The sequence below is a fragment of the Caretta caretta genome, chromosome 12 (assembly GCF_965140235.1).
Source record: "Caretta caretta isolate rCarCar2 chromosome 12, rCarCar1.hap1, whole genome shotgun sequence".
NCBI classification, from domain to species: domain Eukaryota; kingdom Metazoa; phylum Chordata; order Testudines; family Cheloniidae; genus Caretta; species Caretta caretta.
Window position 1 is genome coordinate 35,528,253 of NC_134217.1, and position 144,179 is coordinate 35,672,431.

The 144,179-nt window shown below is 42.5% G+C and overlaps 3 protein-coding genes across 7 annotated transcripts; 2 read left to right on the plus strand and 1 right to left on the minus strand.

The window, feature by feature from the left end:
• Window positions 1-4,120: 4,120 nt before the first annotated feature.
• Window positions 4,121-31,188, plus strand: WFDC1 (WAP four-disulfide core domain 1). 2 transcript variants are annotated; one of them, XM_048816888.2, is made up of 7 exons: window positions 4,121-4,631; window positions 16,498-16,693; window positions 19,026-19,109; window positions 22,933-23,073; window positions 25,676-25,717; window positions 27,571-27,634; window positions 28,554-31,188. In XM_048816888.2, the coding sequence occupies exons 1-6, from the start codon at window positions 4,476-4,478 to the stop codon at window positions 27,627-27,629; spliced, it is 678 nt and encodes a 225-aa protein (XP_048672845.1). In that variant the 5' UTR covers window positions 4,121-4,475; the 3' UTR covers window positions 27,630-27,634; window positions 28,554-31,188. The 2 variants fall into 2 exon arrangements, with proteins under 2 accessions (XP_048672845.1, XP_048672846.1); XM_048816889.2 differs by having other exon boundaries at window positions 29,103-31,188.
• Window positions 31,189-37,846: 6,658 nt separating this feature from the next.
• Window positions 37,847-83,559, plus strand: ATP2C2 (ATPase secretory pathway Ca2+ transporting 2). Of its 2 annotated transcripts, none has more exons than XM_048816559.2 (27): window positions 37,847-38,003; window positions 50,423-50,530; window positions 52,828-52,944; window positions 54,642-54,731; window positions 55,079-55,114; window positions 55,224-55,285; window positions 58,318-58,426; window positions 58,514-58,663; window positions 58,772-58,840; window positions 59,314-59,389; window positions 59,590-59,656; window positions 62,099-62,223; window positions 65,223-65,320; window positions 67,537-67,638; window positions 69,299-69,388; window positions 71,038-71,142; window positions 71,758-71,914; window positions 74,270-74,440; window positions 77,221-77,318; window positions 77,421-77,471; window positions 77,927-78,093; window positions 78,699-78,767; window positions 78,864-78,980; window positions 79,692-79,839; window positions 81,869-81,964; window positions 82,222-82,363; window positions 83,383-83,559. In XM_048816559.2, the coding sequence occupies exons 1-27, from the start codon at window positions 37,905-37,907 to the stop codon at window positions 83,496-83,498; spliced, it is 2,835 nt and encodes a 944-aa protein (XP_048672516.1). In that variant the 5' UTR covers window positions 37,847-37,904; the 3' UTR covers window positions 83,499-83,559. The 2 variants fall into 2 exon arrangements, with proteins under 2 accessions (XP_048672516.1, XP_074974547.1); XM_075118446.1 differs by having other exon boundaries at window positions 58,514-58,642.
• A 2,567-nt stretch (window positions 83,560-86,126) lies between these two features.
• On the minus strand, window positions 86,127-110,033 carry MEAK7 (MTOR associated protein MEAK7). 3 transcript variants are annotated; one of them, XM_048816560.2, is made up of 9 exons: window positions 109,907-110,004; window positions 109,121-109,187; window positions 103,452-103,642; window positions 95,552-95,782; window positions 94,512-94,656; window positions 93,337-93,777; window positions 90,520-90,638; window positions 89,163-89,342; window positions 86,127-88,173 (listed from the first exon to the last, which is right to left on the minus strand). In XM_048816560.2, exons 2-9 carry the CDS (start codon window positions 109,128-109,130, stop codon window positions 88,051-88,053), a joined length of 1,440 nt encoding a protein of 479 aa, XP_048672517.1. In that variant the 5' UTR covers window positions 109,131-109,187; window positions 109,907-110,004; the 3' UTR covers window positions 86,127-88,050. The 3 variants fall into 3 exon arrangements, with proteins under 3 accessions (XP_048672517.1, XP_048672518.1, XP_048672520.1); XM_048816561.2 differs by lacking the exon at window positions 109,121-109,187 and having other exon boundaries at window positions 109,907-110,033; XM_048816563.2 differs by lacking the exons at window positions 109,121-109,187; window positions 109,907-110,004 and adding an exon at window positions 109,663-109,735.
• Window positions 110,034-144,179: the final 34,146 nt, after the last annotated feature.

Consider the following 144,179-nt stretch of genomic DNA (forward strand, 5'->3'; position numbering starts at 1 on the left):
TACAGCAGAATTAAAGCCGCAGTTTCCAAGGCAGGAAGAAAGTGCAAACTACCCTTGAGTGAACCCTCTCAGAGGATAATTTGTCCCACCCTGCCCCAGCCAGGGTGAATCTGCCCGAGTGGTTTTCTTCCATCTCTGACTTCTGAGATTCTAAAATAATTAGCATGAAGGGGCTGGGTCCTCTGAGTCCTTGGGGGATTTTCTGGCTCTGCTAGAACTTATTGCAAAGAATAGAAGCCATGTCATATGAGGAGTGAGGTGGGACTGGTGTGAGGAATTCGCAGCTGAGAGAGAGTACAGTATAACTGATTAAAATAGGTGGAACTGTGCTCACGCACTAGGCCAGTGTTTAGCAATTTAAGTGGCTAAGGCATGGGGGGAGGAGTCAGGAATCTGAGCTCCATGCCCAGTTCTGTTACTAACCTACCCTGTGACATTCAGCAAGTCACTTTAAATAAAAGCCAAAGCAACCCCCTCTCTTTGACTCAGTTTTCCCATCTGTAAAGTGTGGTTAATAATGCTCCCACAGCTTTGTAAGATGCTTTGCAAATTTAGGATGAAAACTACCAAGCAGATAAGTGCTAAGATTTCTTAGAACTCATGTGTTGGCCAATGACATGGACAGCTTTAAACTGAGCCCTTAACCACCTCTAAATATTTAGTAATGCAAGGAAATTCTTACTTCCCCAGTGTGCATTCTATAAACTGTAGCACATGTGCCCTTACTTCTAGTGGGTATGTGTCAAAGCTGCATATCTGCCAAGAAAAGGGCCAGCAAATGGTTTCTACCCTGACCATTAATCTCTAGAATTAGTAGCTCCAAATCTGGCATGTGCATGCATTCAACAAAAAAATGAAATCAGGGAGATTTATAGTGAACAACTGTCATGCAATGCAGTTTTTGGTTTCAGAGATGAAGAGAAATAGCTACACAAGCATCTAGATGAAGTGGGAATACTTTAATGAAAATCAGTTTAAAGCATTCGGTCCTGTCATTTATCACGCAACACACAATAGGCAGAATACTCAGATGCTAGCAATTCTGTATGATCAAAGCTTTATCAAAGTGTTCTTTATTATTAACAGCACCAAAAGGAGGAACCACATTCTAAAAAGAATGAAAACAGTTTGAGGCATATAATCATGTCTGCTCAAGACAGATCTTGCTAGTCGAGCTTTCCAAGCAACAACAGAAACTAAAGCCAGACACAAGAAGACGATTGATGGATTTATATGAGGGATGAATGTGTCTTTGGAGGTACTGAGATATCTGAGCCATCACGGCACTACTCCCAATTTATGCTGGTGATTGATTTCAGTCGAAATTTAGGATTCAGGGGCAGAGGGATGGTGATTTGTAAAGAGACATAAGATCATGAGCTCGAACTTTGGTATTGGAACTGCCCAGGGTGGAGCTCAATTTCCCAGGGAAGGAAGTGGGTCAGTTCAAGGCCCTCACTGACAATAAAGACATGGAATATGGGCCTGATGCCTTTGCCATCAGTGGGGTAACTGAAAGTAACCTGCTAGACAAAACCTCAGCCGTGAGATGGGCCTTATTAAACACAGAGGAAGCAGTGAAGGCTTTTGTGGCAAATAGCTTCCTTCAAGGAAAACCAGTTTGGCCAGCCCTTAGGTGCTCAGCACCACCTAGGTGGTAATGCCTCTGCTTCCCAAAGAGAAGGAAGAGCTCTCTAGAAGGGTCTAACAGAGCACATTGGAGAGACAAGGTGGGTGAGGTCATATCTTTTATTGGACTACCTTCTGTTGGTGAGAGAGACAAGCTTCCGAGCTATACAAGCTTGTCTCTCTCACCAGCAGAAGTTGGTCCAATAAAAGATATGACCTCACCCACCTTGTCTCTCTAATATCCTGGAACCAACCCGGCTACAACAACAGTGTACATCCGTACCAGCATAGCCCTAAAGACTCATCAGAGCAGTAAGACTGAGCCTCCCATGAACCATGGAAAAGAAGGGCCCAGATCCTCGACTGTGGCTAAGATGCATACATCACAACTAGGGAGGTGGGAGAACAGGGGTTAAGGCACCTTTGCATTCTCATGATCCTAGGCCAACAGCAGGCCCAGCCAGGCCCGCTGACGGGGATGGGCAGAGGGTGGGAATTGCTCAGGGGCCCAGGTGATTTAAAAGGGCCCGGGGGCCCCACTGCCATGGTAGCGGCATTGGTGGCCGGGAGCCCCAGGGCCTTTTAAATCACCCGGGAGGGACGCAGGGCTCTGAGGTGCGCGTGACTGCTCCAGGCCCCACGCTTTGGGGGGCCCCACGGGCCGACATGATTGGCCAGCGCAGTCAGTCCCAGCAGTGAAGGATTCATCACTTCCACCCTGGGCCCCGCACCCCGCTAGGGATGGCCCTGGCCTCGGGGCCCAGAATTGCTTTTGGCAGGCCTGTGCCCAGCGTAAGATAAGGCAGGCCTGGAAGTGACACAATAGGAACGGGCCTGTGTCTAGGAGCAGCGAGATATTGGGGATCTGTTTCCAAATACTTTTCAAGCCTCTTGGACAGAGAAGGAGCACGTCTCCCGAGATGCTGGGAGGGGAGCTGCTCCATGGGGTCCCACTATCACGATCTACAACCAGGGAGGCCTGCTCACAGTGTCCACTGCTGGCATTCTGCTTTTCACCTCCGGAGATAGACCGGTGTTAAAACAATAATGTCTCCTCCCCTGGACCACTCACCCATTCACCCTGGCCTCTGTAGGCAGGTGGTTAAGGTCATTCTCCTGAGGAGAGGGGTAACAGGAGGTCCGTCCCTCCTCTGGCTGAAAACTCCACTGTTTCACTTTCATTGGTCACAGAGCAGGCAAAACAAGTGTCCTGCGTATCAACAGCTCACGGTGGTGCACGAGCAGCACAGATCGGGCAGGCATATCATGGGGAGTACATACTGGCCCCATCTGTGCCCTTTGTAACTCCTGCTCCACTGAATTCACTGGAGATTTGGCCTGAGTTAAGACTGAGTAAAGAGTTCAGAATTTGTCCCTAAGGGGCAGAGCCAGGCAGGGCCCAGGCCTAGAATCTTAGCTGGGTTCTGGGAAGATCTGCAGAGGGAAGAGTGAGTCCCCCCACCAAAGCCAAGCTATGGCAGTAAAACTGATCCACCAACACAGTAGCCTAATGGCCTGATTAGACTCTGTGACGCTAACTCACGCACTCCAAGGTGGGGAGGCGTTATACAGCATGGGATCCTCTGCCCAGGCCTCACCTTCAAATACTCCCTGGACACTGCTGTGCAGGTATCCCCTGCAGAGCTGGGCTGCATAAAGTGCAGGGTTCCACATAGCCCTGAGAGCTCCCCCAAATCCTGTCCCCACACCGGGGGCAATGGAATTGCACTTGTTCTGTGCTTGTTGGGAGAGTGTGGACCAGGACTGGCCCCTAAGTGCATGGACTGTGGCAAACACTTGAAATCATTTTAATGTTCCATAATTATTGTGTGGCACCCAAACCACAGAGTGCATAAAACATGGATTTCCACTGGCATCTGTGAATCCAGTCTTCAAATGCAGGTGCATCAGGATTGGGGCCTAAATTCAGGTACCAGCAGCTACCTGCTTCTCTGGAGGCACCTAGGGTTGGATTTAAGTGGCTAAAAACAGGAATTTAGGTGCCTAAATAGTGATTTCTTCAATCAAGTTTGAAAATAGGGCCCTATCTTGTTATCCTAGATAACAGTCTCAAATCCAGTCCCTGCTCAATTCCACGCATTGCATGGCACTGCAAGCCAGCTATTCATCCCATTTTCCTTAAATAAAGTCCTTTCCCCTGGCCCAGCATTTCCAACTCGTTCCCAGCGCTTGCGGGCTCCTCTTCCCCCAGTAGCCCCCTCTTCCTCTAATTTAAATCAACCTTCGAATGACAGCTAAAGTCAACTTGTTTTAATGACCCCATCCGTGTGTTTTTAAATAATTTCCTTCTGGAAACAAAGCCTCCCTCAGAGAATAAACCACCTTGTAGAAATAGGGTACAAACCTACAGATCAGGGCATCTACTTCGGGGGGGGGGGTGGGGGAGGGTGCACAATGAGCGTACTTGTTTTCTTGGAAAGTTTGCAGCTAGAAGCTGCTCGGGGCACTCCTCCAAGACCTTTCTTTCCCCCTGTAGCAGCTGCCATTTGATCCCATGCTTTGGCTTTGAATGGAGCACCCTGAGAATGCCAGATGTTGTGAACAAAGGTCTAAAAATAATCTATCCAGTGATCATTCAAGGGGAATATGTGCCTCGTGGGTACACGAGATGGGAGAACCTGATCTGTCTTTGAACAAGAAAGTTCAACAGCAGCTCCTGGCTCCTGATTCTGGGCTCCAAAACTTTTTTTGTTTGTTTATTTTTTGCCTCCCAGAAGCTGTTCAGCAAAGAGTCGTTTGCTTCAGCAGTCAGCTCTCTCCCTCCCTCTGATTTGTCTGGCGCCTTGAAAGCTGGGATCCGTATTTTCTTATTTCTCATCAGGAACATGGACTCCAGCAGCAATAGCCTGGGGCCCAAGCTGCATTTCTGCAAAAAGATCTTCACTGCAGCCTTGTGTGTCTCAGTCTTACTCGCAGAATCCGGCTTGGCAAAGAATCTTTGGAAACGTGCCCTCCACCTGAAACTGGCCGAGAAGTATGATGTGAGTACCTAGCTGAGGGGGGACATCGCATGTGAACTAGCAGGAGGCAGGCGTATGTAATGGTGTGTCCAGTGTGTCCTTTGAGAATGATCAGGATTTGAATCCTACGCTTTTGCTGTTTGTAAGAGGGCTCGTTTAAGCTTGCTAGGCTGTGTTAAACTTTTACCACCTATTTGCTGCAACATGAGACATACAGATAAGGGCACACTTTATACATTGAAAAATAAATTTGTCATGCCATAGCCACAGCCCAAGGAGGTGCTCTGCACTGGGAGAGGCTGGAGAAGGGTAGCATGACCAGACAGCAAGTGTGAAATATTGGGACAGGGGATGGGGGGTAATAGGAGCCTATATAAGAAAAAGATCCCAAAATTGGGACTGTCCCTATAGAATTGGGACATCTGGTCACCCTAGAGAAGGGAAACCTGAATGAAGAAAAGGAGATTGTGGTTGCAAGTGCAAAACCCATATAAATGTACATAGAAGTGCTAGCATAAAATACCAAAAGGAAAGTACCATGGTCCACTGCATAGAGTGGGGGAACTGGGAGTCAGAATTCCTGGGTTCTAAGCCCACCTCGACCACTGGCTTGGTGTGTGTGATCTAGCGCAAGTCGCTTCATCTTTCTGTGACTCATTTTACCCATCCACTGTAAAGTGAGGATAAATATGTAAAAGGGTTTTGTGACATTTAGCTAATGAACAATAGTGTCTTGTGATCCATACAGAAAAGGTACTATATACATATAAAGAGGTCGTTCCTGTCCTGGAGCAAGTAGTTCAAGGGAGAATTCATTCTCAGATTGGCCTCCTTTTATAGAATCATTGAAATTCAGGGCTGGAAGGGATCTGGAGAGGTCATCTAGTGCAGCCACCTGTGCTGAGGCAGGACCAAATATACCTAGAACCATCCCTGACAACAGGTGTTTGTCTAACCTGGTCTTAAGCACTGGAATAGGCTTCCCAGGGAGGTTGTGGAATCCCCATCACTGGAAGTTTTAAACTATCCTCCGAGTTAGACAGTTTCTCCCAGTATCGAACTGAAATCTCCATTGCTTCGGATTAAGCCCATTTCTTCGGTGGACTTGGAGAACAATTGATCACAGTTCTCTTTATAACAGCCTTTAATGTATGTGGAGGCAGTTAGCAGGTCCCCAACCCCCACCCCGCCCCTGTCTTTTTTTTCTCAAGACTAAACGTGCCCGGTTTTTTTAACCTTTCCTCATAGGTCAGGTTTTCTAAACCTTTTATCCTTTTTGTTGCTCTCCTCTGGACTCTCTGCAATTTGTCCACATCTTTCTTAGTGTGCTGCCCGGAACAGGACACAGTACTCCAGCTGAGGTCTCACCAGTGCCGAATAAAGTTGGGGCAATTACCTCTGGTGGCCTACATACAGCGCTCCTGTTAATATACCCCAGGATATTAGCCTTTTTCGCAACTGCATCACATTGTTGACTCTCATCCAATTTGTGATTCACTATAATCCCCAAAGCCTTTTCTACCGTACTACCACTTAGCCAGTTATTCCCCATTTGGTAGCTGTACATGTGACGGGTCCTTCCTGAGTGTAGTACTTTGCACTTGTCTTTAGTGAATTTCAGCTTATTGATTTCAGACCAATTCTCCAATTTTTCAAGGTCATTTTAAATTCTAATTCTGTCCTCCAAAGTGCTGGCAAACCCTCCCAGCTTGGTGTCATCTGCAAATTTTATAAGTGTACTATCCACTCCATAATCCAAGTCACTAATGACAATATTGAATAGTACCAGACCCAGGACAGACACCTGCAGGACTCCACTAGATATGCCTCCCCCTTCCCCTCAGTTTGACAGTGAACTGTTAATAACTACTCTTTGAGCATAGTCTTTCAACCGCCTTTTAGAAATTTCCTCTAGTTCACACTTCCCTAGTTTGCTTATGAGAATGTCATGTGGAACTGTGTCAAAGCCTTATAATCAAGATATATCACAGCTACAGCTTTGCCCGCTATCCACTAGGAGAGTAACCCTATCAACGAAGGAAATTAGATTGGTTTGGCTTCATTTGTTCTTCAGAGATAAAGTGGGTGATGTAATATCTTTTACTGGACCAACTTCTGTTGGGGAGCAAGACAAATTTCCTTTTTCCCCTATGACTAGAGAGGTGTTAATGGGCCACTTCACCTTGAATGATCCCTTGAAATATGTGTTAACAACTCATGCTAAACAATCTGCTCCACCTTGCATTTAGCTGTGAAACTCTGAGTACACTTCCCAGACCTGAGGAAGAGTTCTGTGTAAGCTCGAAAACTTGTCTCTCTATTATCCTGGGACCAACATGACTACAACAACACTGCATACATGATTTGTTCTTGACTATTCTCTGGAAGTATCTCCTCCATTCTGCCTCCTCAGACTTTTGACAGGTGTTCATTAGCACTGCTTGCTGGCGTGGGTTTCTGGCTGACATGCCATCACCTAGGACCAGCCTCACTCTTACCTTCAGGCCATTATAGCTGAGAACAAACCAGTGAAATGCAGGAAACTTCCTGCAAAAGCACAACACACTTTTCTAGCAAGGCTCAAAGGTCTTCTGCCCAGCAATCCAGTTGCAATGTGCTTGAAAACCCTTTGTGGCTAATTAGTGTGTTGCAAAGAGAAAACTAGCCAGGCAGTTAGTCTCCAAAGTGGTAGTAGACACTATGACCACAGTGTCCCAGCTCTGAGAGGTTGTCCGTCAGGATCAGTGGCAGAAAAGCTGCAACTGTTCTGTGTACACAGAACAGAAGGGGAGGGATTGGGCCTGAGCATGTTTCTGGAGTTCAAAATATTCTGGGGCCAAAAGATTTTTCTCAGTATTGCCAAAGGTTCAAAAATCATGAGATAGGCTTTAAGATCACGAGATTATGTAAAAAACAATAGATTTGGGGTTCTTTTCATTTGCCTTCTGCTTTTTGAGTCTTTAGGTTTGTGGTTTAGATGCACTGGAGGTGGGGGGGTGTCACATTTTGAAGCTTTCTCCACAGTCACGAGGGCTAGAAACTTACTTTTTCTTTAAGCATGAAGGCTGAAATCATCACAGATCCACCTGACTCCAGAAGCAGGGGCTTTAAGGAAAACAATCATTATCATGAGACTCATGACAAAATCATAAGAGTTGGCAACACTGTTCTAAACATCAACAAGTAGGAGGTAAAAAGTATACATATTTTTGTAAAAAGAAAATTCCTGACAGTGTGAATATAACAGTTAAAAATTCAAGGCATGCTAGTTAAAGGGGATCTCAGAAAACCGGTTGTTGTTTTTTAAAGTAGCAAATTAAAAAAAATTCAGATTGACCGTGTCCTTTTAAAAGCCAACATTGGCCAATGCCTTTTGCCTCCTGAATATGTTGGGTCAAAATTTCAGCCATTGTTAAGCTGGCATCTGTTTCCAAATGCTCAGGTTTGATTGGGCCCACAAAAGTTGATGCTAAACTTGTTTACATGTCCACTGTTGGTGCAGGCACCCAGCCACTGCAGAGGAGCACAGAGAACGGGTTGTGGACACCGAGGGGTTGGAAACTCACATTAGCAGGCACAATCAAGGGTCCCGAAGACAAATGCCAGGGGATATGGCCCATGAGGCTGACAATGACATGTTCAGTCACAGATTTGCTCTGTGCACGTGACAGGTGTTTTGTGAAGTGAAGTTCACACACCTGATAAACAGAGGGAGGGTAATCGGAGACGGGTGCAAAACTTCTGCCTGTCACTTCATGAACCTTTTGCAGCAAAATTGTGAGGACAATGAAAAGGCAATGGGATGTTTCACTGTCAAATTTATCTCACTTTGGGGAGTTCAAGAACATTCGCTGGATTTCAGCATTCTTTTGTGAACATGTGAGGCTGCAAATTATTTAATAATATAGAGCAAAGAGCAGTTCTGGTCTGCTAAATCTCCATAACTGCACTGGAAAAAATACCATTATTAGTAACAATAATAATTCTGCCATGTTGCAAAACCATTGTGAAGTTAAAATCTGCAATCTTCTGCTTTCCACAAAAACTATGAAGCAAAAGACCCAGACAGATAGGATCCTATGTTTTGATGTTCAGATAGCTTGTTCTAAGGCACAGAATCCTTTCCCTTGGGGATATGCCCTCCTCCTTGAACCAGAGGCTTTTCAAAGGATTGTTTTTCTGGCAGCAGCTAATCCAGGTGCTACTGATCTGTCAAGCTCAAGAGTAATCACTTTCTCTAGGAGGGGGTGGAAGCTGCATTTCTCTGTCCTTTCCCTTGCACGCTTAAAGAAGCGGAGTTCCAATGTCTGACGTTTCCCTTTCCAGAGCACTGGTCCTGGGCTCTCTCTACGTCTCGTGTATGGTTCTGCATACCAATGTGCTGCATCGTCCATGCCTTGCTGAATGCACACGAGTCATGCAGAGTGGAGAATGCTCCTGTGATCAGCATTGTTCTATCTCATCCGACAGGGCTGTCTTGTTGGAGAAGAGGGGAACAAATAAGACATTGTTCTTAGTCCGTTGTTTGACCTCCCCCAAGCTAATGTATTTGTTGCTCCCTGCTTATACCAAGAACAGTGTTTATAATGAATGCAGGATGGTGTTTCAGATCCCTTGCTTCTGGCAGCAAAAGGAAGGAGTGGGAATATTTGGGACGTTCAGTTTAGCCATGTTAGATTTCAGTTGATGGAAGGGATGTCAGAGAAGCAGACAGTGATACAAAAGTGGCCAAAAGGGAAGAGGTTGGAGTGGAACAGCAGATTTGTGCGGTATTAATGTAGAAGTGCAATCAGATGGAGTCCCGAGGGATAGGGCCTAGTGAGACAGCCGAGGGCCAAGGATGTAACCCAGTGGGAACCTCTACTGAGAGTGGGAGAAGTTTCCAAAGATCCAGCAGTAGCAGTAAAATGTAGATGATGATCCAGCAGGTATTCCTTATCCCCCATTTCTATGAATATGCACATCATGCACAAGATGTTTATTCTTTATTGTTTCAGAGGAAAGATGACTGGTGGCCATTAACTAAACAAATCCCACCAATCACACGGCACACACTGAAATCAATGGCAACACTCCTATTGATTTATAGTGGGCCAAGACTGGGCCATAAGTATTGTCTCACGAAGGCAGGCATCTGGAACAATGAAAGGAAGCCAGCCTTGAACTTAAAGGATCTGACCCTCATCTGATGTACATTGGTGTAGCATTATTGACTTCAATGATGCTGTGCATATTTACACCAGATGAGAATCTGGCCCTAAATCTCTCTCAACAGGAACCCCAACTAGAAATATGTCTCACCGGATCCATTCTGTGTTGAATTCCAAGGAAATCTAAATAGATTTCTGCTGCACATAAGGATATTACAAGTGTCAGAGCATTGTGCTTAGAGGCAAACTGGTTCTCATTTGTAGACATGAAAAATCTAAGGATGGATGGAATTTTTATGAGGCAGGCCAGATCCCTCAGATGTTACTGAAAGTCTGGGAATACAGTGAGTGATTTAGGGTTATGAGGCTTCATTCCATTTTTTTCTAGTGATTCTGGACTTGGCTTTCCAGGTTCCTCAGCTGAACTTTTAACTTTCCGCTGTTAACTAGTTTCTGGAAGTCTTTAATGCAGCTATCGCCATTAAAATGAGTTCATGAGTCTCCTGAGACAAACTGCAACTTGCCTCCAGGATTGAAAAATATCTTCAAGTGCAGAAATGTTAAGACATGCCAGAGTCCATAATATTTAAAAATCCAAGTCATGCTCACAGCCAAAATGTAAATCCTACCAAGCTATTAAATAGGCACTCGTGGAAATCATTATTCCAAGACAGCAGTAATCCAAGACTTTGTAAATGAGGGAATTACTTTCCCCCCCTTTTCCTAAAAATCTTATGACACCCAAAGCAGCGGCAGCATGTTGATTAGTTAAATTTTGCAAACATGCTGTACAGCAGTGAATTTTTAAGTACTGGGATATCAGAACACTAGGAACACTGAGAAAATAAGGCGAAAACTTAGTAGGGAAACAGCTACTCTGGGAATTCTTGGCCTTAGAACTTTTATTGTTCTAAAAGGGAAGTCACATTCATTATGGTCAACTGTTCATTATGAATTTTGGCCTTTCAATTAGTGAATCAATCATATTTGTTTTCTTTTAAGTATCAGTTACCCATCTGTATTTGCTAAATATTTTGGGTAAATACATTTGACTATGGGTTGAGTGACAATAACATTTTAAATAGGAGAATAACAACTAATGAATGCTTTGATGAATGATCGTCCCTGCTAAAGTCTATGGAACTTTTGGGATTCCTGAACATTTTCACTGATATGCAGTGTTTGGACTGGATTATGAATTATGAATAGACCTGGTTCCACAAAAAGAAAATTTGAAATTTTTGATTTTTTTGAAATTAAAAATTAAAAATTGGAAGTTAGTGTTCTGACCAATTCTGTCGCTGGTTAAAAATGGGGCCAAGGGAGGAACTGGGAATATCTTTGGTCAAAATTTTTCTTTTTGTTGTTGCTGCTGTTGTTTTGCATTTTGAAATCAAAATATTGAACTTAAAAAAAAATCAAAGAGCTCTCATGATTAATAGTGACAGGTTTCAGAGGAGCAGCCGTGTTCGTCTGTATTCGCAAAAAGAAAAGGAGGACTTGTGGCACCTTAGAGACTAACCAATTTATTTGAGCATGAGCTTTCGTGAGCTACAGCATCCAGCCAGCATCCAGCCAGTATGCATCCGGTGAACTGAGCTGTAGCTCACGAAAGCTTATGCTCAAATAAATTGGTTAGTCTCTAAGGTGTCACAAGTACTCCTTTTCTTTTTATGATTAATAATATGACCCATCAATGCATAGGAAGAAATTCTGATACTCTTCCTTACTTTGAGCAGCACCTTACTCCATAAGTGCCTGTTAAATACATGGACTGCTAGTGGAATAAAGTGCTTGTCAACATGATTAGGCATATTACAACCTGACAGTGTGAATATAACTTGGTGCTTTCATTTGTGGAAATACTGGTGAATTAGGCTTTTTTCCCCTCACTTCTCAACAAATTAAAAACCAATCATCATCTGGATTTTCCCTACCACACCCCATGATCTACAAGCTCCAATTGTTTGTTAGAACAATTGAGAACCTGGGTGGGTTTACACTACAGTTCCCACATAATATATTGGATGCATCTCAATCAGAGGGCATTTCAGACATCTGGGAATGTTCCCTATTATTAAGGCTGGTTCTTGTCATTGCACAAATGTATGAGATTGGATGAAATAAAGAAATATTACATTGTTGTCACTATATGTTATGCATGATTCATTACAGAGAAAGTGGAGGTAAAATCTATCATGTCAGCATTACAAATAATATACAACATTTTCCCCTTATCACTTTGAACAGAATTGCATCAATTTCCTATGAAATGAACTATTAGTTATTCCTAATTACATTTTAAAATAACTGATTACAATCCACTCATTCATAACAACAAGGCCATAGTAGGAGCAGTCAGTCCCAAAGTTAATAAATCCAGTTATTTGTGCACTGCCTCTCAATAGTTGCAAACTGAGGCCATCTGGAGGAATCTAAAAGCATTGCAGTGAAGCCTTCAAAATCTTGCTTAAATGTTTCCTTGTACATTGATGTAATGACAATATTTGAATGAAGGGCTCCCATAATTTTCCCCCCCTTAACCTATGCCTGCTGTGTGCATTTATTTGGGAAGGAGAAGACTGAGTGATTGGAAAATCTATTTGCGTTCTTATTTAAAGAAAAGCAGTTTCCCACACATAACCATTACCAGGCCCAAGGAGAGAGGCAGAAACTCTTGGCAAGCAGACTTATCTTAGATGCAAATCATGGGAAATGCTTATACATTGTACCTGAGAAACATACTGGATGTGTTGTTACTACAGGGGAGTATCCAGCTTGTGAGTTCAAGGTCTTGCAGGGGATCCTATCGGTATCCTGTCCCAGGAAGTTTGTTTTTCAACATCTAGTTCAATGAGCTGTACCCTAAAGACAAACATTTGCTTTCCAGAGGCGTTGTTGAGTCCCAGGGAGAAGGTACCTCTGGCAGGGATGATTTAGCAGTGCCCAGACATGGGGAGAATCTCTCAGTGTTAATCCAAGTTCCTCTGTAACCTGATGATGCCCTCTTGAGAGTGGCCTGACTAGAGTGGTGCAATGCAGTAGAGAATCTGCCCCTTTGTGACTGATTTGCAAATGCTAGGGTGCTGGACATCATTACGAGAGTGTAGGTAGAGTCTTAAACCAAACAATCTGATAGCAAGTTCTTTTCTTGTCTCCATTTGCAGCTTTATCATTTTGGGCCAAATGCTGATCTCAGTTACAGGGTGTAAATCCAGAGTAACTCCTTTGGCTTTGGTGGAGTTTATTTGGCATTACACCTGTGTTCATGAGAGCTGAGTCTAGTTTGATCCCAATATTTGATTATAGTCAAACTTTTCTAATCTCTATTTCTGAAGTTTGCTCTCTTCAGTTTAGCTTAGTTTCACTTACATTCCCCAGGTTCTCTGTCTCTCTCACGTGCTCACACATACTGACACCATATTCTTTTGCAAATCCAACAAAAGTTATTTTTTTCATACTCCAGAGCATTAATAGACACTTTGCTGATCGCACATGGTAATAGTTAGATAGCAAAAGAGACAAGAAATCTTTGTGTCTGAGGAACATAAAAATTCAGAAGTCAAAAATCATTCCTCCAAGGAGTGATGTATTATTTAGACAATGGGTCTGATTTTCCCCTGCACTGAAGATGCTTTGCATTGTCCCACCAACACAAAGCAGCCCTAAGGCTGACTTAGCTAGCCAGGGAATGCTTGCCGTGATCTGTCAGAGCCACCTGCTGTGGCCTAGAGTCACTATATCTGATCCTTGGCTACCCTCTTCCCAGCCCTCTGCATAGCTTCCCAGACACTGAGAAGAGGATGGACCCCAATCCTATTCTTTTCCCCTTGGGAAAAGGGGTGTGATCAAGGGGAAAGGGCATGCCTGGGGCTCCCCATATTAGCTCCTTAAGGAAGTTGGCAGCTAGTGCAAATGATAGCAGCTGCCAGGTTGCTCTAATTGACACCATGGGACTGGCACACAGACAGCTGATGTTCAGAAGGTCACATAGGCACTGCCATGAGGAGGGAAGCACAGGAGGAGAAGCATGGCCAGTGGGTGGGGCTGATCCACATATGCAGCCCCCCCCCACCAGGGCAGGTGGAAGCTGAGTCAGCTATAGTGTCTGCAGAGCGCCTGAGGTGGGGAAATTTTGTTCCTCCCCCTTTCCCACAGAACTCCCCTGCCTCACACTGCATGTCTGAGCGCAGGGATGAAGGCTTTGGCCCATGGGGAGTATGAATCAGGCTTGAGCCACTTGTCAATTTCTGTGGAACGCAGGGAGTTGGCTTCTCGTCCAAATGCCATCTTTGTGAATCATGTTACTTTGTATGCCGCTGCTTATGCTTGTCAGGGAAAGTACCACGCTCTGCTAATTCTACTTGAGAGTTTTCCTCATCGTTTATGTGTGATTAAGAATAGGCCGTATTTTCCCCATATCCAAATACAGTTTGACTTGGCATAGTATTAAATGGCCATGTGTCCTCCTCTGCAGCTTCTGGTACAAAGCTGGACATTTCATACAGAGGTTTCAGAGTAGCAGCTGTGTTAGTCTGTATCCGCAAAAAGAACAGGAGTACTTGTGGCACCTTAGAGGCTAACAAATTTATTAGAGCATAAGCTTTCGTGGGCTACAGCCCACTTCATCGGATGCATAGAATGGAACATATAGTAAGAAGATATATATATATATATATATATATATATACACATACAGATAAGTTGGAAGTTGCCATACAAACTGTGAGAGGCTAATTAATTAAGATGAGCTATTATCAGCAGGAGGAAAAAAAATTTTGTAGTGATAATCAAGATGGCCCATTTAGACAGTTGACAAGAAGGTGTGAGGATACTTAACATGGGGAAATAGATTCAATATGTGTAATGACCCAGCCACTCCCAGTCTCTATTTAAACCCAAGTTAATGGTATCTAGTTTGCATATTAATTCAAGCTCAGCAGTTTCTCGCTGGAGTCTGTTTTTGAAGCTTTTCTGTTGCAAAATTGCCACCTTTAAGTCTGTTACTGAGTAACCAGAGAGCATGAAGTGTTCTCCTACCGTTTTTTGAATGTTATGATTCCTGATGTCAGATTTGTGTCCATTTATTCTTTTGCGTAGAGACTGTCCGGTTTGACCAATGTGCATGGCAGAGGGGCATTGCTGGCACATGATGGCATATATCACATTGGTAGATGTGCAGGTGAACGAGCCCATGATGGCGTGGCTAATGTGATTAGGTCCTATGATGGTGTCACTTGAATAAATATATGGACAGATTTGGTGTCAGGATTTGTTGCAAGGATAGGTTCCTGGGTTAGTGTTTTTGTTGTGTGGTGTGGGGTTGCTGGAGAGTATTTGCTTCAGGTTGGGGGGCTGTCTGTAAACGAGGACTGGTCTGTCTCCCAAGATCTGTGAGAGTAAGGGATCATTTTTCAGGATAGTTTGTAAATCTGTGATGGTGTGCTGGAGAGGTTTTAGTTGGGGGCTGAAGGTGACCGCTAGTGGCGTTCTATTTTCTTTGTTGGGCCTGTCCTGTAGTAGGTAACTTCTGGGTACTCTTCTGGCTGTCAGTCTGTTTTTTCACTTCAGCAGGTGGGTACTGTAGTTGTAAGAATGCTTCATAGAGATCTTGTAGGTGTTTGTCTCTGTCTGAGGGATTGGAGTTGTATCGTAGAGCTTGACTGTAGACAGTGGATCTTGTGGTGTGTCCTGGATGGAAGCTGGAGGCATGTAGGTAAGTATAGCGGTCAGTAGGTTTCCGGTATAGGGTGGTGTTTATGTGACCATCGCTTATTAGCACAGTAGTGTCCAGGAAATGGACCGCTTGTGTGGATTGGTCTAGGCTGAGGTTGATGGTGGGGTGGAAATTGTTGAAATCATGGTGGAATTCCTCAAGGGCTTCTTTTCCATGGGTCCAGATGATGAAGAAGTCATCAATGTAGCACAAGTAGAGTAGGGGTGTTAGGGGACGAGAGCTAAGTCAGCCATAAAAATGTTGGCATACCGTGGGGCCATGCGGGTACCCATAGCAGTGCCTCTGACTTGAAGGTATATATTGTCCCCAAATGTGAAGTAGTTGTGGGTGAGGACAAAGTCACAAAGGTCAGCCACCAGGTTTGCCATGACATTATCGGGGATACTGTTCCTGATGGCTTGTAGTCCATCTTTGTGTGGAATGTTGGTGTAGAGGGCTTCTACATCCATAGTGGCCATCTCACTTTACAGGAAGGTTTTAAATTCGTAAAAGGCTGCTGGCATTAATCACTTACAACAAACACAGAATGATTATGAAACACAGGAACAATAAGGCCTCTCTATCATCATCTTCATTTCAACTTACCTCTCTTTCTCGCTAGAGTATTTTTAAGGCACCGGTTACTGAAGTGCCTACTGCCTCTCTCTCTTACTCTTTCAGACAAGTGTAATGGACATTTTAGGGATTTAAAAATTAAACTCCTGAACGCTTCTACATCATTAAAACAATGAAATAAATAGTAGTACTTGGTATTTAGGTAACACATTTCATCAGCTGATCTCCAAGCACTTTGCTAAGGTAGCAACAGATTAGTATCTTCATTTTACAAGTGGGGAAACTGAGGCACAGGGTGGTGGTATCACTTCCTTGATGAATACGTGAAGTCAGTCACTTCTTAATGCTCACTCCAGCAATGTCACTTTGCAATATGTTTAATGTTGACCAAATGTTCTCCCTTATGCCAAATCTGTGTTTTCCCTTTTTTTCTTTTTTTTGCAAGGATTATGAGTACCCTCTTCATTCTCACAGCGCCCACTACCAGAAGAATGACCGCTGCCCTCCACCCCCGCAGACTTTACCAGAGCGAGCATGTGAGGTGCCCAGCTGCCGTTCAGATTCTGAATGTGAAAGACACAAGCGTTGTTGCTACAATGGGTGCATCTATGCCTGCTTAGAATCAGTACAGCCACCTCCAGGTATGGTAGGCTGTGAGATCAAACTGCCTCAGAAAGAAATGTCCAAGATGTTGCCCAGATACAAACAGAAACAGCTGAAATAACAATGGTAGGCTGTAAAATGGGGGGTGTATCCCCATATATATTAGTGTAGAGAGGTTAGCCGGGGCTTGTCTCTCTCTGGGGAGGCGGGGACCCCCACCGACTCACTAAGTTCGGGAAGAGGTCTAGCAGGGCCCCGGGCTACTTCCAGACTCCCCCTCTTGAGGTACCTGGGTTAGGGTGGTGTCCTCAGGGGGGGTCCAGCACCATGGGTTCTTCGGGATAGGTGGCGAGGGGTAGACTCGGCAACTCCTCCGGGTACCTGGCCTGGGGCAGGCTCAGCAACTCCTCCGGGTAGCCGGCCAGCCCTTGGGTCCACTGCAGGTCGCTGGGGCTTCCCAACCAGGAGGTAGGCCAGATGAGTCTGGTCTCCCTGGCAGCTCCTCTCAAGGAGCTCTGGGTCTGGCCTTTATACTTCCTGTGCCATACCTGACCCTCTGGGTGGCGGGCTCAGAGCTCCCTGGCTCCACCCACTCTGGTGTCCAGAGGGGCTTGTCTCTCTCTGGGGCGGCAGGGACCTACACTGCCTCACTACAATTAGGTCTAAAATAGGACTTGGGGTTTGAGCCTGAATCAAGAACTAATCTTTGGTTCCGTGGCGGCGAATAGTTGAGAGCTGCCCTTGTGTGATTTTTGGCTCAAGAGAGAGGAAGTTGCACACAACTGTTGATCTTGCAAGATTTGTAAGATTTGGCAAGATTTCGACCAACTTTGGCAATATTTGGCAAGATTTCCACCAACTTGAATGGCAGAAATCACGAGATTAGTTATTTTCGCTATATTATACATTAACCCAAGTTCATGGCCGCATGGCAGGTAATGAGAGAGAGTGGAGAATTTTTGAATTTTCAAAATTTAAGTGAAAACTTTGCAAAACTTTGAAAAAAAAATCTGAGTACATTTTTTGCTGGTCTTCAGTCAGTTTGGAACTTTTCCAAAATTCAAAATTATGACAAAAAATGTTTGTAAAAGGTTTTCTGCATTTTTCAACCAGTTCTGCTAGTAACCTTTTTATAGGAAAAACCAAGATGCTTTAACCAGCTACTTGCCAAAATCAGAGATTTTCATTATTGTTGAGAACTAGCTTTAGGACAGTCATTTTCCTTTTATTATAGTGGATACTCTTAGTGTTGCAATGTATTTAGTCTCTGCCTGTAGATGAATTTATTTGAAAAGTTTGAGCAAAATCCTTTCTTCTGTTTCCAAGTTAAGGGAGAGTTCAGAAAGATATTCCTTTCCAACTGTGAAATAATTCTAACACCATCTTTTTAAAGAGATGGGTGGTCTACACTTACGGCAGCATGTACAGATGCTGCACGCCCAGCTAGTACAGGTATAAATAACAGTGTAGCTGGCGAGGCACAGCTTAGGTAAGTAGCGTAGAGTAAGTGCCCTACATGCCTGAACCCCCAGGGTACGCACGCTACATGGCTGTCTACTTACCCAAGCAGTACCCACCATGCCTACATTGCTATTTTTAACCATGTAGTGTCTCGTTGCAAGAGCCTTTCCCCACTGCACTGAAAGGCTCCCGCAGTGGTGAAAAGCTCCATCAGCTCCCCACTGCCAGAACCTTTCCCGTTGCCTCCCAGCTGCCAGAGACATTCGTTGCCATGTTTAGCTACACACTGCAGTGGCATGTATGGACACAGCCTGTCTGCCAGGCCATGGGTCGTGACACATGTAATGCCGGTACTCTACACGCCGACATAAGTTTACACATAGCCAGGGAGACAGTCAAAATGGCTTGAAACTTGGCACAGACATCATTCTCATTGAACTCTGACTTCTCTTGGGTTACACAGGGAGCAAGAAAGAAACTTCTGAGCATGCTCCGGGGGGATTTGCTCTGACTTTTAGCAGCACTCAATAAAGCTCTATCCAGTTTGGGCCAGATCTTACAAGGTGCCTAGTCATGGCTCAGTCCAAAGCCAACGGAAGTCAATGAGGGTCCTTCCATTAACGTCAATGGATTTTGGACCAGGGTCTCAAAGGTTGCTCAGCATTCTGCAGGCTTAGGCCCTTTGTACCGCCATGTTGCAGGGGTCCTTGCTATGACTGCTGCAATCAGGCTGTGGCTGGGACATTTTGAATGACTGCGAACGTAAATACGTCACTGAAACACACACAGTAAAACCCTCCCTGAAGAACTCCGCCTGCCTTATCATCAGGGACTGGAGAAAATCAGTGGCATGAAAGTAATTGTGTGCCCTGTGACTGCTCATCCTTAACAATGTGGGTTTTTTAATAGTTTTAGACTGGTTGGTGCAGCCGAAACCACGTTGGCTTGGAGGAAACGGTTGGTTGTTAGACGGACCAGAGGAAGTTTTACAAGGTACAATGAGCGCAACTCGGCATTTTAATCACCTGGGTATTGTGGGTTGTTGAATTCTGCTGGATGAAGGACACTGATTTGGAAAATAATATGCAAGTCAGATGCAGTTCAGTGCCAATAAATCCGCCCTTTTTCAAGGGAGAATAGTAAATACTGTGGTTTCAGTTCAAAGCCTCAGACCCCTGTGAAACACCACTTAATCTACATTGCAGACCCAGTGTTAGCGTGGAAAGAACACTTCCTGTAAACTAATTGTCCATTAAATGAGATACAGATGTACAGTGCAAAAGGCCAAATAATAACAGATTTGTGATTGTACCCCATGTGGAAAGGTGACTCCAGGGTTTGTGAAGTGAACAGTATTTCAAATCTAAAGCAAAAGATTTGTTTTTAATATACAGCTCTGTTGAAAGCCTCTTTAGTAGGGGCAAAATTCTCTTCTTCCATCTGCCATGCAGATGCATAACCAGTGCTCATTAGTGCATGAAAATCTGATTGTCAGGGAAAGTGATGTGAACAGGATGAGCAAAGGATATACCCAATGCAACTTGTAAAAGAAGATTTTGCCCTCAGAGCTGGGTATGCCATGATAGCATAATCTGACACTACAGTATTGCATGTCATTCTGCATGCATGGGTGTTTGGGTTAGATGGACCAAGTGCAAAGGGGAGAGTCATTTCCTTCCCAATACATAACCCCAACTCCATAGAACTGATTTACATAACCCAATGCGAGATTAGTTTGTGTGTTGTATTTGGTGACCAACGCGATCCACTCCCATTCAAGCTTATAGAGTTTCATTTAACCTTTATTTTGTACATTTTAAGACCGTGCTGTTACCACCTATGAATGCCATATGCATTCAAAGAGACAAGGTGGGTGAGGTAATATCTTTTATTGGCTCAACTTCTGTTAGTGGGAGAGACGAGCTTTCAAGCCACACAGAGCTCTTATCTTATCTTGCCTCTCTCACCAACAGAAGTTGGTCCAATAAAAGCTATTACATCATTCCCCTTGAATCTCTAATATCCTGGGACTGACGTGGCTACAACTACGCTGCATATACATGCAAAAACAGATAAGACCAGGAAAGAAATTGATCAAGTTACCTCTCCTGGCACACTCCCTATCAGTACTCAGCCTATGATCAGTAATCATAGTAATGATTCAGTAATGATCCAACCAGTGATGAATCCTGGTCATGGTCCACCTGAGGAACATTGTGTAAACACTAAGAAGGGACAGGAGGACTTCTTTTGCAAATCTCTGGCCTCTGCTATGTTCTTACGCTGTGTCTTCTTCACTCTCGTGTTGTCTACCACTGTCTTTTATACCCTGTTCCATGTCTTAACTCATGCTCAGTTACCTCATCTGTGAACCTACCCATTCTCAACCTGACTAAACATTTTTATGCATAAATCATAACGAACCTAAACTAATACATTTTTGCTTACCCTGTTAAAACTTTGCTTACCCTGTTAAATACCCTGTTAAAACTTTTTTTGGTCTACTTCTATACTGATTTCCTTTGTATTCTCTGCTGTTTATTTTACTGGCTCCATCTAATTTTATCTTACTGGTCAGTTTTTGTGACTTTGGGTTTTTGCTTGTTTGCTTGTCTTGCTGGGTACCTGAAATTAACAATTCCCTCATGATGTTCTGTTTCACCCTGCTATTTACATAGATAAGGTTTTACAAAGCAAGACACACAAATTAGGTTTCATAGTTTACACAATCCTTAAGCTGTTATAACTAAGCTCTGAAATGTTGCATCAGCAGGGACACATAGAAAAGCAAAAATTCTTTTATATTTTTCTACCCTTTAGATAATTCATTTCTCCAACACAGTCCATTGCACTGTTTTCTAAGAGATGCTTGAGATGCACTTTATTTAAATGAGTTTTAGGTTAATAGATTTCAAGGCCAGAAGGGACTATTGTGATCATCTAGCCTGATGTCCTCTATAACACAGGCCAGAGGATTTCACACAGTAAATTCCTGCATCAAGCCCTTCAGCAAGTCATGTCCCTGATCTGTCCCTCAGTTTCCCTATCTGTAAAATGGGGATAATGATACTCACCTCCTTTGTAATGTGCTTTGAGATCTACTGATGAAAAGCTCTATGTAAGAGCTAGATGCTATTATCTTTATATCATTGCTAGCCTGAATTTGTATAGTATCAGCTTCCAGCCACTCCATTTTGTTAGGCTTGGTCTTTGAAATTAAAGACCCCTCTCTTATCAGAAATCTTCTCCCTGTGTAGGAACTTCTAGATCATGGTCATGTCAACTCTTAAATAAAGATGAAATCACATCCCATTACAAATTCTCTGAGCTATCCAGTCCCACCTCAGTAGGGAGGTGTGATCTGAGCACAGGCCTGGAAAGTAGGAACTTGAGAATTGTCATTCTCAGCCCTGACACTGACACCCTTGGTGGCCTTGAGCCTGTCTCTTGGGGGCCTGATTTGCAGACTCCAGATGTTGCTCATGCAGTTCCATGTGTGTTTCCCATGCATGCACAGCTGGGCATGCAGAAAGTAGGTTCCTAAAGTAAGTGCAGGCCTGAAGTCTGAAAATCAGGCCTTAAACCTCATTGCCTCCGTTTCCAGATGTATAAAGTGAGCACAAAACGACCTGCCTTGCAGGTTTAATTTATTAACCAATGGTTCTAAAGTACTCGGACAGTCTTGCTTCAAGGCTTAGGCCAGTCATTATTAGAGACCTGGATGAGATCTAAGAAAATGGGGCAGATTATCCCACATCTGCCTACTGTGGGGGTCCTTCCACCTTCCTCTGAAGCATCTGGGGCTGGCCACTATCAGAGACAGGATATATGGATGCCGGCTCTGATCCAGACTGGCAATTCCTAATGAGAAAATTCTGCCTTCAACTCCACTGACTTCACTAGGGTTGTACAAATGTCAGTAAAATATACTGCCCCCCCCATTTATTTTTGACTCTTATTTTATTTGATTACAGCTGAATGGAGCAGTTAGCATGAAGTGCTCCAGAAGTGAGTACCCTCAATCAAGGCATGGGCATTATAGGAGACTGTCCTGAAATTAAAATTCCAGCAAATGAAAGAAAGAAAGTGTAGGGTGCCTCTACGTGGTCTTGTGGTTAAAGTACAGAAACGGGAGTTCGGAGTCCCAGGTTCTGTTCCCAGCTCTGACACACACTTGCTGCATAACCTTGGCCATGTCTCTTAACCTCTCTGTGCTTCAGTTTCCCCATCTTACAGATGGGGTAATACTGGGTTACCCCACAGGAGTCGTGTGTGAGAATTAATTTATTAGTTAATAGATGTAGAGCATCTTGAATATTTTGGAACCATTCCTTGCTGTGCCCAGTGACCTCTGGGCACAGAAGAAGGGGAGAACTACCAGGGAGTTGGTAACAGTTCCCTGGTTCTTGATCTAATCCCGGGTGCTGGTTAAAGCAGCTTGATGGCTGCTCTAAATTGTGCCAGCTGGTAACAGTCCTGGAGAGGCCACCAACTGTTCAGAGCACTGCCAGCCACCCCTCTTTTCCACCGGTCTCCAGCCCCAGCACACAGCCCGTAGAACGGGCTGCAGGAAGAACAGAAAGGCAGCTAGCTAGGGACTCTCCAGTTAGTGGAAACAGTCATTCTCCCCTCTCTTTGAATGGAGTAAAGCCGTGTCGAGCTCTCTACACGTGTTAAATATTCAATATTACTGTTTGTAAAGCACTTTGAGATCTTTTCCTGGGAGGGGCTTCCAAAGAACACAGCAAGATTATCCTTCTCCGGTTATCCTGGCCTAATAAAATCTAGGTTTATGACACGCAGGCTTGTTTTCCAGCGGAGGCCTGCAGCACCACTGAGGATGGGGATGAGCCTCTGCATTGCCCTACAGGATACGAATGCCACATCATCAATCCTGGCAACACAGCCGAAGGAATCCCCAACAGGGGTCAGTGCATCAAGCTACGAGGAAATCCCGGTCAGTTCATTCAAAAACATCCATCCTCGCTTACTCTGTCCAACGTAGGGACTATGCTGAGGGGTCTCTCACCTGCCCTGAGGCAGATAAGGGCTTGTCAGGTCAAGCTAAGTAGCGTTCCTGGGTTTTCACCTCCTCCCTCTTTTAATCCCGAGTTTCTTCAGCGATGTATCTGATCTTTCCACCATGGCTCCATCACACTTCCATATGACAAAGGAAATGTTCCTGCTGCATTGCAGGCAGCTATCCCCCAAGACTGAACATCATCTCCCCCTGCCCCCCACCCCAACCCCCCGGCAGCATCTCCATTCCCTGCTGTCTCAGTTGAGTGGATGCTTCGGAACCCAAGTCTCGCATGCACATGGTGCTGGCAATCAAGTCATTCCGTTGGCCTTAAAAGAAAATGCCATAAGACCAAATATGGGAGCTAAATTCAGGGGGTGAGGAAGTGGGGGTGGGGAAGGAGTTCCGAGTGAGATGAACACCCTGTATAAACATGGGGGAGCTAATGTCTGCACCTAGTTATACATCAGCCACCCCACAGAGAGAACAGTGGGTTGCCATTACTTAACTGGGGGCAGAATCTGGAGCATATGTTTTTGTGGCTCGTCTTTACTGTGTGTTCTTTTGATCATACTGGTATGATACTCAAGGATAAGGCACTATGAGCATGCAGGATAGGACACTATTTAATTGGGGGAACCACTGCACAGTTAAAAGCTGTCTATGTGTAACGCCTTAAATCACACGAGAAAATTAAACTGCTGCCTTTGAAAAATGCCAAGGGTACAATCAACACAAACAGCTCATGTTCATGGTCTTTCGGGGCTTCTGGAAAGGTGCTGACTGATCTCAATTTCCAGGGAAGCCAAAGGGAGTTCAGTGTTCAGCACCATTCGGGATCAGCCCCTAAATAAATCCGAGCAGCAATTCACTTTTCTCTCTTTTTCTTCATGTGTGCAGTACATGACATTCTGGACTGTAAGCCAAATTCTCAGCATAGCTCCACTGAGTTCTTTAATTTACTTGACTTCAAAAGAGCTAAGCCAATTTACAAGCTGGGGGATAGGCCCTGTAAATTTATTTGATCAATGTCTGTGCATTTGCATTTTGGCTGGGACAGGAAAGAATTTATTCCCATCTACAGACGATAGTAAACCTTAGCTCATTCTATTTAAATATCAAACAGTAAAGTTCTTAAACTACAGTAGAAAATCAAGATTGAAATTGTTTTGTGTCACCTGACCAGAGTTTCTCCTGTTGTTTCAATCACAAAGATCATCCTTTTTTTTTTTCTCCACTGGCGTGTTTGCCAGTAAGGGAGCTCACACATGCTGATGTGTTTTCTGAGACCGTTTTCAATCTGTACAAGCGTGTGCAGCTTCTGTAAAAGATTTATGGACTATATACTCTGTGATGCAACTCATCACAGGCCAAAAACATCAGCAGCCCCTTTTCCTACGTAACCACAATAAAAACTAGTAGAAGTATCAAGAAGCAGAGCCCTCTTTTGTTGTGGTTTTTTCCCGTAATAAAGACTAAAGGCTTCAGAATTTCAACTTCCTTTGCCTTTCTTGTGTCTTTGAGGGCTTTTTAAATGTCCTCTAGTCACTAACGTAATGGTATCTACCTGTGTTTATGGTGTTCATGCACTAGCTGTCTCTTTGAGCTGTAAAAGTTTCGGACACAGTGTGGTCCCTGGTAAACAAAGGAGAGGAAGCTGGAACTTGAACTGTGCGGAAGCCTGTTAGAGTGTCTCAAATTCTAGCTATGTTTTCTTTAATAAATGCTTTATGTTTAAGAAAGACTAATTATTTAGATCATGACTACTTTTAGTGGTCAGAGTATTTAGGAGGAGGATGTGACTGCATGGATCCACTGGCCAAAAGGTACTGGTAGGAGCTACATAGCGGCCTACAGATACCAAGACAACACAGCTGCAGCCATGGGAAGGCAAGATGCATGCTCTGTTCCCTGCCCAATTGTTGAGGATAGGAATCTTGGTCCCCCTAGTTCCCTGTAGAGTTTTCAGGCTATGCACAGGGACCAGGATTTAATCCAAAGAAAGCAGTTAAGAGCGAAGCCTGGTTGGATACGTTATCCTAACTAGGCTTGGACGGATTCTATTTTTATCAGTAAATCTCGATTTCACCATACACCCAAAAACTGATGAAAAATACTTCCGTCAATAATATTCTAAATTTACAGATAGGAGAAGTAAGAAAAGTCCTGCTTGTGAACCTGTCAGAGTTTGATTTAAAGCTATTTACCGTATACAGTTTGACATGCGACGTTGACAATTTGTGTTAATGGTTATCAAGCTTTATCTTTTTGAATCTCAACACCTACTGTCATTAAATAATTGTTGTCTGACCCCTCCCCCCCATACATCCCAATTTCCAGTGACTGTGAAAATTTGAATTGATGAAAATAGCCAACAAAATTGCTTAAAAACCATAATTTTGCACAACTGTAAACAATTTGAAATCAATAAAAAGTAGAGAAAAATGCTTTAAAATAAACATGGATAGCATCTGTCAAAATTATTTTAAAAAATCAAATTCTGCCAAGCCTGATCATAATGTATCTTATTGTTCTGCAGATGGACGCAACCTAAGGCATAAATATTACAAGGAGTATTTTGGTAAGACACCTTCTGTGGGTCTTTGGTATTGCTGAACTTTACACTGGTCACATAGTTTACAAGGAATTTGCTGCCTATGAAATGGCACAGTGGGGAGACATTCGTCAGAAGCTTCTCAGCACACCTTTGACAGTGCATCTCAGGGCAGATATGCAAAGCCCCTACCACAGCGTCTTCCAGAGCTGAGACTGCCAACAGTGCTGCAATGTATGGTGGGTTTATGATATGGAAGTCACCTCTGGAATGGGAAACACCCAATTCAATTCATTTTCACTTGTGATTTAATCAGGAAAGGAATCCTGTTCTTGGAAGGCGAAAAGCTAGGAAAAGCTACCCACTACTTTGCACCTTTTTTTTTTTTCCCCTTGCTGGTTTTCCACACCTTAGTTAGATCACGATCACTCTTCGATCTAGAATGGAATGGTCAATCTCCCTTCAGTTAGTCCTATGCGACCTAACTGAGGCGCTGGGAGTAACCAAAGGCAGAATCACCGGTGTAATTTAAACCTACCACTGCTACAACAGCCCCACCAAAGAACTGGAAAATAAGACTGTCATAAACATACAGCTACGGGTAGCATAAAATCCCTCCTTTACCTGTAAAGGGTTAAGAAGCTCAGATAACCTGGTTGGCACCTGACCAAGAGGACCAACAGGGGGAGAAGATACTTTCAAATTTGTGGGGGAAGGTTTTTGTTTTGGGCTTTTGTTGTTGTTCTCTCAGGAGACAAAAGAAGAGACCAAGCAAGTATTCCAGCTCCTACTGAAATGATATATCTAATATTACAGAAATAGTAAGTAACAGCAAGGAATGCATTAGATTACCTTTTGTTTTAGCTTGTGAATTTTCCCTGTGCTAAGAGGGAGGTTTGTCCCTGGTGGTTGGTCTTTTTTGTAACTTTAAAGTTTTGCCTAGAGGGGAATCCTCTGTGTTTTGAATCTGATTACCCTGTGAAGTTACCTTTCATCCTGATTTTACAGAGGTGCTTCTTTTACTTTTTTTTCTTTATAATAAAGTTCTGTTTTTTAAAAATCTGGTTTACCTATTTGGTTGGTAGATTATTCTCAAGCCTCCCCAGGAAAAGGGGGGAAGGGACTTGGGGGGATATTTTAGGGAACAGGAATTCCAAGTGGTTCTTTTCCTGAATCTTTGTCTAACTCACTTGGTGGTGATAGCAGTACCAATCCAAGCACAAGGAAGGATTTGTGCCTTGGGGAAGTTTTTAACCTAAGCTAGTAGAAATAAGCTTAGGGGGTCTTTCATGCAGGTCCCCACATCTGTACCCTAGAGTTCAGAGTGGGGAGGGAACCCTGACATGGTGGCATTGGTGGGATCATTTTGAACCAGAAGCACAAATCTCAGGATATTAAAAGGACTTATTTTTTTCTTTTGGCTGCTTGGAAAGCAGGGAGGTTTTTTTTAAAAAAATGGGGATAAACCTCCCTCTTAGCACAGGGAAAATTCACAAGCTAAAACAAAAGGTAATCTAACGCATTCCTTGCTATTACTTACTATTTCTGTAATATTAAATGTATCATTTCAGTAGGAGCTGGATTACTTGCTTGGTCTCTCTCTTTGTCTTGGAGAGAACACACAAGCCCAAAACAAAAACCTTCCCCCACAGATTTGAAAGTATCTTCTCCCCTTATTGGTCCTTTTGGTCAGGTGCCAACCAGGTTATCTGAGCTTCTTAACCCTTTACAGGTAAAGGAGGGATTTTATGCTATCCTTAGCTGTATGTTTATGACAAAGACACATACCATTTAAAATATACAGCTAGAAATCTTTCTGAAGCGTTCATTACTGAAAGGACATGCCGTAAACCCTAATTTTGCAGAATTTTGTTTTACAGGGAGTAATTCCAATAACGTACTTGGCTACATAAAACAACAGCAGAAGCACTTAGGATAGCTTGGGTAAGTACCCTCTGAATGGGTATGGATGGGATGGATGTGTGAAAATGCATGACGGTTGCCCAATGTACAGTGATTTAAAGACATAGTCTTTTACGAGTGAAATTACCCCTCCGTAGCATCAGGCATATGCTCCACTTAGATGTCCTTGAAGCCCTAGTGGTGCTGAGGCCATAAGAACAGCCATACTGGGTCAGACCAAAGGTCCATCTAGCCCAGTATCCTGTCTTCTGACAGTGGCCAGTCCCAGATGCTTCTGAGGGAATGAACAAATTATACTGGCCCTCTGCACAGGGTTGAAATTCACTCTAGGGGTATGTCTACACTGCACCATAAACCCATGCTCAGTCTCAGATTTGAATCCAAATCCCCCTTCCATCCACACATACATCAGTCTGACTCAGGTCAGCACCTCCTCTGGACTCAGGCCTGTGGACCCTGCTGGAGAGGTGGGTCCGAGCCTGAGTCCTGTTGAGGCTTGAGTCCAGACCCGGTCAGTTTGCAGTGTGGACGCAGCTGAAGCCGCAGACTCCAGTCAGAAGAGCTGCATACTGCAGTGTGGTCACGTTAGCATGATTGTGAGACCTGGATCCAGCAATTGTAAACCCAGGTTTACGATGCAGTGTGGATGCTCAAGCACGGGCTTGGAAACATCAAGTCCACAAGCGCAGGTCCCACAGCCCTGGAGTTACAATGCCGTGTAGATGTACCCTAAGTGAATTTAGTTGAAAGGCATATGCTGACAAACGGGATATGGTATTCACCATCCCAAGGCTGGTCTGTGCTGCAGGGAGATCTCAGCAAAATATTCCTGGTGAAATTCCTCTCCTCAGGTTCTTTTTCATTTGGTTTTGATTTCTCAAAATTTGGCCAGTTTCCTGAAGAACCTCTGACATTTGGTATGTTTTCTTTTCCCATGTAGAACAGGACCGTGCAGCCGAATTTTGGGATTCTCAAACATTTCAAAACAGCATAGAGCCGAAGATTAACACATTCATGTCCATGCATTGTATACAATTATAGTAAATGCCCAAATGTTTTATACTGCCCATCTAGGGCCCAAGTCTAAGGCAGCCACATCTGATCCGGAATGAGAAAACGCAGAGACCGGTAGTTTAGAAGAAGACTGCATTGGAACCCAATCTTGCAAACTCTTAGGCATAGGAATAACCCCACTGAAATCAGTGAAAAGACCTTCAGGGACTTCAGTCGGTTTTTGGGTCAGGCTCATATGTAAGAATTTGCATTATCAGCCAATCTGTCCCACACTGGTGGTGTCTTTATCTTTCAGAATCAGATGCAGCTGCATTAAAACAACAGGGACAAAATGAATCAGTTAACTTTTCATTCGGCCTATGTGAGGCCAATTGCTGAGGTTACATGGTTGGGTAAGAATGTGTTCTATGCAAACACCACAGCACTGATAAACATTTAAATTCCTTTTTTTTTTTATTATTTGATTTTCATTCAGTGGGACCTAACTATTAAGGAGCTTTTAAAGAAAGCTATATCCAATAGTTGTCTGGTTCAGATGAATTGCAGCCCTCAGTCTCCAGAAACAGCTTTTCAGCATCTTCCTGATCTCTGCAAGTTGTTGATAAAAGACCTGCATGGTGCAAGAGCAGCTATTCTAGAACTCAGCCCTGTGAAGAGTGGGAGAAATCCATTCCTTTGAAGGCAGCTGTAGTGTTTATGAGCAGCACCTTTACCACTGGAACAGATAACCAGTCTGATCCACAATTTCATTTCAGATCTATATCAGCACAGTACACACTACAGTGCACATTAGGGGACTGAGTCTGATTTCGCTCACGTAGGTGTAACTCAGGAGTGACACTGGTATAAAAATGGTGCACGTGGGTTTAGAATCAGGCCCTAGATATAAACAACCAGCTTGATTTTTCTAATATATGTGTGCTGAACACAATCAGTGACTTTCATACTGCACGTACATCACATTAACAGAACTCAGAGGTCTCTTACCCATAAGGAAATGAATCGACTGGTAGCTTATGCATGACAATAGTATGAATGACTTTAATATGTTCACTCAAGAAAATGGGCCAAATGTGTCTCTGTTGTGTCACCATTGAAATCAGTGGAAGCTACACCAAGGATGAATTTGCCCCAGTGAACAACTATCCTTTTATGACTTAGTCTACAAGGTAATCTATGTATTTAACAACGAGGCTGGAAATGGTCTACCATGGTGCTCTGTCTGATATTCCCTTAAGTACTACAGTATATGCAAATGTTTATCCTTCCCCTAGAGTTTGGAATCCCTATATGGTAAAGGGAAAGTTAAAAATACTGAGCATTTTTTACATAGTTGCTTTCTGTTTATTTGTTTGACCAGCAAAAATGGTCAGGTTTTACAAAATTTCATTCCAGTGTTAGACTCAGAGACTTTGAGGTCAGAAGGGACCATCGTGATCACCTAGTCTGACCTCCTGCACATTGCAAGCCCCAGAACCCCACCCGCTCCTGAAATAGACTCCTAACCTCTGACTGAGTTACTGAAGTCCTCAAACCATTGTTTAAAGACTTCAAGTTACAGAGAATCTACCATTTATTCTAGTTTAAGCCAGCAAATGATCCCTGCCCCACACTGCAGTGGAAGGAGAGAAAAAACAACCAGGGTCTCTGCCAATGAAATTCCTTCCTGACCCCCCCCTCCAAACAAACAGTGAAAAATGTGTACAAAATATTTTACTATTTTTAAATCAGCTCCAGAGCTCAGTGCCCTTAGTCAATGTTATGTGTTTTAAGGACCTTGCAGGATCAGACACCTAGGCTCCGGTCTCATTGAGCAAAACACTCAAACACATGCTTAACTTGAGGTGGGCATTTTGCTTTGCAATGCTAGTTAAGCTCATGGCTGAGTACTTTCCTGGATAGGAGCTGTAGAGCAGGAATTTAATCATTGCAAAATGAATCTTTTAAAAAAAAAAAAAGAAGAAGAAGGAAGACTGATAAAATAAGGTACTGCTGAATGTTTGCTGGTTACTACATGCTGTAGAAAATCCAGCCTACCTAATGGTGCTAAGGTGTTAATTTTTCTTTTAAAAGCTCTTTTAAATTGTCAAACTCAGAAACAAATCAGCCGGAGCGGAGATCTGAAGGCTACGTTTCCAATATAAACATTCATACTGCTTTTGACAACACCATATATTGAAAGACAAATTTTCCTGAGTTCTTTCTGCTGCCCAGAAAACAAATGGTTTTAAGGCAACATTGTAAAAGCTCAGTAGGAAACTGGTAATGTTAGCTTTTAAATAACACATCATATGTGTGTTTAGTCTCATTTTAAGGCTTGTCTGGTGCTACAATAAACTGTTCATGTGAAGTTATATGCTCACAGTGCTCGCGAGCTGCCAGGGTCTCAGCTGGTGTCAATCGGTGCCTTCAATGGAGCCGCTCTGACCTCCACAACGTGAGAATCTGGCCCAATGACTCATTCAATACTATCACTCCTGTTTTGTGCTGCTTGTCATTCGAAACGTAGGGTCTCCTACTTTGGTGCTCAATAAAAACAAATCCTGTATATTTTTCAACTCTGTCTAGTTTCGGGTGTGTGTTTTTAACACCGACTCTGATCTTCTTTAAATTAAAAAAAAGGAAATGTCACGGTGAATTTCAGTCCATGTGAAAGCTGCCAGAGCAAAAGCCCGGATAACCGAAGCCCTTCATTTATCTGTAGGACAGTATAGCTGGCAGCAGCCTGAGCTTTCCTTAACCTTTGCCCTCGTCACCGATGTACCTTGACCACCTGGAGGCTGGGAGGCTGAAACACTATGAGAGCCATTGACCCAAACTGTAAACCCTGTATATGCTGGACCACCACTTCAAGGCAGCAGGTGTGACAGCATCCACAGTTCCAGCATCTATGCCAGGAGTGGGCCGGAGGGTTGAGTTGCCATGGCCCATTCAGTCCTTGGCTTTTCTGCTGCAAGTGCCCACCGATTATCAGGGTTGATTATTGCCATGATGCCAGCTGGGAACTGACTCCACCCAGCTCATTTCACTTACGTCACCAGCCATCAGCTCGGAAATGTTTGGTCACTACGGATGGGCTTGAACTATGAGAGGCTTCACATCCCATTAGAGATGCCCTACTCTGCATCAGAGCGAACAAGAATGTTGCAGGAGAGTAAGGGCTAAATGATGCCTTCCCCTATATGATTGAGCTAAAGAAGAAGGAAGGGGCACAGAGTCTCCACCCCAGCTCACCCACCCGGAGACGGGCTCTCAGCACTGGCTGGTCTCAGCTCAGCGCGGAGTAGGGTCTGGATGCTACTAACCAAGGTGTTTCTAGATGCCAGGAGAGCCATGACCCCCATTTCCCCCTCTCCTCCACCCACACTCTGAGATGGGTGCACTGTACTTGCTGCTCTTGTTGTACAGGTATAGCAAGGGATGCACCTCCCCTCGCCTCTCCATAATTGTAAATGTAGTAGGGGCAATGAACCATGAGTTTACCCACCAGAGAGAGAATAGTTTTGAATTGTGTTTGGGGAAGGGGGTCAGTGGCATTGGGGTTGGACGAGATCAGGTAGAAATAGGATTAGGGCAGGTGTTTGGGTAGATCTAGTGCTAGTCCTGAAATATTCTGCTTTTAGCATGGCCCAGCAGAAGAAGAAAGTCTGGTTTGGCTGTTTAGCTGGGGAGCCTCTGTCAATCCAACTGGTTGGATCTAGCTAATGTATATTGATTGTATACCCACCTCACACCCACACTGAGCACTCAGGTTACATTCTTCTGAGAGGGCCATGTCAGATTCCTGTTTATTTTATGACTTTTCCAGCTCACACAAACACAAGAGGCACAATGAGGCCCAAAGGCTCCGCACACACACGTCCCTGAGGTCAGAGAGAGGACTTGTGTAGCAGGCTTGGCTTCGGAAGGCTCACTGGCAATTGGCAAAGCAATTTTCATTTTAATGGATGCTGCTTCTCTTATGGCAGAACAGATCTCACTGTGAGGCTCACAGCACAGAAGCATAGAAGTGTAGGACTGGAAGGGACATATGTCTAGGTTTTTGATTTCTACTGGTGGCACACAATTGCACATTACTTCAATAGTGGTGGCCACAACAAAATTCATTCTGCACATGGATAGAAAAAATTAGAGGGAACATTGGAGGGGGTGCAGTTAACCCTGAAACTGTGACACTATGGTGGCAGCGAGTGTGTGTGTGGGGGGGTCTACGTTGCGAATTGCTGTAAGTGCCAACAGCAGGGAACACAAGTACTGTAGGAGGAAAAAGCATCACAGAGAAAACATAATAAGAACAATGCACAGTTTTAACTGCCCACTAAACAGACCAGGAGTCACCCATCAGTGTATGGGGCCCTGATGGGGCCTACTGTGAGCATCAGGGCTCCCCTTGGACAGAAGATCCTGTCTGTTTGCTGAATCAGAAAGAGGCCCTGTGTCACTTCAAGCTCAGCTTTTTATATCAAAAGCCCTTTCTTTGTTTGAGTCTTTGGAAAACTCAGCCTCAGGGGGTGGTGCTTCCCAGCAGCTGTTCATAATCCCCAGGGGTAATCACCCCTCACCTGTTTTTAGTTCCTGAAGGAGCTGTGGTAATCATCCCCCTACCCCCATGAAATAAAACACTCTTTTACATAAACCATTCATAAATGTAATATAGTGGTCCTCAAAGATACTGCATAGGGTTGCACTAGCCCTACACAATACCCCCAGACACACGAACCTTGAGTTCTCTGCTCTGTGCAGGACCTGATTCAATGCAGCCTATCACTTACTAGAAGAGATCTTCACTTGAAAGTCTTGTGTAGATGCCTTTTCATGCCGAGGGCAGGATTTAGCCTATGCCAGAAGCTGGTTGCCAAGACTAAATAAAGCCATGAGTCAGCTGATCTTGAAATGATGATGACACATTTTTGCAAGCATGTATCCTTTTTAGTCTCTCTTAATATTAACATTTCATTGCTAGGAGTCATGTACATATTATCCTCATTAACACCGTATGCAGAGAAGCCTCCTTAGAATGCTGTAGAGCCAGATGTTAGCCTTCACCACTCAATTTGATGGTGATCTCTTTGACAGAGGGTGCAATTGTGTACTACATGATTCTCTGCTCCTTGTCACCCTATGTAACTACAGACTATTTGCCTTAATAGTAATCAGCTTTGCTTTAGATCACCGGCAATCGGGTGGCATCTTACTTTCCCCGATGTGCCATTTTGCATTCCTGTAGCCTAGAAGGATGTTAATTTATAATGGTTCTGCCTTCTGTGGTCTTCGGAGAAAAAGATTCCGGCCTATTTAAAATATTAGCATTCCTAGACGGTTGTGTTTTTTTTAAGTAAAATTAAACAGGCACGATATATAATAATAATCATATGATATAATAAGGATCTGAGTTGCTATGCCAGCACTTCGGAATACAAGTTGTATCGGGGCCCACGTTGTTAATGTTACTGTCTCTACAAGGATTCTTCATGCTATGAATTTTCTGTGCATTGTAATGGCCAAAGGAATGATACTTCCTTTTAAGGGCATGACACACAGAAATCAAAAGCAATAACAAGAGAAAACTTCCTCCACTCCTATAATTCTTATGAAATGTCCAGTGAATATTCTGAGTGAACTGCACTTTCATTCTGTATTTATTCAGCTGAATGGGAACTGAAATATAATTGGTTGAAACAGGCCTAAATTAACACAAAAAGGCTGACAGAGCTATGTCTCAGGGTCTTGACCTCTGATAATAGCACTGAATGCTAGCTGAAGCCCCATTCTATGATGGGGCGCAAGCTACAGATTATGTAGCAGATGGTATTATGCTTGTCCAGTTGTACCGCTCCACTTCTGTGGTTGGGCAGTCTGTGTTTTTTATCATACTGTACCATTCCATCTCCTCAGCACTGGTTATTCTCAGCTCATATAATGTCAAGGAAATGAAAATTTCAAGCCAAATTGTCCAGTGGTATAACTGGATTACACTGCATAGAAGTCAATAGTGTAAACAAACACAAACAGAAAAATTGGCCTTCCATCTGCTATTGCCAAACGAATCAGTGAAATATGGAAATCAGTAGATAATAATTTGCCAGCCACCTGTGCCTGGCTAAGGAAACCTCTGTTCAGGGACGTTGCACAAAATACATGAATTGTATACCCGGTAGGAAATTGGCATGATCATAGAAGATTAGGGTTGGAAGAGACCTCAGGAGGTCATCTAATCCAATCCCCTGCTCAAAGCAGGGCCAATCCCAAGTAAATCATCCCAGCCAAGGCTTTGTCAAATCTCTAAGGATGGAGATTCCATCACCTCGCTAGGTAACCCATTCCAGTGCTTCACCACCGTCCGAGCAAAATAGTTTTTCCTAATATCCAACCTAGACCTCCCCCACTGAAATCTGAGACAATTGCTTCTTGTTCTGTCATCTGCCACCACTGAGAACAGCCGAGCTCCATCCTCTTTGGAACCCCCCTTCAGGTAGTTGAAGACTGCTATCAAATCCCCCCTCACTCTTCTCTTCTGCAGACTAAATAAACCCAGTTCGCTCAGCCTCTCCTCATAAGTTATGTGCTCCAGCCCCCTGATCCTTTCGTGATCTATATATTGGTCCTGTATGTGGGTGAGTGACTGCCATATGGGTGTCTGGTGAGAGCTATCAGACTAAATGGTCTCTTTGTTAGCTGATGATGAAAGAAGTTATTTCCAGACACTTTTGCTACCTGGGAAACTGGGAGACATCTGATATGATCCTAAGACTAAAAACTACAACAGACACATTCAAATGAGTAATTAATATTTCACTTTCTGAGCAGAATTTATTTCCCTGAAAAATGCTTTATCTGGACTCAGCTGAGCCTGCTGGCTTTTGTCCAGATCCATACCTCTTCTTAGGAAATCAGGAAACAGAGGTAAAGCAAATATGGAGCTTAGTGGCTTCAGCATACTGGTGACATGGCAGCTCTAAGTACCAAGCAATCTTGCACAGGGCCCTCCTTCAAACACTGAACAATTTGGGTGATAGATCTGAAAGTAGATGTCCAACACCATCCTCTGGTGTCTTCCCAGGTGAATAAGCATTACCACCTTCCAGCAATTCATGAACCCCTTTCATTTATCCTATGGCACATCCAGAGCAGTTCAGCTGGCAAGGACTTCTCATTAGGCAGCCAGATGGCTAAGAATAGTATAACTGGGCTCAATACTCTAAGGCACATTCTGTTTAAAAGTCTCCAAATGATCTGCAATCAATTAATGACATTTCACAATACCCCTCTGAAGTAAGAACTAGCCCCAACCTTCTCCACCCAGAGCTGTCCCTGTAATCTTTGAGCTAGGCTTAATGGAGATAGGTCTGTAGCATATGCCCTTTGAATGAGTTGTAATGTCTGTGATCCCCAGGGCTCCTGGAAGTCCAGCCTGAGACATAAAGCTTCCAGATATCCCACTGGGGTGGTGCATCTCCACTATAGCTGGTTGGAAATTTTTAAGGAAACATCTTCCCATTAGAAAATGACAGATCATTGAAATTGAAACATTCCACAACGATGTGTTGCTTGTGAGAAAACTTGAGGCAGAATCAAGGCAGGATTCCTACCTGGCAGGCTGTCACAGACCTGGGGCTTCCCGGACGTTAGGGCGTCCTGGGTTGTGGCTCCTTAGCAGCTCACCAGGTGGATTGCAATAGAGCCAGGGAGCCAGGACTGGACAGTTTTGAAAAATTCCAAAACTGATTTTTTTTAATGACCATCTTGTGGGAAATTTTGCATATCTGACATTTCATTCAGATTCAGAAGGAGGGTTATTGGGTTGGTTTTTTTTTCAAAAATGCAAAATTTGCTGGGGGAAGAAAATTCCGTTTCCAACACAGCTCTAATCTTCATACCACCAAAAACTCCGGGCTGCGCTTTAATTCCACAAAGTTAGACCTAACTGGCAATTTAGAGCTAAGTGACTTACCTAACAAGTCAATGAAAGTGTTAGGGAGAGAACCCAGGAATTCTGATTCGACTGCCCTGGTTCAAACCACAAGACAATGCTCCATGTCAACAGATGAGAATTTGTGGGCACAGGAAAGGGGTAACTGATTAAGTATTGTTCAAGCAGGTTGTAATCCACCACAAAAATGCTCCCCAAATAGGGAAAGGATCTACAAGTAAATCTACATAAAATTAAACTGGACATTTTTGCTAGGAGATAAAAACTGGCATGAATTCAAGATGTTTAACAAGTTGGGAGCATCACAGTCTTCCAACAAATATATTAGAGTTTGTGGTTTCCTCTGTCTCCCCTGACACCGATATACTTCACCTTGAAATGTCCCTTAAATATATGTTAACTACATATGCTAAGCAATCTGTTCCATGTTGTATTTAGCTGTGACATACCAAATAAGTTTCCCAGACCTGGAGAAGAGCGCTGTGTGAGCTCAAAAGCTTGTCTCTCTCACTAAGGGAAATAGGTCCAATAAAAAATATTACCTCACCACCTTGTCTCACCCACTCACACTGAATTGAACATTTCTTAAGGAAGCTTTCCCCCAGTGATTCCCCCCACACTCACCTTGCGAACTTACAAACAGCTCAGCAGTGACCATACCCTGCATTTGCATGGAACTGCCCGTGGAAAACAAGCCACCATTTCTGCCTAATGCTGAAATACAGCATAGGGAAGGAAGGAGGGATAGCTCAGTGGTTTGAGCATTGGCCTGCTAAACCCAGGGTTGTGTGTTCAATCCTTGAGGGGCCATACAGGGATCTGGGGAAAAAATTGGGGATTGGTCCTGCTTTGAGCAGGAGGTTAGACTAGATGACCTCCTGAGGTCCCTTCCAACCCTGATATTCTATGATTCTATGCTGTTGCATTTTATCAGAGTGTGGGGGAAACAATAGAGCTGAAAGACCTCCAAGTGCAAAAATCAATTGCTTTACACTCCCTTAACAGCTACTGCAGCCTGAGTTACAGCCAAGACTGCTCCATACAAATACTAACCATGGGTTTGACTAAGCACACACAGGAATTCTTTGGCATGGAGTTGAATAAGCTAAGCACCCTGTAGGTATCTGCTGCTCTGAGCAGCCAGAGTGAAGGAGGGTGTGCAGCCTCTCCCAGGCACCTGTTGCTAGCAGTGGGCGTGGCTTCCTCTGTAGGCATCAGGTAACACCTGCCAATCCCTCTTCTGTAGCTACAACCCAGGCTTGCAAGGGAATTTGAACCACAGCCAGGAACAGGTGACATTCAAGCAACAGCAGCAGAATGAGGAGCTGCTGCTGAGGCAAAGGAAAGATGGTAGAAAGACGCTTCTCCAAACTCTTCCAGAAAGGGTCACTTTTCCGCTTAGCCCAGAAATATCAGCCAGTTGGGAATGGAGAGCCGGAACGGGAGGTAAGGATTCCCTATGCCTCTTGCCTGTAAGTTATGAAATGTGGTGTGTAGTTGGGGCTAAGCCTACTGTGCATTGCTGGCAACATTACCTCTCTATAGCTCTGGCAGTTTTGCGGTGCTATTTTGATTTATCATCATATTTAAAATGGAGGATAATAGCAACGACAACACTGACCTGCCTATTGGGGTGTTGTGTGGTTAGTTAATGTGTGTGCAAGCTGAATAGCTCTATGATAAATCGTAAGTATTAACATTCATCTTTATGTCAAGGCTTCGCTAACAATACTCAGATTTGCAGCATATGTCATTGTGTTTGCACTGACTTTAGGATCAGACATTTTAACAATGTAGGCCAGTACTCCGAGCAGAAAGGCCCAAGGAAGTGAATGAGTCCTGAGGATGAACTTCCAAATGGGTGATTCCTTCAGTTCAGAATAGAGCCTATTAGCGAGTGGGATGAGACATCCAGCTGCTCGGATGGCACTTTATCATTATTTTCATTTTTATTTTACAAAATAATCCACGGACGTTTTCAAAATGTCACTCATTTTCAGAAAGATTTTTTTTGTCTTCTCAAAAATGTTCATGAAATGTGGTTTTGGAACATTTCTGAAATATATCTTTTTTGGTGTCCCCTCTATTTGACACTGAATGTGAGAGAATGAAATCGTTGGTTTCTGTGGTTTTCCATATGTTTGACTTTCTATTTTACATTTTTCCTCTAGCCGCTCTGTAAGCTCTCTGGGGCTGGGCCTGCCTCTGATTACTATGGGTTTGTCCAGTGCAATGGTGCTCTGATTTCTGCTGAGGCCTCTAGGATCTATTGTAATAGAATTAATAAGAATGATAGGATTGGATATTTTCAAGTAACAAAGTAACTGATCCTTGCCATACTCATGTGAGGTGTTGACCTTTGGACCCATTCACATGGGTGAGAGGAATCTGATTTCATCCTTTCTTCCATACCTGGATTGATTCATTTTGTTTATAACACTACATTGCTTTCCCTCCTTGGCATTTGCACCTTCCAAATACTTATAGGCAGTTTATGTGCCCTTTAATCATGATTTGCCCAAGCTCTGTATATTGCAGTTAGTATTCTTAATCTTTCTTCAAAAGCTATTCCCTCCAACTCTCTAATCTGCTCTTCAGTCCTTCCCATTTGTTGTCTTCTTTCTAGTATCAAGTTGGCCAAAACTGTTGGCAGTATTCTATGTGTAGCCTCACTAGAGAGGGAGACCGAGACCATCCTCTTTTTGCTCCTCTATGTGATGCTACGGCATACATAGCCCAACTTCACAGAGTAAAATGGAGACGTGGCTGGGATGCCAAAAAAAAACCCAGTTCTGATCTTGCTGTGACGTGAGATAGCAAAATAATCTCTCTCTTTTGGTAATCTGTTAACCCAATGAAGAGGAACGTAGATGCAGTTTTTAAACTCCGGTCCATTGATTTGGCCAATATTTGAGTGAGGGTCAAGTCACTTGTCCACAGTCAGGGAACTATAGTCAGTCAGTGGCTTGTTCTGAATTAGAACTTGCAGTCTTCTGGCTCTGACATTCTTGCTACAGCATAGTAAATAATTATGAATATTTGCTCTCTCTGTGAGCACATGATCTGCTTGAATTCCAGTCCAAGTCTATGCAGAACATGATACCACTATAATATGACACTACAATGCGGACTAGCATGTACACAAGGGCAAGCAAGTGCGTACAGTGTATTTGGACCTTCAGAAAGCCTTTGACCAGGTCCCACACCAAAGGCTCTTAAGCAAAGTAAGCAGTCCTGGGATAAGAGGGCGGGTCCTCTCACAGATCAGTAACTGGTTAACACATAGGAATAAATGATCAGTTTACACAGTGGAGAGAGGTAAATAGCAGGATCCCCCAAGGATCTGAACTGGGACTGATATTCATATTCATAAATGATCTGGAAAAGAGAGTAAACAGTGGGGTAGCAAACTTTGCAGATGATACAGAATTACACAATATAATTAAATCCAAAGCTGGCTGTGAAGAGTTACAAAAGGGATCTCACAAAACTGGGTGACTGGGTAACAAAATGGCAGATGAAATTCAGTGTTGATAAATGTTAAGTAATGCACATTGGAAAACATAATCCCAACAATGCATACAAAATGATGGGGTCTAAATTAGCTGTTACCACTCCAGAAAGAGCTCTTGGAGTCATTGTGGATAGCTCTCTGAAAACATCCACTCAGGGTGCAGCGGCTGTCAAAAAACTAACAATGTTAGGAGCCCTTAGGAAAAAGAATAGATAATAAGACAGAAAATATCACAATGCCACTATATACATCCATGGTACACCCACACCATGAATACTGTGTGCGGTTTCTGGTCGCCCCATCTCCAGAATGAGATATTAGAACTGGAAATAGTGCAGAGAAGGGCAGCAAAAGTGTTTACTGGTATGGAACAGCTTCCATATAAAAGATGAAGAAGAGTGGGACTGTTCAGCTTAGAAAAGAGACAACTAAGGGGGGACCAGGGGATACGATAAAGGTCTATAAAATCTTGACTGGGGTGGAGAAAGTGAATGAGGAAGTGTCATTTACCCGTTCGCGTAACACAAGAACCAGGGGTCACCCAATTAATTTAATAGGCAGTAGGCTTAAAACAAACAAAAGGAAGTACTTCTTCACACAACGCACAGTCAGCTTGTGGAACTCATTGCCAGGGGATGTGGTGAAGGCCAAAAGTATAATTGGATTAAAAAAATAATTAGATAAGTTAATGAGGATAGGTCCATCAATGGCTATTAGCCAGGATGGGCAGGGATGCAACCCCACACTCTGGGAGTCCCTAAACATCTGCCTACCAGAAGCTGGGACTAGACAACAGGGGGATGAATCACTTGACATTTGCCCTGTTCTGTTCATTCCCTCTGAAGCATCTGGCACTGGCTGCTGTCAAAAGGCAGGATACTGGGTTAGATGGACCATTGGTCGGACCCAGTATGACCATTCTTATGTTCCTAAAGGCCTACATTTTCAGTGTAAGTTTAGGAAGAATCTGGGGAAATGATTTCCATTCAAGCCCACAGAGACCTCATTACAATGCAAATACATCAGAATGATTTCAATGCAAGTCTACAAAGATACTAAAATCATTTAAATGTAAAACTGGAGACCTTTCCACAATGCCATTAGGATGTGATATTAACATGTCAAAACAATTTCAGTGGTAATCCATGGAGAATCCATTAGGATGCCATTATATTCTGAAATCATAATGCCAAACAGGGTTGTTACATCCAATTGGAAGAAAAGTTTTAATTTACTACACACACAAGTGCTCCAAGACTTTATTATATTGTTGCTATTGACAATCATTGTTTAAATTATGCCATGTTAATGGTTATAATAATAATGTGATAACTCAAGAATCAATTCCCTGCTTTTGTTATTGTCTGGTAATTGACTAATACTCCATCTGTTTTCTACTTGGAAAGACTTTTACAGTGACAAATAGAGGGATAAAGAAGTTTAAGCCCCCCTTCAAAAAGTCATTTAACTTCTGTGTGCCTCGGTTATTGATCACTAAAGTGGAAATCATAATTCTTTTGTCTTTTCTATTTAAACTTCCTGTTTTAAACTTCTGTTTAAAATTGTTAACTTCTCAGATCTGAGTTTTTCTGAAAATACATGTGCACAGCGCCTAGGAAAATGGAGTTCTGATCTCCGTTGATCTCAGTGGCTAGAGTAAGACAAACAACAATTATATGTGAGCTAAGGCACAAACATGATTCAAACAGAAAATTTGAAAGTGGAAAGTTTAGAATAGAGTAAAAGGTAGACTACTCTGAAATATTTATGTAATGACACCCACAGCCAAGTCAGCTGCTGAGACAGAAGCAAGAACTGCTAAAAATATAGGTTTTGTTAGCTTGAGCTGAAGGCCTGGATCTCCAATGATTTCATTGGAAGCTAGAAGCCTAAATATGTCTGGGAATCTGGGCTCAAGCTCATTAAGGCAGAGCTCAGAGGCAGTAGCCAACTCAAGACCTTTTTCATGGCATTGCCACAACAGGAGGACACAGAGTCATGGGTTATGTTCATATCAAACCTCCTAATATAGCCTCGATTTCAACTTCAATACAAGCAGACGACAAGGACAGTGGGTGTTCAACCTCCACTTTAACTTCTGTCTCCCCCCACACACACCTTTCCTCATAACAGTCACCTCATTCTCTCTGAAACTGCTGGGATCTGCTCTCTTCCACCCTCTTCCATATATATATATATATATATATATATATATATATACACCCTTTGCTTGGGGGACTTAGGGCTGGTTGAGGGACCTGAGGGCAGGGAGATGTTCCCCAGAGGTTGGAGTTTGTCCAGCTCTATCCTCCATGATCAACACCAAGTGCTGGTCTCTTCTAAACCCTAAAACCAAACTGCAGAGATCAGTTTCTGAGCTGTGTTATAGTAGCTTCACACATCTCTAATGGTGCTTTCCCCGCACAGATAATGCCTGATATCAAATGGAGATGAATCTGTTCAGGAGCTATCATGGGTCTCATAGTCTCCTACTGCAGCAAAACTCCCAAGAGGGGAAGGATGGTTGGCCTGCAAGGTTTGCTTCCTATCTATCTTCCCTTCATGGGGATGGTGCTCCCCACCATGGTTTGTATCCCCAGGGTTCCGCTGGGAGCCAGGCTGCCACTGGCTTACCCCTGTCCCCTCCCTCCTCGCTTTCAGGCTGGAAGGGAGAGAAAAATCAGAGGGAGGGTTAAAAATTTATGAAGAGGCTCAAAGAGAAGTATGATGCATTGAGTGACTGCTCCCTAGCTCTCCAACATGCCTCCACAAATAGAGTGAGACCCCAACACATAGTATGCCTGTGGAGGGACCTTTGATGAACTCCTGGAGTGGGAAACAGCATGCCATTAATCTGCTGCTTCCTTCTTTTGCTCTCCTCTGTGAGCATTGTTGGATACCATCCAGCCCCGGGGGGATTCTGCAGCAAAGGAGATTTAGGTTAGATATTAGGAATACCTTTCCAACTATAAGGCTATTTAAGCTCTGGAATAGGCTTCCAAGAGAGGTTGTGGAATCCCCAACCCCAGAGGTTTTTAAGAACAGGTTGGACAAACAGCTGTCAGGGATGGGCTAGGTTTACTTCGTCCTGCTTCAGTGCTGGAGGCTGGACTTGACTTCTCAAGGTTCTGTCCAGCCCTACATTTCTATGATTCTCATAGCTTTGTGTGCATGAGCATTGTAAATACTGTAGCAAGAGTAGAGATAGATGGGCAGAATTATATATGAATATAGATGAGGCATTTCCCTCTCTTTTAATAGGAAAAACGCCCTCTTTGGCTGGAATTATTGTTTGCTGCATTCACTCAAAAGCCACTAGCAATGACATGGGCCTTGCAAATATAATCTTTCAACTCCAAAGCCTTTTCTTATTAAGGCAAAGATAGTGTAAACCCTGAATCAATAATTCTGAATTAAAGTCGAGACAAAGTTGACTGTATAACCTTTTGGATGGGATTTTCAAAAAGTCCATCACCCCTGTTTGCAGGCAAAATTTACACCTAAAATATATGTGACCTGACAAAATGAACTAGGTTGCAAATCAGATTCGGTGCATCTCCAGTTAAATGTTTGCCCCCACTGGATTGGAAAATTTGTCCCTTTCCATTGAAGAACTTCTTAAACAGTAGCACTTGTTTAAAAATGTCAGAGCTTGAAATTTTTTGATTGGGGCGGGGGGAGGGAAAATGTCATCATGAAATGTTTTCCATTTTTCTCCCAGTTCTATTGCTCAGTCTGTTTTTTCCATTCCTTTCATTCTAGTGGGCCTTGTACTTTTTGTGCTCCTTCTCTGTGTTGCAATTTATTCATGTCTCTGAATTTTTCTTAATTTTAGTTTTCTCTCAGTGGAGCTGGCGCTGCACCAATAGCTTGGGGACTGTACGAATTGCTCACATACACACGCACACCGGGTCCAAATGTTCCAACCTTTCGTTTTTTCGAACAAAAAATTGCAATGTTAGTGAAAGTTGGAATATTTTTTGAAAAAGTTTTTTGAATTCAACTTTTTTTTTTTTCCTTTTGGACCAAAAAAAAAAAAAAATCAAGGAGGAACAAAGCAGTTCATGTCAAATGTTTTGTTTGTTTCCTTTTGGTGTTTAAAACCAAAACAAAATGAACATTTCCGTTCAAAACACACACAAAAATCAAAATCTTCCGCAAAAAATGTTAAACAAAACCATTTTGTTCAAGTTCTTCACGGAAACACTGGATTTTTCTACCAGCTGTACATATATATGTACGGGTTTGCAGGATCAGAGCTTAAGTTTGTTGTCCATCCGGCAATGGAAACAGGTTGGCTTTTGTTCTTTGCCCTAAATGTAGTACTGAGTTACAATTCCAGTATATGCCTGCTTTTTTTTTTTTTTCCTTATTTTAACATCTACTGTAATGGGGTGTGTGCTTTTCCCTGCTACTCATTCACTTCCCAACAGAGGTGTACAAGCCTGCCCAATCACTCTTTACTTACTGCTGCTATTGCTTGACTGCATGTTTATACATTGGCAGTAAAGTTTGGTAATATGTGCCCTTTAAAAGAAAAGTACCAGGAAGGAAAGGAGTGCTATTTAAAAACAGACCAAATGAAAGGTCAGCACAGCATATCACACATGAGCAAAAAGTCAGAGCCTATTTACATAGTCTTTAAGCATTTGATTAAAGATTTTCTAAGGGAACAAGTTTGCTGGCAGACACATTTAGCTCTTTAGGGGTCATCTTGCCCTTGATCCTTCTGAATTTGCCCCCAGAAATACCAAAGGAGAAACATGCTGCCATGGAAACCAGTCCATTGTTATCTTGAATACATTTTGGTTCCTAGTCAGGTGTCCAGGTCTTTGGCAAACATTAACTTCCTTTAACAAAAAGAAAAAACAGCTTGTCCCCAACAGGGCATGAAAGGGACCAATGGCCCTAATATTTTCCAGCAAGCTGGGGGTTAACTTCATTCTCTGCAGCTCCCACACAGGTTTACAGGGTGGAGTAATGAAGCAGGGTTGACACTTGAAGGCCCAATCAGGCCCTTAGAGGAAACCCAGGAAACTCTATATAAGCAGCTACCTTACAAAGCTGAGCTTCCAGGGTCCCACCCTGTTGCTGAGTGGAGTGGGTGGGACTGCACTCTGTGTGGGTCTGTGTTTAGGTCAAAAACTCCTCGTGGGTGTAATCTGCACACCCTAAGGCATGAGTGAAGACCTGGAACATGTACTTCCAGTCTGCCTGTCTTTACTTTTGAGTCAGGAAACACAATGAGAACACTGAAAATCTCTCCCAAGGGAAGAGAGTGAGAAAGCGCTGTGTGTTTGTGTGTATGTGTGTGATATGCTTTGTGGTAGCAGTGTTGAACTAATTGGGGGTGCAAGCTGGCTTGGGCGAGGGGGTCTCTGTACATGGGACCTGTCAACTGTATTGCAAACGTTCAAAAGCCATGAGTGAGGTCAACAAAATCACGAGCCTGGCTTAAAAGTTATTTTAAAATATTTTTTAAAAAATATTTAAAGTTTACGTGTCTTGTGGTTTTAGGACCATCAGCGTTCACATTTTCAGGTTTATCTCTGCAACCATGAAAGCTAGAAACTTTTTTTTTTTTTTTTCAAGTGAAAGTTGAGTTTCTGGTATATTCGCAAGACTTCAGGGCCTCGGGCTGTAAGAAAAACACCAAATATTGTGAGACTCACAATAAGAGTGGAAGAGTTGGCAACCGTGCTTAAGCAGGATTAAACAGCACTCGTGACACAGCACCACAGATGGGGGCGGGAAAATACCTTGTTGTGGAATTCTAGTTTGTTTTTCCTTGGTTTTTGTACTATGCCCGTTGTTGTAATGCCATACAGAGTAGAACTTTTCAAATATCTCACACTCACACACACCCCAGAGTGTTAGTCTTTTGGGGGATTGGTTTTCACCCGCTTCCAATAAATACTAAGTTGTGCTCTGTGGGAAAGCAAGGATGAAGTTTTACATTTGGAAAGGCTCCTTATTTGACCAAATCACTCGCTCTCCCAGCTTAGACTTCACCAAATTTAGCTCGCCCAAGTAAATATAGGAAGGAGAAGGGAGCAAACAATACCCCAGAATGAATAACCCTAACCAAAAAGAAACGAGAAGTCTTCACACGCTCTGGTGCATTTGAGAGTCGTAGAAAGCTCTGCCTCTCTCACCCTTTCCAGATTTGCTGTGTGTCCCAGTGCGATCTATAATGAATCATAGATCAAAACCAACAGTAGCCAGAGAGCTAAAAGAAGATGTGACATTTTGTAAGGTGTGGTGGTGCAGAACATTGTGCATGACTTGTAGCCTAAATGTCTGCTCCTTTGTAACTTGTAGCACTGTCTGTGCTGGCCAGACAATAGTTACACTAACAATTTTTATTTTCTCCTGCCAACCCCTCCTTGAGTGGCGCACTCTTTATTGTATTTAAGTAGGTTGTAGCTACATGCTAGTCTAGCATATGCCAACTCATTGCTGGAAATGGCCCACCTTGATTATCATACACATTGTAAGGAAAGTGATCACTTTAGATAAGCTATTACCAGCAGGAGAGTGGGGTGGGGGGAGGTATTGTTTCATGGTCTCTGTGTATATAATGTCTTCTGCAGTTTCCACAGTATGCATCTGATGAAGTGAGCTGTAGCTCACGAAAGCTTATGCTCAAATAAATTGGTTAGTCTCTAAGGTGCCACAAGTCCCCCTTTTCATTTCAAACACTGTGATCTTTGTCTTGCAAAGCCATTCTGCATTTATTGAGTGGCATGTCCCAATACATGCAGATGAACTCCTTTTAATAATTGTCCCTTTGTAACAATACAGTTTATTTAAGCAAAACTTATAACTTTTATATATCAGCAAAATAAAAAATGTAATGGCTTTCCATGTATAGCTCAAATCAGTAGCTCAAATTTCAGATCAACGGGTCTGACATTTCTCCACCTTATTAAAAGGAGTGAGTGAATTATAATTATAGATATTATAAAAGAGATTATAAAACATCTAGATAAGGCACTGGGTTGAGACTTAGGTGACCTGGCTTCTGTATCTGGCTCTGTCATTAATCAGCTGTGTGACTCTGAGAGAGTCACTTTCCCTCTCTGTGTGCCTCAGTGTCCTCCTCCACCCTTTGTTTGGATTGTAAAGGTACTGTCTATCACTACGTTTATGTAAAGTTTCCAGCACAATGGATTCCTGTTCTCAGCTAACGTGTCTAAAGCCTACTGTAATGCAAATAATACTTATTAATAATAATGAACATAACATTACCTAACCACCGCTTTTTCTGTAAAGGAAAATCATGCTGTTTCTCTCGAGCAATATTATTTCTATCTGTCCATGTAGGGGCTTGTCCAGCTTTCGTTGGGGTTGTATCTGAGAGCCTTTGAGGGAGTCAACAAATTAAAGGACAAAGGAGAACTGATGACTTATCTGGACACTGATATAGTAATGAAATGTCTGCCTAATCTAGTTGCCCGAACCAGCAACCTGCGAGTGCTGCTGCACAACAATGGCCAAGCGACCTGGGATGCAAATCTTAATAAAGAGTATGAGAAACTGAATGAGTTAATTAAGAGGCCCCAGTCCTAAGGTACTATGACAGTAAGCACTACAGCCAGGTCTACGCCACAAGCTTGGGTCGACACAAGTTACGGCAGCATAAAGCCACAATAGTTAGTATATCGCTTGTGCCAAGTTATCCTCCGATGACTCCAAGGGGGGGTATCAATGCAGTCCTCTTAAAGCAGTATGGTCAAAACTGGACCATACTCAAATACTGGAGGTCAAGTGGCTTATGCGTCAAAGGCACTAACAAAAGTTGAGTGTTGATATGCTCAGAGAAAAAGGCTTTGACCTTAGTCCATGTGTGTAAAAAGTTTCATGTCTTTATTTAGGGGAGTACAGTGTTAGCTGAAACTGACCATAAACAAAAAGAAGGAGGAGTACCTGTGGCACCTTAGAAACTAACAAATTTATTTGAGCTTATTTAAGCTTTTGTGGGCTAAAACCCACTTCATCAGATGCATGCAGTGGAAAATACAGGAGGAAGATATAGTAAACCGTAAACTGCTTATTATTGCCAAAAGGGCCCTTCCCTTCCCCTTCTCCTGCCCACTGAGAATACAGATCTTAGTTTTTCACTTACAAATGTATGATTTGCAAATCAAATACAAACCTGGGAGAGATTTGATGGGAGCAGACACATTCTGGAGAGCATTCAGGGGGAGCAAAGTCCAGAGCTAGCCATTATACATGTCAATTTGATTTTAAAAGAAAACTCTCTGGTCTCACAGGCCATGTGGACTGTGATTATCACAGCAGCAGCTCAGGATGAGAACCTGCAGAATATGATTAAAGCTACTAGCACAGGGTGACCGGGACAGCATGTTCCTAGGCCCTATCACCGATTCAGGAAGAGCTCTCGGTCCAAGGTAGGATTTTGTTTAAAGACACTAGGATGGTGATTCTTAAGGTGTTAGAGAAAAATATGTTAAAAAGGATAAATGAAGGTCATTTAGAGATTGTAAAATCTAAGAGATTGGCCTCAAATTAACAGTGCTTTGAGGAAGTTTTCAAGCCTTGTCACATATGCTAAAAATACAGACGAAGTTGAGCAAAAGAGCCCATGTTGGTGGCATAGGAAAAATTGGCCCCATTGGAGTAAAGTAGGCATAGATTTGTTTATGTTGCCTGGAAAAAACTATGCCCTCATTCATGACTTATTCTCACTTCTCTGAAATAGCTTTACTATAAGGCTTTGTCTACGATGGTAACTGAACGACAAAACTTTTGTCGTTCAGAGGTGTGAAAAAAACACACACCCTGAAAGACAAAAGTTTCGCAGATGAAAAGCACCAGTGTGAACAGCACTTTGTTGGCAGGAGCGCTCTTCTGCCAACAACATTATCACCATTCAGTGCGGGTGGAAGTTTTTTGTCGGCGGGAGAGCTTTCTCCTACCGACAGACGGCATGGGCTGCACTTGAGTGGACATGAGTTTAAGCAGTTTGCAGTGAAGTTTGAGGTTTAGAAGTTTGTTCGCAATCCAAGGGGCTGGTGGAAAATGGTGTTTATAATAACTTGGCAACTGAAAAAGGCTGTGGATTCAGACTCATATTTAGCACTGTTAAAGGACAGGATGGCACCAATGAAAAGTGTTTTGTCACCTGCAGATGTTTTGCTTAACCAAAAACTTAGAGCCTGTAAGGAGTGAAGCTGACATCAGAGGAACTGGGGATCTGTAGAAGCACAAAGGAACAGATACAGCTAACCAGGAAAGCAATATGATTTGGGTCCCAGGAGCTGACACCATTCCATGCAGTGTGCTCCTGTGGTCCACAGGACCACCTGTGTAAGTGGCTCAGACTCTTCAGGAACCGTGCCCATAATATTCATGTCCCAGCATCCCTAATGAAGGGAGGCAACATCTGTGCTAAGACCCAGAGGAGCTTACTCAGGAAGCAGAACAGCTGCACCTAATTTTCAAAAAAAGCACATGGAAAGAGGGCAGTCTCCTAGGAAGGTGGGTGCTGCTTCCAAAAGAAAAAACAATCTTCTCCACTTCCTGAGTGATTGCTGCAGACATGCACCATTTTTGGCTTGGTTGCATTGCAATTCCTTGCATAGGCATCTCCTGAGGACTTCATGAAGGAGCTTTAATTTGAGCTGACTCTAAGATAAATCACCAGCTCTCTTTCCCAGGAACAGCTTCTCTCTTCTGTACCGAGAAGGATTTCTGGTTATTTGGGAGAAAGGCTCTGGAACTAGACCTGGCCATGTTCACCTTCTGCCTCTTTCCTCTCCAGCCCATTATGTGCAACACCCTTGCTACTTCTCCCTGGAACTACTGCCAAGCGGCTGGCTGTTTTTCTCAGCATTTACCAAAGTATTTACCTGATACTTTCTTTCTCCTCCCCTCTTCCTGTAGCATGGCCTGATTTCCTGGAACCATTGGAGAATAAGTTTCCACTTCCAGCATAAAATGGACACATGCGTGCACACACACAGTATAAGGGGGAACTGTATCCTCTCTCAGGAGCATAACAACTTGTGAGTTACAGGCATGATTGAGTGGTCAGACCAACCATTCCAGCTCAGACACTGACTACCTCTGTGGTCTTGGACAAATAATTTAACCTCTCTGCCTTAACTTTCCCCATCTGTAAAACAGAGATGATAATATGTACCTGCCACAGGAGAGGGAGAGGGGTTGCAAGGGTGAATTATTTAGCTGTTAGATAAGTGTGAAGACCTATAACTGAAGGATAAGGGAAGAGAGGCCAAATAAAGGGAGGAACCAAAAAACTAATGAAATGACTGTACTAGCTATGTTCTTCTTCCCTAACAATTGCATTATCTGTATTACTCAGACAGATGAACGGGAATTGACAGCAATTGAACAAGAGAAAGAAGTGAAAGCTCTCCCCCCCAAAGAAGCTTGCAAATGCCATAAAGAAGACTTGGCAAAAAGTTTACATGTAAGGATGATTACATAATGCGTAACCACACTTTGTGGAAATACGGACTCACCCCAATATCCCACATTATTTTGTTCCGAGAGGGAGCTAAGCTGCGAAATTCATATCTAGTTTTAGATGCAAACTTCCTCGTGCATCAGATGGGGTTCAGATATGTCCTTTTCATTTGGGTGGTTTTCTGAGACTTAACAGTTGAATAATTGGTTTACTTTGTTCTGATCAGCGGTGATGGTGAGTTAAATGAACCTCTGAACCGCAAATGACTTGAGTTAAAGCTTGGGCAGCACAGACCACTAACTGCGCTTGGTCCATCACCAACGGGTGGAGGATTTAGCACAGTTCTGCAAACTTACATGCAAGATACACAGCTTTTCAGGTGTGACAATCTTAGTGAACATAGGACACAGGACTGGAAGGGACCTGCTGGATCATCAAGTCCTGTCCCTTGTTATTGCAGGCAACCCTGTCAAGTAATCCCTTTCATAAATGTATCAAGCTCCATCTTAAAACCTGATAGGAGTTTTGCCCCCACGACTCCTATTGGGAGGCTGCTCCGCAGCCTCACTCCTCTGATGGTTAGCAACCACCTTCTAATTTCCAGCCTAAATTCATTCGTGTCCAGTTTACACCCAGTTTACTCTCATATGGCCCCATTTTCTTCCCTTAGTCCCACAGCATTCCAAGCATCTAAATCAATAATATTCATTTTGTAGCTCTAGAACCATAGATGATTCCCTGAAACATCACATGGGGTTTTCCCTGGGCCTGGATCATGTGATTTACACGTAGCCATGTGTAAGAGATGATGTGGGGGAACGCACACATATACACCTCCCCGAAAGGAACACTGGGTTGCATTCTGCCTCTGGAGGAATATTTTAAATACTCAATTTATATTACAGTTTGCAATGGGCAAAAACTAATAATATGCTGTAAGGAATATAAACATGATCATATATGTATGAAAAGAACATGCTGGAGGATAGAAATCTAGGAAATGCTGATCCACTAAAGCTAGGGACCAGGGAATATTGTTGTACTAAGTATTTTATATAGTTTTTAATTTTTAGTTTATTCTCCACTACTGCCATCTCTCAAACTTGCAGACCCAATTTATTTCCATGTTTGTTTGTTCTTTTTTTTTATTTGGCAAAACATTGATTTTTTTTTTCTATTGTTTCTAGTGAACCCAGAAGTTAGTTAGTTACTTAGTTGGTTTTTATTTAGTCATTCGTCAAATGGCACCACAAATCTGGAAATGGGATTTGTTAATGAATTTGTGCTCCCTCTGCTGGATTTATGATAGTAGCCTCCAAAGATTTGTAGCTGGTACAAAAGCAGTGGTTCTCTTTTATTGTTGTTTTTCATGTCTGATCATTCTGGATATTTGGTCAAGTGTCATCTGTGGGGGGAGTACAAATGAAAGAATCATAGAATATAAGGGTTGGAAGGGACCCCAGAAGGTCATCTAGTCCAACCCCCTGCTCGAAGCAGGACCAAATCCCAGTTAAATCATCCCAGCCAGGGCTTTGTCAAGCCTGACCTTAAAAACCTCTAAGGAAGGAGATTCTACCACCTCCCTAGGTAACGCATTCCAGTGTTTCACCACCCTCTTAGTGAAAAAGTTTTTCCTAATATCCAATCTAAACCTCCCCCACTGCAACTTGAGACCATTACTCCTCATTCTGTCATCTGCTACCATTGAGAACAGTCTAGAGCCATCCTCTTTGGAACCCCCTTTCAGGTAGTTGAAAGCAGCTATCAAATCCCCCCTCATTCTTCTCTTCTGCAGGCTAAACAATCCCAGCTCCCTCAGCCTCTCCTCATAACTCATGTGTTCCAGACCCCTAATCATTTTTGTTGCCCTTCGCTGGACTCTCTCCAATTTATCCACATCCTTCTTGAAGTGTGGGGCCCAAAACTGGACACAGTACTCCAGATGAGGCCTCACCAATGTCGAATAGAGGGGAATGATCACGTCCCTCGATCTGCTCGCTATGCCCCTACTTATACATCCCAAAATGCCATTGGCCTTCTTGGCAACAAGGGCACACTGCTGACTCATATCCAGCTTCTCGTCCACTGTCACCCCTAGGTCCTTTTCCGCAGAACTGCTGCCTAGCCATTCGGTCCCTAGTCTGTAGCTGTGCATTGGGTTCTTCCGTCCTAAAGCCATAAGACTTGGTCAAATATTCGATCTGAACTTGTGGCCAAATGTATTTATTACTTTTAATGCAGCTTGATTGCATGATGCAGTTTTCCTGGATGATTTTACACGGATTTTAACCTCCCTCCAGGTTGATTTACAAACTGGACTCTCAGAGTTTTCAGTGCTACAACGCAGAATAACACATGGCTGGAATGAGTTTACAGTAGACAATACAGAACCTATATGGAAGAAATATCTAGACCAGGTAAGGATTACATGTGTAATTATGGTGCAGCCCATTAAAAGGTGGTTTCACATTTGTGCAGTAGTACTCAACAGTGAGAAAATCTGTTCTGATTGGATCTTAGTGCTTCCATATATTAGAAATTGTATGGGTTTTATTCCTGTGGCCCCAATCCAGCAATGATCTCTGCATAGAGACACAGGGGCTCACTGAGCCTGGCGGGAAATCATTACAAACATGGACAATGATCTTGCATTACATGGAGATAGATTTAAAGATCCACCCGTTGCTTAAGATGCTGTACACTGTATAAATCAAGAGCCGTATCGTTCTTTGCACCACTTACATAACAATAACGATATTCATTTCCTACTCAGGCCAGTGGTAAAAGAATGAAAGGTTGTATAAAGAAAGTGATAACTGGAGTATATTCTGATTTCAGTTACGACATAGTTCCGTGAATGAAACTGAGGAGCACTAAATCTTCAGCAAAAAAGGATGAACTGTGTAAAACTCAGATGAAAGTTAACTTCAGCTCTTGTGCTAGAGTAAGAAATGCAATATTGCGATATCACTTTGAAGACTGAGTGATTCAAATAATGCAAGAAACAAACTATCGAGGTGGTGTCTTTAATCTTATTCTTCCTAGGCTGAGTTATCCTTCATTAGGTGCACATGGAATCTCATGTTTATTAATAGATCTCACAAGCTGAATGTAATTTACATCTGTGCCTTGGAGCTTTTACCAGAACAGGGATTATTTTTTGATAGAGATTGATTGTTGTGATTTTCTTACTAATCAGTTTTGCCTCTGGTTGCACTTTAGATGGATCCTAAGGATTGTAAATTTTGTTTATTTTATTTAAGGGTTCATTTTTATTTCACTGATTTCCCCTCCCCCCCACACACACACTTATTCAGTGTCCTTTAAGCAGCTTCATAGAACCATAAGTAAATTTTCTACGCTTGTTTCTAAAGCATTCTTTGTGCCTAATTAAAAATGACACATGGGTGCTTTGCTCCCCACCTGCTTGACCCTTTTAGCAAGGGATTTTCTTTTTAGGGTACAGAATGGATTTTTTTAGTACAGTCATGCTCTCTAACAACCCTTCAGTCTCCTTGAAAGTGTTACTTGTTGGAGTACACAATTCACACTGATAAATTTGAATGACCTGTAACGTACATTTTTAAATTTCACTGTGGCCTGGCTCCTTTCACTTACTGTACGGTATTTTATGCAATCTTTTGTTAAGAATGGGAACTAAGGACTTGAGTTTCATGATTGACTTCAATGGGAGCTGGCTCAAGCCCGAATTCCGCTAAGGTGCATCTTCATAACCTATGGCGGAGTGGGGGGAATGGAGTTTCTTTCTTTATCTTACTTAACTCAATTACATCACTTCCAATGGTTACTGAGTAAGGTCAAGATTTTCACAAATAGAAGCTTAAAATTAGGCTCCTAAATCCATATTTAGGTCCCTAAATAAATGGCCATATTTTCAAAAGACCCGAGCATCCAACAGTTCCTATTTATTTGCAAGAATGATGCAGTAGCACTAATTAAAGAAATTCTTTGTATCAATTAGATGTTTCTTCTTATTTCTAAAGAAGTCCAGCATTAAACTGTGTCACTAACAGTGAACTAATGAGGATTATTTTTCTTAAATAAAATGTTTTTTTGAAACAAAAAAAAAATCTCTTATTTTATTTTATTTTAGTTTAAGAATCCGCTCATTCTATTGCTGCTGGCTTCTGCTTTAGTAAGTGTAATTACTAAAGAATACGAGGATGCTGTGAGTATTGCAATGGTAAGTTATTCACCTGGAAGTGGAATCCCCTGGCAATTGAAGCTAGACAAATTCAGACAGGAAATAAGGCATACAGTTTTAACAGTGGCGGTAATTAATCAGTGGATCAGGTTTATGGAGGATTCTCCAGCACTGGCCATTTTAAAATCACGATTGGATGTTTTTTTCTAAAAGAGCTGGTCTATGAATTATTTTGGGGGAGTTCTATGGTGTGTGTGAGACCCAGGGTCAGACTTATATGATCACAGTAGTCCTTCTGGCCTTAGAATCTCAGAATCACCTGTAAGGCAAGCTCTGCATTAGCTGCAGTTAACATGCCCATGAATTTAATACCTCTTTCTCTTTAGGCAGTAATCATTGTGGTTACAGTGGCCTTCATTCAGGTACGTCCTAAGAATCCTTAACTTTGCAGCATAGCTCTGCATCTCAGTTTATGGCCCATTTGAAGTAATCCTGCTTTTGTAACTTAGTTTTATGCTGCTCTCTCATAAGGAGTATCGCTCTGAAAAATCTTTGGAAGAGCTCAACAAACTCGTCCCCCCAGAATGTAACTGGTAAGTCATGCAGAGCTATTCATTTTCTTTTAGTTCAGGTTGTGGGGAAGAAGCCAGATAATGAAGGCAACAATTCTGATGCTTGTGCATGTAATGAATTGCTGATAACTGTCTTTGGATGGGTGTCCAGTTGGTAATAAGAACAGGAGTACTTGTGGCACCTTAGAGACTAACAAATTTATTTGAGCATAAGCTTTCGTGGGCTACAGCCCACTTCATATATCTCCCTCTTATGACTTGCCCTGGTGTTCGCAGTTGCAGGAATTCTCCTTTAGCGGAGATGGCTGAAGTTCGTGTTTCGCTGCTTACATTCCTGGGGTTCGAGCCCCGGTGATTAGCATGGGGTTTATATGTGTGTAGCCAAAGGTGCCTTACACATGATCCAAGGGATGAGCTAGCTTCAGTCAATAAGATTGAGAGTCTAGCTACACCTGCAAGTCAAATATTGGTTTCTGAGCTGTGCAATAAAATTTTTTTTGCCAGTGAGCATATGGAAATAACCATCAATCCCAGGTTGGCATTTGTGCTTGATGGACTGAGAAATGATCCTACCATATTTATTAGGCTTCCCAGCCCCCACTAACGTGCCCCGGGGGGGAAGAGGGGAGAGTAGGATTTCTCATTCTATTTTATACAGATCTATCTTATTTCCATTTCCTTTTGGTTTTTTGGCCTTGTGACTGAACCCTTGAACTAATCCCCCCTGTACCGTCTTTGCACCACTGCTGTCTGTAATTCATATGTACTGAAGGCTGCTCTGAGTAGTACCAGCTGCCAGCGACCCCCCGCCAAAGGATAAATCCATCATCTGGAAATTCCTGAAGTGTAAGGATGGCCCAGACATGTCCCCTTTTCCTTGGATACAGCCCCCCTAAACTGGAAGCTGGAGAGACTGGCAAAGGAGTCACTACAGCAAGTTTACACTATCTGATGATTCCCCAGTACAGGGGGAATCCCCCACTGGCCATATTCTCTGGCATTAGGGTACCTTTACCCTGGGAGATCCACAAAAAGCAACTCTAATGGACTGAAGGTCCTGGCCCATTGGTGTGCATATTAGGGATTTGCATACAACCAAGTTGACACCTGTCTACTGATGTGCATGTGCAAATACCCAATTTACATGCAGGATGTTTGGGCATAAATTAACCATATGTCAATACATGCATTCATTGCACATGCTGAGTTTAAAAATGTTTCTCTGCATATGATACAGTTTGACTGTATTTGTGTCCGTTATGCTGTATAGTGTATCAAATCTTATTGGTCTGACTGCTTTAGTGTTAAGGATCAACTTTCTAGATTACAAAAAGCCTTTTACTACTTGTTGTGATGGGTTCGGTCACAGAGACCCCCTTGGGACTGTCGCCTGATGTGCTGAGATTTCCTCTGAGCCCATTTTCCCTGCCAGCTTGTTGAGCCAGACACTGTGTTGTTAGGCTGCTGCAACACAGACCCAGTCTGGGCCATGCCCCCGAAAGCTGCAGACTTTAACCAAAAACTGCTCAGCAGGTCACCTATCTCCAGCACCCAGACACCCAGTTCCCAATGGGATCCAAATCCCAGATAAATCCGTTTTACTCTGTATAAAGCTTTATACAGGGTAAACTCATAAATTGTCTGCCCTCTATAGCACTGGTAGAGAGATATGCACAGCTGTTTGCTCCCCCAGGTATTAATCACTGACTCTGGGTTTATCAATAAACAAAAGTGATTTTATTAATTATAAAAAGTAGGATTTAAGTGGTTCCAAGTAATAACAGACAGAACAAAGTAACTTACCAAGCAAAATAAAACAAAACACGCAAGCCTAAGCCTAATACATTAAGAAATTGATTACAGGTAAATCTCACCCTTGGAGGTGTTCCAATATGCTTCTTTCACAGACTAGACGCCTTCCTAGTCTGGGCCCAATCCTGGTACAATCCTTGTTAGTTCCAGCTCAGGTGGTAACTAGGGGATTTCTCATGACTGGCAGCCACCTTTGTTCTTTTCCACCCCCTTTTATAGCTTTGGCACAAGGCAGGAATCTTTTGTCTCTCTGGGTCCCCACCCCTCCTTCTAAATGGAAAAGCACCAGGTTTAAAATGGATTCCAGCATCATGTGACATGTTCACATGTCCTGTGATACCCTTAGTCTCCATTTCTCCAGGGCTGGCCCGCATGTACCCTAGGAGGTTTGCAAGTAAACAAAGCTTTTACAACCAATTGTCCTAGTCAATGGGAGCCATCAAGATTTTAAACCACCATTAATGGTCAACTCTTTGCATAATTACAATAGGAGCTCAGAGTTATACTTCATATTTCTACCTTCAGATACAAGAATGATACATTCATACAAATAGGATGAATATATTCAGTAGGTTATAACCTTTGTAATGACACCTTACAAGAGACCTTTTGCATAAAGCATATTCCAGTTACATCATTTTCACATTCATAAAGCATATGGAGTGTAACGTCACACTTGTATCCTTGAAAATCAGCTCTATCATGACGAATACAAATAAATGGTTCATGTTGAGGTTATAATTATTGTGTCAAAAACGAGGCCTGGCCTTTTCTACTTCAACGGTCTTAGAACTTTGTACCTTACAAATACTCCGGTTACCTTCGCCTGTTTCCTCCAATGAATTTCACAGAGTAGGCACCTAATCTTTTCAAAGGTGAACATTTAGTACAGCAACATGGAAAAACACCAACGGTAATTCTACCTTTAAACAGCTTGCCAAGTATGATGGTCTTTTTCATCGGCCTGTAAGCAGTCTTTAAAGTTCAAACTGCGGGGAAAGCACTCCAATTCAGGATATTCAGGTTAAATGTACATTATTACTGAAATCTAAAGCTTCCATAATCCACCCATCTGTTTGTGCATTAAAACTAAATTCAGGGTAGGAATATAATCTCCTTTCCTCATTCTTAGTTAGATGATAAACTCTTATTTAGATTGGATCATCTCTGGGGCAAGGACCTGGTCCTTATATTTGCCTAGCATGCTATTTAAATAGTATCATTTTCTCAATGTAATGCAGCATAAGGAAAGGAAAACTGCAGCATCTTCTCGCCCGAGACTTGGTCCCAGGAGACATTGTGTGTCTTTCTATTGGAGACAGGGTTCCTGCAGATATCAGACTGATAGAGGTAAACACCAGCTCACACATAAATGATAACATCGGTTTGCTAGTCTATGTTGTGATAAAGGCTCCACATAGTTACATTTTTAATTAGGTTACAGACCTGTTGGTGGATGAATCCAGTTTTACTGGAGAAGCTGAGCCTTGCAGTAAGACTGATGATCCCTTACTGGAAGCTGGAGACCTAACAACGCTGAGTAATGTTGTTTTCATGGGAACACTGGTACGATATGGGAAGGGAAAAGTGAGTCCTATATACTCTCCATATCATCCACCTCTAGATAATAGCTAGAGAATCTTTCAAGTAAGGTCAGTATTTTGCATGATGCTCATTGCTATTTTCCTAATCCAGGGGATAGTCATCGGAACTGGTGAAAACTCACAGTTTGGAGAGGTGTTTAAATTGATGCAAGCGGAAGAGGTAAGGGACAAGAATTCTGTTTGTTTTGTGGGTACAGTGCTGTGTGGTACCGTCACGGGACCCGAGTCTCCGCATTGTTACACAAATACTGGAGGTCAAATGGCTGTTTGTAGGCAGGGTGGTCATGAGCTTCAGGCATTGCAGTAGGATTTAAGAGAGCTGGGTTCAAGTTTGGGCTCTGCCACAAACTTTGAAGACTTTGAGCATGTTACTTATTCTCTCTATGCCTCAGGTCCCCATCTGTGACCTGACTAATGCTTCTGTCTTGTCTTTTGAGATTATAAACTCTTTAATGGACATTTTTCTCTCACTGTGTATATGGTGTACAGTGCCTGCACAATAAGCCCCCAATCTCAGTTTAGGGTTGCTTCAGTGGTAATAATTATGGCTGAATTTATTGTTACTGATTCTACTCACGCACCCCATTTTGCATAACAGAAACCAATTTTGTTTTTTTCTCTTCACCTTTCCAGACCCCTAAAACACCTCTCCAGAAAAGCATGGATAAACTGGGGAAACAACTTACCCTTTTCTCCTTTTGCATAATTGGTGAGTTGGCCCGAATGCTCTGCATAAACTATGATCCATTCCGGTGTCCCTGGAGCAACTTTTTCAAAAGGGCCCTTTCACGTGGAGTGCCTCAGTTTTTGAGTGTCCAGCCTGCGATGACTTGAGATGAAAGATATCTTGAAATCCCTCACAGATCCTTAACTTCCATTTTTTAACTGGCTTTTTCCCCCTTCTCCTAGGTTTAATAATGCTGATTGGCTGGTTGCAAGGAAAGCATCTTCTCAGTATGTTCACTATTGGAGTGAGGTGAGGATTGGAAAGAACTCTTTTATTATTACAGTGAAACACGTCCCGCTAAGAGGTTGCTTGAGACAATGGAGGGGACTTTTTTCTGTGGGGGAAAAAAAAAACTCAGTACTTGTGTTAGTCTCTTAATATGGGGCTTGGTTCTGCACAACAGAAGCCAATGGGAGTTCTACTGTTGATTTCAGTGAATATGGAATCTGACCTTACTATTCATTTAATGGGAAATGAAGGAACAAAAGAAGGCTGGAGGTTTTATTTTATTTTATTTTTTGGGGGGAAACAGACTGGTGCATTTAGGTGCATTATTTCACTAATGTCTGAATTCTGCCATGAACATATTTCCACTGAGCAGTGCCTTGGAAGACATCCACATAAGCATAGCCTTCCTTGATCCCTGCCATAAAAGTACTGCAAAGTCTTAGTAGGCAGCAATTTTAAAACAAACACAAGAAAGCACTTCTTCACACAATGTACAGTCAACCTGTGGAACTCATTGCCAGGGATGTTGTGAAGGCCAAAAGTATAACTGGGTTCAACAAAGAATTAGATAAGTTCATGGAGGATATGTCCATAAATGGCTATTTAGCCAAGATGGTCAGGGATACAACCCTGTGTTCTGGTTGTCCCTAAAACCTCCAACTGCCAGAAGATGGGACTGGATGACAGGGGATGGATCCCTCAAAAATGCCCTCTTCTGTTCATTCCCTCTGAAGCATCTGACACTAGCCACTGTCAGAGACAGGATACTGGCCTAGATAGATGATAGGTCTGACTCAGTATGGCCATTTTTCTATTCTTATCTCTATGCTTTAAATTAAGAGGAATATTATATCTGCAAATTATTAGCCCTTCTCTAACTTGTTTATAAGGCCAGGAATGTTACATCTGTGCCTGACATATAGAAATACATGCACAACCCCTTAGTCAAATACTATAAACCAACTGGTTGAGTAATATTTGGAAAATGGATCCTTAAGTGTTTCCATAGCTCTAAGATTACTCATTATCTAGCACTGTGTGGAAATAAAAATATGGATGATGGTCAACATGGAAGGAACTAAAGTAGTTTGGTTTCATACTCACAATGGCTAGGGGGACACTGATGACAAAGGAGAAAAAAGTTTGTCAGCAATTCTTGACTCAGAATTTCAAAGGTGCTGAGAAACAAAGCTCCAACTGGCTCCAGTTTGGGCTGAATCTGGGTCTACTACATCCCAAGCCAGTGTTCTGACCACCAGTTTATTGGCTATCCTGGGGTCTCTTGCTAGCATTTTTTTGTGATTTTTTTTCCCCAAAGGTCTCAGTTTCACTCTTTATCAGAATGAAAACAAATTTCAACGTTTCAACATTTTCTGGAAAATGGAATTGTTGTTTTCTGGCCAGCCTTAGTACTAATCACCCCAGGAAACTGAGCCCGCCCAAGTTGTCTGAAATTTGACACCCGGAAATTCAGGCAATTGAAATCGGTAGTCACTTTTGAAAATGTTTGCCTTAACTGATGTTTTAATCCTGAGTTAATTTTTATGCTTAATATAAACATTTATTGCCTTGTAACAGCAGATATCCTTTATGACCCATTCATACCTGGCTACAGAACAACAGAGGGTTATAAAATGATTGTCAGTATTTTCTCTGGAATAACTATGCATAGTGCCAGATGCCAGTCTGGTTTACTAGGGCTATGTCTACATTACCGCGGTAAATTGACCTATGCTACACAACTCCAGCTACGTGAATGATGTAGCTGGAGTCAACATATCTTAGGTCGAGTTACCGCAGGGTCTACACCGCAGGGGGTTGATGGGAGAAACTCTCCTGTTGATTTACCTTACTCTTCTCGTCGGGGGTAGAGCACAGGGGTCGACTGGAGAGTGATCTGCTATCCATTTGGCGGGTCTTCACTAGACCCACTAAATCGATCGCTGGTGGATCGATCTCAGAGCATCGATCCTGGCTGTAGTGTAGACGTAGCCTATGGCACCAAGAGATCCTTTGGGAGTCCAGGCTACTCAGAATAGAATTAACTCTCTGAGAATAGCTTTGATGCATCTAGGAGAGGAGGTCAGTGGGTATGATTGAACCATGCTGCCAAGCAAGGTTGAACCTTCATCTTCAGAGATTAAAAATCTCAAATTCCCAGATGTAAGGAAATGAACTATCCCTGGCAATGTTCAAAATTGTGCTCACTCTCCAGACTCTTTTAAATGGAGAAGGACATGCAGAGGATTATTGTACATATTTATATTGCATTATGTATTGGGAATTTGAGCTGTTAATATTCAACAGTCACGAGATTTCCATTCCAGACCATCACATTCAAGAGGACATTCATGCCTTCTGGAAATGCTTATTTGCAATGTTCGAATGTATGCGTGGGTGCAGCGCCTTGTGGTGTGACCCATTGTAACTGGAAACCTGTTCTTTTGCTATACTGCAACCCAGCCTGGCCGTGGCTGCCATCCCAGAGGGGCTACCTATTGTGGTCACGGTGACGCTGGTGCTGGGCGTTCTAAGGATGGCCAAGAAAAGAGTGATTGTGAAGAAGCTACCCATAGTAGAAACTCTAGGTAAGGCTGATGGTGGTCACATCCAAAAACAAAGCCATGTATTCATCTGTCCAATCTATACAAATCTGCAACCAAATTGGCTACTAGCTTGCTTAGATAACCCAGGGTTATCTGGTGTTATGACTTGAACCAAGGGCTGGAGCAACCCAATAACCCAAATTCTTAAAAATTATCTCTCTTCACCCCTCACCATGTTATTCATCCTCTTCCTTTAGTCCCAATGGCCACTAAAGTGGCATACCAGGAACACAGCCGAGATCAAATGGCTAATGCGCTGTTGTCACCCTTTCTTTCCTTGGAATTGGCTGTCCTTGACCAGCCCTTCTCTCCTACTAAGACCTGCCTATCTTGCCCCTGCACCCAGGCCTTGCCTCTTCACTTACTTCCCACTTTGTTGGTCCATATGCTTCTCCTGTTCTGTACCTGGCTGGAAAGCAGCTGCTGCCCCTGCAATAGAGCAACTGGCACAATGGTATAGGCCAACTCAACTGCTGTTCTTCCCTGTCTACCTGCCCACCTCACTGATATTCCTCTGCCGCCTCTTCACAATGGCACACCCAAAATCACTGTCTCCTAGTAGGCTCCCTGGCCCTATGGGTTAGTATGGAGCATTGCATGAAGGGAAATGGAGATGTCCGATATTGAGCACCACTCTCCATTCTGATGATGGAGTGCATTTAACTACATCTAGGACCACAAGGCAGCATCATGCAGCTTCACATGGCTACTGTGGAGCCTTACCCTGCATTTATGACACAGATATAACTCCCATTGACTGAGGAACACGGAACATGGGACTGGAAGGGATCTCCTGGCTCTCTGAGTCCAGTCCCCGACTATCACAGGCAACCCTGTCTCATAATCCCATTTTAAAACGAGTTAGGTGGTTTGCCCCCTCTACTTGCATTTAAAGGCTGTTCCAGTACCTCACTCCTCTGATGGTAAGAAACCTTCTAATTTCCAGCCTAAATTTTTATTCATGGCCAGTTTAGCCCCATTTGTTCTTCCACCAACATTGTCCTTAGCTTAAATAGCTCTTCTCTCTCCCTGGTGTTTATCTCCCTGATATTGAAAGCAGTCGTGTTCCTTTGTGCCCTTGTTAGGACTCCAGGATCAGGGTCCCTGTTTGCTAAGCAGCAACAGAGTCCTCTCACCCTTATCTCCATTTTATCTGCACTGACTCTAACGCCAGGACATGTGGAGCTGCCTGCCCCAACCCCATAAAGAATTGATTGGATTCTAAAAGTGCCAGCCCTGAATGGGCCTTTTCATCCAATAACTAGGAACTTTGGAAGAATGTCCAAGCATTACAAGGAGCAACATTCTCCTACTTGTTAACAACACAAGTCCACAAAACATTTGTAAAGAGCATATTTGTCCTTCATTCAACTTTTTATTTAATTCTGCGAATAATTAAATTCAGACTAATGAAAGATAATGATTTGCTCTGCACTAATCCTTCAAAATTGCAATTAACTTAATCACAGGCCAATCTCCTTTCTTCTGTCTGGGTTCTTGTATGGCCCTCATCATCATCACCATATCTGAGCTAAACCCATTTTGCCACCTTCTGGGGAAATGAGTCCGTCCATTTAAGTGACTAAAATTAGAGGACCTGATTTTCCTTTACATGAAAGCCTCTTTGTACTGCTGTAGCAGTGTAAACTGGCCTTAAAATGGGCATCAGGCTAATTCACTCCCACTCTAAATCTGCTTTACGTTGTCAGTGCAGTGCAAAGAGGCATTAGTGTAAATGAGAATCAGGTCCAGAATTTGTGTTGTGTTGAATTGTATTGCATTTGTATTGAAATGTTTTATTATTTCCAAGCAGAGTTTGAATGTGGAATTGCCTCTCTATCTGCCCTAGGGACTCTTATGGCCCCCATTATTGTCATAACTAAGCACCTCAGCATCTTCAATGTAGTTATCTTCACAGCACCCCTGTGAGGTAGGGAACAGCTTTTATCCCATTGTACAAATAGGGAACAGAGACACAGAGGGTGTGTCTATACTGCACCAAAACGCCCGCAGCTGGGCCGAGTCAGCTGACACGGACTCGAGGGGCTTGGGCGGTGGGGCTACAAAATTGTTAAGTAGCTGTCTGAGCTCAGACGTCTACATTGCAATTTTATAGCCCAGGTTCTGCATGCCTGAGTTAGCGGAGTCGGGCCAGCTGTGGGTGTTTTATTGCAGTGTAGACAAATCCTGTGAGGCTAAATGACTGGCCCAAGGTCCCATAAAAGGTTTGTGGTGGAGCAGGGACTTAGAATAGAATAGAATATCAGGATTGGAAGGGACCTCAGGAGGTCATCTAGTCCAACCCCCTGCTCAAAGCAGAAACAATCCCCAATTTTTGCCCCAGATCCCTAAATGGCCCCCTCAAGGATTGAACTCACAACCCTGGGTTTAGCAGGCCACCAAACCCATCTTGACCCAAAACAAAAATAGGTGCCATTGGGATCCCCCTTGCACCATCGTCCAAGAGAATGAAGAACTGCTGAGTGAGTCTTTGGGTGCCTGGGCACCCATTGTCTCACCATCTGTTGGGGTTTTTGTCTTTTATTCCCATATTTCCTCCCAGCTGGTCGGTAGCTGCTGCATTAGCACATGATCTTGCTGCTTCTGATCGCTTCCTCAGAAATTAATGCCTTCTCTGAACCATGCAACATGTGATGTTCAAGAGTGATGGAACCTTCCTCCCAATAGCTGTCTCCTCCCAGCTCCCAAACCCAAATCATATACATGGTAGTACAGTGCCTTATCAAGACACTGGAGAGGCACAAACATGTTTGCACTGGTTTTCTCTGTAGCCCTTAATGAGGGGTTAGAAAATTCACCCAGCTTTTTGTATTTTGTTCTTTCTCTCACATAGGTCTTTGCCCAGTAATGGCTCATGTTTGTAATATACAAGTAACATGTTATAACATTTCTATGGCATCTAATCTAGTTGCTCATTTACACGTTGCATTAGTTCTGATAAAATTTTTTCCTCCCGTCAGGTTGCTGTAATGTCATCTGTTCAGATAAGACAGGGACTTTGACAGCCAATGAGATGACAGTAACTCAGCTAGTAACCTCAGATGGATTCCAGGCAGAGGTATGGTCCATGAAATTATACTGACTTCATCATTCAAGCCCACAAGAAGGTCATGCCTGACTAATCTAATCGCCTTTTATGATGAGATTACTGGTTCTGTGGATGAAGGGAAAGCAGTGGATGTATTGTTTCTTGACTTTAGCAAAGCTTTTGACATGGTCTCCCACAGTATTCTTGTCAGCAAGTTAAGGAAGTATGGGCTGGATGAATGCACTATAAGGTGGGTAGAAAGCTGGCTAGATTGTCGGGCTCAACGGGTAGTGATCAATGGTTCCATGTCTAGTTGGCAGCCGGTATCAAGTGGAGTGCCCCAAGGGTCGGTCCTGGGGCCGGTTTTGTTCAATATCTTCATAAATGATCTGGAGGATGGTGTGGATTGCACTCTCAGCAAATTTGCGGATGATACTAAACTGGGAGGAGTGGTAGATACGCTGGAGGGGAGGGATAGGATACAGAAGGACCTAGACAAATTGGAGGATTGGGCCAAAAGAAATCTGATGAGGTTCAATAAGGATAAGTGCAGGGTCCTGCACTTAGGATGGAAGAATCCAATGCACCGCTACAGACTAGGGGGGACCGAATGGCTAGGCAGCAGTTCTGCGGAAAAGGACCTAGGGGTGACAGTGGACGAGAAGCTGGATATGAGTCAGCAGTGTGCCCTTGTTGCCAAGAAGGCCAATGGTATTTTGGGATGTATAAGTAGGGGCATAGCGAGCAGATCGAGGGACGTGATCGTTCCCCTCTATTCGACATTGGTGAGGCCTCATCTGGAGTACTGTGTCCAGTTTTGGGCCCCACACTACAGGAGGGATGTGGATAAATTGGAGAGAGTCCAGCGAAGGGCAACAAAAATGATTAGGGGTCTAGAACACATGACTTATGAGGAGAGGCTGAGGGAGCTGGGATTGTTTAGCCTGCAGAAGAGAAGAATGAGGGGGGATTTGATAGCTGCTTTCAACTACCTGAAAGGGGGTTCCAAAGAGGATGGCTCTAGACTGTTCTCAATGGTAGCAGATGACAGAACGAGGAGTAATGGTCTCAAGTTGCAGTGGGGGAGGTTTAGATTGGATATTAGGAAAAACTTTTTCACTAAGAGGGTGGTGAAACACTGGAATGCGTTACCTAGGGAGGTGGTAGAATCTCCTTCCTTAGAGGTTTTTAAGGTCAGGCTTGACAAAGCCCTGGCTGGGATGATTTAACTGGGAATTGGTCCTGCTTCGAGCAGGGGGTTGGACTAGATGACCTTCAGGGGTCCCTTCCAACCCTGATATTCTATGATTCTAAGAGATTGCTCACATTTAATTTAGCATAGGTCCAGTCCTGGACGTCCATCAGTCTCAGTTCTTTGCATGGTCAATTCCTATATAAGATGTTCTAAATGTATGTGTATTTATATTAGACTACGGGCTTATTCCTTGTGCATCTGAAATTCCCGCTGACATGAATGGGAGTGTGGGGTATTGAAGGAATGCCGAATGAGGCCCCATAGTCACAGAAGCTGCTCATGCCAAGTGAGCGTGCTGTACTTGAAAGAGCGTGGTTGATGAAATCACATATGCTTTGCACACAAAGCTCCCAGCAATATCATGAGCATAATCACAAATGTTAGAATATTTAGATGGTCCTGCCAGCAGTGCTAATGCTGCTGTTGGCATTTCTAGCAGAAACATTTTCAAACATTTACTAGCAGGTTGACTTGATGCTTTTTTTTTTTTTTAAATAGCCATGGGGCCTGATTAGCTATGGCCTTGCATGTTATTGTCATCACACCAGTGCATAGTGGGTGTAAACTTCTACCATAAAAGACAGTGGAGAATCACACCTTCAGCAATCAATAATCATAAAACAGGAGCATAGGTTAGTATATTGTATTCCAGCTGGCAAATCTAATGTAGCTGCACCTAACTAAGAATTTGGCCCGTTGATTGAACTGTACCCAAACTTTAAAGCCCATGATGATCAAATAGGATTGAAAGATGGCAAAGTGAGTTTTCTCATCCCTAGATAGTACTGCACTTTGATTATTACAGTATTTGCCACCTTAGCTATAAATATTGCTCCCAGCAAAACACATTAATCCCAGCATGCCTTGAAAATAGATCATAAATGTCCCCAGAGATGTTGTGCTGTATAAGGAGAAAATATTGATTGTCATATATTTCAGCTAGACACTGGGAAATTTTATGTATGCACCTTCCAAATATATTTTCCCCCAGGTGAGCGGGGTTGGATACAGTGGGAAAGGAAGTGTGTGTCTGTTACCATCAAAGGAAGTTATTAAGGAATTTTCCAATGTCTCAGTAGGAAAGCTAGTGGAGGTAAGTAGAAAATATTAATCAAACTACTCCATTTTCACTCAATTATAATTTATGATGCTCTCCTTGTATGATGAATGTTACTGAAACTGCACTTTTATTGGCTCTAATTGAACATGTCCTTGCTATAGCAAGAGGACCTAGAGAAGGGTTTTGTGCAGTTACTATATCAGACATGACAGTGGTTTATAGCAGGTGACAATCATCAAAATATCTATGGAGAAGCCAGAAACATTGGCTTGCAGAAATGCTTTGCAATTTTGGATAAGAGTTTATGCAGTGGTGATGCATAGAACAAGGAGCAACTAACTTTATTAGTTTTTGTTGTGTAGAGTAGCTGCAATTCCAAAATACAGCCAGCTGGTTAGGCAGAATCTTCACTGATTTCAGAAGGTACTGGGGATCTGATTTTCATAGACACGCATGTGCAATTTTTACCACTAATTTTGCACATGCAATTGTATGTGGAAATCAGATACTTGCATATGCAAATAGCCTGAACTGGAACCTCAGATTTAATCGCCTTTCAGTTTTGGGAACGGGTTGATCCAAACCCACCCCTCAGATTTATATTGCATGTTAGAGCCACAATTAGAAGGGACTAGTCTTTCCAGGTCGGATTTGTAGAGCTGATTCAAAGAGAGGGAAATCATGAAAATATAGTTCAACATTTGCATGTTCATTTTTCAGAATTTGAAAGATTAAATGTTAGAAGAGGGACAGGCGGACCCGGGGCAGATTGAGTAGATGGGCTTCTTTATTGTGATACTTGTTCCCCTCGACCCAATTGTCAAGTAACCACTGAATTAGTTACAGCACACTCCTTTTATCTAAGTTAGTATATAAATACCTACATTTACTACAATGCCTCCAAAACCCTTATTGAGTAATATGAACACCCATATCAGGAATATAATTATTCCTGCCCCTATTTACTGTTTACAACACTAAACATATCCTACAGACATTTTTACTTTGAAGATGCATTTCTCTGCAGTAATTGTAGCCACAAGTTTCCCCTAATCAGCAGTTTGCAGGGAAGGGAGGAAGGGGCAATGACCCTGAGCTCATTTATGTAGCTGGGAAAGGACGGGAGAGGGAGATAACCCTGCTTTACCCAAAAGGTATCCTTTAGATCCCCACATTCCTTATGCAGCTGCATCACTTATCAATCCTTAACATGGAGAAGGGAAGGGAGAGGGGTAGCACTTTATCTATCAAGCAAAGAGACGGTGCCTGCCCGTGCCTTCCTCCCTAATACCCTGCTAGCGGTTACCCAGGTCTTCACTTAACCCTTACATACCCCAACATTCAATATTTTTACCAGTTCTACTGATTTGGAAGCTCCTCAAACTGGTGGAAAAGTACAAGAGCCATCTTTTGAAATTGCTGGTATTTTGATCCAAAATATTACGCGATGGCTGTGCCACTGAACTTGACCCTTAGCCCTCAGATTCAACCTTGATGCCAAATTCTGACCTTGGGTTTTAACCTATCCTGGATCTGGATCCCACCTCCTTAGTTTAGCTCACCTTGACATGAACAGGAAGCTGTCACAAAGCAGCCATTCTAGCTCTGCAATATCTTACCAGTTAATTAGAGGGAGATATGTAACGTATAATATTTCATATAAAAATAATGTATGCAAATATATCACTTTTAGGCTGGCTGTGTAGCTAATAATGCTATTATCAGAAAAAATACTGTGATGGGCCAGCCAACGGAGGGAGCCCTTATTGCTCTTGCGATGAAGGTAGGGTTTCTTATATTTGTTTGTCTTTTGCAGATTTCTTCAAGCTAGGGTCAGGTTCTGTGTAGGTAGTAAAATAATAGCTCCTTATATGAGCTGGGGAGAAAGAGAATATGGTCCTTTAGTAACGCAGAAACTTGCAAAATAAGCTGAATTCACTGGACATTATCTATTGCAGTCAGTAATTGAACAGACTGACTTCAGATTCTTCTTGCTTCTTTTTGGTCCTTCTTGCAAGAATCTTTGTCCCCTCTACCCCAGCCCACACGTGCGCGCGCGGCCACACACATCTATGCCTGCTGCCACAGGTAAACACCTTCACAGAGCATTTCCATGCTATAGCAATAATGGTTTTACTTGGCTGGTTTGTGTAGTTACACTGCACAATGGATTTCTTTTGGGTTGAAATCAGACTCCTTTCCATTGTTCTGCAGACACCAGTAAGGAAACAGCAGACAAATGAACAAACACAAGCCAAATTAGAAGTCATGGCAGAGAGTTTTCTTGTAGTTTTGTCATCTGTTACTTCCTTACCTTTTTTTCCTACAGTTGTGAAAAACAAAGAACTCTTTGATTGTTCTTTTGACCTTCCTGTGTAGAGTGCAAAATACTGTCCACCACAAACAATGGGCCTGATTTAGCACTGCATTGCACCTCATGTAGTCACTTTCACCTGTGTGAATGCTACCATTGTGATTTGGAAAAGTACCAGAGCCGAGTGATTGATTTTTTTATTTTTTTTTTTACAAAGCGGTCGAAACCCCCAGAGTGACAGGAAACGCCCCCCAAAATGGAACCTTCGGAATATAGCAACATCAGTGCAGGGCATGGCTTATTTGACTACATGATATTCAGCATGTTGAATATGAATCAATATGTCACAATTTGGACAGAATGTATTTTTCAACTGAATTAGTTTTCAAGTTGTCAGCTCCCTAGAGGAACACTCTGAGGGGGCTTTTTGGAGTTTAGTTTCTTTCTGAGCTGAGGCTATAGGAAATAAATGAAACCACTGCCCATTCTTTGCAATCTTCCTCTTTTTCGAAGGGTGGAATGTGTATGAATCAACAGAATGATGGTCCTGTAATTAAAGAACAAGACCGGGAGTCAGGAATTTTGGGTTCTATTCTGAGCTTTGACACAGACTTGGGAAAGTTACATAGGCCTAAATGTTCATAAATGTCCATTAATTTCTGAGTGCCCAGATTAAGACACGAAGGCCCTGAATTTCAGAGTTGAACACCCACAACTGCAGATGAAGTCAATGAGCATCATGGCTACTCATCACTTCTGAAAACTGGGCTTTTCATAAATTCCAAGGCCAGAAGGGACCATTGGGATCTTCTGGTCTGACCTTCTGCGTAGCCATAGAACTTCCCCAAAATAATTCCTAGCACAGAGCTTTTAGACAAACCTCCACACAGGCTTAAGGTATATCAAATTAGGCAGCTCAGATAAGCAAAAGCTTCTGAAACTGTGGGCCTTAATCTCTCTCTTTGCTTCTCTGTCCTCATCTGTAAAACACTACTGCATAAAGACGTGATCATTGTTTAATGTTGGTAACTCACTGTACGTAAAAGTGCTATACAGAGCATGTGCAAAAACTGGCATTGTTTCGTATTTCAGTAATATTCTTAATTTCCTTATTTTAGATGGAATTAAGTGATGATATAAAAGATATTTATATAAGAAAGAAGGAAATTCCATTTAGCTCGGAGCAAAAGTGGATGGCAGTAAAATGCATGCTGAAAAATCAGGTACAACAATAATTATATAGACTGGTTTCATGTTTCCTATCTTGTATGTGAATATCCATGGAAATGAAATGAAGTTTCTTAGGCAACAGCCATACAAAGGGTTTCAGACACAGGTAGATGGTGCTTTCATAAATTACATCATAATTTTCAAAAGCCACCATTTCAAAGACATTTTGTTTTGACATTGTGGATAGCACTGAAAAAACCAGGACGAGATTTCAGCGTAAATGTTTGAGAAAAATTCATCCTGTTTTGCAAACAGCTGTAAAACTAGTAAAAAAATAAATAAAATAAAAGTGTTAATGATTTTTTGCACCAAAATTTCAATGGAAAAAAATGGACAACATTTCCGAGAAACTGCCTCCTTTGTTTCCCTGCCTGCTTTAATTGTCTGAGTTAATTTTATTCTCTATTTAAAAAAAACAAATAAACACTTTTTCACTACCAGGGTCACTCAGATTCATTCCACATAAATGCTGCATTCTATAAGAGGCGTGTGTCCATGTGTTTTATGGGATAGATAATGGCATACACAAGGGAACCTGCACATCTCGGATGCAAAGCGTTTAACTGTCAATATTTTTTAATGACGTAGCTTGTCTCCTTATTTTAAAGGGGCAGGAAGATGTTTATTTTATGAAGGGAGCCTTTGAAGAAGTTATTCAGTATTGTACCATGTACAACAATGGTGGCATCCCACTGGCTCTCACGCCACAGCAGAAAGCCTCCTACATCCAGGAAGAGAGAAGAATGGGATCTCTAGGCCTGCGGGGTCAGTTAGTATTGCATCCTTTAAGCTTACAGGTTATCCTAACTGTATGTTTTCGAATAATAGTAATAATAATAATTAATAACAACTCTTTGCTTCTCTAGCGCCTCATGCACAAGTTGCAGGAGTGGGATGAGTCTTTATATAGCAGCAGCAAAGTACTTTTCAGTGAGAACAACCCCCCATTTTCACCCCATGGAATTCTTCTCCATCTAGCAATAACCAGGCATCTGCCAGTGTCCTTGCTGTCTCTAAAAGTACTGGCCAGGAGAGGATCTGGGCCACTGTAAAAAGCATCAGGTGAAAATTGTTCTTGCATAATGGAACATAAAAGGATTGGTCACTTGGCCCTTACTCATGTTAGTCGTCCCAAGGAAGAGCCGGGTGTTTTAGGGAAATCAGCACAGATTGGGAGCCAGGAATTCCTGATTTCCAGGCCCAACTCTGGTAGTGACTCTCTGTGTCTTGAGTCAAGCCACAGCACCTACCTGCTTCAGATCTCCCATGTAAAATAAGCTCAAGAATACTTGTTCTATTTAACACTAAGGAGTGTTTGGGGGGATTGTTAGAAAATATAGTGTCAGTTATTGTCATTACTTATATGAGTAACAGCAGCAGGATCAGGCCTGGTTTTTTATATTTTTTTTTTATATTTTTATATTTCCCCTCTGTTTCCAAGAGCCTTGTGAGTTGACTGCTCATTTTCTCATAAAAATCTTTCTTTATTGATGTTTTATATCCGTGAAATGCAAAGGAACTGTATGCAACCACTGGAGAGTGTGAACAGTTTTCCTCCACGAACAATTCCAATTCTCTGAGACATAGGTTAATGCTGTCACTAACAAACTGAACACTGTACCTTGCATAGTCTGTTCTGGAGCCAGGTTTTGGTCAGAGAAGCTATTTCAACAGCAACAAAAAGCACATTTGGAAGTGATACATGGAAGCCAATGGGAATCTTGCCTTTGCAAAGACTCAGCATAGTCTGTGTGAGGATTTCAGGATTTAGTCCTGTGGGCCTGCTGCTGCCCCATTTGAAATCCCTCCCATCGATTTCACTGGGAATGGGATCCGGCCCTATATTTCAGCATCGAGTTTTTACAAGTGAAGTTGGTTGATTTTTTTAATATTAGGGAAATATCTAGCCCTCAGTTTGACTCTTACTTCATGTCAACGTATGTCCCACAGACAGACTATACAGAATCAGAGAAATGTGGAAGGAGCCTCAAGAGGTCATCTAGTCTATCTCCCTGTGGTGCGGCAGGACCAAGTATATCTAGACCATCCCTGCCAGGTGTTTGTCTAACCTGTTCTTAAAAACCTCCAATGACAGGGATTCCACAGCCTCCTTTAGAGCCTTATTCCAGTACTTAACTATCTGATAGAAAGTTTTTTCCTAATCTCTAACCTAGATCTTCCCTGTTTCAAACAAAGCCAATTACTTCTTGTCCTACAGTGGACATGGAGAACAATTGACCACCATTGTCTTTATAGCAATCTTTTAGAGGTTTGAAGACTGTTATCAGGTCCATCCCACCCCTTGGCCTTCTCTTGTATATACATTTATATGTATTTTTGAATATTTATAAATTTCACAAGTTACAAAAAGCAAATGACACGGGACCATCACCATGATCTCACAGTATGAATCTTTAATTACTACCCTGCAGAAAAGTGATTGGCCTAAGCAGCTGATGTGGAGCTTGTGATGGGTTAGAAAGATCATTTAAAACACTTTTTCATACACACATCTGATGAAGTATTCTGAAAGTTACACCTGTAAATAAATGCAGTAAATTCAAGAACTGTAGAATTAGATTTTTAGACGCAAATTACAGCATCTAAATGTTTGCGGCCTTGTCTACCTGGAAAGTTGCGTGGGCTTAACTAAAGGTATGATTTTTAACTGATTTAGTTCAACTGATGCAAGCCTCTGGGTAGGCATTTATTTTAATTTAAGTGTGGCTTATTTTGGTTTAGCTCCAGTCAATCAGCCTGGTCTATGCAGAAGTTTAATTAAATTGGTGCACCTCTGTGTGTAGGCACTCTTTTACCAATGTTGGTAAATGTAGAGACTCAACCTGAACCAAGAAACCGAGTTTTAAACCAAGAGAAGAGAATCCACACACAAAAGTTGCACTGGTATAAGTAAACAGGTCCAATTAAGCCCAGATAAATTTGTGACTAGACATGGCCTAACTACCTGATTTTCAGCTGCAAAAGTGGAAGTCTGATTAAGAATCTTTGAAAATGTCAAACTAAATGTAATATGGATTCTTATATGGAAACTAATGTGGAATAACTTGGTCCTTTCTTCCCCTCCCTCCCCCCCCCCCCCCCCCCGCTTGCTCTCTTTAGTACTTGCTCTAGCTTCAGGTCCAGAACTTGGCAGACTAACATTTTTAGGGCTGGTTGGAATAATTGACCCCCCAAGAGCCGGAGTTAAAGAAGCAGTTCAACTCCTCTTTGAGTCTGGTGTATCCGTGAAGATGATAACTGGAGATGCCTTGGAAACTGCCATAGCTATCGGTAACAATTAGCTATTTTCCCACATTTTGCATTATCTGTCTGTCAGACCAACACCAAATCTTATATATTTTATTGACCTTCATAAGATAAACGTAGCCCATTTACCTTTCTTTTCATTTCATAGAATCATAGAATATTAGGGATGGAAGAGACCTCAGGATGTCATCTAGCCCAACCCCCTGCTCAAAGCAGGACCAACCCCAACTTAGTCATCCCAGCCAGGGCTTTGTCAAGCCAGGCCTTAAAAACCTCTAAGCATGGAGATTCCACCACCTCCCTAGGTAACCCATTCCAGTGCTTCACCACCCTCTTAGTGAAACAGTTTTTCCTAATATCCAACCTAAACCTCCCCCACTGACACTTGAGACCATTGCTCCTTGTTCTGTCATCTGCCACCACTGAGAACAACCGAGCTCCATCCTCTTTGGAACCCCCTTTCAGGTAGTTGAAGGCTGCTATCAAATCCTCCCTCACTCTTCTTTTCTGCAGACTAAATAAGCCCAGTTCCCTCAGCCTCTCCTCATAAGTCATGTGCCCCAGCCCCCTAATAATTTCCATTGCCCTCCGTTGGACTCCCTCCAATTTGTCCACAGCCTTTCTGTAATGGGGGGCCCAAAACTGGATGCAATACTCAGATGTGGCCTCACCAGTGCCGAATAGAGGGAAATAATCACTTCCCTCGATCTGCTGGCAATGCTCCTACTAATGCAGCCCAATATGACGTTAGCCTTCTTGGCAACAAGGGCACACTGCTGACTCATATCCAGCTTCTCATTCACTGTAATCCCCAGGCCGCTTAGCCAGTTGGTCTCCAGCCAGTAGCAGTGCATGGGATTCTTCCATCGTAAGTGCAGGACTCTGCACTTGTCCTCACTGAACCTCATCCGATTTCTTTTAGCCCAATCCTCCAGTTTGTCTAGGTCATTCTGTACCCTATCCCTACCCTCCAGCATATCTACCTCTGCTCCAGCTTAGTGTCATCCGTGAACTTGCTGAGGGTGGAATCCAGCCCATCATCCAGATCATTAATGATTTGTTGCAGTAGATTCCTTGAGTTCCAGATGTGACATTATACAGTAGTTCGCTATGTCAGAAGAAGGACAGGAGACACTGGGTGTGGTTTAATTAGGTTGCAACTTTATTCCTAAATGTCTGGGAGTACCTGGCAGATAAAATTGTACAGTGCGGATAATTCCATTTACATATACCTGGGGGGCTGCTGGGAGCCCTCCCCTGTACTCATCCTGGGCCCCAACCAACCTGCTACTGGGACCTCACACCCCTTGAACAAGAGTTAAAGAGGGGGGCTATAAAGGAGGACAGCATTGGCTTCTTGCCATACCAGTCCTAGGAGCCCTGAACTCCTATTGTTCCCAATCCTTTAAAGAATACCTCCTTTAAATCCTTTTCCATCCATTTGATCAGATCGTTGTATTCATTCCCATTGGAATACCTGCACTGAACGTCCACCCCAAGCTTACATAATGAGTTGTGATATCATAGCCTAACCCCCCTTTCATTTTTTGCCCCCCACTAAACTCTCAGCCCACTGTGGGGAAAGCAAAGAAACCCACCTCCCCTTGCCCAATCTGGCAATGATGGAAAAATTCCTTCCCGGTCCCGTGAGAAAAAAAGAATGACTAGCATAATGCCCCCATGGCAGGTTGTGACAAAACCTGGTATTTCGAGTACTTCCATGGGTGGGAGGGTGCATGCTGCTCGGCCTGGCCCAGGTGAAAATAGGTCTTGTACTGCTCAGATGTGGGCAGAAATAGTCCCCTTCTCTTCCAGTCACCTGGTGGGGAGCATGGGTCAGCACCCCCATGCTGACCTGGTACGGAACTACCTTCATGTAGCAGGTAACTGGCTCTCTAGCTGCCCTTAAAGGGACAACACACCTTTTCCGACAAGCCACACAAATGTCCCCGCCACTTAATGTGTGATGAGGTCATTTTGCTGGTTCACTGAAACAAATCTAGTTAACTGTAGTGATCTAATTACAGAAGCAGTATGGATCCATTTCCAGCAAGATAAAATGCACTGGAGCGGCAATATAGAGGATGTAAAGTTACTGCTGATACCCTTAAACGAATGAGAAAAATATCATCGCTGGGATTAATGTCTCTTTTAACATCACATGCAAACATCTCTGTATATCCAATTATTACATTTAGGGTTTTCAAATCGCCATTAGAAATAAACCATGCAAGCAACATAAACTGGAAGAACAAATCCTCAGATGGTGTCAATTTTCATTGCTCTAACTATAATCACTGGAAATTTGCTGATTGACAGCAGCTGAGGGTCTGGCCCAGTGACATCATACTTAGCCAAGTGTGATTCTTTTCTGCTTCCTGTATGTTCAGGAGATGATTCCATTGCGAAGTCCATGGCAGAGGCTTTTAAACACTGCCTTGTTTTCACCCAAAGAAAACGATTAGAAAGCGACTCTGCAAATGGAAAGACATGAAGTATCCTGTTCTCTCTGAAGGTTATTCCCGTGCAAAACTAAATTACCCTCTGTGGAAATGCATCTTAATATTGCACCCAGTTCTGTTCATCTAACTCTTCACTCATGCAAAATTCCCAATGAGTAAGAAGTGCATGATTGACGCGTTAGAGACCTAGAAAGAGAATTTTTGTCCCATGCCTCCGTAGGTGACACCAGCTCATAGTCATTTTCTGTGACCCTCTTAAATGGGGTCTTTTGTTTCAAATCAGAAAATAATTAGCCACTCCTGGTGATAATGGACTGCTCTTATGTTGGGTTTTCTATGCAGGACAGAGAATTGGACTCAGCAATGGGAAACTGAAAGCCATGTCTGGAGAAGAGCTGGACCATGTGGCAGAGTCAGAGTTATCATCTGCAGTCAAAAATGTAATGCTGTTTAAACTGTTTCCAATAGTGCTGTAGGATTCCACTTAAAATAGCATCATTCTCATGGCTTTTTTTTTCTTTTTTTTCCTTTTCATCATCCAGGTGTCTGTTTTCTTCAGAACAAGTCCAAAGCACAAGCTAAAAATCATAAAGGTACAGATTGCCTCCCAACACTGTTATATGAAATGGAAACCCAAACTGGGGCACTGATCCTGTTCCAGCCCATGTCGCTGGTGGGTCTCCTGCTGAATAGGACTGGGCTCTTTGAAAGGAGTCAATACAATAGAGCTATGATTACATGGGCAACTTAATATCTACGAAAGTGGAAGTATCCACTGCTCCTATTGATGTCAGCTGAAATAATGGGGGCTGTGCACTTCTGGAATCCAGCCCCTAACTGAGTAGAATATCTCAGTTGTTTCTCTCTGCACTACCCATGGTACTTTGTGCAGCTCTGGGCTGCTAAAGTCCATATTCCCATCTGAGATGTGCAACCCTCCTCCTGCAATGGAATATAAATTACAAACGTTGTCACTGGACATAGTTTATTTTCACATTAAGAGCCCATCCTAGTGGCATTGAATTTATTCATCTCTCCATTTCCACAGGCTTTGCAAAGCACTGGTGCCATTGTGGGAATGACAGGGGATGGGGTCAATGATGCAGTGGCCCTAAAATCTGCTGATATTGGGATAGCAATGGGACAAGCAGGCACAGATGTCAGCAAGGAGGCTGCCAACATGATACTGGTGGATGATGACTTCTCAACGATAATGTAGGTTGCGCTTCGGCTACTGTCTTGACATTGAATGCAAGGAGTTTCTATGTGACTAGCACTGAAAATATGTCAAAGGCCAGATCCTTAGCTGGTGCAAAGCTGCATGCAATCTATGGAGTTATGCAAATTTACAGCCACTGCAGGTCTAGCCCATTGTGTCTTTGGAGGCACATATGGAGGATTACGTTCACCATACCTCGCTCCATTCTGCCTGCCTCACCTAGGAAGCTTATAGGAAGAACTCCGGCAGCTTGTAATGCCCTGTGGTTCACAAGAACAGAGCCAGCAGGCAGAGTGGTCAGAATGACATAAATATGCCTCATGTACACTTATGTCCATGTACCAAAACAGAATGAACAGATCTCATCTCAGGCTTCCTAGTTCTGACAGCATCCCTTTAATCCAACAGTTGTATGGATATCTGTCATGTTAGAATTGTCCTAAACTGGTATTTGGACTTCCATTGAAATGAAAGGGAAGGGGAGAGTATAAACTAAGAGGCTGTTCTCTTGTCTATAAAGTTTCTTAGGTGATTACTAGGTTAGATATGAAATATCATGAATACCCATCAGTTTATAAATTACCACATCTCTCCTTTCTAGGAATGCCATAGAGGAGGGAAAGGGAATATTTTACAATATAAAAAATTTTGTCCGGTTTCAGCTTAGCACGTAAGTACACACTGGCTGAAGCTCCACTGATGGGCAGCTTTTTGGCTAGGCTGGATGAAGTAATGTTGTGTTGTTCCTGCTCCATCTGCTTTGCAGGAGCATTTCAGCATTGAGCTTAATCACTCTGTCGACAGTGTTCAATTTACCAAATCCACTCAACGCCATGCAGATCTTGTGGATCAACATTATAATGGATGGACCCCCGGCTCAAAGGTAATGAAATTACACAATGAGCCAAAATTAGCCTTGGAGAAAAGTGATGCAAGTCTATCGACTTGAAAGGCATTAACAAGGCTTTGTTAACAAAAGTTGTCATGGTCAGGTGCTGGGCCTCTTGCCCTTACCTGTCTTGAGGTGGAATCTCCAAATTCTTCCACCCATAGACTGGGAGTGGATCCACTACCCTGTATGTATCCACCACCTATCACACCCAGGTCCAGCTGGGTTTTGGTCATCTGGGTTTCTTGCCTGTGGCAACCTGTGTCCAGTAATGTAGCACCCAAAGCTTTTTAAAAACAAAATATTTTTATTTAGTAGTTGAAAGAAAGCCTTAATGCCTTGTAATCCCTGGTTTTGTGACTGAATCTACCTGTGGGACGGTGTATAGAGATTGTCAGCTCCTCCTCTGTTAATCCAGCACAACATTTTACAAGTTGAAAACATAAATCACATGTTGGGGCACAAATCAGTAACTCCTTACCAGACACCCCTACATTCATCCCACCCATCCCGAACAGGATTGAGGCATGATGACACCATAGAGAAGCTAGCACTAATGTTTCTCATGCTTTGCACCTTCAGCGACTAAGCAAGAGATTTCAGCTTCCAGGGCTCTGTCGGTTTCCTCGCACCAGCACTAAAAATTTAGAACACATGTAACTGATCTATATTTATATCTAAACATGTTGTTTTATTTGATGAAAGCTTGGGAGTTGAACCAGTTGACAAAGATGCCATCAAACAACCCCCTCGAAATGTTACGGATACAATTCTCAGCAGAGCATTGATCCTGAAAATCTTTATGTCTGCTATAATTATCATCAGTGGGACCCTCTTTGTCTTTTGGAAAGAGGTGAGATAAATATTAAATCCCATCTTGTTTGCACTGACATGGAGCACAATTCATCACATTTTAAGGACAATTTTCTCAGAAGGTAGAATGTCCAGTGGAGAGGACTTGGGACAACATGTCAAGAAACTTGGCTCCGCCACTAACTAGCTGTGCAGTCTCTTCACCTTATAGGAGTTTCCCTCCTATAATATGAAGATAAGAATGCTGAACCACCCTTCAAAAGTTCATTGAGGTCTGGAGATTAAAAATACTATGTACATATCAGGTACTACAAATACTACTATTAGGTAAAAAGAAAGGGGTACTAGTGGCACCTTAGAGACTAACCAATTTATTTGAGCATAAGCTTTCGTGAGCTACAGCTCACTTCATCGGATGCATTCAGTGGAAAATACAGTGAGGAGATTTATATACACACAGAACATGAAAAAATGGGTGTTATCATACACACTGTAAGGAGAGTGATCACTTAAGATGAGCTATTGCCAGCAGGAGAGCGGGGGGAGAAAACCTTTTGTAGTGATAATCAAGATGGGCCGTTTCCAGCAGTTAACAGGAATGGCTGAGCAACAGTGGGGGGTGGGGGTGGGGAATAAACATGGGGAAATAGTTTTACTTTGTGTAATGACCCATCCAGTTTGCAAATTAATTCCAATTCAGCAGTCTCTCGTTGGAGTCTGTTTTTGAAGTCTTTTTGTTGTAATATTGAGACTTTTAGGTCTGTAATCAAGTGACCAGAGAGACTGAAGTGTTCTCCGACTGGTTTATGAATGTTCTAATTCTTGACATCTGATTTGTGTCCATTTATTCTTTTACGTAGAGACTGTCCAGTTTGACCAATGTACATGGCAGAGGGGCATTGCTGGCACATGATGGCACATATCACATTGGTGGATGTGCAGGTGAACGAGCCTCTGATAGTGTGGCTGATGTGATTAGGCCCTGTGATGGTGTCCCCTGAATAGATATGTGGACACAGTTGGCAACGGGCTTTGTTGCAAGGATAGGTTCCTGGGTTAGTGGTTCTGTTGTGTGGTTGCTGGTGAATATAAGTGATCACTCTCCTTACAGTGTGTATGATAACACCCATTTTTTCATGTTCTCTATGTATATAAATCTCCTCACTGTATTTTCCACTGAATGCATCCGATGAAGTGAGCTGTAGCTCACGAAAGCTCATGCTCAAATAAATTGGTTAGTCTCTAAGGTGCCACAAGTCCTCCTTTTCTTTTTGCGAATACAGACTAATGCAGCTGCTACTCTGAAACCTACTATTAGGTATTTCAAGAAGTAAATTTGGCTGCAGGGTTTTAGCTTCTGACTTTTTATGCCACAGAATTCAGCTACAATGTAATCTCTAGTTTTGTTTGCAAGCCTTTGCAATTGTGTCCTTTAGAAAGCCAAATATTAAGGACTTTATACATTTGATTGCTTCACTGGAGTATTTGTACCTGAGTAAAATCACCATAAACCACACAAGTATCAGTAATTACCCTTTTGAAGGGAAATGTCAGGCTATAAACTGATTGTGATAGCCAGGTTCAGTAATATTAGGTTAATCACAATTACTGAGAAACTTAAAATCACAGCACTTGACCTCAAAATGAGAGACCTCTGTTATGATGCTGGATTTGGAATACATTCTATCTGTATATTATTACATCAATAATAATTGCTAATTAGACATAACGTGCAAATAAATTCTCTAAAGGACTTTTGGCCAAATTCACCACTGGCCAAAGATTTTAAAATATCTGAAGATTTGATCATAAAACATAAATACTGGTAGTGGGGAGTTAGGCCCAATTTTTCAATGGTATTTAGGCGCCTGTCATTGAAATCTGAGGTTAGGGCTAGTTGCAGTGCCTGGAACTACTGTTATCTCTCTTTTTATAATTGTATTGAATTTTAAGTTGACCGTGACTTCTTTTTAAACAAAGTGGCTATTATTAGACTAACGTGCTGTGTTAACACACTTTTATAAGGCCCCAACTTTTTTTTAATAATTTTGAATTTTACATGTTTCCAGATTCCAGAAAGTGGCACAACTCCGAGGACCACAACAATGACTTTTACTTGTTTTGTGTTCTTTGACCTCTTCAATGCCCTGACATGTCGTTCTCAGGTGAGACAGACAATGGCATGTCAGCATTGTCTTTAAATAGCAGCCTAAATGTATGCTTCACGTTAGTGGTATCTAAATATTCTGAATAGGAAGTGGCACGTTTTCTTCATTGTAACTGAAAAAAGTTCAGGTTTTATCCTATTAACCAATTTAGGTTTTATAACAACAGTAATGATTAACCAATTTACAACAAAGATTCACATACAGACGAGAGGCTGAAAGATTTGACATTTCATCATTATTTTTTTCCCCCCTAGACAAAGTTGATCTTTGAGATAGGCTTTTGCCGAAACCGCATGTTCTTATATTCTGTGCTGGGGTCACTGTTGGGGCAGATGGCTGTCATTTACATCCCGCCGTTACAGAAGATCTTCCTCACAGAGAATTTAGGCGCATTAGGTAAGTTAGTAGGGAAATAGCAATCATCTTGTGGTTTTAAGCTATTTAAGAGGAATATGAGATTTGCCAGATCAGATTAGACCTCTGTGTCATCTTGTGCAGCTCTCATCGTTCCATGATGACTCAGAAGAAGGTGGGGAAACAGTGTAGCCGGCCAGTTGTATTATGTCGCACATTGCTGCGGAGGAGGAAAATTCTTCCCTCCAGGCAATCAGTTTGATTTGATCTTATGTCTGGTTGCATAGGTTATAAATGTTTTCGTTCGTGCCATTATCCAACGCCCCTCACATTCCAGACAAAATAGCTGCGTGGTTGTATTCACATGTTCTCATATTTAGACACGTCAGGTTCTTCACACAGCTTTGTAGACTAACCTCGGTCTCCATTAGAGAAATTTGTGTTGGTGGAATATCTTGAATGACACCAATGCAAACCCCTAATGCACCTGTGTCAAGCAAGGTTTACGTGGGTGTGTTTGACTACCAGACTAAGTCCTAGCAATATAAAACCTCCTTTACACTGGTGCAGAAATGGTCGTGCTACTGTTACTAGAGCAGAACTCCTATTTTATGAACTAACTGGGGAGTGAGGAGTTCGTAAAATCCAAAAGTTCATAAAACGGAACTTGCCCGAATTAGAGCAGGGCTAGTACCTCAGTTAATTTTTAATCAGTCAGTGATAGTGTACATAACGACTAGTAATGAATGGATACAGTATGCCTGATTTCTCTTTGTTTGAGAGAACTTCTTTGCTGCCAAATGTCTCGGCCTTTTCAAACTGTACAGCCGCTTGACCATTAACTGAAGGATTGAAGTCACATTTGGCAGCCAAAAGATGGGTCATATAACTGGTCGTTTATAAGATCAGCGCTCATAACATCGAGGTTCAGCTGTAGAACAATGTCATTACATCAGTACAAATGTCTCTAATGTAGACAGGGCCTTATCTGAATATTCTTGCCCAGCACAAACATGAAGCTGACCCACTGTGTTCCCCTTTCTTCCCTCACTCCTGGGCAGATCTGTTGTTTCTCACTGGCCTGTCGTCTTCAGTTTTTATTGTGTCAGAGCTCATCAAAGTGTGTGAAAAGCATTGTTGCAGATCAAAGAAAGCGAAGACTCTTCATGAAGTATAACGGATGCAGACGTCTCTAAAGAATGTTCTTTTTGAATTAAACTACCATTTTGTAATTCAAATGCGTCCTTCTGTGACTGTGCAAATCCTTATGGAAAGTATTAAAGTGAATCTAGGTTGACAGCCCTCCCCATATCAGATAATATTCCTGCCACTTTCTTCACCCAGGCTATTTCAAGTGGTCTGCCCTAGGGTGTAAACACTACCTCTGTTGCACAGATTTATATTTTTTTTTCGTAATTCGTTGACCAGTCTGTTTGAGCTGGATCTATCACTCTGCGCAACGTGGCGATGCATCTCTACAGAACAATCTACTGCACACGGCTGATGTTTGGTTATTTAAATCACAAGGATTTTTGTTAATCAAATCTGGATTTAAAATGTTAACTAGCGATTGTCTGAGGGAGAATCTTGCTATTACTTAGGCAGTAACCTCCACTTTAAAAAAAATGTCTTTCCATTCTTTTGCCTTCACTACCAGGACACCTTATCCCATTTCTCTTGGTGAATGCTGTGGCTTTGGAGCCCAGACCAACTGACATTTATTCAGCAAAGGTTTTAAGCAAGTGCCTAGCTTGAGACTACTTCTGTTCATTCTTAAAGAGCTGTACATGCTTAGGGACTTAAAGGGGGCTTGTTTTTAGGTTGTCCTCCCCATCAGGCTGCAGAATCCATGCCTTTCAGCTGACTTCACCCTTATGGGAGTGTAATAAAGCAAGATACTCAGCAGCCCCACCTATGACTCAGCACTGCTCTTCATGTCTTCTTTCACACCCCTCCAGGAATTTTTAGATCAAAAGCTTCTTGGGTTTACAGATTGTGGGCCAGATTTGTAAAGGTAGTTCAGCATTGCTGTGCTCAACATTGCAATGTCTAACTGATTTAGGAGCCTAGATCTCATTTTTAACAGGGATTTAAGCACTTAGGAGACTAAATCCCATTGACAATTGATGGGGTTTAGGCTCCTAAATGTTTCTATCCCTTTTGAAAACGAGATTTAGGTTCCTAAATCAGTTAGGTGTTGCAATGCCAAATACAGTGATAGAGCACACTGGAAAGACAGTCATACTGACCTAGGAGTTACTGTGCTTCATCATTCAAAGACCTTTACCATAGCCTAGGACAGAGGTGGTGATACAGCACACTGCTGGCCATTAGATAAGGTGCACAATTTTTTGGTGGGAGCGAGTCATTGTTAAAACATGGAACAACAATGAAAACCAAAGAGGGGATGTTTTCATTGCTAGCTCATTCCTTTCTACATCCTGGCACTGGAATGCAGTGGTGCATGGGAAACAGCCTTGGGCTTGACAGAAAGACCAGGGGGACAAAATACTCACTAAATATTCACTTGCAAATGGACTGCTTGTTTTGTACACTGGCATGTTCAATTTCTGCACCCCAGGTCTACAGCTTAACAGATTTAGTAAAATCTAAAAAAAACCTTCCTAACTGCAAGAACGCTAGGACAATGGACAGACTAAAAAAAACCTTCCTAAATGGACAAACGCTAGGGAGGCTGTAGACTCTCCTTCACTGTTGGTTTACAAAAGGAGGCTGGATAGCCATCTGTCTTGGATGGTTTAGATACAATAAATCCTACATCTTGGCAGGGGGTTAGACTAGAGGGGCCTTGTGGTCCCTTCTACCAATAAGATTCTATGTAATTACAGAACTTCGAGTTTCATTTCCATCCAAAAGGTATTACTGAAATACTTCTTGGAACATCCATAAGTTTGCCCTCTTCGTTAAAGTTACACTCCCTGATGTAGGAGTTTATATTTTAGCAGTTCTTAAAAAAATACAATAAAGGGAGTTTTTGTTCTCTTTGTTTAAACAGGGTGGAGAGGGCTGGGCTGGGCAAGGTTATTGTGGCAAAATAGAACTTTTGCTCTACAGTAAGCACTCCGTCAGCAATTACAACATCCAAAGTTCCTTATTCCCTTACCAGGAAATGCCTTGTTTCAGCATCATCTTGCTGGGCAAGTCTGTAAATAGATTCTCCTTCAGACCACTCACTAAGAGCACCACACTGTTAGATTTCTCTCTCCCCCACCAACTACCTTCACCTTATATGATCTGATTTTAAAGATAAAAAGTCCAGCTCCTCAAAGGTCACAAATCACAGGACTTCAAAGCAGTCAAATGCTGTGCTGATTTACAACAGGATGTTGCCCAACATGAATTTCCTTGACAAAACCAACCCAGTGTAGCTGTTTTTGGCTCTGACTCAGACTGGTTCAAACAAAGACAAGTCAGCTCTTAGATATTACGTTTTTGATGAAGAGCAGTTTTTGGCAATTCACTTAACAAAATTAAATACAACCAACCAACCACAATTGCTATTCTTTGGTGACAACAGGCTCCACTTGTTCCTGCTTACCATAAAATATGAACTGGCTCTTTTGGCTTAAAAACTGATTAAAAAAAAAAATCCTGTAGATAACTTAATAAACTTTTCTTCTAGAAGATTCCAGAAATGCAGCAATCTCTGGGGTGGAACCCAGAAGCTATTTTAACAGTGCTCAGTCACACTACACGATCACCTAGTACACGCAGCGAATAATAGCTAATTGAAATTGTTGGGGAAATTTCAGGTGGCAGGATGTAAAAAAAAAAAAAAAACCTGTTACAGAAAGAACTAAATACATTTATTAATTTATTTTCTACAGCAGTTCGGCAACATATCATTTAAAATTATTATAAAAACATTCAGAGGGAAAAAAATCGTGTAAAAAGTTCAGTATAATTACTCAACACAGAATTTTGGGCACATTAAAGACTCTGGAACCTAACTTGATCATTTAGATAAACACATAAGAATATTAACTTAGGCCAACCTATGCTGATTAATAGGTACCACGTATACGTTAACCATTATTATGGGTAGGGTATAAAATGCATAGATGATTACCAGGGTCTGCAGCAGGAGGGATTTGTCCATGTTCCCCTTTCAACAATAATTTATATATAATAATCATGAATACTACCTACTTCTCACATTATAAAGTGAAGGCACAAATACAAGCTAATTTGAATGTCCTACTTTGGCACTCAATAAAGAAGTACCAGATAGCTAAGGGTACACCAGAAAATACTTTCATTAGAGTTCATTGGAACCTGATCAAAGTAGTAAATGATCATATACAGTGTTAAAGTATATTTTATGCACCATGCAGTGTCAACAGTGAAAATCTAGATCCTTTATATGACAATGAATCCAGTCTAATACAAAGATGCTTTGATGTGATCTTCTGCTTTACTGGGAGAAAGATACTTCAGTTATACATATTGATAAAGAGATAAATACTGATTTTCAATTCCCCATGTCACTTGCTGGGGTGAAAATTCTAGTTCTCAGTAGAAGTGGGTTTTTTTTGGCAAGTAAATTACACAGCTAGAGAGTTAGCAATACTCAAGGTAATGAAATATGGATAGCTATGAATGGATTATGTTAGAAAAAAGCCCTGAATGCGACTGATGGTAGCTACTCACCAGCACAGGCAAGTGTTGTAAATAACAGAGAAGGAGCAAAAAAAAAAAGCAGTGTATCAGAGGTCAACCTATTTTTTAAAAAATGAGTGATCATTGATTTCATTGCAACAAAATCTGTAATAAGAAAATAGTTTCAAAAGTTATAGACATTAACTCTAACATTTTTAAGGCATTTGTATAGGTTTTTAGATGTATGACTCCTTATGTCATAATCACACACTCCAGTCTACCTCTGAAGGCATTTTCCAAGACAATTTCCATTGACATCAATGAGAGTTATGCCTGAGTAAGAAACACAGGACTGGGCCCACTGATAGGAGTCTTTGTGGTTGAATCCCTGAATGACTCTAAGACTATTTTACAATGGGCCAAATTCTGTGCTGGCTTATTAATTCAGTGAAACTTCACTCAAATGAAGTCTAGCATAAGTCAGGGCAGAACTGGATGCAGTATATACAGACTTCTATGTTTCTGTGTACAATCCATATATTTATGGAAAAGCTGAGCTTAAAAATAGATCCGAATTTGAAGCAGCTTTTACAGCAACGACGCAAATCAAGCACAGTCTTTATAAAGACTGAACTGGACTGTTCTACAGATACCATTTTAAAATGTTAACAACTTGTACGCTGCACAGACATTTAAATAATGAAGCTGATTCCATTGCATGCAAGGAATTATTTTCAGCTGAGGTATCAAAAGCTTGACATCTTTGAAATTCTATATACAGTCAAAGTTAATACACTGGTGACTAAGCAGCAATAATATTTGTGCTTAATATCTGCATGCAGAGAAGAAAATGAGCCTATTGCAAATGCCATCAAATGTATTTCCAGCTACAACCAGGACTTAGCCAGCTATCTAAATTCCCACTCTTCCAAAAGAAACCACCTGCAGTCATAACATCTTCCCGGCTCTAACTATTACGCTAGTACTCTTTACACTGCATTTTTGTTTCAGCTAATTATACAAGTGGAAACAGATGAGAAAATATCCTGTCCAAGGAATATCCGCACTTGATGGGATCAGGCAGAACAAGCCACGTTAAATGGGTCATCTTAGTTGTCATCATCCTCTTCAATCTGCTCTCGCAAACCATCGCTCTGACGACTTTTTCCAGTCATTTCTAACAAGGCCTGAGCCTCGGGGTCTGTATCCAGGATGCTCTTCTTACCCTTTATCTTAAAGAAAATCAAAAAGGCAATTTAAAATGTCATCACAAATGTCAGCAAGGTCAGGTCACAAGTAAATGAAGCCTGACTATCCATAAGCTACTTGTTTAGTTTTAAAGATTGCTATGATGGTTTCCCAGGTGCATGTAAAAAGAAAAGATTCACTAGGACATACCAACTACTTTGCACCACTTCAGTGACACAAGACAGCTGTAAAGTTGGCTTAGCAGGCCAGTTTACTGTTTATGGTTGCTTTGGGTCACAAACCAGTCGGCGTATACTGGTTAATCTGACCCAATATTTCAAGTGCAGATGTGAACTTCTAAGTGATTCAAATACAATTTGACAGTCTTCCTAAAGACTAGTTCTGTTTCTATTTACAGATGTGTGTGCAGTGTATAGCCTCTGGGCATGTTTACATAATGTGAAAAGAAAATATCAGCTGCGTAAAATAGACATCGTAACAGGCACAACTGAGGAAGATTTACTGTACAAAGACAGAGTCCCCAACCTGGTCTCAGGAGCAGAGAAACTTTCATAGTCTATTTATGCACATCTTCCTCACTTGTTCTTATTGAAACCAAGTCCCACAAAGATTTCCTGCATCCCTGACTAAATTATGGCTGTCTTAACACCCAAAATAATCCCACTCCTCTTTGGTATTTACATGCCTCAAATATATAGCATCGTGGAGTCATTTAAAAGGATTACAGTAACATAGCCAATGTTTCATAGAGACAGTTGCAGTAGTCGTGGTTTGTTTCATTTATGCTTCTCATTCCAGCTGGCATATGTACTTTGTGCTTTAAATTTCTGAAAGTGTTTAGCTGCCATAGCAATAGGGGCCAAAGAAATACATAAAGTGTGATTTCTCACAATCCGGACAAAAAGTCAACATATTTAAAACATTGAAGAAATATGTTATATATATTCTCCCTTGTATGTTTCTACACATGTAGGTTAATTCTGCCACCTTTTGAAACACTGTATTCACTTACCACTGCGCTTTCTGGGAGATCTCCCACTGCCCACACCTCCATGGCATCTAGCGTAAAATTTTCATTAGCTGACAGCTGAGGACTGTTGTAGGTAGTACATCTAGGTTTCGCTTTGCTGTGTCCCTTGCCATAGTTACTGTCTATCCAGAGCCCAAAGTAATCATGCTGTCCTCCCATGCCCTGTGAAATAAACCATCACATTAAATACTTATTAAACCAGAAACTAGGCCCAGGCTCAGGGGTAGATTGTAAGTTGCTAGTTTCAGTATTTATGGCTAAATTTCCAAAGCTGGTAAAATGGGGCATCTCAAATAAGCTTGTGTTTACATATCTAAATTGTATCTTTGTGTGTGCAAGCTATCTGTACAATACCCACCTTGCAGGTCCTACAGGAGCATGACAATTCTGCAGACACATCAGCTGTACCTTGCTTTGGAAATGTAACCCGCTATGTAGTCTAACAGCTACTGTTCGTTTGACAACATGCCCGTTTTAACAAGGCGATACACATTTTAGCCAAGTCTTTCCCATTTAAAGCAACAAGTATAATTTGATGTGGCTTTCTTTAAAGCAAGATTTCACTGGGACGCAGTGATTACCAAAGTCACTATTGAGGCAATGCTGACACATTCTGTCTTAAAACATTTGCCTGCTTGTTTAAAATAACTGAAATTCACCATGGTGCTGAGGACTGGTGCAAAGTCCTCTCTACCTGTAAGACCCTGTGTGGGACTGAACAGAGAACTTCCGGAGGGTAGTCACATAGAGACAGACTCTACAACCCTTGTGCACTGTTTCTGATGAGGGTTTCTTTATGCCAGCCAGGCATAAACCAGTGAGAAGAGACTAAGGATGGGTCATCTGGATCTTCAGTTATGCAGGTCTAGGGAATCTAACACCATGTAAATGGTGTGGACACGTGCAGCCAACTCTTCGAGCCAACAGGCTAGAGTGGCAGCATCCGGAGGGCTGCATGCCAACTTTGAATGCTGTTCCCAATCTGAGGATGGATTCTACTCCTTAACTCCCCAGAAACTTCACCTGCCCGAAACCCAGTTACTTGGGTTAGAAATGCATGAAATGGATTTTACCCTAAACAGTTTACTGTTTAAATATGAACATCAGCTGTAAATAATCAGATAACCTGGCATCTTTACTCCGAATGAAAATGTATTAAGGTGAGAAATCCTCATAGTAAAAGTGCTGAGCTAATACACAAGGTGAAAAGGTGAAAACTTCCTTTAAGAAACACAGCACATGAAATATGTCAGCTTAAAAAGGCAGAAACAAATACAGAAGACACTTTCAAAGACCAGCCACGAACCTGATTTCCAAACTGTCATTTCTTAGTACTTACGAGTCCATTTGGGATAGTTTGCTGTCCATGATTCAAATACATGTAGTGGTCATTGTATCCAGTGTATGTGTGCACCATGAGAGAGGGAGAAATGGAAAACAAAAAGCATCTGTTGTCACCTATAAATTGCAGCAGTGTAAAGTGTCAGAGACAAAACAATGGACAAAGTGTGACTTACTTATGAGTAGGACGGGAAAGCAAGATCCCAAAAAGCAGCAGCAAAACAGTTCAGAACGAGTACTGATATGTCGGCAGCATCAGTACAGATGTTTAGTCAAGACGCACAGCCAACGTCTGTTCTGTGCTATAACTGTGCAGCACCACAGACATCAATGGGATTGCATGGCTGTAAATGAGGGCAGAATCTGGGGATCATGGGTATGTTTGATTACAATGTAAGGACTGGGCTACCCACAAAACATGCACAGGTTCACCTACGTAGTTTTTAAATCCGTTTAGTTAGAGCAGTGCAAACCCCTATGTGTGGACATTCTTGGTTCTATCTACAACTGGAAGGTATCAATTCAGCTTGATCGACGTAAAAAACACTTTTAGTTAAGCTTGATTCAAGTTTTGTATGTAGAGAAGGCCTAAGGGACTGATGCTTCACCGCCTTGCACCGCTGTTGTTATTTACACCTGTACAAGCTAGGTGTAAAATGCCATCTAATCAGCATGCAGCATATTATCTTTATTTTGCACAGCTGTATTTACACACAGTACAAGACATTGCTGAACTGGGGCCTAATTTGTGAAAATGTAGGCCCTGATTTGCCAAAGTATGTGCTTAAGTACTTTGCTGAATCAAAACCTCAGCTAGCATTTCCCCTGAGTTTAAGAAACTCAGAACTAAAAATGTGAAACAATATCTTGGATAATGCCCTACTGAACAGTTGGCAAGGGATCCAGACTAAAAGGTTAATTAAAACCAACAAGGTTTTAAAAATGAGTGATATGGAGTAAAATGAGTAAATATATAACTTAGGGAGTTGTATTAATAAATGAGAATGTTCAACAGAGTAAGTTACCTATTAAGTCAATGCACACAGAGTTTCTATACTCACAAATCAATTATCTCTGCAAAATTTCACAAGGATTTTAATCAAACCTCATTTTTCCTGTCTAATTTATCAGGGCAAGATATGTGCTTGAATCAATAGCTACAAGTTAAAAAGTGTCCCCTGCAACATGATGTCACTGGTTTCGGTAACCTGTCTGCCATAACTGTTCTCTAAGGGCAAGTGCTAAAGATCTGGTGCATGAATTCTCACCAGAAAATAACTGTGATAATGCATAAGGCAAGCTGCATTTGAAAAGAAAACAACTTGGCCATTTAAAATTCTTCAAATCCTCTCCTCTCAAATTTCAGCCAACCCAAAGGCACTGATTAACCCACATGATTAGCAACTGGCATGGCAATATATTTTGTAAATTAACCTGCTGGAATGAGAGAAACACAAAAATCATATTTATATGTTACCTTGTATATATTTTTTCTTCCGTTACTACTTCAAAAGCTAAAGTCCCCTCTGCCCAAGTTTTGTAAAGGGAAAATAAAGGGTTCAGCTAGCATGGCTAGCTTTTAGCTCCAAGGGAAATCCCTTGTTGCTGTATTTTAAACAGGAACATAAATATCCATCCATCCATATACAGAAATATCCATCTGTTAGATGTAAACATACAGAGACAAATTCTGCTGAGTTTCAGCAATGTAAATCTGGAGTCATTCCAGTGTAGGGTAACCAGATGTCCCGATTTTTTAGGGACAGTCCTGATTTTTGGGTCTTTTTCTTATATAGGCTCCTATTACCCCCACCCCATGTCCCAATTTTTCACAGTTGCTGTCTGGTCACACTATTCCAGTGATACAGAGCAGAATTTGGGGGGGGGATTGGTATATCTTTTACTATGTAGAGCAACAGCGAAACAAACTTAAGACTGCCATCTAGTGGACGTTTATTTTGATCTATTAAATAATGAAGTTTGGTGGGCCACATTCGTCTCTTGTTTACACCAATGGAGCTCCAGTAAAGTCAGTGGGTAGAACTGAAAAGAGAATTTGTTCTAGGGTATTTATTTTGTGGTCAGTAAGTCCTGCGGATTTAAAAATTGTCAATGTATAACAGATACAAACTATACAGCAACCATCAGTACTGGATCTGAGTTTGCAATAGGGCAGAGGAACTAGCCAGGTTTTTACCAATATACAGAATTATAATTTCATTTTGAAGTAAGAAAGCAAGCATTCCCTCATTTTAGAGAAGCATGATATGTGTTACTCCAGTAAAATTACTGAGTTCAGGAAGTGGATATAGAAAGGTATTCCTGCTAAACAACATGCAATGCAACAGATACCGATGAACCACACATCAATGACCACTGTGGCTACATTCTGGTCTTGTTAGAGCATCAACCTAGCAGGTGAAGAGACATTTTCTAAGGGAAACAATAAATAAAAGAGAGAATGGTTTGATTAAACTATGTTTTGTAAGGGGCATCTACTGGATGCTGTCTTACCAATATTATGGGCAACTCTGTATGTGAGGTTTCAGAGTAACTGAATGTATCTGTATGTGAGAAAACAGAAAATAAAGAGTGGAGAAGAACTACAGGGTCAACAAATTATTCTTCCACTGAGACAGATAAGCTTTTGAAATTAAGTCAAAAGATAGCCACATGTTAAAATTTGGAAGAGGACAGATTCAACTGTCTTGCAAGAGTTCCTTCCCCTTCGCTCCTTGATAAAGTCTTCATTAACATATCCCATGCTACTACTCTAAGCCATGAGATTTTTGCAGAAAAATAAATAAATTCTTACCTTGAAATTGTGGTTTAACTTCCCATGATTCTGATGCAAACCCACCAAAGATATATCCATCCAAGTCCTTTAAGATCAATATACAGGGACCCTTGTTTATGATTTGCCCACAGAGCTGTGAAAAACTTTCTCCGTGAACCCGAGAAGAAAACAAAAGCCTCCACTTGTGCTGTAGCTCCGAGGGCAGATGGGAGTTGATGTATATGATGGATGGGATGTCAAGAAGACTAACAAATCCACTTCCTTTGATGCCCTTGCACTTTGGAATCAAATTGACTATGTTGTTAGCCTGATCTGGGAGTGAATGCAGGACAAGGAGCCCCTGCCTGATGATAACACTGAGGAAAGTAGAGATCAGTGGCACTTGGAACACCCAGTTCGCAATGGTACTTTGATCACACATGGCATCCATGAGAGGAGGTCCCGCAAGTTTCTTCCTATCTACACAATAAACACATTAACACAAGATAACTTGTACATTTCTCACAAGGGATCTGCAAAGCTGCCTATAGCATCCAAGTCTATATCTTCCCCTAAGTATATAATTACTTGCCTTCTAATTTTTTATGGTGGAAACACTTATTCACATTTGTTCATTATTTGAACAAATAATGAATGGCAAATGGAAGGAGCCAATACTGTCCGCAAGATTAAGTAAACATATGCGTTGGAAAGGGGCACAGTTCTTGGTAACTTGGGACATCCTCTAGCTGTATTGGAAAGATGGTTGAGAAATATGATGTCTCAGTTACAACGTATCAGATGGCTTCTACAAGATGAAAGATCTAATACCATGGCATAGCAAAGCATAGTCTCGTTCATCAAACATAAGCAAAGACTGCCATAAAGGGATATAAATGCACCAAAACACCAATCAACTCTAAGCCAAGTAATTCTACAATGGTGACGAGGCCTAATGAGATAAAACACGTAGCTATAAATCTGCATGACTACAAATTAGATTGAATAGGGAATTCAAATCCAAACTGTTCCCAAATTCCATCAGGAAGGGTAGGTGGGTAATTAAAATCCCCAGATCTGAATTCAACCCTCTCGTTTTGGTTCTTGATCTGAATTTCTAACTCCAGGTCAGAGAGCGCAAATATCTTGCAAGAACAGCTGATTCTGCAATACTTACACCATTCTGACATAAATTTTTTCAGTATTTTCCTTACCTTCAAGTTTCAGTTCTGATAACAGCTGAGAAGCCAGAACCTTTACTCCACTGGTAGGATCTTGTGTCTTCCCCAGATTCCAGCCCTTCAGCAGATTCCTGTAGCTCAGTACATGAACTACAGAGGTGATCACATCCTCTGTGAACTTAAAGGGCATAACATTGCCATTACAACCTTAATTCCATATTTAAAAGAAAACTGCCAAGAACACCGCAAAGCACCCCACAAGGGCATTAATCAGTGCTTATCGCAGTGACCTGGGTGAAATGGACGTCATTGCCATACGTAAATATTATGAATAACACCTGTCTGCTATAGTGAAATGTCATAAATAATCATAGGTTTCAGAGTAGCAGCCGTGTTAGTCTGTATCCGCAAAAACAAAAGGAGGACTTGTGGCACCTTAGAGACTAACGAATTTATTTGAGCATGTAGCTCACGAAAGCTTATGCTCAGATAAATAATCATAGTTCACATTTGTTAAGCGCCTTTCACGCAACGACCTCAAGTATAAATCTTAATTCTCAAACATCCTTCCATGGTAACTTTTACACATGGGTTAACTGAGAAGAAACAGAAGGTCAGAGAGTGTAATTTACAATCTAGCCCATATTGGGGGTGAAGTGGAGCTACACTGCCCCCAGAGGAACTTGGGGTGCTTGGGCTGCATCATCCCTTTTGTTTGTGCAGCTTGTTCTCCCTTTGGGCTATTCTACAGCCCCTTTGGGTGTATGAACCCTGAGTGTGCCTTGAGGGGGCAGTCTATATGCTCCTCCCAGTGCAGCCGCAGACTCTTGAGACACGTTCACAGGGAACAGAGAGGAAAAAGCCTATGTACTTCCATCCCCACTGGACACCTGCACTACTGCCATACGCAATCTGGCCCTAAAATGATTTGCCCAAGGTCAGAGTGAGCGAGTGGCTAAGCTAGGAAAAGAACCCAGGAGTCCTGAATCCCAGCCCGGTACTCTAACCACTACCTCCCCAAAACATTTAAGAAAACAAAAACAAAAATACACACAAATGATCTTTTCCTTTACCTCTTGGATTTGTTTTCCCTTCACAGGCCCTTCGGTACTAGATATCATTCTCATTATTATGCTACTCTTCTCCTCTACGTTGCCTTTTAAAAGGGCTGACATAAAAATTATGAACTGCTCCTTAACAATCTGTTCACTTGACCCCGATGACTTCCCAGTCAGGTCAACACTTTTCATTCCACTGTATAGCCTAAAGGTCATTTGCTCCGGTAATGCTTCCTGGACACGGGCCTGTCAGAGAAAGAAGAGTTAAGGACAGATTTTTAACTAGGAAAAACAAGACTTCTATACGCCGCTAAAACAGTCCAGCTGATCTGTGCCTAGGTTTACTGGTTAGGAACTGAATATCCCACTATCTAATATGTATTAGAGCAGGGATTGGCAACCTTTGGCACAGGGCCGGTTTGAGGGAAGCGGCGTGGGCCAAGGGATTTGCTGGCCCCCACTTCCCACAGCCCCCATTGGCCTGGGACAGTGAACCACAGCCAGTGGGAGCTGCGACTGGCCGAACCTGAGAACGCGGCAGGTAAACAAACCTGCCCAGCCCGCCAGGGGGCTTACCCTGGCGGGCCGTGGGCCAAAGGTTGCCGATCCCTTTATTAGGGTGAAACCTTCACAGAGGATCACTTCTCAAAGAGGCAGTCCCCATCTTCATCAACTACTTTATAGTATCCCCAAGGTTTCCAGTAGAATTTTGTAAGACCTTTAGTTACTTAGAACTTAATAAGCCATAGGTTCAAAACAAACAAACAGAAATACTTCTTCACACAACACACAGTCAACCCGTGGAACTTGTTGCCAGGGGATGTTGTGAAGGCCAAGAGTATAACTGTGGTAAAAAAAAGAATTAGATAAGTTCATGTAGGATAGGTCCATCAATTGCTATTTAGCCAAGAGGGTAAGGGATACAACCCCATGCTCTGGGAGTCCCTAAACCTCCAACTGACAGAAGCTAGGACTGGAAGACAGGGGATGGATCCCTCAAAAATGCCCTGTTCTGTTCATTCCCTCTGAAGCATCTGGCACAGGCCACTCTCAGAGACAGGATGCTGACCTGGACGGACCATTGGTCTGACCCATTATGGTCGTTCTTATGTAAAGGCCAGGGTAATTTTATAGTACCTATCTTAAACTTGAACTTGTAAAAAGTTAAAAATATGCAAGTGAAGGATTTCTATAAGAAAACACTGTTTCAAAGATCTGTAGCTCAGTTAGTCAGAACAAAGTTCTGAATGTATTATGCCAGTTTAAGATGCTTCTTTTTGGAAATATAGCTCACAAATGCATTTAAAGAAATAGGTAAGTGAAATTCCCACCCCCTTCATTTTGCCTCTTAGAAACCAAATGCAGACAAGATAATTAACTCTGAAAAGTAACTACAATGCATGTATAGTAACTACCTGTAGAAGTTTCAGAGTAGCAGCCGTGTTAGTCTGTATTCGCAAAAAGAAAAGGAGTACTTGTGGCACCTTAGAGACTAACCAATTTATTTGAGCATAAGCTTTCGTGAGCTACAGCTCACTTCATCGGATGCATTCAGTGGAATATACAGTGGGAAGATTTATATACATAGAGAACATGAAACAATGGGTGTTACCTCTCCTGCTGGTAATAGCTCACCTTAAGTGATCACTCTGGTTACAGTATGTATGGTAACACCCATTGTTTCATGTTCTCTATGTATATAAATCTCCCCACTGTATTTTCCACTGAATGCATCCGATGAAGTGAGCTGTAGCTCACGAAAGCTTATGCTCAAATAAATTGGTTAGTCTCTAAGGTGCCACAAGTACCCCTTTTCTTTTTACCTGTAGAAGGATTTTTACTCTGCACAGCAATAGCCAATTCAATCAGTGGGCCAAATCTAGTTCACCTTACTCATGTAAAGAGTCCCACTGATGCTGGACAACAGAAATCAAAGGGACTTATCATGAGAGTAAGATTTGGATTACTGTCTAATTTCTATCCAGCTTAATACAATATATCATAGACATACAATATTAAAGGAGATCTCCGGCTCTTGACTTGAGAAGCTTTCATAGTATATAAAATAACTAAAGGATTTTAAAATAAAGTATACAAAATATATACATACACTGGAACAGAATGTGATTACATAGCATAACACAGGGGTGGGCAAACTACAGCCCGCGGGCCACTTGCTGCCTGTGGGACATTTTTTATCTGGCCCTCAAGCTCCGGCCAGGGGAGCGGGGTCGGGGGCTTGCCGCGCTCCGGCTGGGGGAGCGAGACCAGGGGCTTGCCATGCTCTGCCCAGAGCTCCCAGCCCCCACCTCAGTGATTAGCAGTTCATTTTGAGCACCATCTTCTGGGAAGATTCTTCTGGCACGCAAAACGCCACATTGCACAGGCCTGACTTCACCACCCCTACACAGCAGCATGCCAAATCCCCTCCCGGTTTCCTTTGGCCCCACCCTCGAGAGCCTCGAGTGGAGGGAAACCGTCAAGGGGCCGCAGATGCTCCCGTCCTAGCTTGGGGGCCTCCACATGTGGCACAGCTGCCTTGGTGTGACACTGCCAACAGGGCCCCTAGGAGTCCCTGGTACCGCCCTATGGAGCCCTCCGTGCGCCACACCTCATGAGTCCTCTCGCCACACTGCGGCAACATCCCTTACTATATACAAACTTTTAACGAACACAACAGCACAAACAGAACTCAAAGTATAACAGTAAGAACATTTTTGGGAGGAGGCTGGGGCATAAAGTTACAGGTGAGTTTACGCCTGCCTCTTCTTGTCCACATGGGTTCTGGGACAGAGTGCCATGGCTGAAAATTGTCAGAGGCATTGACACCCGACAAATCCAGGCTAGAGAGAGGGCCCAGTTTTTTTCACAGTGCATGCCACCTTGTAAAACAGCAGTCTGAAATAAGGGCAGCAGTTAGGATTTTCTTTTCCCTTTCAAAAATGAGTGCTACAAAAAAAAGAAAAGTGGACAGTGAATGTCGGGTTTTCAACAAAGAATGGAATGCAAAATATTTTCTCACAAACGTGAACTCGAAGGCTGTATGCCTGATTTGTCAGGAGAGCATCGTGGTGTTCAAGGAGCACAATTTGAATCGCCATTTTTCAATGAAACATCCTAATTATGCCAGCAATTTAACAACTGAGGAAAGGGCAAGAAAAGCTGAGAAACTCCTCATGAACTTAAAAGCTCAGCAAAATATTTATTTGCGACAAGCTGCAGTTCAGGAAGCCACTACAAAGGCAAGTTATGTTCTGGCATTTAAAATCGCTAAACAAAACAAGCCTTTTGCTGAAGGGAAGTTTTTGAAAGAATGCATGGTTGACGTTTCTGGCATGCTGTGCCCGGACTACCAAAACAAATCTGAGAACATTAGTTTGTCATTATTCGCCGTGTAGAAGTGATTGATGAACATTTGGCTTCCAAATTGAACAAGAAATCACAGGACTTTACGTTTGTTTTCATTAGCTCTCGATGACAGCACTCACATTAAGGACACGGCACAGTTACTGAGGAATTTGTCAGTACTTTGTCAGAGGAATTGATGAGAAATTTGAAATCACGGAGGAATTTTTATCAATGGAATCAATGAAAGGCACAACTAAGGGATCGGATTTATACGAGAGGGTGCCTGGGTGCCTTGAACATCTGAAGCTGCCCTGGAAAACTGGAAAATGTAACCACAGATGGATCACCAACTTTAACTGGGAAAAACGTAGGACTTTTAAAAAGAATTCAGGACAAAGTAAAAGAAGACTACCTTGATAAAGAGGTGATTTTTCTGCATTGTATTATACATCAGGAGGCCGTCTGCAAAAATGTCCTGGACATTGATCATGTTGTTCGCACAGTAGTGAAAATAGTGAACTACATAAGAGCAAGGGGACTTAATTATTGGCAATTCACTTCCCTTCTTGAAGACACTGATGCCGAACACCAGGACTTATTTTATCATACAAATGTGGGCTGGCTCAGCCTAGGAAAGGTATTGCAGCAAGTGTGGGAGCTCAGAGATAAAATTCTTACTTCTCTGGAGATGCACGGGAAAGAAAATGATTTCCCTGAATTAAAGAATTCAAACTGGGTGTGTGACCTCACTTTTGGTGTGGATATCTTGGCACATTTAAATGAACTTAATGGAAACCTGGAAGGAAATAATGTGTTTGTACAGAAATTGTATTCTAGTGTGACAGCTTTCAAAGCCAAGTTAGTCTTGTTTTCAAAACAAATTAAGGACAAAGTGTTCGCTCACTTTCCAACAGTGAAATACTTGGAAATGTCACCAGAGCAGAGAGAAAATTACAGCAAAATTTTGAGTGACTTGCATGGAGAATTTTCACATCAATTCTCTGACTTTGAGAAGACAAAGAAGACACTGGAGCTGGTGTCATGCCCACTGTCACTTCACTACAAGAAAGCCCCACAAGAATTACAATTGGAGCTCATTGATCTCCAGTGCGATTCCACCTTGAAGGAAAAGTACAATTCAGAAAAACTGGAAGAGTTTTATGCCTCCTTGAGTGAAACAAAGTTCCCAAATATCCGCAAGGTGACACAGAAAATCCTTGTTTTGTTCAGTTCCACCTATGTGTGTGAACAAATATTTTCCCTGCTGAATTACAACAAATCTCGCTACAGATCCCAGTTAACTGACCAGCATCTCAGCTCAGTATTGCGGATTTCCACAACAAGAATGCAACTGGACTTTGATGCCATTGTAAAAAAGGGTGACCAGCTGCACTGTTCACATTAATCAAAGAGGGCGTGGAAAGGGGTTAAGTTTGGTTTAATTATTGTAATACATTGTTATGATGGTATATTTATAATAGTAAGTAAGGTTTTACGTTTATTTCCACTAAAATGTATCTTTATTAAATAACGTTTATTTGAATATCTCTGAATTGTTAATTTCGTGAGCGTTCATGGCCAGCCATATAATTTCCATACCCAGATGCAGCCCTCAGGCCAAAAAGTTTGCCCACCCCGGCATAATACCTAAGGGAGAGTTTGTAAAGCACTTCACATAATATGTTCAATACGTTGAGCCTAATTCATCTCTCATTTACACTGGTGTAAAAGCAGTCAGAGATCAGAATCAGGTCCCTTCAGTGCAGTGCCCTTTCTAGTAATCCCAGTGAAATAAATGGCTACACTCCTGCGGACATCAGTGAAAGCTGGACCACACGCTATATGTACAGCAAAGCCAGTACGAAGGGCTCAATCCCACTCCCACTGACGTCAATGTTAAAACTCCCACTGATTTCAGCCAGATCAGAACTGGAACCCACAGTCTTAGGGCAGGTTTACACTACCGCTTAAGTCCATCTAACTTACGGCGCTCAGGGGTGTGAAAAAAAGACACAAACACCGAGTGACACAAGTTACAGCAACCCAAGCGCTATCCACACTGGCACTATGCCAACGGGAGAACGCTTCCCTGTCAGCACAGAGCATCTTCACCAGACGTGCTACAGCGGCACTGGTGCCCCAGTGTAGAGCTTCTAGGTTGGCCCTGCCCTTAGATATTATAGCATAGTATATTGAGAGAGGGACTGACACCTAGGGTACGGGTACATAAAGAAGTTTTCTAAAAGTGCCATAGGATCTTAAAGTGAGACAAGTAGCAGGAACTTATGCCATGTTTACACGATGGCTGCTAGAGTGCACAGCTGCAGGGCTGCAGTATGCCACTATAGGGTGTAGTGTACACATGGATGGAAGGGGCTATTCCATTGATGTAGGTCAGTGTTTCCCAAACTTGGGACGTCGCTTGTTCAGGGAAAGCCCCTGGCGGCCGGTACGTCCCTTGGCCCGCGTAGCTTCCCGCAGCCCCCATTGGCCTGCAGCGGCAAACCACGGTCAGTGGGAGCCGCAATCGGCCTAACCTGCGGATGCAGCAGGTAAACAAACCGGCCTGGCCCGCCAGGGGCTTTCCCTGAACAAGCAGTGTCCCAAGTTTGGGAAACACTGATGTAGATAATCCACTTCCCCGAGCAGTAACAACTAGCTCGACAGAAGAATTTTTCCATTGACCTAGCTGTGTCTACACCAGGAGTTGAGGGGCTTAATTACTCTACTCAGGAGTGTAAATTTTTTCCATCCTTGGGTGATGTATCTCGGTTGATGTAAATTTTAAGTGGAGACCAGGGCTTAGCTAAACATCTTACCTGAAGGCTGTCGCACCTTCACAGAGCAAAATTATTTGCTTCCCAGCTCCCGTCACCACCATTACTATTGCATTGTTTTGTCACACTGGTAGATATGACATTTATTAGATTTGAATTTTTTTCCAAACGGATGCCTAATAAACATTTAAAATAAATTTACACCTATATTTGAATTTGGAATCCTTTTCTAGAATAGTATGAAGAGAACTAATTACATGGGCCATGGATCTCTTGAGAAGACACAAAATAGCAATGTCTATTGTACCCCTCACCATCTCCATTCATTATTACTATTTGTACTACGGTAACATCTAAAATCTTATTGAGCTAGGCAGTGTAAAAATGAAAAGTGAATAACAGTTGTTGTCCCAAACAGCTTTGGCACAGATTTTTAAAGAAAGCTAGGTGCTTTTGAAAAATCACACTGGGCATCTATCTACATTTTTAGGTGTTAAATACTTTTAAAAAGCTGGCCCTTACAATCTAAGGGTAGATTTACACTTACAGTAGCGTGTAGAGAACAGACACTGCATACTCAGCTGGCATGAGTTTAAAGAGCAGGGTCCATGGTGAGGCACAGCTTAGGCGAGTAGAATAGAAGCATGCCAGAACCTGAGGGTAGATACTCTACACGGCTCTCTTCAGGCCCCAAGCAGTGCATGCCACATGTACACTGCTACTGTTAGCAGTGTAGTGTCCCTCTGGTTCCCCTCTGCCAGAGCCATTCCCCATAGCAGGGAAAGACTCTGGCCATGGGAAGATGCTCTGGCAGAGGAGAGGCAGTGGGGAAAGGCTCCAGGAGCTTCCTGCTGCTGGAGACTGCCCCATCTGCCTTCCCCCGGCAGTGCCTTTCACTGCTGCATGTAGCTACACATTCCCTATATGTTGCCACCAGTGGACAAGGACTATACTGATAATATAGTCAAAAGAGTAGCTGGGAAAACAGAGGCATAGAGAGGGGATGTTACTTGCCCAAGTTCACAGAGCAAGTTAATGGCAGAGCTGGGAAGATAAAGTAGGTCTCTTGGATCCCAGTTCAGTACCCTATCACTAAACCACATGCCCCTTTTCACTGAGCTCTTATTTAACTGACCCTATTCTGTAGTGTATATTAAAACACACTTTTAATATTACTTCAGTTTAGACATTTGACTGCTGTCACACTAAAGTTATCAATGCTACAAAAATATTTTTCCTCCTTTTACTTGATTAGAAAATTAATGCAAAGTTAATCACAGAGTGTAATATATGTTAATGTGCTAAAACAGACAGCCATGGCTTAATCATGCAAAATTAAATGTTCTCACTTCAGTACAAGGGTGAAGATTAGTGGCTGTGAGTGCGGTCAAGAATGACATAACCAAACATAAATCTAATTATGTTACAACTTGCCAAGAAATTCTGTAAATTACAACATACGCATAAATTCTGGGTAAGAGAAATATTCTCTCCATTGGTTGGCTTCTGCAAAACATATTCATATTCGGGCTAAGATACATCAGAATCAGACCTGTTGTTTATTTAGTTGGATGCAACTGAAGTGATACTGAGTACAAATAAACCTCAGTTATTAATAATCTTGAACTGTAAGAAAAAAAAAAGTCTATCCTCCTCAAAAATAAATATTTAATATGCAGTTAAAATGAAATAACACCTAAAATTAACTACCCATGAATCTCTATTTCTTCTCTAGAAAAATATTCAATAAATTACATTACAGACATATTAAGCAGGATAGGTTTTCTTGCCTTTAACATTGCCAGGGTCACAGCTTTTCTGGTAGCTTTTCCAGTCTTTAGTTCTCCCGATCCATCCGACCCGGATAAGGTATCAAATACTTCATCAATATCTGTCTTTTCCTCAGGAAGAAACCTTGAAAGGTGATTCTCATAGCAACTGCTTTCCACATTTCCCATCTTTTCAAAAAAGTGATGGAATCCTATGAGGAAGAAGAAAGGAAAAAAGAAGGATAAAAGCATGGGAAAAACAAGTAATTTGGGGGGGGGGGGGAATACCTCAACACTGAATAGAAAAAACTCCTCACATATATGTGCAAGTTTTGTGAAGGGGATGGGGGGAATAGTCAAATTAGTCATAATATATCGCTGCTAGGACGCTGTGAAAGCAAAGACTGAACACACTTGAAGAAGAAAAATGTGAACATTAAATATGATTTTAAAAAAATATATGTAGTGTAAGTTGCACACTGAACCCACCCTTTCTACCAATACAAACATCATTTGGGGCTTATCAAATGGAAAAACCAGTATGATTTAATGATTAAATTAGCGTCAACAGAGTTAATGTAAAACTGTCAGTTGGAACACATCAGGAAATGCAAGTGAAGAAGTTGGTTATGGAATCGTTTTGATGGATTATGCTATTTCTTTCTGATGGGTTTACGGGCTGAAGCCAGCTCTGCTAATAATACATGACAGGAAAAAAACCATCGGTCATAAGTAGGGTCTCACTGAAGAACACTGAAGATAATTTTTTTCTATAGACTGACTTCATAATTAATTCAAACAGCAGCCAAGGAAAATAATGTGACAATGCACTCAGAGATAAGGGCTCAATAACCTGGTTCGTATGGTGCTGGTAACTCATGAGAGATGATACCCAACCCACAGGACTATTATGTTAAACAACACCCCTGTACTGTATAGACTAGACTCTCCAATGTTAACATAAGTTCCCATACTATTTAGGTAGGTAACCTCCTTGACAATATCTTGACTAGCAGACACTTCCTCTGCAAAGGATTAAGGGAATGGTGCCTTAGTGTCTAATTTTGAACAAGACAGTTATTAAGGATTCTCAGCAAATGAACAGGCCTAGCCCTGGCAGCACAAAGGGACAGCTCCAACCCACATGAAACCAGTTCTCTCCAGAGCTCGAGAGGAAGAGAAAATCTTCAAAAGGAGAATAGCCTTTTAAAAACTCAAAGGCGGAGAACTTTAAAAGGGAGGAACAAAAGGGACAGGACATACTTTTGGAAAAAGAGGGGACCTTCTAAGTTGCCAAAGCACCATCTGAGGCTTCACCAGAAGTGTGGTCCAAGAAAAAGGGGAGTTGGAACCCTGAAAGGACACTGGCCAAAATCCCAAAGAATGCTCAAGAGTGACCAGGAAACTGAGGCAGAGAGTTTGTGACCAGGAAGTGTGTCAGAGATGCCACAGATGGTGGCTAGAGCCTACCCAGTGACCAGGGGGAGCTCAAAATCACACAGGCCCAGCATGTGGGTCCAAATACAGCAGCCAGGTTGTGTTTCCAATAGGAGGAGCTTTACCAGGGCTATGACACCTATTAAGGGATTCATTTTCATCCTACATGCCCATTAAAGCTAATGGTGTGTACATAAAAATATCAAGATGGCAGACTCTGAAACATTAAACAGATGACTCAGTCATCTAATCACATCAACCTGAAATGACAAAAAGAATGATTTTTTAAAAAAAATAATAACAGATCAAATGTTAGTCTACATCTCCTAGACCAGATTCTGATTTCAGTTATACAAGAGTACACTTGGAGTGAATCTACCCATTTCAGAGCCTCCAGATTTACATCAGCGTCACCAAACTGAAAGCCTAGTCTGAATTTCATTAAAGATGTGTTTTATTCATTTTTAAGCATTTCATTTAACCTTTAAGACAAAATAAAATATATACAAGGATCAGTCACCACACAGAAGTGCATACACTTAACACATCCCAGTACTACTCACTGATTTATGTTAAAGTGCACAGCCACATCCTCTACTGGTGGTATAAACATGTTTTTAAACCAACAGCAAAACAGCAGTTCTTTTTATCAAACGAGGTCTCCTAATGGAAATACAAATTCATGACCAGCGTATGAAAACGATGAATAATGACATTACTACAGAGTGCAGGTCTCTTAAGACAGTCTAAGAGAAGGTATCAAGAGTGACAGAAACAGGACTTCTTTGATGTAAAAGACCTAAAAATCTACTCCTCTTGGGCTATATACTGCAGGCCGAATTCTCCATTCCCCTACACGCTCTTGATGCTGCTCCGGAGGTGTAAAAGAGTCATAAAAGGTACTGGATCTGCCCACTGGGAAAGATCCTTACATAGAGGTTTCCTTGGCTAACATATAGCCAACATAACCAGATCTTTGCCATCTTCCTTCACAACTGCCATCATAAGCAACATATTGGAAGTAGGAGGTTAATCTAAGTGCTGCTTTGCTCCAGCTACCCTCAGTTGCCTCAAGAGCCACTAATGGGCCACAGCCACTAGGGGGCACAGTTATGAGGCTGTCCTAACTAGGCTGTGAGTGAGATGCCTCACAGTATAAAGAGAAACAAAATAGGTGAGGTAATATCTTCTCTTAGTCCACTACAATATATTTACCTTACCCACATTGTCTCTCTAATATCCTGGGACCAGCATGGCTACAATAATCATGGTCTGGAGAGGTGAAAAGGCAGCTTAAAGCCACCTTTCCTGTACCTCCATTCTGTTTCTGTGTTGAGCATAGTTTAGCGAGGACACTCAATTGGGCTCTGCATATTTTAGGAAAAGATTTGCTAACTTCCATTTAGTTTTGAAAAAGGTATTAGTGATGAACAAGTCTAGTAGCTGCCAACAAACCTATTTCACCCATGATGATTTAAACATGTTTTTTCAAAGTTTGCAAACCCTCCTTGGCTTCTGTAGAACCAAAACCCACCCTCTCGGCTGTCACCACAACCCTTTTCACCCTTCTTACTGGAGAACTCTGCAGTCTAAGAAGTCATCTGTCTACAAAGCAGTGGAATCAACAAACTATCAAAGCTTTACCTGTACATTCCCCCTCCCCAAGTTACTTTTCCATACAAACACACAAAGTTAAATATCAACAACTTCTAGCAGACAAGCCATAGGGAGATAGTAAAGGAAGGAAATTCAACTTGAGATGATTTCCCGGGCCTAATTTCTCGTGCTGCTGAATTCATTGTGAGGTGGTGTTAGCTAGGTATTTTAGGCAAAGTTGAAAATGTGCTGTGACGGGATCCCCGGGGTGCAGCCTGGGATTGTGGGACCACTGTGCCCCCTTATCTCTCTCCAGCCTGGGCTGTCTCTCATAATGCCTTGCTAGTGACCAGCACCAACCCCCTCCAGGTGCTGTTATCACTCAGCACAGCCGCATTTGGAGACCCAACGCCCAGCTAGATTGCATGAATGCTCCCAGAGCCACTCATGAATCACACAGAGAACGGCACCAGAGACAAATCTCCCCAGCTCCCAACACTGTACCTCAGGAATATACTGTCTTGCACTGCTCAAGATGAACAATGCAGATTTATTAATCGGTTCACCACTTCATCAATGGAAAGTGGATATACCTCAGCCTTTGCAAAACCTGAGCAGATTTGCCACACACTTCATACAAACTCACTGGTAAAGATAAACAGTAAAACAAATTTATTGACTACAAAAAAGAGATTTTAAGTGAAATTAAGTGATAGGCAAAAAGTCAGAGTTAGTTACCAAAAGAAATAAAATATAAGCACTCAGTCTAAACTCTCAACCCTAGTAGACTGGGCAACATCTAGATTAAGCAGATGTTAAGCAGATGTTTTCCCACTCCACTGGAATATTGCAGTTCATAGTACAGAGATTTCACCCTTGAAATCTGAGCCAGCCCCCTCAGTTGGAGTCTTCAGAGTGTCTTTGTTGCTTGCAGCATAGATGGGGGAAGGAGAAAGGCAAGCATGGGCCCCCTGAATTCGGTTTTATACCCTCAGTCCATATGCTTGGAAAACACAAGTCCAGGCATGTCTGGGTGGGCATTGCTGAGTCTTCAGGCAAGGTTGAGCAATTCCCCTGGTGTGGCCTCACGCAGATGAGTCACTGCATTGCAGCTCTCTTGCTGGACAATGGTTGTTGATGGGTTGTTTGACACCCCGCCCCGGTGTTGGTTACTTTTCTTGCTGTTGCCTCTGGGGAGCTAATATCTGTCTGATTCCCCAACTTACAGCATGTTTTAGTGACAACCATACAACACATATACTTCATATACATTAATGATGTACATATATGTAGAGTTACCAGATAGCACCTGTGAAAAAACAGGACAGGGGATGGGGGGTAATAGGCACCTATATAATAAAAAGTCCCAAAAAACGGGACTGTCCCTTTAAAAACAGGACATCTGATCACTCTACATATATGGATAGAGAAATGGCTTTCAGTGGATCATAACCTTTCCCCTGATACATATAAAGGATATAAAGGAAGGTAAGATCATGATTATATAAAAATGAGGACTATGGGGGTTCTAGGACACTCCCCCAAGGTATAGAATATCACAAACTAGAAAATAAATCCTGGCCTCACTCCTTCCAGGGCTGCAGCAGAACTGATGAAGTTCTACTTTATGGAGAGCAAAAGAGAGGTAGGACCACACACGGGGGGTTGCATTCCCCATATGCTGCAGAACTGTGTTCTGGGTGGGCTCCCTGTACTCCACAGTGCAAGGGTTTATGTGGGAGGAGTAAAGTGACTCATGACCATAAGAAGATGCTGAGTGGACAGGAGTGGGATGGATTGGAGATGGGCTGCTTCCCTGTGTGCTTGGGCGGTTCAGCCTGCAACCATGCAAACTCAAGGCTTTTCAGAAAATCCAACAAACCCCAGGCTAGCAGCTGTTGGGACAAGGCTCCTTAACTAAGCAGATCCACTAGCCATGCCTGCCTGCGCTACTGAGCCTGGAGGAGGATTCCTTGCCCACCGCCCCCATGCCCTGTAGATCTCCCTGTGCACAGCCTGGTCACTCAAATTCTGAGCAAGGGCTGAGATTCGGCCCTACGGAAACACTCAAGCGTTTCAAACAGATTTACCATCCTGTCCCAGCAGCTGCTGGGTGGGGGCTTCCTGAAAGGCCTTACACTGAGGCCTACCCTGGCTGCAGGCTGCACGACCCCAACCGAAGGCAGCACCCGCCACTGCCCAGCCAGCAACTTCCAATGGACAAGAGTAGGCTTGGAAGAATCAGAGTTCAGAGGAACAGCCGTGTTAGTCTGTATTTGCAAAAAGAAAAGGAGTACTTGTGGCACCTTAGAGACTAACCAATTTATTTGAGCATGAGCTTTCGTGAGCTGATGAAGTGAGCTGTAGCTCACGAAAGCTCATGCTCAAATAAATTGGTTAGTCTCTAAGGTGCCACAAGTACTCCTTTTCTTTTTAAGAATCAGTGTTATCAGTAAAAGTTGATTTCACCGGGCACCCACAAACGGCCAATAAATATTTCTGTGGATGATGATCAAAATTAACAGATGGGCAAAGCCAGCAAAACGCTGCTTGGGAACTTATTAGAGTTCAATGTAAGGATATTTATTTCATGTATTCTGACATTGACAATGTGTGTTTTAATGCTTCGAAAGCTTTGACTTTGTGACTGTCAATACCTGCTGTCATTAACGAGTTACAGTCTCTGCCCCCCGTCCCTCCTTCCCATCTCGCAACTGTGAAAATCTGCAATCGATAAAAATTAAAAAATGCTTAAAAATATGCATCACTGTTATAAAAAAAAAAATGGCAGTGATGTTTTGCAGGCCTAAAGCAGCACCTCCGAGCCCCAGGCCAATAATCCCTGTGCCTTAGCAACAGGAACATGAACCACCCCTCATTCACAGAATCTCAAGGCTGGAAGGGACTCAATCTGCTCCAACCCCCTGCTCAAAGCAGGACGAGTCCCCAATTTTTTCCCCCAGATCCCAAATGGCCCCCTCAAGGATTGAACTCACAACCCTGGGGTGAGCAGGCCAATGCTCAGACCACTGAGCTCTCCCCTCCTCATTAGCTATTCAGGGTATTGCTGAGGCAGGGGCCACCCACGCAGCCAGGGGCTAGTACCTAGGGCCCCCCCGGCATGAATATTAATGAGCCAATGCTCAGTCATAGTAATAATTAGCCCAGGGTATACACACGCGGACTCTTTAATATGCACAGGCCAGCGGATGAACAATACGAGCCGTGCCCCGCTCATGGCCGCGCCCTCCGCCCGCGGCGCGATACGCAGCTTATCCCCTGACCCGCAGTAACGAACACCGGGCTCCCCAACACTCGTGAGCGTGCGGAGCAGTCAGGAGGGCGCCCAACTCCTAATACCGCCCCGCCGTAATTAATATTCATGGCCACGCCCCCTCGTTACTATTCACAGGCCCCCTCGTCCCCGATTCTCCGCCCCTCACCTGGCCGCGGCTGCGCGGGACCGCTCCGGGTCGCTCCCCGGTCTCTCCCCGCAGCGGCCGCCTCACTGCCGTCCCGAGCGGCAGCGAATGACGTGCTCCCCCCTCCGCCGAGGCGGCAGAGAGCCGTCAAGGGGCGGGCCCGAGGCCTGACTGATGGGTCGCTCCGCTAATAGGAGGGCGGCTCCGGGTAGGTCCCAGGCTCTGTGGGAGGGGCTCTGTGGCGAGCACGCTGAGTGGGCCGGGTCTGAAGCGTGACGTCAGGATGATGGGCGGGTTCTCTACGGCAGGGGTTTCAACTAAGATGGCCGCCGGGGCCACGCCTCTCTTACGTCATCGCTAAAGCCCGCCGTGGCTTGAGGGGAGGGAGTCAGGTTCTCTGACTAGGAGAGGGAGGCCCACTGCTTTCTGCCGGGCCAGCCATGGGTCATAGGCCCTGTACTGCTGGGCCAGATCCTGTGTCATCAGAGTCAGCCCATGTCTCATAGGCCCTGTACTGCGAGATCAGCCCATGACTCATAAGCCCTGTACTGCGGGACTAGCCCATGTCTCAGGCCCAGTATTGCCAGGGCCAGCCCATGTGTCATGGGCCCTGTACTGTGGAGCCAGCCCATGTGTCCTAGGCCCTGTACTGTGAGGCCAGCCCGTGTGGTGTAGCCCTGTATCATAGCCCTGTACTGCAGGGCCAGCCGGTTGTCATAGGCGCTGTAGTGCTGAGTCAGCCCATGTCTCATAGGCCCTGTACTGTGGAACCAGCCTCTGTGTCATAAGCCTATACTGCCAGGACCAGCCTGTGTGTCAAAGGCCGTGTGCTGCAAGACCAGCCTATGTGTCATAGGCCCTATCGTGCCAGGCCAGCCCCTGTATCAGAAGCCCTGAACTGCTGGTCCCTTAGGGAGCATCCCATACTGCTCTAATGCTGGGGCCAGCCTGTGTTTCATGGGCAGAAAGGGCCAGCAGTACAGAGCCTAAGGTGGGGTCAGCCTATGCCATAGGAAGGGTGCTGCTGGCCTTTCAGAGAGAGTCTTCCCATATAGTGCTGGGAGGAGTCTGCCATGGGGCAGGAGGATGTAGGCTTTCTTTCCTGCTTGTCTCTGTTGTTGCCATGACATTCTGTATGTCCCCACTGTGCACCTCAGGGACAGCCATGATGTAGGTAGCTGTGGATTCATGACAGTATCACAGGGATTTCAGCTTCTCCTTTACCACGTGATTTACATGATGAATAGCACAGGGAGAGGTTGCTGTGAATCAAGTTTTGTAAATAAGCTGTGTGTAGTCCTGAAGGTTAAGTTTACAGGGGCTTCAGATCCAATGATCATGTCTTCTGGCTTGAAAAGCTGTGTGTGTGTAGAACACAGGGATAATAGACTTTAACAAGATTGGTGTAGAAATACGATGATGCATTTAAGGAAATTGGTTGGAGCTGATGGGAAATCAAAAGTGGAAAACTAGGACGAATATCAGATACTGTTCAAAGAAAAGGAGTACTTGTGGCACCTTAGAGACTAACAAATTTGTTTGAGCATAAGCTTTTGTGAGCTACAGCTCACTTCATCGGATGCATCAAACAAATTTGTTAGTCTCTAAGGTGCCACAAGTACGCCTTTTCTTTTTGCGAATACAGACTAACACGGCTGCTACTCTGAAACCTGAGATACTGTCCAGGAGCAGAGTCCACAGTCAAGCCGACTTACAATAGGACATATAAAAAGATTCTAGTATGCTCATGTAACCCATGATTTGGACACTAATATATACTTGCATATATCAGGACTTGCACACACATCAGTGTCTGCATGCAATCAAGCTGAATGCTTGCAAAAGGTCAGACTGTTTTAAAACTTTGACCCAACAGGTCAGTAAAATCTGGGTAAAAGGGGAGGTGAAATCTGTAGAGATGAAACCGGAAATATTAAGAAACACGAGAACTGGGAAGTTCTAATAGGAACAGAATAATAAAATAAGATAGATTGTGAACTACAAAAAACCAGCCCTTTTCAAATAATGAATAAAAGAACCCCCTGGGCTATTTAAATTGAGGGCTGTTCATTTGGAAATAAGATAGGAAGTGGTAAATACATTTTTTGCTTTCCTTTGTACATAGGAAAAGACTGGAGTTCTGCCTAGGTCAGGTAAGAGGAAGGATAAAGAAAATGGTATAAGATATAAAAAAGAATAAGATTGGAAGTCCTCGATCCTGGACGAAACTTATGGTCCTTCCTTATTTATGTTGATTCATAATTCTGGGGTCCTGGCTGATCCCCAAAGGATTAACCATTAATGGAGGATTAATCATTTCTTAAAGGTCTGTAGTTAGGCTATGGAGCACTGCTACAGAAGGAGGGAGAATTTCTCGTCACTAGGAGGCAGAGTCAAGTTGTGACTTGACTGCAGTGAGTGTTGACTGGCCTCACCTTGCAGTAATGCTAAGGTTATGCAATTAACAGTCAGCAGGCAGTGATTCAGCAGGAAGCTTGCAAGAACAGCTAAACAGGGATCAGTGGTAGCTAGATGTGGGGGACTGTGGAAACAGTTTTCTTGCGAGAGGTATGAAGGGCTAAAGACATAGCTGGGAGAGATTAGGGACAAGAGGATGGAATATGAGAGCAGAGAGGAGTTTTCTTGGCACCTCCTTCAGGTTAAAACCCTTAGAGGAAAGATATACAAAAAACCTCAGGTTCTAAGGGTTAAACTGCGGTCCTGCTGTTGGAAAAACAATGAGTGTTATGCCGATTTGCTGACTGCAAAATAAAAGCTATATATAATGTGCTGAGAGTGGAAAGCAAGGTTACAGGGACAGTGTTGGGCATGGGGCATTCTTTGGATCTGAGATATAAACATTTATGAGACTATAATTACCTAGCTAAGCTGAGGTTGATGTATAATTGTTCACAGAACTTACCATTTTCAAATCAATAAATGTTTCAAGGATTTCTTTTGACTTCAGGGAAAGTAACCTTTAGCAGAGATATGCTGCTTAAATGGCCCTTATTTGCCCCTTTCTAGTTCACTTTTTTGGTCTCCCATCAAACTTCAATGCTGAGGTTTAGGCTTGAGAGGAAGATGAGCAACTTCCTTCAAAGCCAACATTGGCACCATTTCACAAATCTGGTGACTGGTTAAATCAGTTAAATCATTTAACAGTTTAATCATTTAACATTCAATAACAGTAATGATTCAGCTTCTTCTACAACCAACCATGTCACTTTTTCCACACACAAGCAAATTAGAGACAAATTTATTGTCATATTCGAAGCAGATTCTTCATTACTTTTCTTTTTAAACCTTTAACATGGAGTCAGAGTCCTGCAGAAATACTAGCGCTGAATGCATCCTATTAAAACTGGAGGGTTTGACCTCAGGCCTGGGACTCCAGAGACTGTGAGTTCTATTCCCAATTCTGACAGGTTTCAGAGTAACAGCCGTGTTAGTCTGTATTCGCAAAAAGAAAAGGAATACTTGTGGCACCTTAGAGACTAACCAATTTATTTGAGCATAAGCTTTCGTGAGCTACAGCTCACTTCATCAGACGCATACTGTGGAAACTGCAGAAGACATTATATACACAGAGACCATGAAACAAAGTGGAGTGGGAGGAGGTATTGTTTCATGGTCTCTGTGTATATAATGTCTTCTGCAGTTTCCACAGTATGCATCCGATGAAGTGAGCTGTAGCTCACGAAAGCTTATGCTCAAATAAATTGGTTAGTCTCTAAGGTGCCACAAGTACTCCTTTTCTTATTCCCAATTCTGTCACTGGCCTGCTGGGTGACTTTGGGCAAGTCTCTCCATGCTGAGGATACTGGTCTCCTTAATGAAGTGCTTTGAGATCTACTGTTGAAAAAGAGTGCTTCCTCTCTGTATAATAACAATACCTAGCTCTGGTATTAAATCAATAGAAATTGGGTTTTTTTTTAAATACTGTCAACTAATAGAGTTAAAAGTTATTTGATGGCACCATAATCTTTAGAGTAATACTTTTTTCCTATCAGGAGAAGAGAATTCATGGAACTAAAAGTTGGCTGAAGTTTTGTTACACAATGCATAGATAGAACAAAAAATAGCATCAAAGTGTGTTCACCACTATTTTCACATACAATGCAGCATTTGGTTTCAGGATTGGGGGATAACATGTAAACACACAACACACATTGCACACGTATATATAGCATGCTTCTAAACATAAATATCATTTTCCAGACAAAGTCTCAGTCTGTTAACAGAGTTTGGTTGAAATGTTAACTAAATAATAGGAGCCCTCCTCACAAACTAAAGTACAAAATGCTCTCTGCTTATCACAGACAGAGAAATAATCTTGTTGTTCTAGCAGTGCTTGTAGTGAGTTTAGAAATGCCAACTAGCCTTACCTTCCAGGCCACACACTTATTGAAATTCCATTAATATAAAGAGGCATCTTGAGGTGGAATCAGTGGTGATTACTTTTCCTATCACATAGTTAATCCCAGCTGCTCCTGGAAAGAAGATACAAAAGGCAATCTCTAAAGCAAGTGTATTTTCTCTGTGTGTCTTTTTGGGTGAGCCTCAATAGAGTGGGGCTAGGGGCTGTTAGGGCAATAATAAAATTTCATGAGATGTTGGAGATGAGTCAAACTCTGCACTCATGCTTCAAGTGTGTTCCTGTTTACAGCATATTTTTAACAAGTCGAAAGAGGTAACTCGAATATGAACTTTTAAAATAAATTATTCCATTTATAAACATTAGTTTAGGAGGAGAGCAGGTCTGTGCCTACCAAACACATGTAACATATTTATCCTTTCTTTCCTTCATTCTGTGCCTACATGTTTGTATATTTTGTTATGGCTTCATAGTGTAAATGACCGGTATGCACCTAGTCATTTGTCTCTGCCATCAGCTGCTGGGGAAACTGACACTTACCTATTTCCTTCAGATATCCAATGAACCATTATTTGAAAATCCTTAGTAGACTTAAAATTGCAGTCCCGACGACTTGTAACTTCTGAAAATCCCATGGTGCTTTTTCTAAAACATAAGGGAGTTAACTTATTCTAGTGTGATTAATTACATTTTGCCTACATTAAAGGAAATAATTCCTCTTGTTACTTCAATGATGTACATAATTCTTTCCACTTCCACTGGTCTTGTAAAAACTATGATGTAGTATTAGGATGAAAAAGCATATGTGCCAAACTGATATTACTGTAGGATAACATGAAAAAAATAATGGAACTTTACTGACTAAAGTTAAGTCTTGTAAAAGGCATCATATATTGCTGTGAAGAGTGCCCTAAAAATTAATAGAAAGTTGGTGTAATAAAAGTATAATAAAAGTAAAAACTTATAGAAGCTTATGCTCAAATAAATTTGTTAGTCTCTAAGGTGCCACAAGTACTCCTTTTCTTTTTGCGAATACAGACTAACACGGCTGCTAATCTGAAACCAGAAGTGGTTTGTTTATAGATTTACCAAATTCCTTACACAAATTGGTCCTACATCCACAAGGTGGCAGTAGTGTGCTTACAACAGAAAATTAGACAGTAATGATTATTTTAAAGTTACCCTGATTGTGACATCAGACTTGGCAGTGATAGGAGCAATTACAAATTTATACTCAGCAGGATTATAACTGTAGGTGTGGAATAAACAATAGACGCAGCTGGCGTCCAGAAATTAAGATTGTTTTGTGCAAAAGAAAAATGCCTTTTTAACAAAGAAACACAAGAAGTGTCTTAATAAAGAAAAATGCATCGGTCCTAATTTTCAAATCTGGATGCCGTCATAGATCCCACATCTAAGTGCTCAAATCTGTGCTTAGGTGCATAGATGCACATTTTATGTGTCTTTAAGCAGAACTTTTCCCATGATCTCTAAAGACAACATGTAAAATATAGGCCAAACTCCATCCTTGGTCTGACTCTCTCAGTAAGCTACATTAACATTTTTTGTAATACATGTACAGTATAATTAAAATACCTCTGATGCCAGTTAACATGGGTGTTGTGTAGCTGACAAACCACCATTGGGTATTCCAGTGACAACTATTCAAGCTAAAATTCTAACTAGATTTATGAAGAGATTTTTTTTATTGCTCAGATTTTGAAACTTTTAGTGGCACTATATGGGGATGCTATAGGATACCCATTTTTGCTGTTGCAAAATACATTTTGAGGATTGAGTAGAGGATTGTTAAGATCTTGTTAATTCCAGACTTCCATGAGTTAAATTCTAACTTCCTCCTGAATCTGTATATGGATTTCCCATTAATGTCAATGAGAAAAATTATGCAAATAGGATAAGGGAAGACCATGCCTCTTAATCTGAGTTAGGTTTTTCTTCCACCTTTAATTAGCCCTTCAAGGCCAATAACTCAGTGAATGTATGGTTTTACGTATTCTTGTTTTTCTGTTGCATTGATTTTTCCTAATTTTTTTATGGATTAATCATATAAACTGGAGGCCAGATACTCTAATCCTTCCGAGCTTTGTTTGACCCAGGAGCAGCATGGAGGGGAGAAAAGGTAGCCTTTGCAAATCCCTAGTCCTTTGGTCAGTCTGGCTTCTAATTCAACTTAGAGTAGCCTCATGGCTGCTGTAAATTGTACCCAACTTCCCATAGTCTTAAGAATCCATTCCAGTAGACAGAGATTGCTAGAAAGTTCCTTTTCTTTAGTCACATCCCCCCTGCTAGGAGCCTACAAAGAGAGTGACTTTGAGCCTCTGTTCACTGGCTTGCTGCCCCCTAGATCTCCCCCGTCCCCCTGGCGAATCTCCAGAGAGCCAGTCGGTTAAGAAGCTTTATGTACCCTTTACAACATGAGCCGGTACAAAAAGCAAATAGCAGGGCTGAGAACCTGGTTAATAACCTGGTTAAGAGCAAAGAGCAAATAGCAGGGCTGAGAACCTAGACCATCCCCCTTGCAAATGAAAGAGCATTCCCTTCAGAGTATTTTTTAGTGCTCTGTCCAATCTAGTTTAAATATCTCAAGTGATAGGGCTCTACTGAGAAATGGAGAGTACATATAAAATAGCCATTTAAGGAAACTGGAGCAAATGCTGGAAAATTAAGAAAGAAAGAAGTAAGCAAAAGAAAACCACAAAGTCCAGGAAGCATTTGTGGCCAGCACTGTAAGCTAGAGATAAATGTGTATTGGTTTGCAAGGCCAACGTTTTCTACAAAACTGTAGTGAGTCACTGAAAACAAAACAAAACCTGCAATCACCACCACCAAAAAACAAATGATAGAATATTCAAAGAGGTAACTCAGGGTTTATTTTTTATTCCTTTTCCAAGGCTACAGAAAACCTAAATTTTAGGAATGAAAGACTTTGGTTGCAGCTGGATAAATATTCGAGATAAGGCTTCATCAAAAGTAGTCAGTGTCTTGAAAAGGAAATTTCAGGTTTTAATTCCCGAATAATAAATTGCTTCCTAAAGCTACCGTTAAGTGTCACTTAAGACAGAGCCTTTTCTCAGACTGGCAACTTAACCTAGAATTTAAATGATATATTTAGCAGTCTATGCATTTTTATCCAGCAGAATTAGCTACCTAAATTTTAATATTTCTTTGAGGCCATTTTTTTTTTTTTTGGTCTTCTTGAGTCAGAGGCTATATCTGAATTGTTTCTTCATCATCGGACTCACACTGGCCTAACATATGTATCAAAGGGGCTATCACCCTCTGGAGCAATGAAACAGGATATAGAACTTTTAATTTACCTTCATCATAGATCTCATGCACCTTCCCTTTTGTCAGCATCAGCTATATTGACATATGTATCCGGAGGCACACTAGCCCTCTCAGAGATTGCAGTCATTGGAGAGTCTGTGTAACCAAAGGCAATGTCAGTTCAGTTGCATTTTCATCACCCTATCATCCCAAGTACCCCTGGATAGCCTGGAACCTCGATTTACCAGGCTGTAGTACAGTGCACTTGCAGACAGGTCATCAGGCTTTGGTAATGGAATTTACCTCATAGCAAAAAGAAAAGGAGGACTTGTGGCACCTTAGAGACTAACCAATTTATTTGAGCATGAGCTTTCGTGAGCTACAGCTCACTGATGAAGTGAGCTGTAGCTCACGAAAGCTCATGCTCAAATAAATTGGTTAGTCTCTAAGGTGCCACAAGTCCTCCTTTTCTTTTTGCGAATACAGACTAACACGGCTGTTCCTCTGTTACCTCATAGCATTATTCAAAATAATCCATCTTTCTTATCATTTAAAACCAAATGGAAGAAATATGTGTTTGCTGCTGCCTTTACTTCTGAATATTCATCATTTTAATTGTTGTATTGCAAAACTCTGACTTATGATGGGGCCAAATTCATCCCTTGAACACAGTGCAATTAAACTGTGGATGAATTTGGTCCAGGTTGTCATTAGAACAATCCTGGGTCAGACCAAAGATCCATCTAGCTCAGGATCCTGTCTTCTGACAGTGGCCAATGCTTCAGAGGGAATGAACAGAAGAGGCAATCATCAAGTGATTCATCCTGTCGCCCATTCCCAGCTAGGTCTCATGAACACTGCACAGAGCCATTATATTATGCCTTAGAGACTAACCAATTTATTTGAGCATAAGCTTTCGTGAGCTACAGCTCACTGTTAGTCTCTAAGGTGCCACAAGTACTCCTTTTCTTTTTGCGAATACAGACTAACACGGCTGTTACTCTGAAACCTATATTATGCCTGTAATTCATGTCATTGAGTTCTGGCTCTTACTGTGACTTTATGTGGCTTTTCAGAATGCACATATATACTTACAGCATTGCTGGAGTATTGTTAAAATGCTGAGTAATACAGAGCTGCCACAGGCCCAGACCACTGATTACCTGTGCAATATGACCTTTATATAGTAGAACCGCACCAGAGTCTTACCATAAAAGGTATAAATAATCTAAGCCCACATGCTGCTGCTCTCATGCATGTATCATTAAGCTCTGCATTTAGCCATCTCCTGTGGTTTTCTCTGTGATGTCCTCGATTTTTACCTGATTTGCTTTTCTTTTAAGGGATTGCCATATATGGCTAAAAAAAGAGAGGCTTGCTGTGAATCAGAAGTGTGTCCTTAGGTACTCACAAAGGAAGTTCTGGGTTTTGCAAGAGGCTTTGCACTCCTCTCTGCAAAAAGCTTTGCCTGCAGGCAGCCAGTTCCCTTTTACAGAAGTAGAAAATACTTAATTTGCAACTAGTCTCAAACGAAGAACTGGACACTCTTGACATTATCTTGAGTTAAAGCGGGGGTGGGGGTAGGATGCACGACTATGCAATAACTCAGAACACTCGTGTTTCTAGTGGAGTGGAAATCTCATGCCATAATCCATAAAGCAAGAAGTGTTTTGTCACCAACTGTAGAAGTAGCAGCCTCTTACAACAACGGCAACAAATTTCAATGCTCTAGTGTACTAAAATGAAATCGTATTATATTGCATGTTATGTATCTATGGCGGCCACTCAAAACCACAGGCTGAATTCTGGCAAGTGCACATGTAACCCACACATCCTCGGTGTGGTGTTCTGTTCCATTTGGTGGCACTGAGACCACTTGAGAGAGAGAGATTAATGAGTTTGCTCTACAGCTGTAGCTAACAGCCAGTTGGCTTTTAGCTCACGCGGTAGAGGCTCATGCACTAAGCTCCAGAGGTCCCTGATTCAATCCCACCCGCGACAGGATCTGTCGGTGTTATACACAGGCGCACGAGAGAAAAAACAGAGTAGCAGAGTATGTTTGTAAGTAGTTGTCCAGAATCACTCTGAATCTCCCTACCTCCAAACATCATGGAAAGTGTTGTCTGAAGGTCTTTCATTAGAGGAGCCATGGAAGGGCATGGCCAAGCAGTCAAAAAATGGACTCTATCTATTTAAATTCATAGGTTTCCTCACCCAGCAGTGATCTCTGTGCACATTCCCACCAGATTTTTGTAAGACAATGCAGTACATTTGTATTTAACATTTAACAGAGATCTCAACGTGCAATTCAAGGCACGTTGGCTGTGCTCTTTTTTTAACTGCCATTACGCATTAAGAATAACCTTGGTTTTACCAACACTTCGAAGAATGGGTGAAGGACGGGATAAAAAGAAGTGAAACAATTTGATAGAACCCATGTGCTGTCCCATCCGCTGAAATGGTGCAAAATCCCCTGACAGGAGGAAGAAGTGATATTTGTGGTGCTTCCACTCTGAGGTAATCTGGAAAAAATGGTTATTACTTTTTACTGGCTCTTCTTTATAAAACACTGCAAGTCATCATTAGATATTTTGCTTAACGAAACAAAAGCCGTGAACAAGGAGCAACTATAACGATCTCAAAAGTAAATTCTATAGGAGGGTACAATGTCATTTAAAATACAGGTCCGTTGCTATCTACTGTATGGAAAATAAAGGGTAGATGAGACATCAGAGTGATATTTTGGCCCAGATGTTCACAAGTGTATGTCATTACCTGTGCTGCCAGTGCATTTGTGCACACAGTTGTGGTAATTGTTCATCCAAGTTGGATGCACAGTCATGCATTGAACTGGGGGGAATAGTTAATCTACTTTAAACTGAAGCAGGAATTTAGCTGGCAGAGGTGTAATGTGGCTAGCACACAATACTGAAGTCCCCAACTCCTCTTAAAAGTGCCAGGGCATTTTTAATGTCTGTAGCTTCTCAGAGTCTCTCTTTTTACATATCATCCAAAAGCATAAATGTTGAAAGTGTGGAAGAGACAGTTATCAGAGTTTGTTGTCCTGCGTGATGGCTGTCTGGGCTGAATTATTCTAGCCTGATTTCACTTCATGCTGACTGCAGTCTGCCCCTGTTGCTTAACTTAATGTGTCATGTTCTCAAACTGATCCTGCTGTGAGAAGGAAATGAGTGTTCCAACCACTCCTTTTTAAAGCGTGTTCATCACATTTTGTCACTTTAAGTTATAGAAAAATATTGTTAGGGAAGGAAATGAAGTTAAATGATGCATATTAGCTGTTGAGGAGAGATTCCCTTTAAAATGCATTTCCATCATATTTTATGCTTCTTTTTTTCAGGGTAGAAACCGTCAAGGTTTTTATTTTTTCGTAAGGGTCTCATAGAATCTTTCATGGTGCAGTAACAACATTTGCATTTTGATAGCACCTTCTGAGGATATTAAAGTAGTATTCAACTCTTAATTAAGGATCCCACCACCCTGTGAGGTGGTAGTAATTCTCATTTTACCTGGGAAAACAAAGACACAGAAGTTAAGTAACTTGCCCAAGTTCACAAGAAAAGTTTGTGAAAGAGTTGGTAACTGAAGCCTTATCTCTAGACTCCCAGTTTTGCGCTCTAACCACAAACTTTTCTTCCTCCTGGTAGCAGAGGTAATAAAACTTGGTCTTGTGTGATGTTGCAAAAGCAATGTTTTCATTCTGTTTCAGATAAACCATAATGTTAGTCCACATTTACAATATTTACAGTTGTTATATACCATTGAAAAATCAATGGAGTTAATGCCAAATATAATTATGGCCCTAACTGTGTTGTCTTGGGCAGGTAATTTAAGCTTTCTGTGTCTCAGTTGCTTACTTTCCTCTCAAGAGTATTGAGAGAATTAACTGGTGTTTGTATAAGAGTGCTATGTAGCAGGGGTGGCCAACCTGAGCCTGAGAAGGTACCAGAATTTGCCAATGTATGTTGCCAAAGAGCCCCAGTAATACGTCAGCACAGCCAGGGGTTGAACGGCGTACGCCCCCCGGCACATTGGAAAGTTGGCGCCTGTAGCTCCAACCCTGGAGTTGGTGCCTGTACAAGGAGCCGCATGTTAACTTCTGAAGAGCCACAGGTTGGCCACCCCGCTATATAGTCTTATTTATTATAGAGGAAGTACTGATCAAATAAATAATCATGAAGTATTCTTGAAAGAATATTTATGTATATAACAGCAGTGATGTTTACTTTATTTCACTATAAATCTTCTGTTTAAGCAGTCTCACATTCAGAAGCAGTATTTCAATACAGGTTTCAGAGTAACAGCCGTGTTAGTCTGTATTCGCAAAAAGAAAAGGAGTACTTGTGGCACCTTAGAGACTAACCAATTTATTTGAGCATGAGCTTTCGTGAGCTACAGCTCACTTCATCGGATGCATACCGTGGAAACTACAGCAGACTTTATATATACACAGAGAATATGAAACAATACCTTCTCCCACCCCACTGTCCTGCTGGTAATAGCTTATCTAAAGTGATCATCAGGTGGGCCATTTCCAGCACAAATCCAGGTTTTCTCACCCTCCACCCCCCCACACAAATTCACTCTCCTGCTGGTGCTAGCCCATCCAAAGTGACAACTCTTTACATAATCAAGTCGGGCTATTTCCTGCACAAATCCAGGTTTTCTCACATCCCCCCCACCCCCATACACACACAAACTCACTCTCCTGCTGGTAATAGCTCATCCAAACTGACCACTCTCCAAGTTTAAATCCAAGTTAAACCAGAACATCTGGGGGGGGGGGGGGGGTTAGGAAAAAACAAGAGGAAACAGGCTACCTTGCATAATGACTTAGCCACTCCCAGTCTCTATTTAAGCCTAAATTAATAGTATCCAATTTGCAAATGAATTCCAATTCAGCAGTTTCTCGCTGGAGTCTGGATTTGAAGTTTTTTTGTTTTAAGATAGCGACCTTCATGTCTGTGATTGCGTGACCAGAGAGATTGAAGTGTTCTCCGACTGGTTTATGAATGTGATAATTCTTGACATCTGATTTGTGTCCATTTATTCTTTTACGTAGAGACTGTCCAGTTTGACCAATGTACATGGCAGAGGGGCATTGCTGGCACATGATGGCATATATCACATTGGTGGATGTGCAGGTGAACGAGCCTCTGATAGTGTGGCTGATGTTATTAGGCCCTGTGATGGTGTCCCCTGAATAGATATGTGGGCACAATTGGCAACGGGCTTTGTTGCAAGGATAAGTTCCTGGGTTAGTGGTTCTGTTGTGTGGTATGTGGTTGTTGGTGAGTATTTGCTTCAGGTTGCGGGGCTGTCTGTAGGCAAGGACTGGCCTGTCTCCCAAGACTTGTGAGAGTGTTGGGTCATCCTTTAGGAACTCATGGATGACCCAACACTATCCTATCCTATCCTATCCTAAAGGATGACCCAACACTCTCACAAGTCTTGGGAGACAGGCCAGTCCTTGCCTACAGACAGCCCCACAACCTGAAGCAAATACTCACCAACAACCACATACCACACAACAGAACCACTAACCCAGGAACTTATCCTTGCAACAAAGCCCGTTGCCAATTGTGCCCACATATCTATTCAGGGGACACCATCACAGGGCCTAATAACATCAGCCACACTATCAGAGGCTCGTTCACCTGCACATCCACCAATGTGATATATGCCATCATGTGCCAGCAATGCCCCTCTGCCATGTACATTGGTCAAACTGGACAGTCTCTACGTAAAAGAATAAATGGACACAAATCAGATGTCAAGAATTATCACATTCATAAACCAGTCGGAGAACACTTCAATCTCTCTGGTCACGCAATCACAGACATGAAGGTCGCTATCTTAAAACAAAAAAACTTCAAATCCAGACTCCAGCGAGAAACTGCTGAATTGGAATTCATTTGCAAATTGGATACTATTAATTTAGGCTTAAATAGAGACTGGGAGAAGCTAAGTCATTATGCAAGGTAGCCTGTTTCCTCTTGTTTTTTCCTACCCCCCCCCCCCAGATGTTCTGGTTTAACTTGGATTTAAACTTGGAGAGTGGTCAGTTTGGATGAGCTATTACCAGCAGGAGAGTGAGTTTGTGTGTGTATGGGGGTGGGGGGGATGTGAGAAAACCTGGATTTGTGCAGGAAATAGCCCGACTTGATTATGTAAAGAGTTGTCACTTTGGATGGGCTAGCACCAGCAGGAGAGTGAATTTGTGTGGGGGGGTGGAGGGTGAGAAAACCTGGATTTGTGCTGGAAATGGCCCACCTGATGATCACTTTAGATAAGCTATTACCAGCAGGACAGTGGGGTGGGAGAAGGTATTGTTTCATATTCTCTGTGTATATATAAAGTCTGCTGTAGTTTCCACGGTATTCATCCGATGAAGTGAGCTGTAGCTCACGAAAGCTCATGCTCAAATAAATTGGTTAGTCTCTAAGGTGCCACAAGTACTCCTTTTCTTATTTCAATACAGACTCTCTTGGCTTTGGCTATGGTTAATGTTATGCACCTGATCCTCCAGACTGGAAAGGTTGGGCTCAGCTTAAGTCTATGGGACGGCGCAAATGTGACAAGCCATTGCTGCAGCCCTCTGAACCCAGCTTTGGCAAATGTCTCTAGGCTGCTCTGTGTTATGCTGCATGCCACAGGGGCTTTTCGAGCCACCAGGGGATCAGCTGGACAGGATGGTATTCTGACCAAGCTCTAATGCCCCCATATTGGGTTGGGACACTGGAAGAATGGGTGGTATTAGGAGCTTTGGTGGTGGCCTTGTGTGGCCAGAGCAGTGCATACGAGCCTTAGGGAGGCTGAGAATCTGATTAATCATTCATCCAACATACATTAATTACAGGCCTGGTAGTTCTCACACACACACATAATCCCACTTGAGTCACAGATAAATGTATCCCTGGTGTAAGTCCATTGGAGACAATGAACCGCGGGCTTGGGGAGGTAAGCCTGCAGGCGGCTGGCCCCTTCTGCCTGGGACCCCACCCCTCTCACCCTCCTTCCCCACTGAAGCCCAGAGGCCACCCCCCCCAGAGTGCCCGGCAGGCGGACAGGCAGCTGAGCGTGGCCCGCACCAAGCGGGCCGCGTGCCCTCCCACCAGAGCACTGGGTGGGAAGGCAGCAAGGCCCCCAGCCCAGGGCAGGTGGAGGGACCAAGGCTCACCACAGCTACCCGTACAGCTCTCCCCAACCCAGCTCCGGCCGGGAGGTTGCGGGGGCCTTGGAGCCGCAGCCCGGCCATGATAAGAGCCAGGAGGGAAGCTGTGGGGAGCTGCGGCAGACCCTCCACCCGTAGGCGCCGACTCCGTGGGTGCTCTGGGGCTGGAGCAACCACAGGGAAAAATTAGTGGGTGCTCTGCACACACTGGCAGCCAAGCTCCCCCCACCTCACCTCTTCCTTTGCCTCTGCCCCCTCCCCTGAGCGCGCCACGTCCCGTTCCTCCCAGCGCTTGCCGCTGCCAAGCAGCTGTAGCAAGCTCCAGGAGAGAGGGGAGAGGAGCGGGAATGTGGCATACTCAGGGTAGGAGGCGGGGAAGAGGTGGGGCTAGGGTGGGGATTTGCAGAAGGGGTTGGAATGGGGGTAGGAGGGGGAAGAGTTGGGACAGGGACTTTTGGGAAGGGGTTGGAATGGGGGTGGGAGGGGACGGAGTTGGGGCGGGGACTTTGGGGAAGGGGTTGGAATGGGGGTGGGAAGGGGTGGGGCGGGGGGTGTTGAGCACCCTCCAGGACCAGTAGAAGTCAGTGCCTATGCCTCTAACCCACCTCCTTGGCCAGGTCTGGCCGAGGGGTGGGGTGGTGGCCAGGACCTCGGGGCGAAGAGGAGGGGAAGGGGGCGGGGTCTGCCTGCCGAAAAGTGGGAGGGCTGTGGCCCCTTGCCTCCCCCACCCTGATTCCGGCGCCACTGATCCAGGGCTTGGCCACACGGGAAAGAAGAGCCGCAGTGGGAAGCAGGAGGGGGCCACACAGGCAGTTTGGGTAGGCTAAGCGTCACCTGCCTTTGATACCCACCACCCATGATGTAAATAATATAAAAATCCTGACTCAGATCATCCCTGAAATAAATAGGTGTTGCTTGGTTAAAATCTTTCATATATGCCCTGTCTGAGTTTGACTTAATACCTTGAAAGCTCTGTTCATGCCACATGAATCGTGTCAAAAGAAATTTGCTCAGTTTATAGGTCAAGAAAGATCTGCCCAAGGGTCAGAATATGAGTTCCTGCTAGGCACAGACAACCTTAGTTCTGCCCATTCCTAATTTTTGAGAGCTTGACTTTGCAACCTTAATACTCTTTTAATGTAGAGTTTTGGATATAATATATATCTATAACTCATTTGTGATTTAAATGAATCCACGTCAGCTGTAAAGAAGACAGGGTCATAGAATATCAGAGTTGGAAGGGACCTCAGGCGGTCATCCAACCCCCTGCTCAAAGCAGGACCAATCCCCAATTTTTTCCCCAGATCCCTAAATGGCCCCCTCAAAGATTGAACTCACAACCCTGGGTTTAGCAGGCTAATGCTCAAACCACTGAGCTATCCCTCCCCCCAAGAGTAGTTGCCCTCTCTGAGGCTTGAACTTAGGACCTTCAGATTACAAGACTGACACACTGCCAACTGCACTTATAGGGCTTTTTAAGAGGGTCAACTGAGTATAAGAAATTATCTGCTTCAAACTTAGTATAAGTAGAAATACATTTGATAAGACAATTCACCCTTTCAAAAGGGTAACGTTTCCCATTAAAATACTCTGATCGGGGCTTAAAATTATATATAAATGCTATACAGTCAAATCAGCATATATTTTCTGGATGTTTTCTGCTTATCACAAACCTGGTTTGATTCATATGTCCCAGTTACTACATTGCTTAATCAGTTTGCCTTATTATTTGCAAATATCTGTAACAGGCATTCAGTGGGATCTGTAAAAAGGACAAAGCCGGGTAAGGAGTTGCCCGGAGGGGGAGGTACTCTATCTTTATGTGAATATAAACAGTTTTAGCAAAATGAGGCTTGTTGGTCCTTGAAGGCTTTCTAGAATTTAGGGCAAAAATCTCATCAATGAGGTTTTCCCTAGTGGCCTACAATTCATAACCTTATATATTTCCTCCAACAATATTTCACTTCCAAAATCAGAGGATCCTTCTGCCCCCAATGAGAAAGGGAGGTCTAATTTTCTCAGAACACAGCCTACATTTTGTCTATTTCAGTTTTTGGTACAGAAAGCGTCATGCACAGTAACATCATGGGCCAGATTTTTAAAACGGAGCATACACATATCTAGTTTTGGTGTGCAATGATCAGGATTGTGCCTACATGTAGCCGGTTAGCTGTCTGACAGACAGCTCCAAAAATCTGGGCCTGTGTTCATAACGAAGAAGGCAATGTTGTGGAAAGGCAGTAAGAAGTATAACAATTATAGCCGGTTGTATCCCAAAAACAAGAAGTGTGTGACTGGGAAGAGAGGGAATCTAGTGTAAAATTCCTGAACCCAGTCCCACCCTTGTTCACTTCTGTCACACACACACACTCTCGTTCTCCAAACAGTGGGGGGGAAACCCCATACAAACACTTTAGACTTGTGGTTACAAGTAAAGGAAATCTTTCAGCAGAACAGCTGTGATCCTTGGCACAGTGTAGTATTTACATCCATCTTGCAACAAGAAACTAGTGTATTGCTGTATGCTGAATGAGGAACTCTTGGGCTTTGAAAAAAAAAAAACTACAGTCCCAAGTGACTGAAATGTGATCAGTTTTCTATGACCCATCAGGTAAACCTGTAAATTGTAGTTTTCTGGCAGCGAATACTGCAGACCTGAAATAGTCACTTGCTGTAGTTTCTTTTCTACCTTATATACTCCAAATTTTGTGTGCTTTTATATTCTCATGTTCAGTGCTGTTTATTCCAGATTGATAAACATAAAGTATATATGTCCAAACCTAGTCTGTCAGAGACCTATGAATAGTTAGGGTATTTTGGCCACCTAACCTTTCACTGAACAAGTAGTTGCCAGCATGTTGAGTGGTATTGTTACCCCCCCCTTTTGACTTGAGTAATTAGCCAAAATTAGAGATTCTGGGGTTGTTTCAGGAAAAATTGATTATAGAGTCAGGTAATTCTCTTTAATTACAAAGAATTAATAAAGTCCTGTTTTGCTGAACACAGGAGGACTCAAACAACAGAAGACAGTTTCTTTGCTCCCAGTTCCAAGCCTCTTTCAGCCAGCACTCAGCCCCAAAAGCTCTCTCTCTCCAGTTTTTTCCCAAGGCCATGCTCCCAACTCTTGTTCAGGATTGGTGCTTGACTTTCTGCTCCTTCCCTGTCTGTTTCTGTGGTGTTTCTCATTACCCCTCTCTCTCTCACACACACACATACATACACACACTTACACTTTTACTAAAGCAATACCCAGCAAAACCCCCTGGCATGTACCTATATTTTGATGGTGAAGTGCTTGTGTTCTAGGTAGAGACTCCTACTGTTTCAGCTACCTGGTTCCATAAAGTAGCTAAATGGGGTTTTTTACAACTATCTTAAATGAAGGGTAATAGTTACATCCAACCCATAACAATGGCCAAAGTATTACTTCCAAAAGTAATACTTCTGGGAAGATCTGGGAGCACCAAAGTGTCATTGACTGGCGAATACTGTGATCTCTACTCCAGAAGTTGAACCACTTTCTAAAGTATGAGAATAAAATGTTCAAAGATGCCATCTTCCCCTAGTTCAGTGGTTCTCAACTCTAGTCCACCGCTTGTTCAGGTAAAGCCTCTGGTGCGCCGGGCCAGTTTGTTTACCTGCCACGTCCGCAGGTTCGGCCAATCGCAGTTCCCACTGGCCGCGGTTCGCTGCTCCAGGCCAATGCCGGCTGCAAAAAGCAGTGCAGGCCAAGGGATATGCTGTCCGCCCTTCCCACAGCCCCCACTGGCCTGGAGCAGCAAACTGCAGCCAGTGGGAGCCGCGATCGGCTGAACCCGCAAATGCAGCAGGTAAACAAACCGGCCCGGCCCGCTAGGGGCTTTCCCTGAACAAGCAGTGGACCAGAGTTGAGAACCACTGCCCTAGTTCAAAGCACATAGATGAAGAGATTAATTTGCTGATACTTCAGTTTCTTCAGTAACTTCAGCATTGCCACTTAGGAACATGTCTGATTTCAACCATAACACAGTGCTCACACTCCACTCAGGTCGTTTCTCCTGGCTCTACTAATTCTGCTCCTGCTGAGAGGTGACATCTCTCTCCATAACTTAATCAGTAAATAAATCTACCACCATATTACTGGAAGGAGAAAATAGGACTTCATCTAAAGCTTGGGAAGGCCTTATAGTACAGTTTCATAAACCAGCTGTAGTTTTGCAGGAGACCTCAGCATCTACTAGCTGCTTTCTAGAGTTGTAACCATGTGTCCTCTCTTTATTTCCTGTTTCCAAGTACACTCACTTGCTCTATTAAGGTGAAAATGTCCTTATTACTGATGCTCTTGAACTTAAAACCTTGAATCCAAGTGTGACAGGGAGAACTCAGCTTTCGTGAGTGCCTCCTGTCTGTTGAGTGCAAACCTTCACACTCTCTCTCCTCCCAGCATCCCCTGTTGGTTGTTAACCTCATCAGGTGGGTCTTCAGTGGCTTGACTGTCCAGCCAGGTCACACACAGTCAATATGTGAACAAACAAACCTGGGTAAAAGGTCCACCAGGGCTTATCACTGTGCCCTTGTCGGTATCTGAAGCCCTGTTTCTGGGTTTAGTTCTCAGACTCTTCTGGGCAAGCTTTAAGTCCGTGCTTGCTCTGGTATGGAGCAGTTCCCCCAGAGCTTTCTCCCTGCAGACTCTGTCTTATCAGTTCTTCTCACCCCAGCTCTCCAGCCAGGTTCACTCCTTCAAGTTCGGTCCCCTTCCCTGGGAAACAGTTCAACAAGTGGTTGGCCCTCTGCAGGGTCTTCAGCCCTGTCCTAGAGCCCTTTAAATTCCAGCTCTGTGCTTTAGCTTCTACACGAAGCTTGTCCCCTTCTTGGGGCTTTCGCCACTCTGCCAGTGGCTGGTGGGGGGACCTGGGCCTGCCCACTGCTCCAGGTCCCAACCCAGGGACCCTACAAATAGAAGCTACGTGCTGCTTCCTTTAACTCCGTTGCTGCTGATAGTCCCTGGGCTGCTTCCCATGTAACCCCTTCCTCTTCATCTTTACCTCAGGACTGACGTTCTCTGTCTTTTCCCTGCTTGAGCAGGGTCTCTTCCAGGTCTCTTGGCCTGGACAGCTTCACAGACTTCCAGTCCTTCTTCCCGCTTCTAGTCCCAGCCAGCAACTGATCTGCATTGGCCCTACACCTCCTTTCAGCTGAGCCTTCTTCACTCTGATTGGCCACATCCTTGCAGCCTTTCTAGACAGGCTTGGAGGACCCACCTTCACAGTTCCTTTTCTGGAGCAGGGTGTAGTAGGACCGTGAGGCCTCCAGCAGGGGGCCTCATAAGGCCTGGCACACCGTCACACCAAGCATTCCTTAACTTAAGGGTGTTGGAAGACCAGAACTGAGTTTTGCATCTTGGGCTCTCTATGTGTTCCATACACAATGGATAAAACATCCACTTTCAATCTAGAGTGCATATATTTTAGATCAAGGAAGTAACAAAGAAAGGAAGACAACACATTTTTGTGATTAATTTTTTGTCGATTTTCATAAAGAAACAGACAATGAAAAATACAAAAAGGTAAATGACTTACAGCATGTATATGTTTCCAGATACTGCATGCTTCATGGGACCTCCAATAGAATTAAGCAATTATGCAATTTTACAACTTGTCAAAGCTTCAAAGTCAAACAATACAAAATCAAGTAATACTGCATAGACAACATTTTACAGTGGGGGCACCAGCAATAAAATAGGAGAGACATATATGAATAGGGAGAGGAGAGAAGAAGGGGACAGGTAGAAGGGGAAATGGAAAGAAGAGGGCTTAGGTGGGCTGGAGGTCTGGTATTCTTTGACCCCTCTCAACACTTTTTATTCAAATGTATCTAGAAACGGGGTCCAATTTCTTCAAAATAATATAATTGCTCTCTACAGCCATAAGTTATTCTTTTTTGGCTGCTAACTTAGACAGGTCCAAAAACCACTGCTGTATTCTGGGCATAGGCCTACGCTTCCAAGGTAGACAAGAGTTAAACTTGTGCTTGGCTTCAGCAGCCAAACCTCAGCTGAAAATTACATCCTAAATTATTCACCTACTAAACTGGGTTTAATTCCAATGACTTGGGTTCTTGAGGACTGCAATGATCACCAACACAAGAAGAGCACACATCTCTATGAGAGAGAACACAGTGTGTGTAATTTACTTGGCGACAGCAGCCATCTTGAATTAATATGGCGTATGCCTTCCTGCAAAAATGGACTTAGTTTGCAGTTAAGGGTGAAAGGTAATGTGGTTTAGTAGAATGGGCACAAAATTAAGGCTCTGGAGACCTGGAGTCTATTCCAGTTCTGCTACTGTCTTGCTGTGTGACCTTGGGCAAGTCAGTTTCTTTCTTTCCCCTTTCACGCTATGGGGAAGGAATTGTCTCCTAAGTGTTTGTACAGTGCCTAGCACAATGGGACCCTGATTTCAGTTGAGGCCTCTAAGCACTACTGTAATATAAATAGCAACAGCACAAGAAGCAGTCTTGCAGCACACAGTTACATGCACCACTGAATCCGTCTTTACCTTGTATTCTACCTCATAATATCCCTGTTCCCTTTTCTTGTGTGCATCTCAGACTCCTTCCATACTATTATATATAATACACCTAAAAAGTGGAGTAGTCACATAAAAGGAGACATCCTGAATCCAGCAGGGTGAAGCATATCACCAAAAAAGAGGACAAATAGTTTTTTATTGGTGAGAGTGAGGTCATTTGCAAGATTGTCCTTTACACACAATATATTACACCACTTGGGAAGTATGATGTGTTTCTATGACAACCATTCTCTCTCTCTCACTCACTCTCTCAAAGACATACACAAAAGTACCATTTACTCCATTGTATTACAGAAAATAATTACTCACCTGGTGCCCTACACTACGTTTTGGGTTGAAGTGTTTGACCATCCCATAAATGCACTTTCCACTCAGGGATATATGTTTAACTGGGATGTTCATAGGGATGTTTCTCAATGCACATCTCTGATCTATGAGCACATCTGTGTGGGCCTCCAAGACTATTCTGGTTTCTATGACAACATTCTTGATTTTCAGATTAATATTGCCTCATCTCAAGTTATCCTATGTCACAATGCGTGGAGAGTCAGAATAATTGTCTTAAAGGAAAGTATGCAAAGATAAACCTATACAAGTTGACAAATCTTTTGGAACATGCTTGAGTCACACACTAAGGCCCTGACCCTTCAAACACATTCTTCGGCCTTGGGATTTTTTATGTGCAGAAAGTCAAGCATCTGTTAAGTGCAGGACAGGGACCATTTATATTATATATTATTGTAAGTACCACTAAGTGCTCAGTGACACACATCCAAAATAATACTGCACAGCTATAACTACTCAGGACAAAAAACCAGGCAGGTGGGAGCCAGCCAATCCTTACAGATCTCATATCTAGCCATACACTGCAAAGCATTCACACACTTAGAGGTAGGATCTGATTGCTCTTTGCATGTTTTGGAATGGATCCCATTTTCAGACATGAGTTTCTAGGAGCTCTCCCTTATTCATTGTCCAGTTTTAAAAAAAAAAAAAAGTATTTTCTCAGAAATCTAGAAGCTAAGTAGTGTGACCAGATGTCAAATCCAGTTAGGTGTCACCACGATGAATTGAAAATACTCAGCTACTGAGTTATGTGATTTAAATAAATAAAGTTAATATATTAAATAATTAGATTAAATAGATGTTTGCAAATATCAAAAATATATGTAGTATTATAATTTGACTTTTGATTTTTTTTAAAAAATGTGCTCCATTTGATTAAAGAATTAGTAATTTGACAATCTTATTTCTTCTTAGTTTTTCTCACTCTGAATTGATAAGGAAATTTCTTTCATGTGGTTTACTTTTGCTCAGGGATTTTGACTGAAAGGAAGGAGACTCAGAAAATGGCTGCCTCACAGAGGTCATAACAGTCTGCTTGGCAGCTGGCTTCCTTTCCCTGAAGAGGATCAGCAGTAGACATATACCATAATATGCTTTCAAAATCACAGGTGCCACTAAAGGCACAGTGGTTGGCACTAGAGAAGAGAGAGTGGTGCTGTGTCTCTTTTCTTTTATACCAATGTAACTATTTTGTCTACTGTGGCATTCCTCCTGATTTACACCATGGTAGAGTAGTGGAGAATCAGCCCCAGTCCCTTTAACAGCAGACCAATGGGTTTATATTTCCAGGCTGTGTGGGAAGAGGTCATTGTATGATACATAGTCTAGTATATGAAGCATCAAAATTCTACAAATTAGAGATGGGAAAGACTGTCAGGCCATTTAGTCCATCCGCCAAGTTTGTTCCAAGTGTTTAGGTTATTTAAACAGTGGAGCATCCATTAATCTTTTTGGGATGCTACTTCCTAGTCCAGTATAGTATTGTTTCTGAAACTAAAACAAAGGACGTTCTCATAACTGTGCTACTGCAGCCCATATAGAGAGGGAGCTAAACCTTTATTTGTTTTACAGAATAACCTGAGAGTCCTGTTGTGATAACTGGGCCTACGCATTTACCCTAATTCTGAGGTCAACTGTGAAAAGTAATTGACAGTTCATAAGATGCCACAATAACCTACAATAACAAATCTTGAAGGGAAAAGGTGCAAAGGGGAGACGGAAAGATTGAATCAGTCTAAACAGAAAGGTCTACGAATATAAAAGGACTGTGTTAAGATCATACTTGATAAACAAGAGGAGTGTGCGATTGGCAATCAATGATCCAAAATTGGTGTGTCAGAAATTAGGCCTCATTGGTGAACAAATAATGAGACAATGGACTGTTCTACCCATCACTCCCTTTTGAGGTCCTCAAAAGGCCTTTGGCAGATGGACGGATACAAACACTGGCTGCCTGAAAGACAAGAGAAGGGGAAGGAGCAAGCTTCACCATGATGACTGTCACCCCCCACTGTCTCCTGGAGTTCAGGATCAAGAATGACATCATTGTTCCTTCATTGTCCTGACCCTGAGAGATGTCCTGACCGAACGGGGCCAGAGAGAGGGACACAGTGGATGGCCCCATCTCCACCAGCTCTGGCTAAATTCCACACACCTGGGATGTGAGATTTTGTCTCCCCTCCCTCCATGTGTTCTTTTCCTTCCCTACCTTATTTCTTCCTTCTTCTAATTCTCTTCTTTTTTTCTTCTGTTTAATAACAGTCTTGCTTCGCTGGCCAAACCTGCATATTTTGCAGCACTGCTGTAAGCCTGTGATCAGAAAGGAGCAAATGCAAATGCAATGCCCTAAACAGCCTGATGCTGTTCTCAAGTTTGCCAGATCTTGCAGTGGCTGATAAAACTGTGGGCTGTGCCTGTGTTTTTCTAGCAACAAGGTTGCAAGTGAGAGTCAACACCAGAGAAAGAAGCAGCATTTTCTCTCTTTCCTGTTTTTTTCTCTCCCCGTGTCATAAATATAAAGGGAAGGGTAAACCCCTTTGAAATCCCTCCTGGCCAGGGGAAAGCTCCTCTCACCTGTAAAGGGTTAAGAAGCTAAAGGTAACCTCGCTGGCACCTGACCAAAATGACCAATGAGGAGACAAGATACTTTCAAAAGCTGGGAGGAGGGAGAGAAACAAAGGGTCTGTGTGTCTGTCTATATGCTGGTTTTCTGCCGGGGATAGACCAGGAATGGAGTCTTAGAACTTTTAGTAAGTAATCTAGCTAGGTATGTGTTAGATTATGATTTCTTTAAATGGCTGAGAAAAGAATTGTGCTGAATAGAATAACTATTTCTGTCTGTGTATCTTTTTTGTAACTTAAGGTTTTGCCTAGAGGGGTTCTCTATGTTTTTGAATCTAATTACCCTGTAAGATATCTACCATCCTGATTTTACAGGGGGGATTTCTTCATTTCTATTTACTTCTATTTTTATTAAAAGTCTTCTTGTAAGAAACTGAATGCTTTTTCATTGTTCTCAGATCCAAGGGTTTGGGTCTGTGGTCACCTATGCAAATTGGTGAGGCTTTTTATCCAACATTTCCCAGGAAAGGGGGGGTGCAAGTGTTGGGAGGATTGTTCATTGTTCTTAAGATCCAAGGGTCTGGGTCTGTAGTCACCTAGGCAAATTGGTGAGGCTTTTTACCAAACCTTGTCCAGGAAGTGGGGTGCAAGGTTTTGGGAAGTATTTTGGGGGGAAGGACGCGTCCAAACAGCTCTTCCCCAGTAACCAGTATTAGTTTGGTGGTGGTAGCGGCCAGTCCAAGGACAAAGGGTGGAAAATTTTGTACCTTGGGGAAGTTTTGACCTAAGCTGGTAAAGATAAGCTTAGGAGGTTTTTCATGCAGGTCCCCACATCTGTACCCTAGAGTTCAGAGTGGGGGAGGAACCTTGACACCCCGTTTGTGTGTGTTCGTCTTCTAGGAAACAAGATCGGACTTTAGCAACAACAACAACTCCTGACCATCTTAACTAGCTTGTTCTCTTTTCTCCAAAAGGGCAGTTATTCACATCTTTATTACTATCTAAAAGCCTGTCAAACCAGGGGAGGTTCCTTCTAAAAACTCTCTCCAGCTAATGGGGGAGGGAACAAGGGGTGTTGTTAAAATGAAAACCCCTTTAATGCTTTACATTTCAAAAGCTTTAACTTCCCCGCGCACACACACCTCCTGTGTCGACCAGTGCCTGGTGTGGGTCACAGCTGAGAGTGCCAAATTCAGGACAGACTGATAAAGATAGGGCAGACGCACCCCAAACTGGTGGTTATTCTAACATTAGATTCACCAGACCAGTAACAAAATAAGCTGCTGTAGCAACACACTGGTTAACAAGAAGCCAAAATACAGTCCCCATAGGCAATCCAACCCTTATCACCACCCAGACATCTGGCCTTTATGATGAGAGGTTACTGAAAAGCAGATTCATCATGTAAAAGTTCTTCCAATCCCCAAGGATCAGCCATTTTTTCAGGTCAATATATAACTCAGATCTTACCCCAAAACCACACTTGTAGCCAATCCTTTAGTAACTAAAAACTAAAGGATTAATTATTTGAAAAGAAAAGTATTAAAGGGTTAAGGAATCATATTGCAATTGATTTTCAGAGTTTGCAGGTCAGGACAATAACAGTGATGTTAAATCTGCTAGTTTGTAATAATTCTCTCTGGTTTACCCAAGCAGGTTGGGTGAGTCATTCAGTCCCTTGTTCCTTAGAAAATCACAATCCAGAGATAAGAAGCAGGAATGAAGATAAAGCAGTGATGTCACAGCTTGCAATTTATAGCTCAGCTCATGTGCATGGCAAGTTATGGCCAATATGGAGTCCAAGGTCACATGAGTATGGAAAGTTACTGGTAAAAGATGGAGTCTTAGATCACATGTCCTCATATCATGTCCTTACATGCTTTGCTGAATCATAGTGGTATTCAACCTGCTCCTTGAGGAGTCTTCGGGAGGGTACGTGGTATAGTTTATTGTCCTTTATGGGCCATCAAGCAGGCTGGATAGCCTTGATGCAGATCTGTCTAGGGAGGTGTTGCCCGGGAACACAACACATGTTTGAGATACAAATACATATCAAATATTCATAACTTCAGATACAAAGATGATACATGCATGTGAAAAGGAATGTCATACTTGGCAATTTCATTCTATTGATACCTTACATGCCATACTTTGTATCAGATGTATGCACTTGTGCAACAGTGGTAGCAACAATGATACAAATGGTCATCTTCCTTTTCATGCAGATCACACCCCCTATCTTTAATAAAAGGTTAAAAGGATTTTCAGCTGTGTGTTTGCCATGCTACTAAGCAGAGTGAGGTCTCTGAATACCAAACCCCAACCCTTGTCTAAAACTTTAATTTGGGACTTTTACAGGGTCATGTTAACACTTTTGACTCTTTGGGCCCATTTATTCCATCTAAATTAATACAATTGTCCCAAACACAGAATACTTTGTTTATAAACTATAAACCAACCTATAGTGTTTCTCATGGCTGGATTAAATTGTTTATTACACATAAGGGTCATTTAAAGCCAAGCACAATTAAGAGTGAATCAATATCAGACACAACACAAAAAGCAATGGAGGCAATTGCCTTAAATAACCATGCATGTTTTTCCCCCCTTTGTTATGACTAAAACATGATGATCTGTCTGCAGTAGCTGCAAGTCCCTCAGTGGGAATGAAGTCACAGCTGTACAATCTCTAGCCAACCAGCCAAGTGGAAACAATAGAAAGCAATTTGTGCTTCATGCCCTTATCAAGTTATTGTGGTCAAATGGCTTTAAAAAAGTGACCCTCCCCTGAAATTATACCAAGCCCATGGCATTAGGATAAGTCTTAGGAAAAATCCTACATCCTGTAAAAAGCTAATTATAAAAGCACCATGAGAAGTTTTGCTTTGTTTAAATCAGGGGGAGAAAAAAAAATAAAAGACACAGAAAGTTCATTGAACATAATGACAGATTTCAGAGTAGCAGCCGTGTTAGCCTCTCTAGGTGCCACAAGTACTCCTTTTCTTTTTATTGAACATAATGTAACTTTGCAGTTAGAGTTTGAATTTTCAGTTTTTTAGATAATTTGATTTTTTTAAACACAAGCCTTGCAAGAAAGTTTTCATGCAATTTGTAGCCTGTAGAATTGGAAAAGATATAATTTCAAAATGCTTCTTGGTACTGTTTCCTGTATCTCACTGATATGGGGGTATCTCATGATGAGAGAGTGCTATGGATGGACTAAATGCAAGCTTTCCTTGTTTATTTCCTAGCTGAAGATTATTGGAAATGATTGTCTGTTTGCTATTTTCCAGTTCCCAAAGGATAGTTTTAAGAGACAAATAGGATATAATGAGGAGTTAGTCATCTTTAAACTAATAATTATGAAGGAGTAGAGCCATGCAGTGATTGGATGCTCACAACAAGGTACTGCAATGCTGCCTTCAGTAAAACCTCTCTCGTGACATGGGATAGATTCATAAGCCATCCTTTGTTTTCTCAGTGGGAGTGTTGATTCTACAGATTGGAAGAAAATTTGGTATTTTACAAACAGTAAGATTCTGTCTTGGTACATCAAAGCCCACATAAATAGGATGCCTAGGTAAAAACTACAAGGAGGGAACTCTGCAGTCCTTCCATGTTTCTGTGACAGGCACTTTTCATTTGTGATAGAGGACAACTTTAATCTGAGCAAAAATAGGCATGTCATCAAAGTACTCTACATCACCGGCCCAGCCCCCTAGTTTTTTTGCAGGCCTCTGATACACCATCTGCTACTATTGTTGGTCAACCAGTAAACTGTCCTGTTTCAGAATCAGAAATCAGGTCTATTCTCTAGTTGATCACACAGTTATTTTTATTTTAATATTTACATTGGATTTTACTCATTTTCATTCAAATCCATTATTTCTACACCTAATGAGGACAGTTCCTCCCCCTCTTAAATGTAGCACCCCTTATATACCAACATTATTTTCCTTATACCCTCAGTTCTCATTTCCCTTAATCTTTCTTGCTAGTGCATTCCCTCCCAATCCTTTTTCATCTTGATTATCATTGATCACGTATTAACAGTACTGCCCCATTGATACTTAAATGTCAGTGAAGCCCTGGGAAACGTCACATAAAGAAGGGGGACATTATAGGTTATGTTCGCAAAACTCTGATCACTGTAAGATCTGCTTGATAGGCCACGTAGTTATGAGAGCCCCCTCTCAATGGAAATAGAAATCCTACTGAGAGAAATAGAGATTTCCATTAAGGCTTTTTGTTGCTGAAACTTAATACTGAATTCTGAAGGGTCACATGTGAATGCAGAACTCCTGATAAATTGGTCATTTGGAACCATCAGCTGGTCTCATCTATTATTCATATTAACACATGGTGGAAGTGATTTGTAGATTTCATTCACTGGAAGTGCTGGTGTTGAAAGGTAATTTAAAGAGCACATGATTATCAATTTGAAAAATAGACACAATATATAAATTGAGAGGGGCAAGTTACCAAGAACAAAGGTTCAAGAGACAGCTTAGGCCTAGTTGGAGGAATAGCACAACATTCTGTTTTATACTCATGTCCACAATCTTAATAAATTAAAAAGGAAAAGCCTAAAGAAGTGCATGAGATCCTCATGAGTGCTAAAGTAATTTGCTGTATTCCGTGCTGTGATGAATCGTAAATATGCATTTAACTAGTGCTGGCTACAGAAAAGCCTTAAAAATGCTCACAATACTTGGTGGGAGGGATGGTAAAGAGGGTATAATCTAGGCATGTTCATAGGGCACTGCATTCCTCAGAGGACTAAATGATACAACACTCATCCATCCATCTAGTTAGCTCCCCTGTGAGATTATATAAGTATATGATTAAGGAAAAATTATAGCTCTTGAGGCTGTGGAGAGCTCATTATGCTGCAGGATATAAAGAGAACCGCTGTAACACCTGGAGGCATTTTGTGTAGTCTGCATAAGGGCCCAGTGTCTCTAGTGACGATAGGGAACGTGCTGCAGTATAGTACATTTCTTCTCCACAGCTGCCCTCTCGGGACGGGGGAATGGGGTCTGGCTACTCTCCAGCTCTCTTAAATGCACCCTGTTGGATGTGTACAGCACTGCCAGTAGCATTGTGATGACAACCCCATGAGCTCACATTGTTCCGGCACTCACAAAATGGCTGCCTCTTGCAGAAGCGTGCTGGGAGGGGATAGGGCTCTGTGATAAAGTACATCAACCCCACGTTGAGACAGCTAGGGCTAAGGAGCTGCTATGGGCCCACTCAGCCCCACCCTGCTACTCCTGCACTCACTGTCAGGTAAAGAGGGAAGAGTTAAAAAGGAAAGAGGAGAGGTCAGTAGCTGGCTGACCAGGGAGGAGGACAGATCTGCTAGCCTTTGCTTACCAGGGAAAGGACCAGCTCAAAATCTCTGCAGAGACTGCTGACTGCTAGAGCCCTCCAGCGGAAGGAAGATCTGGCACAGACTACTGAGATTATTTTCTCCATGGGACTATTTCTTTACTTTGCTACCTAAGACCACTGTGCTGTCTAGGACAGGCCTGTGGGGCCTAACAAGATTGTTGCAAGGAGCGGGTGTGGCAAACTGCCCAGGAGCAGGTGTGGCAAACTGCCTCAATAAACTCTCTGCACCGTGGCAACCTCCTTGATTCTGTCTTCTCGTTTGTCTAGGACCCTGTGAACAGTGCAATCACATGCTCTGTGCACCCTCTACCCCCCATCTCCCCCAAGGGGCTTACAGAAGACTACAGTGACAGGCTTGGAGGACAATAGCTATAAAGTGTTGCTCTCGTGTAAAAATAGTTCCTGAGACAGACTCTGTGGGTCTGTTGCCTAAAGCTCTCACTAGCTGCTGCCTTCCTTCCGCGACCCAGTGTCACCTTTCCCTCCTGGTCGCCACAGACACCGCTGATTAGGTCTGATGAGTTACATTTTGCATTCAGATACCACCTACAGCAGCTATGTGTCTCCCATAATCCCACACCCAATTTATTTAATGCCAGTCAAACACATTTGAGCCAATTGGATTGCAGGAACAAACATCCTGAAGGTTTACAAATATACACAAGCATATTGGAGGGGAGAATGAAACGGGAAATAGCTTTTCAGTGGTTGGTCTGGCACAGCGAACACAGCAATGAGGATTACTGATACTTCCTTCTGAGAGATTTTCTGCCTTTCCCACAATCTTCTTAGCAGATGCGCAATGTGTCTTTGGTGGCACATGACCAGGATTCAAGAACTGAATTTGGTCCGCTAGTTGGATCATTAGCTTCCCTGGCCCAGCCCAGGTACTGACAATGCAAAGTATTAAATAGCTCAGTTGCATACATTCCAGCGTCTAAGGGGTGTACTTAGTCCACATTGTGAACATCACCTTGATTGATCGGTCCATCAGCCTTCACAGAGAGAGCACTGATCACAACACGTCGTTCGTATTGTTCTAGCTAGCCAGTCCTTCAACCACCCGCTGGCCTGGCCGTCAGTGGCAGTCCACATTGTATCTCCTATTGTATACACAATCACGAGGAAACATACATGTAACTTCTATGGCAACAGCATTTTATCTTTACAGTTGCTTATGGTACGTAAGCCGTCGATTGGGACTTCAAAAGGAAAGGCAAGAGGAATGCTGAGAGAAGAGTTATCTGATATAGAGAGACATGCTCCTGCAATTTCAGTCTCCCAAATTTAGGGTGCTGCTGTTGAAAATACTGACACGAATCCCTGTCCATCTGGAATTTCTGTTTCCATAATCCATTAAAGATCGCCAATTAATTGCATATGTAATTCTCTGTAATAAGTGTAGGTAATGGGCTATATTCATGCCTAGTGTAATTCCGCTGACTTCAGTGGAATTACATCATAACATCAAATAATGTGTTTGCACCGAGAGGCCCCAATCAGGTATTGAAGCCCATTGTGCTAGGTACTGTACATGTAATAGACAGTCCCTAACCCAAAAACCTTACAATGCTAAGGCCCTGAACTAGCAAAGCACTTAATCACTTACTTAACTTCTGTTGAAATAAATGACCCTATGCCAGCTCACAGAACCTGACCTCAATAAAAATGGGAAATGAGCTTTTCCATTGTGGTGGCTCAGCTCTAAATCCTATTTTGAGGTGGGGAAGAGATTGCAAGTAGCCAACATCACCTAGTTCAGGTCAAAATGAGGCTGTTGTAGCAGAGTCAGGAATCTGTCAGCAATACAATGGCTGCAATATTTAGAAATTTGTGTGCGCAAGGAGGTCTTCTGTTTATTATGTTGCTGTTTTATGAGAATCTTTGTCACCCAATTTGTATTTCGATTAAACTTCCTGCTCAATAAACCAGTTATTTATAGAGAAAATATCCCTTTTTTATTTTAGTTTATTTGAATGAATCACATTTGTCCCTGCTCCAATGAACATAATGAAAGTGATGACCTTTTCCAATGTCAAGACTTCCAGTTGCTTTAATGTTTTACTGCTGTAATTCGGGGGAGAAGGGAGGAGGGAAGCTGTAATAAATAGCTATTGATCCTCTTAAGAATTGAAAGGAAAAACATTTGTATTTCTAAATTCAATTCAAATTGATACATTTTCCTGAGCAGTTGACAATTCTCTGTATCTTGACATTTTATTGTCATTTGGGGGCATATTAAATTGCTCCTACACACTTAGGATAGCTTTAGGAAAATGGTGTCACTTTTTACTTAATGAATTTGTCTGGCTTCTTCAGTTTCTAGAGTGTTATTAAAATCATCACTGCAGAAAAACTACAGGGAGACAACTTATGATGGTGTACATCCAGAATTACATCAGTGAAGTCAGTGTTATAGTGTAACTCGGAGTCATATTGGCCCTGTGACTGAGTTTTAACCTTACTAGACTCCTGGAAAAGGTTTCAGATTTTTAAATGCTTGTTCTCTATGTGACATCTCCTGGGCATCCTTAACGTAGCTTCACAGGATGGGGGAAAGGACCTTTATTAGCACTAAAATTGCAAGAGTGTCCTCTTTTGAACTTCTGATGAAAGATGGTACGCCTTCTTTTAAGAGGGAAGACTTTCAGGAAGTAGGAGGCGAGTTACTTGGAAAGGGAAGTTTGTTGCTGTAAAGGAGATAAATTCCTTCTTTGCTTCCTTCCTTCTTTTGATTGAGCATGTTGCGTGGCTGATTAGGCAAAAATACCACCATAAACTGCAAAGTGCATGAAAAGCTGGATCAGAAGGCAGTGGCCTCACTTCTCTGGCCTCTCATGTATTATGCATTAGAAACTCATGATAATTTCATAGGGTTCTAGTCTCCAAAAATAGCCTCTCCATGACCCTAGGCCTCTGTGGCTTCCTAGCTGCATTAACAGAGATAAATTAAGCATTCCTCTCCGTCCCCACTTTGAGCTCAGGAGTAAGCCTACCCTGGTCCTCATGAGTACCAGTCCTGCCTTGGCTAATGACATCCTCGAGACCCTTCATTTATTGTCCCTGGTGGGTGCCTCTGGTGAGAGAGCCACCAGGTGGTTCTCAGCCTATCACAAGCAATCGTCAAAGATGTTAGTCCTCACTGGCAGTGTTAAAGGGCTGCCGCGGCCGTGCTTTAACGTGGCTTGTGTAGTCGCGGCAGAGCGCTGGGAGAGAGCTCTCCCGGCGCTCTAAAACACCCACCTCCGTGAGGGCTGTGGCTCCCAGCGCTGGGAGCACGGTCTACCCTGGCGCTTTACCGCGCTGAAACTTGCTGCGCTCAGGGGGACGTTTTTTCACACCCCTGAGCGAGAAAGTGGCAGCACTGTAAAGTGCCGGTGTTGACAAGCCCAAAGAGAAGCTCTTTTTATTATTTTAGTGCAATGTGGCTTTTCTAATCAACACCTGTAATGAGCTCAGTGCATCACATCTTGCTTTTCAGAAGTTAGTTCACATATGAGCTGGTGTGTTTGCCCCTTACTTATGGGTTTCAGCTGTAAGGATCAGAGCGGAAATTATTTCTTGGCTATTTTCATAGACCCCAAAGACGAAAAGTGGCAATTTTGGTGCTACTTATCCGCAGCCAAAGAGTGTAACAGCTTGTAGCAATGCTAACCAGAACCAAATCGTCTGGACTGGAACTCACTCCTGCAATGCAAGATGAAGATATAGCTTCTCTGCATATGTCTGATTTCAGAAAGTCCGTTGTTCCTCATACCTACCTGTGGAAGTCCCTCAGACACAATAATCAACAGGAAAAGTACTTCTCCTCAATCCTTGTAACAAAATTCCACTCAAGAGGCTTGCATCTCACACAATGTCTCTGACAGATGGGAAGGATTGTTCATAGCTAGAAAAAGCAGCTTGTGAATAAAAAAAAATGGATTTTCTCTAACTGTAGCATAACAATAAAATACCTGTCTAAATAGGGTGAAGCAGCAGAAGATTGCCATTCTCACTTTGAGGTGCAAAATATGTTGGTATCATTTCACTGATGACCTCCTACCATGGGACAGTATGTACACATGTTATAGAAATAATGCTATAAAATGCCTCTACATTGATAACAAGTACATGGATAAGATGCTGGAGGTACTTTTTTATTGTTATCTCCTGGGGTTAATCAATCTGCTCTCCCTGGCTATGTTTCATCTGTGCAGCTCCTCAGTCTTCTTTATCTTTGTCTTTTTCCCTTCTTCTCTGATCGTGATCTCCTTATTCCTCACTAGCTTCTCAGTTTTGTCTTGGAAATGATGGGTCAGATCCTGAGCTTAGGCAAATGGATGAAGGTCTACTGAATATGTGGACCTATGTTCCCCAAACTACATAACCAGCTGTTTACGATTCTGATATGACTTTCTGGACATGTATTTTTCTGATGTTTCTTTCATAATATGGTGCCTGGCTGAGTGGTAACAAGAATTGGCAGTTCACTTTGATGTATTTATATCAATTATTTACTTACTGAACAATACCCACCCTTGTAAATCTATCACAGCCTATTCACGGCACTTCATTTAAAATGGT

Excerpts from the sequence above, each read along its gene's own strand:
- WFDC1 (XM_048816888.2), top strand. The coding sequence starts at position 4,476 with ATGGACTCCAGCAGCAATAGCCTGGGGCCCAAGCTGCATTTCTGCAAA. Across the intron at positions 23,074-25,675 it reads CAAGCTACGAGGAAATCCCG|ATGGACGCAACCTAAGGCAT; the intron begins GTCAGTTCATTC and ends ATTGTTCTGCAG. Across the intron at positions 25,718-27,570 it reads ATATTACAAGGAGTATTTTG|GGAGTAATTCCAATAACGTA; the intron begins GTAAGACACCTT and ends TTTGTTTTACAG.
- ATP2C2 (XM_048816559.2), top strand. The coding sequence starts at position 37,905 with ATGGTAGAAAGACGCTTCTCCAAACTCTTCCAGAAAGGGTCACTTTTC. Across the intron at positions 62,224-65,222 it reads ACCCATAGTAGAAACTCTAG|GTTGCTGTAATGTCATCTGT; the intron begins GTAAGGCTGATG and ends TCCTCCCGTCAG. Across the intron at positions 78,981-79,691 it reads GATGGACCCCCGGCTCAAAG|CTTGGGAGTTGAACCAGTTG; the intron begins GTAATGAAATTA and ends ATTTGATGAAAG.
- MEAK7 (XM_048816560.2), bottom strand. Across the intron at positions 94,657-95,551 it reads AGGGAAAACAAATCCAAGAG|TTCACAGAGGATGTGATCAC; the intron begins GTAAAGGAAAAG and ends ATGCCCTTTAAG. Across the intron at positions 89,343-90,519 it reads AAACTATCCCAAATGGACTC|GGCATGGGAGGACAGCATGA; the intron begins GTAAGTACTAAG and ends TTTATTTCACAG.